Source organism: Nyctereutes procyonoides, unplaced genomic scaffold (assembly GCF_905146905.1).
Source record: "Nyctereutes procyonoides isolate TBG_1078 unplaced genomic scaffold, NYPRO_anot_genome, whole genome shotgun sequence".
Lineage (NCBI taxonomy): Eukaryota > Metazoa > Chordata > Mammalia > Carnivora > Canidae > Nyctereutes > Nyctereutes procyonoides.
The window spans coordinates 1,635,948-1,745,138 of record NW_026575115.1 but is presented as its reverse complement, the minus strand read 5'-3'; the positions used below and the strand labels follow the sequence as shown (position 1 = coordinate 1,745,138).

At 42.8% G+C, this 109,191-nt stretch overlaps 2 protein-coding genes across 5 annotated transcripts; one reads left to right on the top strand and one right to left on the bottom strand.

Moving 5' to 3' along the window:
- Positions 1 to 209: 209 nt before the first annotated feature.
- On the bottom strand, positions 210 to 61,995 carry ASB5 (ankyrin repeat and SOCS box containing 5). Of its 4 annotated transcripts, XM_055333779.1 has the most exons (8): positions 61,950 to 61,995; positions 61,264 to 61,514; positions 9,051 to 9,130; positions 6,544 to 6,651; positions 5,689 to 5,839; positions 5,390 to 5,524; positions 2,872 to 3,063; positions 210 to 2,243 (listed from the first exon to the last, which is right to left on the bottom strand). In XM_055333779.1, the coding sequence occupies exons 2-8, from the start codon at positions 61,310 to 61,312 to the stop codon at positions 2,116 to 2,118; spliced, it is 843 nt and encodes a 280-aa protein (XP_055189754.1). In that variant the 5' UTR covers positions 61,313 to 61,514; positions 61,950 to 61,995; the 3' UTR covers positions 210 to 2,115. The 4 variants fall into 4 exon arrangements, with proteins under 4 accessions (XP_055189754.1, XP_055189752.1, XP_055189751.1 ...); XM_055333777.1 differs by lacking the exons at positions 61,264 to 61,514; positions 61,950 to 61,995 and adding an exon at positions 50,519 to 50,830; XM_055333776.1 differs by lacking the exons at positions 61,264 to 61,514; positions 61,950 to 61,995 and adding an exon at positions 48,028 to 48,091.
- A 23,168-nt stretch (positions 61,996 to 85,163) lies between these two features.
- On the top strand, positions 85,164 to 97,689 carry SPCS3 (signal peptidase complex subunit 3). Its single transcript, XM_055333787.1, has 5 exons — positions 85,164 to 85,442; positions 87,407 to 87,482; positions 89,601 to 89,675; positions 93,130 to 93,245; positions 94,151 to 97,689. Exons 1-5 carry the CDS (start codon positions 85,300 to 85,302, stop codon positions 94,281 to 94,283), a joined length of 543 nt encoding a protein of 180 aa, XP_055189762.1. The 5' UTR covers positions 85,164 to 85,299; the 3' UTR covers positions 94,284 to 97,689.
- The last annotated feature ends 11,502 nt before the right edge of the window (positions 97,690 to 109,191 follow it).

Genomic DNA, 109,191 nt, shown 5'->3' with positions numbered 1-109,191 from the left:
ACACACACACATAATAAGATTCGGATTAGGAGACCTTCCAGGTATCTATTTCAATGTGCACTACTCTAATCTTAATACTCCTAATTCAATGATTTGAAAACTGGAGGAGGAAAAAATGTGAGCAATTGAATCTTATTCTCCATGACCTTCAATTAGCAAATCAAATACTAATTGGAAGAGAAAAAAAGAAAAGATGTTTTATTCCAGGGAGAGTAGTCACACTTTAATATATTAACAAACAAATGATATACTTAAATTAGAACATTTCTTTGATAAGACAGTCCTACTCAAGCAAAGATACAAGATACCAGCATACTCAAGTTTTAAAGTGTCAATTTTAATTTTAATATTTGATATTTATAATATTAAATCACAATGAAAAGGGATGAATTATATTACCTTACACTCTAAAGACTGCCTCTAGCTCAGGGAAAATACTAGAAGAAACCTGTTTTACTAGAAGAGTTTGAATACCTAATCATATGTAAGGAGGTTACTCTATAATAAAGAAACTAAATGCACATTATTCATGAGGACATTACAAATTTGTTAGGCTGAGATATTCGTGAAATAGACTCATAAAACTCTGTAGCCACATAGAAGACTTTTTTTTTAAACAAACGTGCTACAGCCTTATTTCTATTTTTGTTGCATCTTTTTCTATTTTTGAAAATCTAAACATGGTTTTTTATAAATGCAATCTTAGTGACTTTGGGGTTACATTCAAAATAGTTTCTTTCCCATGGGCCTCCAAAAGTCAGCCAAGAACTAAGAAGAAAGGAAAATAAGCCCCTGGGTTATTAAAATAGTGGTCAAAATATTTTATCAAAATATGTTAAGCTTATAAAACCCATCAAAATATTTTCTACTTCACACAGTTGTTAAGTATCCGGATTATCTTCTTTCTTAGTCTGTGATGGCCTCAAATCTAGTGTAAATTGCAAAGGAGGCACAAAATTTGTTTTACTGTGTTTTCTCCTGCCCTGAAGTACAGTTAAAGCAGAAGACAATAAACACAGCATTAATCCCTGCAGAGGACACGTTGGACCTCTACACTCCCTTGCTAATACAGCCTACCCCAAGCCCTCACTTTGTGTTAGTAGGACAGGAAATAGCCCTAGGAAGGTCTGTGCATGGGGGAAATTTTATAAGGTCCCTCTTGGTTGGCTAAGAGACACCCCCTTTTTCTTTTCTTTGAAAACCCCACAATTTAAGGAGATTTTGGTCTTCCGGTTTCCACAGCCTTCCCCAGCCCTGAGCTCTGGAGCATCCCCCAGGGCCTCTTTATCAATCGGGTATGAAACTGGTTCTCTTCGTTCCTGGCACCACCAGCCAGCGATGGTTTCTGGGGAGGAAGAAGGCTAGAGTGTAGGTACAAAAGCACTGCAGAGAGACCCTCAGAGGCTACCCTGGAGAAGGAGGAGGTCCTAAAATAGCCTTGGCAGGGGTGTAATGTTCCAACCATCTCAGGACGACCCGGGAGGAGCCATAATTGGAGACCCACCAGGTTCTGGAATGGGGACATTGAGGGTGGTGAAGCGACAGTGAGATCTTTGCAGGGAGGGGGCACTTTATCTTGCTCTTCATGAATTTATCATCAGAACGACAGGTGCACATGCAACAAACCGGGGCTCCTGGGTGACAGCTTTATTTCAAAAAGGAAATTAGTTGCTCTCTTCTAAACCATACTCATATTTTGCATTAATATGAAAAATACAGAGAGAAATAATCAATTACAGTGACTAACATTTAAAAGTTAATGCATTATTTGGAGAATGGAGGCATTTTTAAATATGTGATTTTAGTACGAGTTCACATTTTTCTTTTTTGCTTTAAAAAGACATAAAATGGAGATTTGCCTCCCTCCCTCCCCAATCCCAAAGGCACATGGGAATGGCTAACAACATATAGGGATGTTAAATATGCTCTAGTCCAAAAAATGGTAAAAAGGCATAAAAGAGTAGTACTCACTAGTGCACTTAAAATTTAAATTCACCTCTTGCCTGGGGCCCCCTATTCACTTGCACTCTATCATCAGCGTATTTTAATATGAAATATACACTATGCAGATGAAATAGAAATGAGTTTGAAAGTAATCAGAATTATTTTACTGCCTTATCGGTACTGTAAGAAATTCTGCAATAACGTTGGCAGCTGGAGCTGTGGGATAAGGTGCAATCTTGGTCTTCCTATGTAGTTTCTGATACAGAGTCGGCAAAGCTGACAAAGAGTGCTTGGAGTAGCTACGAAAAGACAGCAAAGTATTTGTTGATTAAGATCAGGACGGATTTTTATAGATTGTAAAATGCATGCAATAAGCCATAAACAAACCACAGTGCTTTGAAGCAAAGTAGGGTAGTATGACCACTATACCAGGGCTATTTGCATAAGCATTTATGTTGCTGTTATTTGTAAGCTTTTATTATGATTGTGGTATATTCCATATGGGTTCTTTTCCAAAAAAAAAAAGGATTTATTTATTGGGGTGCCTGGGTGGCTCAGGTAAGCATCTGACTTCAGCTCAGATCATGATCCTTCCCCTCCCACCCCAAGCTCCCTGCTCAGAGGGGAGTCTGCTCCTCCTCTATCTCTTTAAAGAGATATATCCCTCCAAGATATAAATATTCCTCTAAAATACAATGTTCAGGTAAGATGGGAAAAAAAAGGAAAATGAAGATCATTGTGACATCTTTTTTTGTGTGTGTGACATCTTCTTTATAGGTAGAACCTAAGTCAAAAAATGATCTGCTTTCACACAAAGTATTTTCAGTGTTGCACCATCATCATTCTGCACGCCAGCGAAACGTTTCTCAGTCTCATCCATTTCAGGCAAATGTGTTTTTGTGTTTTTAAATGCCCCCGTACTCTTACCTTCATGTTGAAGCAATAATCGTTCCACCAAACTGCTAGAAGTAGCTACATCTACAGGTCGCAGGAGCTCTGTGTTCTTGGCATTGATATCTGCTCCAAATTCTAGCAGCAAGTTTACAACCTCCGTGCTGGACTGCTGGGCAGCAGCATGTAAGGGAGTGTCCCAGTATTTGCCTTTTTGTACATCAGCACCTACATATAAATAAGGAATGGTGATAAAGACAAACAAAAACTGTTAGGCCGGTCAGTCAGCTACCTCAGAGCCGGTAGAAAGGTGTAACAGCAAGAGGACCTCCCCTCCTTCTGTCATGAGTTATTTCCCTCTCTCTCTCTTGCTCTCTCGTTCTCTCTCTCTCCAGATATTAAATCTTAAAAGTTGGTACATCTGAGTAGATAATGCACATGCTTATGTTCTCTAATATTTTTTCTCTATGTTTGAAGGATCCCATAAAACAAAATATTAAAAAAAATTTTCAAGTCCCCAAAGTAATCATATTAACTAGTATTATAAACAGAACATAAAAAAATAAATAAATAAACAGAACATAATCAGGTTCGCTTCTATCTTTTTCATCATGATTGAGATTTCTTAGGATTATTCAAGATCTGGTTGCTCTTCTTTTCATTTAAGACAATAGTTCTTTTTCTTTTTAAGATTTTTATTTATTTATTCATGAGAGGCAGAGACACAGGCAGAGGGAGAAGCAGGCTCCCTGTAGGGAGCCCGACGCGGGACTCGATCCCGGGACCCTGGGGTCACCCCCTGAGCTGAAGGCAGACGCTCAACCACTGAGCCACCTGGAGTGTCCCAAGGCAACAGAATTCTTTTTGTTTCCTGGAAAACTCATGAATCTAGACATGTGAGGCATTTAAGTAACATGAATATATATTTTCCTGTCACTTCTCACTCGTATAGCGTGAGTCAATAAATAGATAAAGGCATTGGGCCTCCTTAAGTAGACCAGCGCATTGTATTTCTACATGCAAAGTAATTTTTTTAATCTTACATTAAAAAAATCTTACCTGTTAAATTATTTATTGCATAGTTATTGTATCTTAGTGCAAGCCCTGGCACATGATGGTCGTTCAATGAATGCAATGAATAAATACTGTATAATACTGGAAAGAATAATAATCTCATTTTCTAGTACATATGTGGTTACGACACTGAGAAATATCTATCAGTAAAAAATGCAGAAGTCCTTTTCAACTCTGTTTTCTGAGACTATCAATAAAACTAATGATGTTTACGAGAAGATGTACATTTTAAGAGTCCCCTTAGGCCTTCCTGCTACTTTCAAATTTCAATAAATGTAATTGTTTTCATACTTTTTAACAAATATAAAATGTTTAGTGAAAGAATGATAGTCCATAACAAAATCTCCACAGAGATAGCATAAACTCTGTGGCTTATTTCAATTTTATGGGAGAACAGAGCCTGATAATAACAATCAATCCACAGTCACTAGCAGCACTTTCTCAGTATCTTTTTTTACCCCACATAAAATATTGGCTGGAAAGAATAATATTCGTAGCAAAGTAAAAGAAAAAAGGTGTTAAAGTTCTACAAATAGTTCTATGAATTCATGGGAGATCACAGCCAGAAAATAACAATGTGCCAACGATTATTAGCAGATCAGAACTGCCTACAAGGAGCTTATAATTTAGCTAAGATAATGTGAGTCACACACACAGGGGTTATTAAACCTATATGTCAGAGGCCCGATGATTGCAGAAACAGTGGAGAGCACAGAATTCCATTCATTCACTTTACAGATATTTTAGGCACCTACCACATGAGAGACACTGTGGTAGGAAAGGAGGTGGGGGGATGGACATAATGCACATCCTTAAAAGAGGTCTCATTCCTATAGAGGGAGACGCCTCTATGGTCTCAAAAGATTAGGACATGTTTCTCAGGAGGCTAAAGCTGAACCATGAGGACCTGCTTTGTTTCAAGTAAGAGGAAAAACCATTAAGTCTTTTTAGGTAAACAGGGCAGGACAAAGTCTGGGAAAGCGCGTGAGTTCTTGTGATTGGGACAAGATGAGGTATCTAGGCGGTTACTACCCCTAAAACTTCCTTTGGTGTATCTATTCATGGATAGATACATATCTGGCAACATTATGTTCAACCTTGAGCTTTTAAATTTTATGACCTTTATCAGTAGGGCTTTGGGACTTGTGGGGTGAAGTAGAATTACCAAGAACCAGCTCTTTTATTCTTGGTTATAGATTTACATGCAACAATGCTTAGAATAAAGAACATTTGTTTTTAGTAGCCTCCACACCCAACTTGGAGCCCAATGCAGGGCTTGAACTCACGACTCTGAGATCAAAAACTGAGCTGAGATCAAGGGATCCAGAGTCGGATGCTTAACCGACTGAGCCACCCAGGTGCCCCAAGAACATTTTTCACAATAAGATATCTTTATACTGATTATTTAGAGAAATCCATAGAATTCTGAATAGTTGCTTATGTGGATGGACTGAATGAGAGATGTTTTGAAGAAAATTACCAGCATAAAGAAGCTTCCGGATGCAGTGGAATTGCTGGGACAGACAAGCTACATACAGAGGAGTTCCCAAGTGAGGAATGTCTTGATCAACATCTATGCCCCAGGATATCAGTATTTCTAGGCATTCATGATGACCTGCCAACACAAAGTAGATATCAGTTTACTTTTCTTCAACGCCCATCCCCTGGCACCTGACCTCATGCTGGTCCCCTGCGGTGATTCATTGAAAGAAAGATGGAGCACTGCATGCTGCTAAAGGGACTTTCTCCCCTTGTCACGTAACCCGAGAACTAAGTTACCTTTGCTGGCGGCCTCGTGTGTGGGAGAAGGAAGACAGGACTCCAGCTGGGGTTTGGCACCATATTCCAAGAGAAGTTCTGTGCAGCTGGCACTGCCTTGTGAGCATGCATTGAATAACGGAGTCACACCATCTATTGTGATTGCATTTACCTACACCAAACCAAAATCCAAGAATGAGACTCAGAGTCCAACGTGATTGGATGCAGGCCATTTCAGAAAAGTTATACGACCCACCAGAAATCCTTGGGAAACCGTGTGCAGTAAATATGACAGCATATATTTAGCTCATACACATCAGTAAGCAAAGCTTTTAAAGGCCAAGAGGTAAAGAGAAACACAATGTGGTAGGTAATTTGCAACAGTGGGCATACAGCTAGCAAATGTCATGACAATAAATACATACTCAAGAATCAAATACACAAAAACGAATTCAATGCTAGGTGCCTTGCAATTGGGAAAACAGTCCGCAAATGTAATGTTGTCAAAAGTTTGTGATGAGGTAGGTCATCTTGTGGGTGGCGACGGAAATCAGTGAAATTGGAAATTCTCTGAGGATTTATCTAAAGGAAATCATCCAAAAGACGGGAAAACCTAAGAGGTCCACCTGTTGCTGTTTAGAATCATGAAAGCAGGCAAGAACTGACAGAATGTTCTACGTTACTATGCAGCATGCTACCCATTTTGCAATGATTGGGAAATCCTTCTTAGAGAGCCTTGAGAGGACCGAAGCAACATGATTTTTTATTCCACTATTTTTGAAAACAACTAAGAAGGAAAGAAAAGCGAAAGGAGAACTTTGTTCAATTCTCTTAGTAGAGGTGGTTCAATGATGAATGGTTTTAGCAGGTACCTACATTAGCTCCAGCTTCCAGTAGAGTTCTGGCACAGGCCACGTGGTCTCCGAGGCAGGCTTCGTGCAATGGGGTGATGTGGTCTATGGTCACTGCATTTACATTATAACCCTAAATATGACATGAATAATTTTGAAAGATGAGCAAAAAGTTATGTGAAATCATCTTTATAAATGTCATTAGAAAGTGACATGTGAGATCAAAGACTCTGAGGAAATCGGGTTCAAATTCAACAGGAGGGGCCAGTTCAGATGCCAATCAGTTGTCGAAACTCCTCATTCTTACACCACCACCATATCTAAACCCCATAGCGCCTTAAGCATTTTGTTTACGAGATTCTGAGTATTTTAAGTTCTGCTTCCTTAACTTTCGTTGGTCTTTATGAGTTGTTTCAATTGTTATTGTTGCTTTGTTTTTTCTTTTGTAGAACTCAAGACCGTTTATAGGCTGGCTCACTTGTTTTAATTGGGGCTATCTAATTAGAGGTTAGTCCAGACTGGGGAAAAAAACACTCTAAATTGTAGGAAGCTAAAAGAAAAAAATAATAATAAAATAAAATTAAAATAAAATAAAATAAAATAAAAATAAAAATAAATAAATAAATAAATAAATAAATTGTAGGAAGCTGCTTTGTGATTTTCTGTCGCTGGATAGGAGTGACAAAGGTCTATACTAGTGGTTCAGAGCTCCGATTATGGAGTCAGTTACACTTGGGTTGGAAGCCCTGTTACACAATACAGTAATTGTTTTAATTTGGATGAGTACATTAACCTCTAAATTTTAGAGTTATCATGAGGATTAAAGGACACGATGCATGTAAAGCGATTACTGCTACGGTGTGGAGCATATGGAGCGTGTGCCACTGTACTTCACTATCCAGTCAAAACCAAGTAAACACTTTAAACATCTTTACTCCATGAAACCACTGATATCAGACTAAAATAATGAAATATTATGGAGACAAGAGAGTCTTTGCCTTCCTGCCATTTTTGATGACTCACTGTCTCTTGACAATCATGCTGAGCACCCTAGTAGGAGGGTTTTGTGGCCAGATCCCTGGAGAGTATTAAGGATCATCACGGTCTGTCATGCCAGCATGGACACCAGGATTCTTAAAATGAAGGCAAGAAAATAACCAGCCCAAATCTTTGCCACTAGCAGGTGGCAACTTTTTAGATCTCTCAAGTTCCCTTTTCAAAGATTTTGAATGGTCCAGCCATTCAGTCAGACTGGAGGAGCCAATTCCTCACCGCTGCACGTGGGGGTGACCAGGTGGCAGAGTGGGTGGGAAGGGCCCCATTCCCTTTCACCCTGAGGCTTTGGGGGCAGCTGACTCTTCCTGGCAGGCGTGTCAGCGGATATGAGCGACCTGTCGACAAATATCCTAAGGAAGCTCTGCATGACCGTTTCAAGGGGGAGGGAGGGGTGACCTTTAGAAATTTACTGACATTTTTTTGCAGGTGTTTTTTTCTCCCCCCATCAAGTGATGATGCAAACCAAACGGTCACACGGTGAGGATGGAACTGGACAGCCCTAAAGGACATCTGGTCCCACAGGCTCCCTCGATGGGTAAGAAGATAAAGCTTGGTGAGGCTGTGATTCACAATAAGTACCAGCCTGGACTCTCTGTGCCCTGAGTCCCAGTGCCGAGCTGTGTGCACCGGGCAAGGCCACCCCTCCTGCCTCTCAGCCACCTGGGAGCACCCCTTTCTCCCTGACACTGGGAAGCATGTGGTCAGTGACTTCCAGATCTCGTTCTACATTTGAGTCACGCTGGAAAATTTCACAAATGCATAGGCCAGGCCAGAGTACTTTCTGTTTCAGTAAGGAATCCCCGCTTTCCCTCTTTCCTCCAATGGGGCTAGGGAGCAGGAGCTGGGGGGATGACCCCTCCGTCGAGTCCACCCCGGGCTACAGCTTCATGTACAAAAGATTACTTAGGCATCTGCTCTGATGGGGCCTCTTGGATATTGCATAACTCAAACTTCCTTTGCAATCAGCTGCACACACGGTGGAGCCAGGCACACCTGAAGGGCTTAACGCATAATCCGTGCAGCCCATGACTTCTGGCTGAAATGTGTCTACCCGTGAACAACTATACCGTATGAGCAGCTTGGAATATTTTTTAAAAAATTTTATTTATTCCTGAGAGACAGAGAGAGAGGCAGGGACATAGGCCGAGGGAGAAGCAGGCTCCCTGCGGGGAGCCCGACGTGATCCTCGATCCCGGGACCCCGGGGTCACCCCCGGAGCAGAGGCAGAGGCTCAACTGCTGAGCCCTGCAGGCTCCCTGAGAAGCTTGAAATATTAAGGCACGAGGCTCTACCAAAATATGTATAAGGAAATTTCGAAGATAAATGGAAACCAGGGCCTGATATGGGGGTTAAGATGAAAAAAAAAAAAACCGGTGACATTTAGGAGGCCGCTTTATTTATTTTGGAGTCGATTACTTTGAACGTTCCTGTCCTGGTGGTGGGAAGGGGCACATTCAACCCACGGTGCTACCTCACCTGTGACAGCAGCGTCCGCAGGGCGAGCAGGCGGCCTTGACTTGCTGCCTCGTGGAGCGGGGACCGGTCGGCCCAGGAGCCTGGCGGGGAGGACAGAAGACAAGGAGCCTGAGTCATCGGCCTTGCTCCTAAGAAGGATGCTGCCGACTGGCTCTTGTGACGCCGAGCTCGACCTGGTGGCCAAGACACCTGCCCTGGAGACCCCTGACCTGGTGGCCGAGACCCCTGCCCCGGAGACACTGACCTGGTGGCCGAGACCCCTGCCGTGAAGACCCCAACGCGGTGGGCGAGACACCTGCCCCAGAGAGCATGGACAATCTAATTCCCACCTGCAGGGACCTGACTGGCACTTTCCAACACACAAGGCTACAGGGCATCTTCTGGAACCGATATATCCCAGAACTGCCTTACCTCCTCAACTGGTCTCCAAAGAAGAGGGGGATTAAGGTCCCTAGATTGGCCACAAAAATATGTGTGTCATGGTTTTTCAAACAGAACCTGGAGAAAACCCTTTGTGTGTGTGTGTGTGTGTGTGTGTGGCACCTGCAGCAGCTGCACACGCACCCTCCACATCCCATGCCCAGCCCGCTGTCTCCCCTCTACACCCCCATCCTACCCTGCCCTGACAGTTTGCCCTGAGCCCTACAGGGGCTGCAACAGGTTGCTTAATTATTAACTAATTAATATTTAATAATTGATTAATTATGAGGTTTCCTAAGTCCTGAACGGTGAAACAAGCTGAGAAAACCCTAGAAAAGGGGGTGTCAGGCACCTGGGTGGCTCAGTAGGTCAAGGATCTGCCTTTGGCTCAGGTCCTGATCTCAGGGTGCTCGGATGGAGCTCCTCATTGGTGGGGGTCCCTGCTCACGGGGGAGCCTGCTTCTCTCCTCTCTTACTTGTGCTATCTCTGTCACTATCTCTGTTTCTGTCAAATAAATAAAATCTCAGAAAGAAAGGAAGAAGAAAGAAAGAAAGAAAGAAAGAAAGAAAAAGAAAGGAAGGAAGGAAGGAAGGAAGGAAGGAAGGAAGGAAGGAAGGAAGGAGTCACAGGCTGGGAGGAGCAGACTGTCATCGGTGTTGGAAACGTTACTGAAAAGCTCCCGGGCTCCCTGTCCCCGCAAGCCAGTGGTCAGTGCGTCCTGGCACTGCACCCCCAGCCCGGCCCGGCTGAAAAAGGCCCTGACTGGCTGCACCCCCCTCCTCACTGCCTCCTGCTCCCCTCCCTGGCGCCTGCCCTCCTGAGGCCTGCCCAGGAGGCTCCCCATGATCCTGGGCTGCTGCACAGTGATTTTCTTGTAATTTAAACAGGATCAGCATTGTTGAGTCTATTTAAGGGACATGAGAGATCATGTTGGAGGCTTTTAATGTGATTAAACCTGCAGACTATGCAAATCAGAAAAACATTAGTTTAAAGGGTATCAGTGGCTGATAAATGGAAGCAATGCTGACTAAGGAGAAAATCTTCCCACCATAACGGGATCATGTTTGCTAGTGTTTCTCTTCTTATCTACTACCTCTTTCTATTTTGGATCCATGGGATGCAATAAATACGAATAATTTTTCAAAGCCCTGCTGATCAGCCAAGTGCAATGTAAATAAAGCCACTTAGCCGTTAGAAATGTGAACTTCATGAAAAGCATTTTGTCCAAAGCTTCTTAAATAGGTCAGGAAAAGCAGGGGACACGTAGTAAGGAATTGTACTTTTTTTTTTTTTTAATTTATGATAGTCACACAGAGAGAGAGAGAGGGGCAGAGACACAGGCAGAGGGAGAAGCAGGCTCCATGCACCGGGAGCCCGACGTGGGATTCGATCCCGGGTCTCCAGGATCGCGCCCTGGGCCAAAGGCAGGCGCCAAACCGCTGCGCCACCCAGGGATCCCAGGAATTGTACTTTAGAGACCACTTCACTACCCCTGCTTGTTCATATCTTCGAAAAAGTCTACATGCACACCTAGGCTTCTACGCTGTGGTCTTACTGAAGAACTTTGCCCAAACACCGTAAAAGTGAGGTCCAAGCGATTCCACTGAATAAAATGTGGGTCACACGCATACCACACGGTTAATGAAATGACCAAGTGAACTGGGTGGAGAGGCCAGAAGTCAACTGCCAATCAGCCACCTCGTCTTACATCCAGGGATATTATGAGATATTATCGAAATCCTAAGGGCAGAGGCCAGAGCTTTTTCTCTCCTGACTGCGGATTTGCCAGGAACGGTACCTGTAGCTGATGCCGAATAGTGAGGACCAGGTGCACGACGGGCGTGCAAGCGCTGTGTGCATTCTCTCACTTCCTTTTCACCCTCGCTTGAATGTATACGATTATTGGTTCTATCATTTAAGGAGAGTCACGTACTCTAACTACAGCTGGTCCTCCTAGTTATGACACTGCACTGGTTTTCTTTCCATCCAGCATAATTTCTTGCTTATTTAAGAGGATCAGCAAGCCAAACATCCAATTCCTTGAGCTGTCAACTGGAAGAAGAGCTACTGTTATTAGCTCTGGGATAATCATTGTTTCTAGTAGGTGACCCCCCTATTACATATTAAGAGGAGAATTGAAATAATGCACACCAAAAAACATTTGTCAACAGAGCCACGTTTGGCGCCAAAGCAACGGTTCTTAATAAATTGGGATTTTTATTTTTTTTAAGGATTTTATCTATTTATTCATTCATGAGACACACACACACACACACAGAGAGAGAGAGAGAGAGAGAGAGAGAGGCAGAGACACAGGCAGAAGGAGAAGCAGGCTCCATGCAGGGAGCCCGACATGGGACTCGATCCCGGGACTCCAGGGTTATGCCCTAGGCCGAAGGCAGGTGCTAAACCACTGAGCCACCCAGGGATCCCCATTTTTGAGATTTTTTTTTTAAGGATTTGGTTCTTAATAATTTGGAACATTAGTTCTTACTGAATAAAGTGTAAAAGGCACCAAAATAAATTCTATTATTTAAGGGAACAGCTATGTTTCCGATGTCAGCTTCTAAGATGAAATTTGATGCTTTAAAAATCACATACACCTGCTTGTTTCATCATTAAAGGAAGCAGCTTCATGGCAGAGTGAAATTCTGGAGGACTTCAGAACATAATATCAATTTTATTGTGAATGCTCACACAAGAAAATTATAGCATTAGCTTTCCAAAGAGATCACATATGCAAAACCACTAAGTTCGGCTTACTCAGCAGCACAGTAATAAATTGATAAAGTAACCAAGGCTTAAATATAGGAGTTTAAGTAATCATTTGTAGTATTTATTTATTTATTTATTTATTTATTCATTCATTCATTCATTTTTGTAGTATTTATAATGATCATGTTTTTCCCCCTGTATAATGGCTTCATAAATTTAATTTCCCTAATGTAGCTCTAAAAGACGTATGTTGAATTACACGATGTGGAATCATTATTGCTGTTCTTTCGTTGCCACCAGCTAAAGGGCAATTAACCAGATGCTCGGATTGGGAAAAGCTCAGAGAGATGGTCTTCTGGATTCACGTGGGCTTGTTTCTATCTAGCATTTTTATGAAGACCTTTAATGGGCAGCAAAGCTAACAGTATTTGCCGCTGATGAAAACGAGATACTCCTCTCTCCATACTAATGTGTTTGCGCATCAAAATGATGGTGTTAGACGTCTGAATAATTTCAGCATGGCTTGCTTCACAAAAGAAAGGAAACAAAAAAGGAAAAAGGTCATTGAGACAACAGGCCACAGAAGGACCAAAATAAAGAGACATAAGTATTTGAATGTAGTGCCCCAAACCCCAACTGCCATGCTTCCGGTCAAGACTGACCCCAGCTTCCTGTCCCACTGCCATTTTCTTTATCACCAAGACTTAGGTCTATTACGGTGAGGAGAAAAAAGGCTGAAGCCAGATTTTACCTATGTGTCTTTGCTAGTCTTTCTATTAACATGACCTCCAATGGCACGACAAGGGAGTTAATGTCACGGCCATCTGCAGGAAAGTGTGGGTGGGTGTCAGTGAGGAAACCACTGGAAGTAGGCAGTGTTGGATGAGGAATCCCTTGGCCCATCAGGCAGAGAGAGAGTGGAATGAGAGTAAGCTGCCCTGGTATTTCCTGGGATGGGCTCAGCTCTGCACACCTGCATGGGCCCCCTGCTGCCTGTCATTCTTCTTTCAAGAAGGGGCACAGGGAGCTGGAGAATGAAGGGAGGAGCTTATGGGGCCAGAGTCCACAAGCTCAGAAGGAAAAAGACTGAGGGGCCAGACAGGCTAGGATTTGCCTCCCAGTTTAGGACAGTGGCTGCCATGAAGTCACCTAACTTGTCCGAGATTCAGTTTCCTCAAAAAATGAGACCAGCGCCATCAACCATGAGATGGGATTGAGGAGGGGATAAAGCAGGTAAAGGGCCAGCTCTCTAAATGCACAATAAAGAACCAACTAGTATTTTTTGCTAAACAAATTGGTAAATAGGGGAGATTCTAATATGAATCCTAAAGAACAATCATTTTTCTCCCAAACTAGAGAAACTCAAACCATAAATAACAGCATCTATTGACTAAAATAATTTTCAGTGCTATCCGTTTGATTAAACCAAATAAAGCAACTGAATGATTTATCAGTGCACTGAAGCCAACAATCAACATCTGCTGCTGCATTTTTCTTCTTTCCCAAGAAAGCTATAGGAAATAAAGATTTGTCCATCTGTTGACTTATAGGACATGCATGGACTCAATGCAAAAAGCTTTGTGTTTGTTTGAACTCCGCTTACTTAACTCTCAAGCAACCCCACCTCAATGGCTTCCTTGTCATGCCGTAGAAGAATCTCTGAAAGTAATCCGGTAACATGTGAGAATCAAAGGATACGAGATCATATTCCAGTTCCCATTTTAAAGTAAGTCTCCACGCCTCCCTATTTCTTGCCTTCGCAATCTGAAATTTGGCAACTGCAAATTTCTATTAACAATGTGTTCAATACAAAATCTCTTACCTTTCCATATGGGTATGCTTTACGTTAGAAAGATTTATAAGCTTTCTTGAAACCAAGCAAAATCAAACATATCTTCATAGACAGCAGTTCAGTGACTTTAGAATCTTGCCAGACTGGAACTGGGTAGCTATGATTTTTAAAATGTCCAATTTAACTCTCCAGGATAAGTTATTCAGCATGACAATTGTTTTACAAAACACCTGTAACTTTCCCCACACAAATCGAATGCCTACTGTGAAGGCCTCCCTGTGGCTTCCCAAGAGGGTGACTGGACTATATTTAGAAACACCACCAGCCCCCAGACATCTGATATAGAATTCACAGGGAGAGCGCCTGCCCTGTTCTGTAAACATTGTGTTGCAAGAGCAAAACATTTACTTTCTTAGATAATATCCAGTTTGGTAAGGGTCTATACCATACCTAAATCACCATCTCCCCAGGGCACTTCAAGCCAGCCACTGTTGAGGTAAATCCGACTCATATCTTTTTTTTTTTTTTTAATTTTTATAAGCATTAAAAAAAAAATCACTTGTCATTTGCTAGTTCCATTCGGCCATCTTAGGGAGCTCTAAGCTCTTTGTAACATGACCTTTCACCTCCAAAAACAAAAACAGCTTGGGAAAAACCTCACTTCCCAAACTGCTTTTTCTGGTTGATCGTTCCTCTTTGACAAATTGCTTATCCTAACTTATTTTTTTCTTTACACTGTGTGCCTTGCAATAAAATCAAAGTATTATAATTAGATCTCTGCCCATGGCTATGATGAAACCAATTTCCTTTTTAGAGAAAAAAATTTTTCCTGGCTCTCCTTCCCAGGCACAGCAGTAGGATGTAAACTCACTCCTGGGCTAACCTCGCAGTGGTGCAGAGGGCTCTCTGAGTTTGGGTCACACCCACTTTCCTCAGTTGGTCCCCAAATAGGAAATTCGGGACACTTATCTCAGACAGGAAATTACAAGGAGAGGTGGGAAGCAATGGGATCATCACATATGAATCAGTGCCAGATGTTAATGCATTTTACAGCTCCCTTTGCTTATAAGGCATTAAATTAACAAACTTCTTCCTAATGGCGGTGGAGGCACCATGAAGCCAATGAAACATGCATTGCACCCCCCATTGCACCTCCTCCCCCCAATGCATGGACACTTTCTAAGACGCTATTGTAATCTCATGTTATTTTGCTTAAAGAAGATCCCCAAATGCAGATAAGCTTCACGCTCAACATCTGGCCCATCCCTACTCCCAGGTTTACAAAATAATTGAAAAACACCAGGCATTTCCCGACCTTGACTGTGTACTTTCCTGTTTAATCACATTAATAGAGCCACATAAACCCACGAGGGCATGCTTGACAAGAAGTGACATGCTGTTAAAACAAGCTTGAGACTGTCCTTTCTTTCCATTCCTCTTGCCTCTCTGAAAGTTTCCTCAGAAACATCTAGTCCAGATCTGAAACCGCCAGCTGTACCCTGGAAACTTCCAGTATTAATGGAGAGTTGCATGGATCTGCAACTTACTCTAGTTGATTTCTTGTTCATGGTCTAGGATCCTTTCATTATCACCTAAGAAGATAGTGTCCAAACATTAAAAAAAAAAAAACCTAACAAACAAAAAACAAAACAAAACAACAACAACAGGTAAGTGAAAAATGTGCTGGGGTTGATCTAAAAAAAAAAAAAAAGATGACATTTCCTAAGAAGTGAAGGCAATGGAGTCCCCATGATATTTATGAATATCCAAAATCAAGAGAGAAAGCGATTTTAAGACCCTTTTCAAAAGGTAACAATGTACTCTTGGAAGAGACTACCCAGTCATCCCTGGGAACCGTCACTGGTCACTGGGATTGTGGACAGAGCACACTGGACCTCTTCAGATCAATCTGAATTCAAATTCCAGCACATATACTAGTTGTGTGAACTCTGTGGTGATTTAACGTCTTGACCATCAGTTTTCTTAGCCATGAGGGGGAAGGATAGGTCTATGCATGTCACAGGCTTATAGTGAATACGAAGTACTTAGCATGGTACCAAACACGTCTGAAACCTGACAATACAACTGAAATTCCATTTTAGACAACTATTGCCATGTATCTGCCCCATCAGCTTTTTATTACCTCTCATAAACAGGAAGTAGGACAACCTAACTTATTTAGGATTATGAGGCTTTCGCTCATCTTATTCCCTTCGTCTACATACCTGTAGGAGATATAAAGAGATAGGCTATGGTCAAAATAGCCTCTGGGACAATGATCCCATCTGTATGGATTACTCTCCGGTCTAGAGCGCTTCCCTGGCCTCTCCCACCAATTTTAGTGCCAATTTCAAAGTTTACCCCTTGATATTTTGCTGGCACCTCGATACATTTCTAAAACCAAGCTCATCATCTTTCTCTCAAAACCAGTTATTTCTTTCTGCTTCTCTTTTGCTTTAAACAATACCATTCTCTCTGTCGCCTGGCACTCATCATGTGGTCTTACATTTAAGCACAATAATTTTCCAGGTAACTTCAGATGTGTTGCCTGTCTCATGTGCTTCTTTGCGAGGAGATAGATACTATCGCCCCAGTACTTCTCATTCATGGACCTTCATCATCCCAAGCGGAGTCCTAGCATCTGTCTACACTCACCTGTAGAGAGATCTCTTCCTGCCCCATTGATATAAATATTATCCACATGTAGGTTAGTCCAAATTGATATCTCCAGACCAGCTCTCGTCTTGAAGTTCCAGACTTGAATTTCCAGCTGGCTCTTTAATTTCTACACGTGGATATTTAAATAAACAATTTGACTTCACACAGAAAACCCCACGCATGCTCTGCTTCTCTTAAACCTCCTCCCTATCAGTACCTGGCAACTCCACTCATCCAGGTGCCCTGGGGCTAGAAACCTGCATGTAATCCTTGGCTTCTGTTTCTCACACCCCACAGGCAAATCCTAGTGAGTCTTTCGCACCTACCATTCAAATATAATCCGACTTCGATTACTGTCTCCTAAACTTCACCGCTGCTACCTTAATCCAGACCACCAATTACCTTCGCCTGGCTTTTTCCAAGTCTGCCGACTGGCCTGTGTGAGTGTTCACTCGTACCCTTCCATCAGTCTGTTGTAACCACAGATGCCAAAATGACCCTTTTTATGTCAGAGAGAATCCAATGGCTTCCTTTCTTACCCAGAGTAAAATCCAGAGTCCCTGTCATGACCTCCAAGTGTCTCCAGGCAACTCTCTAATCTCAGGCTCGACCTAGAACCCCTTCCATCAGCCACACTGGCCTCCTTGCTTCTCCTCAAACCCACCAGATGTACTTCTATTCCCTCTGCTTGCACTGCTTCTTTCTGAGACCTGCACGTGGCTTCCTCTCTGACTTCTGCTCCACACTGGCCGGTCACTTTATCGGAGAGTCCTTCCTTGACCACCTCATATGAAAAAGTCCTTCTTATCTTGGTCTTTGTTCTCTCTACCCTGCCTTGCTTTTCCTTCTGAGTACTTACTGCCACTAGAACATAAGATCTTGGAAAGTAGGCTTGGTATATTTTGTTCATTTCTGTGTCCTCAAGACCTAGCACATGAATAATGTTCATCACCTGATCAATGAATGTCCAGAATCTCATGAGTTGTAGAGCTGCTCTAGAGCGTGGGCCCTCCGCTCCAAAATCCATTGGTTCTTCCATTGTACCAAGCCTCTGGCCTTCCGCATCAGTGAGTCCTGACAGTATTTCCTTAAAGCAGTAATCTTGCCCTTCACATTCATCCATTATTTATTCATTTATTAAACACATGTGGTGATCTACTAGGGCAATTTTCACCCTTCTAGTTGCCAGAGATACACAGAGGAGACTAGAGTATGGTCTGCTTCCTTTTGAATTCAATTTAGACTACAGTCTCCCTAAATAGTCATCCTGACACCCATCTCTAGCCCACCATTCTTAACACTGCCACTTGCCACTGAATTAAACTTCCAAAGCATCTAGAGTTCCTGCCAGGCCGTACAGGGCCTTTAGGAAAATTAGAAAAGGCACCCGTTTCCATAGCAGCCACGGCCCGTGCTGGGCACACATGCTCAGCCTGCACAACTGAAAACACCTCCACAATCTTGCAATTCAAAAACCTTCAGTTTTTATTTCTTATTATTTGCATTCACATACCCTGTGATTAAGCTGGACTGTTGTACATGTTCCCCCAATTTTGTCTTTTTTCATATCTTCTTCCCCCTGCTCGATTCTCATTAAAAAAAAAAAAGATTTTTACTTATTTTAGAGATAGAGAGTTCAGCGAGCACAGTGGGGAAGAGGCAGAGGGAGAGAGAATCTCAAGCAGACTCCCCACTGGGCACAGAGTCCCATTGGGGGCTGGATTTCACCACCCAGAGATCATGACCTGAGCAGAAGCCAAGAGTTCATGGCTCAACTGACTGCACCACCCAGGAGCCCCTCGACTCTCATTCTTTTGTTGCAGAGTAATTTCTTGGGTATATCTGCTTTGTTGGTTTACCTACTTTGCTCACAGTGCCTGAAGAAGTCCAGACAGCAGAAGTGGCTTGAAGATAGCTTCCCTTATGGGGAGAGCTCCATGCCGGTTTGGGGCAAGGTACCTTGGTAGGGTGAGAGGACAGCCAAGAGAAGGACAAAGAGGCAGGAGGAAGTGTGAGAGAGGAGGGGCAAAGGAACTCGGGGAGGGAGGGAGAGGCCGAGAGCACTATACAGGGTTTTAAATGCCAGTCCAAGAGGCCAGCAGGAGCCTAAGTCCACTCTTTGGCCACACGAGAGAAGTGATAGGACTGGAGGAAGAGGTCCCCACCTGCAGGACAATATTGCATGCCTAAAGTTTGACATCAGGCCCAAATTTGCACAACTTGTTTCAAGGGATAAATGGGTTTGGCCAGCAGGTTCCTCAGCGGGAAGCCTGTGGATTGATGGGGTTGGTGCGCCTCCCTACTCACTAGCATTCAGCTCCCACCTCTGCACAAAGTTGAAGAGGAGAAGAGGAGGGGTAATTATTAAAAAGATAAACTTCCAAGTCAGCCTAAGAGATGAGAGCTTGAGGCCAGATTTAATTTGGAAGTTAAAGAAAGCTGTCCTCTTTCAAAGATGGTCTGACAATCTTCAAGGTCGGATTCTTTCTTATTAAACTAGATTGGCTTTTTCCTGACCTCCTCGCAGAGCCCAGCTCAGAAGTTTTCTCCCTGACTCCTTAGGAGTGAGCCTGTCAGCTGTGTGGCCTTCCTGTGTTGCCAGGACTGACTGCAAACCTGGATTTTCTGAAATCAGGGTCTCAATCAGCACTGTGCCACAGTGGGCTCCTCCTGCTTCCTCGGCTATCATCATGCCCATGTTCCTAAGAACTCTGTCTGAGCGGTCATGTGGTGCTGGATAGTGGGGTTCAAAATGGGCTGTGGAGGAGGGCAGATCTGGATGGGACATCTGACTATCATATATTTGCTATTGCAACTTGGTGAGTTTCAGTTGCTAAATCATCTATAAAATGGAACAATGATATCTACATTTTCTAGTTCTTCAGTGGGTTAAATGGGCCTGTGTGAGAAGAGTTTGACCCAAACTATGTGCTTAATAGAACCCTGACTGTTATTTCCATTGTGTTGAGAGTCAGTGCTGTGGGCTGAATTGTGTCCACCTAAAATTCATGTATTGAAGTCCTCGTGTCCAGGGTGATGATATTAGGAGGTGGGGCCTTCGAGAGGTATGTAAGCAGGAAGAGTGGAGCCCACATGTGTGGGATTAGTGTCCTTATAAAAGTGGCTCTGGAGAGATCCCAGCCCCTCCATCATGGGAAGAGACAGTGAGAAGGTGCCAGCCATAAGCCAGGAAGAGGGCCCTCATCAGAACATGACCCTGCTGGCACCTTGATCCTAGACTTCCAGCCTCCAGAGCTGTGAAAAATAAAGTTGTTTATAGCAGCCCACTAGGTGGTATTTTGTTATAGGAGCACAAATGGACTAAGATAAGATTATTTTGTCCTCCAACAAATTCCTATGTTGAACCCTTAACATCCAGTGTGACTATATTTGGAGATTCAGCTTTTAGGAGGTAATTAAGGTTTAGCAACATCATGAGGACAGGGCCCTAATCTGGTAGAGTTGGAGGACTTATAACAAGAGTTATAAGTCTTTCTCCCCAAACACGTGCCAAGAAGAGGCCATATGAGCATACAGTGAGAAGGTGGCTATCCACAAGCCAGGAAGAGCGCTCTCTCACCAAAACCTGACTCTGTAGGCACTTTGTTCTTGGACTGTAAGCCTCTAAAAGTGGGACAAAATTAATTCCTATTGTTTAAGCCACCCAGTCTATGGCATTTTGTTATGGCGGCCCAAGAAGACTAAGACAGAGATTAAATGCTTTGCCTCAAGTTAAAATCAGTAACTGAAAAAGCCAGGAAGCAAATTCAGTCATTTGGAATATTCAGTGAAACTTTATCAGGTAATATTCTATCTTCAACCCCAGAGCACATAGTGTAACTAATGGGCTATTGATCCATAAGAGGTCCATAATAAATACTAAAAAATAAACTAAGCAAATTCAAAGTTACCTTCTAAAACTGAAAAAAACTGTGGAATTGTTGTCTACATTTTCATAAAATAATATGACTATTTGAAATAGTAGCGACAATACAGCAATACAGCAACAATCACTGTATTGTCTTATCCAGTTATGAGTGGGCCTTTAAATAGGACAATAAACATGTAAAACAAAAAATCACGATATTTTGCAAATATAACCATTACATTTTGTTGTAAATCCTTCCCAACTTGCTTCTAAAAACACAGTTTTAATCAAGATGCAACCACATTATTCAGATTGCTTTTAACCTTTTGTTTTCATTTACATACAGATAGCACACGGTAATCATTTCATATCATAAAATACCATTCTATGAGATTTTAAATGATTATGATACATATGTTGTTGTATTGGTATATCATTATTTATTTAGTTAGTCCCCTATTCAATGATGTTCAGGTGGCTTTTGGTTTGAGGAATTAATATTATTTATATTATTTCTTATTTTTGTGAATATGTCTAATTACCTGCTTAGGGTAAAGTCTTAAAATTTCGATGAATGTCATCAAATGACCTTCAGCAAGAATGGGGCTATTTATTTTCTCATTAACAGTACTGGAAACATTTGAAGCTAAATCTAATGAGAGTCTGCTGAAACTGTTCCTTTTTTTTTTTAATTGGGACATTTCTCTTTTACTATATTTTCAATATATTTAAACTCTGTCAAGGAAAACTGCGTAAGCCTGTATTTTCTTTACGTAACACTCGATTTTTCACATAATTTACAGCTTGTTTTCAATCCCCTTTAGAGTCTCTTCAGTGAAAATGCATGAGATTCATCCAGGTGAATTAATTAATTTATTTTTTATACTTAGTTTGTTTTTTTGCCACTTTGTCCAACTCTGTTATGTGGCTCACACCTGTGGTCAAGTGCATATTTAGTCTTCACTTAAGGAACCATTGAATGCTCTTTATTCTCCAATAATTGCCTGCATTCCTTCTGGATTTAAGGATCATGAGAATGATGAGACTATTATTACTTGTCAGCACCTAGCACAATGCCTAGCACATAATAAGTACTCAATAAATACTTGCTGTTTTCGTATATATGAACACTTAAATAGTAATGTCTTCTTTGTAATCAACTACTTTTCATTCATGCTAATTTGTTCTAAATTTTTATTGATAATTACACTGTTAAAAAGTAATTAAAAGGTAATGTGTTCTGGGGAGAAAGAATAAGGCAGTTTTCTCAATCTTTCAAAGAAATGATAGTATTTCAGCCTATTTTAAAAAGTATTCTTTTAGTTTTTTTAAAGATTTATTTATTTATTTATTTATTTATTTATTTATTTATTTATTTATTTATGATAGACGTAGAGAGACAGAGAGGGAGGGGGCAGAGACACAGGAGGAGGGAGAAGCAGGCTCCATGCTGGGAGCCCAACGTGGGACTTGATCCTGGGACTCCAGGATCGCGCCCTGGGCCAAAGGCAGGTGCTAAACTGCTGATCCACCCAGGGATCCCCTTCTTTTAGATTTTTAAAGAAAAAATTTTTAAAGATTTTATTTATCTATTTGAGAGAGACAGAGCATGAGATACGAGAGAGATGGGAGGTAGAGGGAGAAGCAGACTTCCCTCTGAGCAGGGAGCCTGATGTGGGGTTGGACCCCAGGACCCTGAGATCAGGACCTGAGCCAAAGGCAGATGCTTAACCGATTGAGCCTCCCAAGTATCCCTAGATTTTTAAAATTTATAATAATATATAAATCATATTCTTTAGACTTCAATTATCACACAGTGAATGTAAGTCTTAAGGAGTTTTTTGGGAACTAGGTTTTTTGGGAACGGGGTGGGTCATCTCTGAGCTTGCATTTCCCACAGTTAAGTCTATCATCGACCACACTGATATTCTACTAAAGTTCACATTTAGATTATTCTTTTAAAAAATAATTTCCTCACAAAGCTCCCCTCCGCTCCTGTGCTCATGCTCCTTTACGTTTTTCACACTTTTTTTTCCTTACCAAAACAAATGACTTGCGTCAGAGCCCTTTAAGGGAGTCATTCTCTTCAGTTACTTGCCTACATCACCCTCCTACTTTCTGGTCCAATTGGAATGTCTTAAAATGTCCATATTCAATCGCTTGCAAACAATCTTTTCCTGCCTCACAGCATCTTTCTTTGTTTCCATACCAACTTAGAAGCACCTGCTGAAGCAGAAAGGTAACCACCCCGGAGACTAAGAGTTAGCGGTGGTATTTGCTACACAGTCATCAAAAGGAGCCCGCAGACATGCTCTGCACACCCTAGAAAGAGAGAAGAGTGCAGTCCGGGGCCCGGCCACACACTGGCATTTCAGGATCCGCATTGTGCAAAGCACCCACCGTGCAAAGGTAGCATTGGCCCCAAGCAGGTCAATATAGTTTATTGCAGGACACCGACGGGCTTGCAAAGGCTGCTCTACTAACCTTGACTGGTCAAAATACCCAGGGTAGCTCTGCGCTTGGGAGGACAGTCCTCTAGGCTCGCTGGCCTCCTGGCCAGGTCCTGCCTTGGGGAGCCCCTGTCGCCGGCCAGCTGTGAGGGCGCAGTGGCCCACCGGCCCTGTCCCCGGCAAGCAGGTGTCATAGTGCAGGGCTCGAGCGGGAGGGGGCGGCGGCCGCACAGTCCCAGCCTTGGCTCCTTCCCTCGCACCTGCACGCGGGTCCTGGGTGCTAACGGGGACTGGCCTGGCCGGGCGCCCTGCTCGGAGCCGTGGAGCCCAGCTGGGGAGGAGCCGCCGGGGGATGGGCCGCGAATGCAGGAGCCTCTTCTATTTTTAAAGCGGAGACTCAGCTCCAGCCTCAGCTCCTCGGCTGGGTTTAACTATTCGCATGGGACAGGAAGGGAGAACCTGTGAACCCGCATCTCCCGCTCGCTGGAGACAGAGGACAAAGGAACTCGAGGTATGCAATAGGACGGTGGGCTGGGGTCCTTTAGGATGGGTCCCCCTTAGCTGCCCCTTGCGAAAGGGTGCCTCAGGGGCTGCAGCCACAAAGTTGGGGAGCCTGTCCTCTCCATCGTAGGAGCAGATCCTGTCTGTGCAGCAGGGTCTGCAGGGAGGCAGCTCAGGTTCCTTGGGGAAGAAGCTAGGTTCTGGGTGGGCTTCCCCCCAGAGATCCCCCACCTGTTCCGTGCGGGGCGCAGCTCACTACTGCACTTTTCCTGCAGGTCACTTCTCCACTGAGAGGTGCCAGGGGTCAATTTCAGTAAAAAGGAGAATTCTCACCCTAAACGGCAGAGCCAGGAGAGAGGGAAACCGCAGGCGTGTGGCTGGAGTGTTCTGCAGGCACGTGAAGCTAAAACGGGGTACCCTGGGCCCTATGGAGCCAAAAGCAGTGACGGCACCTCCGGAGGTGCCCAGGGATGGCCTGAGCCCGCGGGCCTGTCACCTGCCATCGACATACGGGCGGCTGTCTCCATGAAGGACGGTCAGGGATTCTGGTAGCCATCTCCACCTTTCTATCCCTATGCTTCGGCTCTGCTTTCTGTTGGCATTTATGGAAAAGAACATGAGGCAGGGCCTGCTGTCCTATAACAAACTGGGTGAGAAGAGGAACGTTTCGGGAGTAGGATGGTCTCCCCTGCACCGCCTTATCTGGAGCTGCTGCTGTGTTCCATCACCGCCCAAATTATCACTGATGGTCACCAGGGTCTTTTCCGGATGTGGAATTAAGCTTTAATCCCACAAACTCCATGACCTGGGGCACGCGGCCTAATGATACCTTGGTTTCCCCTTCTATAAAATGAAGACCTTGGAGAAGATGACTGTGTTCTGGCTCTCACATTCTTTGATTCAGAATCGATGACTAATATACAAAGGGCAAGATGGCACATGAGCTGGGACCACAAAGAAGGACCTTCCCAGTGAAACCGCAGCCCTGGTCCCGCTCAGTGGAGGCAGCTTGTGCAAGGGGCACCTCCCAAGGTGCTGGAAGGGGCTGAAGCATGGTCAGTGAAGGGGCTTATTCAATCCGCCCTGTTTCCGTGTCCAGTTGTCAGGAACCACAGGCTCTTTGTCCTCAGGTGGTTCCCATGAGGGGACTGTGCGAATCGAGGCAAGCCACACTGTAAAGGGAAATACTCACTTTTGCTTTAAAAGAAATCTCAATTTTGAGCTTCGGACTCTTTGGCTTTGTACTTTCATTGCTGTGAGAAAAATACAGGCTTTGTACTTTATTGTAAGAATTGGGAAAACTTTTCTTCTTAAAAAACTTTGGACACCGGGTATTGTAATCATTGCTAAGACTGTCCTCTCCCCTGGGTTGTGTAAGAGTACACACGTCTGTGATGTCACAGATCTACTACGCGGTACCTCTTAAGTAGTGGGTACTAAAAAAAAAAAAAAAAGTCAAAGCATCATTTGTGTATGGAATTCCAAAGAATACTCAATACTTCAAGAGGGCTTTATATAGTCCACGGGCTGGGGGGTGATAAATTTCCAGTGCAGTGGAGAGAAAAAAAGCCATTGGATTTCATCATAGCTACATAGTTAAGTGAGGTGTGTGCAGAATAAATATAATAACTCACATCAATAATCAAGTGGATTCAGGAAATAATAATTACTCCTTTCAAAAATTTCAAGAGCCTCCAAAGCAAAAGTAATTTAAAAAAAAATGACTCCAGGAAATTGCAGGAAGATGTTGTTACAGTTAATTTACTGGAAAAAATAAGGAACAGAATATTAAATCTATGGAGTAGCTCAACTGTATGATTTCATTAATAGAAAATGCACAGTGCAGTGAATGTATTTGGGACTGAATCATTCAGATGCTAGATATCTATGATTGTATAAATACGAATGTACTATGAGATACCTGGATGTATAGAAGAATATAGCATCTTTCCTTGTGTCGGTGTAAAAGTGGATTGGGTAAGTGGCAGTATATCACTGGGCCCTGTGAGGAGTCTGACGTTTTAAAGCAAACCACTATTAGATAAGACACAGCAGGAAATAATTAAAATTATAGTCCGCAGACGATAATAGACTCTGAAGTGTTACATGCTAGAAAAAACATCTGAAATACACTGTAGATTAGAGATGATGTACAATTACTATCCGCAAAGGCTAAAATAAAACTGTACGTGTTTTAGGATATAGGAAATGAAATAGGGCCATTCTATTCCCGTTTTAGCCAACGCTAATGTGTCAGAAAACTCTAGCACCTATGTTGGAGCCTGTTGCCAATCCTCAGTGAGAAAGTGCTGTGAAGGCTGGAAAAGTTTCAAAGGAACCCAGAAACCATCAAAGAGCTGAAGGCACTTCTGTGGGAGAGCAGTCTCAATACTGGGGAAGTTTCAAAATGGAAAGTTGAAATCTAAGAGGGATTAGGGTGGAAAGAAATCTATGTATAATTATACAACGCACTGATAGGAGTGAACACACATTTTCAAGAAATTCTGAAAAAACTAGACAGTTGGATCAACTTCTGACAGTTTTAAAATTACGTTTGGGACACAAATGTGAACTCTCTTTTTTGGTTTACACAACCAATCACAAAGTTCAGGAGCTCATTGCTTCCAAAAGGCGGTGTTGAACTACCCCCCGAATCTTCAGAAACAGCTCAAGATGAATGGACTCCAGCTCAGATCCAGGTTGGCACTTTCCCCCACGTATGATAATGGAATATTCTAAACATATGCACTATCCATCACCCAGTTCAACAGCTACCAACTCACAACCTGTCTTGTTTCACCTTCAACCCACCTATGGCTCTCCCTACCCCACTTCCAGGATTATTTGAAGCAAACCTCATTATATCATTTGATCCATCAATATTGCAGTATATATATAGATATATATAAAGGTGAGAACTCTTTGCAATCATAACTCTAGTATCATAATCACACATAAACAGTAATTCCATATATCATCAAATACACGTTGATAATTGTTATTTTCTGAAAAGCAACTCAGTTCAAAAGTGCCTTCTAGAATAATACCTAAATTAACAATGTTTCAATTCTTCATCTTAAGGCAAAAGTCTGTGATCTCTCCATTTTCTAAATTTTTTTTTAATGTAAGATACTTGTCCTTAAAAAAAAAAGTTTCTTTTCTCTAAAGTATCAATGACTCACTATGTACAAGATATAAACTCTACCTTAAATCATCACAAGACATATTAGATCCCTTGTACCTGCTAGCGCCAAATTTCCACCTTTGTAGAGTCGCATCTGGACTGGGCCATCGTTCAGTTCTGGGAGGCTGCCTTGCTGGGGGTGTCTTTACCAGGCCATGCGTACATGGAGCTCATCACCGCCATCTCCAAGGCCCACTCTTGTTGCTCCATTTTATTTTATTTTTTCTATTTTATTTAAACATAAGTACCTAAATCTGTTGGCCTAGTGATGGGGAATGAGGGCAGAGGAGGTGTGAGGGCAGGCCTGAGAGAAGCATCTTGGGGAAAAGCAGAGTGATTGTTAGCTAACAGTGAACCTTTGTCCGGGGTCATTAATTCTCATCTAAAAGTTGCTGGGAAACCTACAGTGACATCTTGTGGTCCATGATAACTCCTCTCTTAGTTTAAAGGCCTCAGGGGTCTGAAAAAATCACAATTAGGGAACATATGGTTAGGATCCTCACAAAACCACGCATATAACAGCAGTGCCTAACCACGGGGAAGGGTGCGCTATGGTGTGGGCAAGGCTTTGAGAACAAATGTTTATAAGGAGGCACTTTCAATATTACCAACTTGTTTTGGGGTGATTTAAAAAAGGTGTAAGCATAATATAAAATCCAGTTAAATATAGTTTGAAGTCATAAAATTATATGCTTGCAGAAAACATATTTTTTATCGTAGATCCTGAAACACAATAGTAAGGGGTTCTGTGGAAGAAAATGTACTGTCCCCAATGTCCAGGAGACTTAACAATGAAGAGCAAGGCTCTGGTAGCTGTCACTTACAGGTGATAGCTACCATACTCAAATGTTTGTTAATACTGAGAGTTAAAATCTTCTCAAAAAGTTTAAAATATCTTTTTCAACATTATAAAATAAGAGATGTCTCTGAATTTCGGATATTTTTAACTACACCGAGAGACATAAATGATTTTTCAGAAAGACACAGATAATCCCCATATGTAGAAAGAAAATAATAAAATACAATTTAAGTTAAAAATCCCTGAATGCTTAAAGTGCGAGAGACTAGCGTAAACTCTATCAACTAAAGCAGATTAATTTCTAGTTGTGTAATGAAAAAGAAGGTGATGAAATGCCATTCATTCATTCATTCATCCATCCACTCAGTATTTCTTAGATGTCTACTGGGTGCTCTATCCTGGGTACACATGGATGAAAAGACAGTTGCCATCCACTTGAACCTTAAACTGTAAGCAGGTGTTGCAATTTTGCAACACCTCCTCCACCCCATCTAAGAAACCTGTGAACGTCTGGGCATCAAGAGCTTGTATGAGTCTATATGACTCGTAGAGTCATAAACTGGAAATTCCCCTAGTTCTGTTTCGCTGATGCTCCTTAACAGCTACAACTGTCCACACAATATCTGAGGTACACATAATTTTCACTGAAGTTTCATAAGCTGTGAACAGTAGGTAGTGATTCTCAATGAGGAAGACACAATGTGATTGTAGACAGTGTATTTCCATTACTAAGGTATTTATGAAGCCCAAAACAATTGTGAAAAAGTGGGCAAAACCTATTTTTTGTCATCGCTGTTACTCTTAACAGGTACCTTGAAAGCCTTTGGCTAGCATGCGAATTGTGAAATGAGTGGAGGGATATCACGGTGAAAGATGCCACTAGGAGAGGAAAAAGCAAACAAGGGAAATCTTTTTTTTTTTAAAGAGTTTTCTGACTTTTTTTTAAAATTTTTATTTATTTATGATAGTCACACGGGGGGGGGGGGGGCAGAGACATAGGCAGAGGGAGAAGCAGGCTCCATGCACCGGGAGCCCGACGTGGGATTCGATCCCGGGTCTCCAGGATCGCGCCCTGGGCCAAAGGCAGGCGCCAAACCGCTGCGCCACCCAGGGATCCCCAAACAAGGGAAATCTAACCAAAAATATCAATTCTGGTTCTGAAAACAGTATTCTACATTTCTCCGGGCTTCTGCTAAACATGTTTTTAGAGGAAAGCCTTTTTAAAAGCTCCTTATTTTATGTTTTAGCCATAATACACAGAACAAAAAGATTTAAAACTCTCAACGATGTAATTATTTTTTTTTATCAATTCCACATGCATCAGCAATTTATCTACACTTGATTTAACAGATCTCAGGAGATCTGCTTTTTTTTTCATTTTTATTTATATATTGTTATTATTTTTTTTTTAGTGAGAGAGTGAGCAAGCATGCAAATGGAGTTGGGGAGGAGGAGCAGAGGGAGAGAGAGAATTTTAAGTAGAATCTGCACTGAGTGTGGAGCCTGATGTGGGGCTCGATATCATGACCCTGAGATCATGACCTGAGCCAAAACCAAGAGTCAGAGACTTAATCCACTGAGCACCCAGGTGCCACTGGTGATCCACTTTCTAATAGAGCTTTTCATTCCAACATAGTATGGAGTGAGGAGCCTCAACACTGCCTTCAAACAACCAAAGCTAGGTCCATATCCCAGGCCAGGAAAATACTAAATTTGTTACCTTGAGAAAGTTACTTCATTTCTTTGTGCCTCAATTTCCTCATCTGGAAAATGGGATAACGATCCTACCTCACAGGATTTCTGTACAAAGTAAATGAATTAATAGATAAATCAGAGCCATGCCTGGTATATAGTGAGTCCTTAATTAATGTTAGTTTTTAGATATTATTCCTGCTAGTGTATAACGTAGATATAAGTACATCATTCATGCTTTCATTAATTCTTGTCTTTCTATTTAAGAGTAAAGTTAAAAAGCAACTTCAAAGCCTCACAATGCTCAAGCATGTCAGTTGCTGGTAAACCCCACAAATATTCCTGGTTCATCAGTCGCTCAGTGACTGTGGTGTACATAAAATAAATAGTTCTTGGTCTACTAGATATCACTTTGCTACTTAATAAGAAAAATGAAACAAAACAAACAGCCCGACAAAAATAGCTCACAAAAGTTAAGCGACAAAAAACAGACTAGGAGAGCTACAGGCCCAAAAATATGTCTGTCCTATGTTATAGGTGAACCCACTGGTTGCTGAGAAAGAAATGCTGGTTGATCTACAACAGCCCAGCCATTTTCATGTAGAAACAAACAAACAAACAAAGAAAATGGTTAAAATATTAGAAATGGGAAAATTTAAAAAGGAAAAGGGAAGAAATCCAAATTTTGAAGTAATGGGAAAACACAGTAGTCTCTCGCATATCCTTATCAACAGTCCTAGCTTCCAGAAGGTTTTTGCTAGTGGTGATGAAGCCAGATGACTTGGACAAGCCCCAAGTACAGGTTTGTTGAGCTGAGTGGAAGTTTTTTCCCAGGTAAATGTCAGCTTAAAAGGCAGAGTCAATTCCTAAATGTGCAAGGATGCCCTTTGATGTCCTTGCTGAGAACCCTTTCGTAAAGCTAATTGCCGTTATTACCCCAGGGCTCTCAAATGTCGGCGTGCAAGTGTGCAGAAGCCAATCCATTACTTCACCACGCCAATTTTCTTCCCAAATTTCCTTTGGTTATATCCATATTCATTCATTTCCAATGAGTCCGAGGTCTAGACCAAGCCCCTGTACGTTCTCCTACTGAAATACACTCCAGCCGCTCTCCCTACATCCATGCTTGTCGTCCAAGCCACATCCATCTATGCTGGCGTTGTCCAAGCCACATCCATGCTGGCATCATCCAAGCCATATCCATGCTGGTGTCATCCAAGCCACATCCATGCTGCCATCGTCCAATCCAGGTCCATGCTGGCATCATCCAAGCCTCATCCATGCTGGCATCGTCCAAGCCTCATCCATGCTGGCATCGTCCAAGCCTCAACCATGCTGGTGTTGTCCAAGCCACTCTCCACTGATTGAGTGGGATGTCTGGGATTTGCCTCAGAGTAACCCCAGGGTAACTTCTGCAGGTTTGATCGTGTGCTTCTGCAAACGCAAGCTTGTGTCTGGCAAGAGGGTGTTATCTTTCCGTTCAACTTATGAGCCAGGATGTTATTTAAAGTAGGAAACCTTATCATAATAGACTTCTTAGAAAGCTGATTCTTCGTGCTAGATTTGGTTTGCTGATACTTAAGATTTTTGCAGCTCTGTCAATGAGTGAGATCGGCTCCCTGCAATCTGCCTTTCTTGTGCCCCGCTTTTTCGAGTTGGGGTCAAGTATCGGCTAAGCTTCGATCCCTCTGACTGCTGTAGAATAAGGAAGCTATCTGGCTAACAGACCGTCTACAATTGCAGGTTAAGGAAATCTCCGCGAGGGGGTCGTTCGTGGGCTGTGACCTCAGAGCCAGACAGCTGGGGCTCTGAGAAAAACCTGCAAGAGCGTGTGTCTATCACCACATCCAACGTTGCGAAAGCTGACTGTGTTGTTCTTTTTATAATTTTGATCTCTAGATCCTTGAGTTACTTAAAGATATTTTCTTAATTTCCAAACATCAGAGTTTTCTTCTAATTACATTTTGTTAATGATTTCTACATCAGTGTTCCTGAGGGTAGTGGAAATGCTCCATATCAGAGGCAGCAAGTGAAGTTTTGTGGGCCAAACCTGGCCCACTGTTGCTTTTGGTAAATAAAGTGTAAATTTGGAGTGGCACATGTCCCATACACGGAAGCACAAATCCATTGTCATATGGGGCATCACGTGTAAACCACATTTACATCCATAGCTACTTACATCTATAGCACAAAATACAAAAATTGCTAGATATTATCTTCCAATTATGACTCTCAAGTACCCTATATCATTTAAATCTGGAACCTTTCTTTAGAAACAAGACCTCACATCCAGTGCAGAGAAAAAATCCTTCTCTAAAAATGGCCAGCTCTGCTACAACTCCATCTTATCTTGTTACCACGTGAAAATAGCCAAACTGAATAATCACTGCAGTTAAAACAACCCATGCCTCACTTCAGCCACCACCCTCCGTATAAGGTGTGCTCTGAACCTGGCTTTTCAAGAGTTTCCAGATTACCTTAATCATTCCTTAGTTCCTTACCAGAAAGGGATGAGGCATATTACAGAAACCATGGAGACATAATAAAACACAGAAAAATCCCAAAGTCGACCTTGGCATACAATTAATAATGGTTATTTAAATATTTTACAGACACTATGAAGATAATTGGTGGGCCAGGATATAACAGGAGAAAGGAATAACAATATTGTTAAATCAAGATTTTTCTGAGATAAGATTTTTAAAACCTGAAAAAAATCTCATCATAAAAAAGAATTTTCTACACCATCTATCAGGAATGTACATTCCATGTGTCCAAAAGGTAAGGAATGGATTGTTTAAGAGATCAGATAGTTTAGATTAGTGTCATAGTGCCAGACGCAACCACAGAATGCAGGTGTAGGCTACCCATACCATAGTGTATTGCTGATGAAGTGAGTTTTGGCACTGTGGATTGTTCTCCAGATAATTAGGCTAATATATGAACCACATCACTGATGATATGAGGAATGCCAGAAAGAAAAAAAAAACGCATTTGCAGAAGTAAGTGTTCCTTCAATAAATAGAAACCCAGATGACTGCCCAATTAAAAGCGCCAGAATTATTAAAAACAAAACTCAGCTAACACAACAAGAATAATAAGGGACCTCCTTAAAAATGGTAAAAGTTACCTACAAAACCAAAGAAACAAAAACCTTTAGAAAACATTATACTTAATGGCAAAATGTTGACACCTTTCCCTTATGAATTGAAAAATCAAAAATGGACACTAATTATCACCACTCCATTGAACATTGTACTGAAGGTTTTAATCCATAAAATAACTGAGGAAGAAGAAATACATAATGGTATAACAATTGGAAAAGAAGAAACTAAACTAGCATTATTCACGAATAATATGATTTTCTACCTTAAAAAAAACCCCATAGAACCTACAGATTCTTATTAGAATTAATGAGAGTTTGGCAAGTATGTTGGGTATAAAATTAGTATGTGTATTTTTAAAATATTTTATTTATTTATTCATAAGAGACAGGGAGAGAGAGAGGCAGACATAGGCAGAGGGAGAGGCAGGCTCCCTATGGGGAGCCTGATGCAGGACTTAATCCCAGGACTGCGGATCATGACCTGAGCCAAAGACAGAGGCTCAACCACTGAGCTACCCAGGTGTCCCAAAATTAATATATGAAAATGAATTGTATTTCTCCATGCCTACAACACAGAGAAAATAAAACAATTTAACCAGATACTTTTTACGATAGCATAAAACAATTTAATATCGAGGAATGAATTCAACAAAAATGTGGAAGACTTTCTCGGAGGACAATAAAACCTTACGAGACACATTAAAGAAAACCTATAGAAATGGAGAAATACATCATGTTTATTCACTGGAAGGCAAGTGATGCAAAGATGTGAGCTATCCCTTTAATAAATGATTGCTAGGTTAAACGAGTTACAAAAAAAAAAATCCAACAGGTGTTTTGTGAACTATAGAAGTTGCTCCTAAAATTTGGAATTTCACATTTACCAAACACAGCCAAAGCCACTGAGAAAACAGAACAAGCAAAGTGGGAGGGCCTGCCCTACTAGGTATCAAGATATTTGAAAGCTATTGAAGCCAACATAGTGTGGTTTAAGTCAGAGAGACATACCCAGTAAGACAGCCCATAAACAGACCTTTGTATGAACAGACACTATACTTATGCAGAGGGGGGTGCCTCAGTGACTATGGCTTGTGGAATATATGACTGACTTTCCATTAAATGAGCTGAATATAATTGACTACCCACTTAGGGAAAAAAAAAACAAAGCATGGGCTTATATCATTCAAAAAACTCAATTGCAAGTGGATAATTTGAAAGGAAAGCTTTAAGAGAATACAGAAAAACACTGATCATCTTGAAGTACAACAGGAATTTTTAAAATAAATTACACAGAGAGTATTAACCAAAGTAGAAACAATTGATAACTTTGACTATTTTTAAAATAAAAATGTATTTATTTTAGAGATGATTGGGCTTCCTCTTCGTACCAAAAGTGTGCACAGTGGAGAGGAAGAGAAAACATTAGACAGAGCCCTACTCCAGCAGGGCTGCAGAGGACAGTTGCCAACTGGGTGCCTCACGTGACCTTGGGTGACCCCTGAAGTGAACGAGTGGAAGTGTGTCTGCAAGACCACAGGGGCTGTTCTAAAATGATTGTCATTATCTGTTATTTGGGGACTTGTGACAGTTCTGAGAAGTGCGTGCCCTGGAATAGGGCAGGCGAGGTCATGGGTGTGATAAATTCACAAAAAGGAACTCAGGTTGTCTGTGCTAAAAGCTTCTCTGGTCAAAAATGTTTGACCCATTGTCAAAGCGACATGAAAGAATCATAGTGTTTCAGAGCTAGGAGTGGACTTGGATGCCGTGTACCTCAGTGATCTACGAGGAGTTTCAAAGAGCCCTGTGAGGTCAGCAGAGATGCCCTGGAGTGAGCCCGCAAAGCACGGGGCTCTGCCTTCAAGCAGTGCAGCCTCCACTCGATCAGCTTTACAGATGGAGCTTCCAGATCATAAAAGAAAAAGTCAACATCTTAAAAAAGTCCCAAACCCACTGATCTTGTCTAACTTCTTCATTTTGCAGATAAACTGAAGTTGAGAGAGGGTAGGTGGTGTCCTCACATCCCTCAGAGTGTCGCCAGCACAGCAAGACTAGAACCAAGACTGCTGCTCCCTTATCTGTTCTCTTTCCAATGTATGGTATTGCTGCTTGACACCATGGGCAGACAAAGCTAAGCCAGGGACAGTAAAATAAGGAAGGCAAGGGGCACCTGGGTGGCTCAGTCGGTGGGGCGTCCAACTCTTGATTTTGGTTCACGTCATGATCTTGGAGTCCTGAGATTGAGCCCCACGTTGGGCTCCTCGTTCGGTGTGGAGTCTGCTTTGGATTCTTTCTCCCTCTCCCCCTCCCCCCACTCATTTTCTCTTTCACTCTATCTCTCTCTAGATAAATAAAATCTTTAAAAAAAAATAAGGAAGGCAAAAAAGAGATCTAGCAATGTAACCCACATATGCCCTAGGTTTTTGTAAGGATTCAGTGAGTTTATGATCGTGCATGTTTAGAAGAGTCCCTGGCACAGAATGAAGGACTGCATTGGTGTCTGCCATCCTAGTTCCTCCTCCTCCCTTCTCTGTAGCCACTTGTTTGCCGTGTTCTGTCTCTACCAACTGCCAGCGTGAAAATCAAACAAGGTCCACAAATCCATACAAGGAACGATATCGACACCCCGTGCTCTGTGGTCTGAGCACAACAGCTGCCGGGAAGAAAATCTGATATGTGCCCCGGACAAGGACTTAACGTAAGAACAATTTTGCTCACCATCCTCCTCCTGCCCATAGTTCTAGCCACAAATAGCTTTATCATCAGGAACCATGCGCTCCTGGGAGGTTGGGGCCCGGGCAGCAGGTGTGGGGCTTTATGTTGATCCTGAAGAGAGAGGCGCACTCATGGTTGTCTCTGCCACGTCAAATGCACTTGCAGGAGGGGGGCTTAGAGCAGAAAACATAGGGAGTCAGGAGTCCCAGGTGCCCTGGCCTCAACCCCAGCCCGGGATGCCATGGCGGTGGCACACACACTTTGGCAGGCTGGCTCCCGAGTCCTGGGGGTGGCCTATCCTTGCACAACTCTCCCACTCCACATTGTGGAGGCCACTGTTGTCTCTTGCCTTTGGGTTACCTTAACTACAGAGGATGCTGGACACAGAAACAAAGCAGCCCCCCAGCCTCCCGTACACACTGTGATCCTTCAGCTGCTGGTGTATGGAGAAGCCAGTCGTGTGCATGGGCAAAAGCAAGATTTAAAAAAAAATTTTTTTTTCATCATTCCTACCACTTGACTGTCTAAGACAGAGACTAAAAAACTTGGGGCACAGGCTTGAAGAGGGAAAAGCTGAAGTCCAGAGGTCTTGATTACAGCAGATATTGACCCTTTTTATATCGGCCAGACCCCTTCTTGCAACATCTGACGCTTGGCAGTTTCCTGACTTGCTTTAGAGAAAAGAAGAGAGCAATCTCCTCTCAGTTCTAGTTCCCGTATAGGGTGTTTGGGGTGTTTTCTGTATGCCATATGCACTTTGAAGGGCCATAACGAGCATTCAGCGTAAAGTGAACAAAGAAAGAACATTTAGTAGCATATGAAGGTTGGCTCAGAAAGTTTGGCGTTTTAAGAATAAAAAAGTATCCAGGGCACCTGGGTGGCTCAGTGGTTGAGCATCTTCCTTTGGCTCAGGTCATGATTCCAGGGTCCCGGGATCAAGTCCCACATCGGGTTCCTTGCTAGGAGCTTGCTTCTCCCTCTGCCTGTGTCTCTGCCTCTCTCTCTATGTCTCTCATGAATAAATACATAAAATAAAATATTAAAAAAGAATAAAAAAACATTCACTTAGAGTGAGAAATCAAAAGGTAAACGAATAGCATCCCTCACCAAAAGGCAAGCCAGCTTTAAGTTTATATGAGATGAATACGATATTTGAAGCCATTAACAGCTATTCACTGATCCTAGTTAAAAAGAGACGGGTGACGGGTTTGCTTGGCTTGAGAGGAGGGCTGGTGCCAATCCAGGGGGCTGCAAGGCATCAAGGAAAAAGGGACAGTAAGTCTGATGAAGAAGGAGGAGGAGGGAAGGGCATTATTATAGATTTAACTTCTGGATGGCATTGATTTTGTGTCTTCATTTTTCTTTGACATTTAACTCCCTGAGTCTCTCCATGGACATCTACTCAATGTATGTCAGAGTCCACACCGCCCGGCGAGGCATGAGAAGAATGGGCAAAGCGCTGTGTTGGAAGTGGTAATACAATCCTAGGACTGAAGCTTGAATCCCCTTCCTTTTCCTTTCCATTTTGCCTCCTTTCTTTGTTCCTTCCTACCTTGATTATTTGGTAAATGCTGGCCATGTGCTGGGCACTTTCCAGGCTCTGAGGATGACAGGAGTTGCTGTCTTCAAGAGGCTTATAGTCTAGTAACGATTGGACTTGGTGGTGTAGTCAACATCGAATTTGTGTGGGGTAGCAGGTGGATGTGGGTAGAGCAGCCCGGAAAGCACTAAGCGATTCTGTGTCTGGCTGGGGTGATCACACAGACCCCCAAAGATGGACTGCAACCCACTACTGAGCTCGCTCTGGAAAAAGGGCACTGCTTGCTTCATAATATAAACCAAAAAAACCTCAAAGTCCTGCAAATGGTGAAGATGAGTGATGTCAGAAGCCACATTAAAATACCAAGACTCGGGATCCCTGGGTGGCTCAGTGGTTTGGCGCCTGCCTTCGGCCCATGGCGGGATCTTGGAGGCCCGGGATCGAATCCCACGTCGGGCTCCCTGTGTGGAGCCTGCTTCTCCCTCTGCCTGTGTCTCTGCCTCTCTCTCTCTGTGTTTCTCATGAATAAATAAATAAATAATAAAATACCAAGACTTAAAAAGAAAAATACCAAGCCTCGTGTTTTGTCTTTTCTCTAACTAGATCAATAACCTTGAGCAAGGTCCCCTGCATTTTAAACTGTTTTCTTCTGTGTAAAAGAGGCATTAATACCATCGACTTTGTGGAGGACAATTATGAGGATGAAAAGGGACGGGATGTATGGAAAGACTTTGTGAATTACAAGAAAAATATGACATATTGTCATCGGAAAGCGTGAGGTAGGTCATGTAGAGTCAAAGCTGGCGAAAGAAAAGATCAAGAGACATGCTAACCACCCCTATTAAGCCCAATGCAGGGAGTTTGGAGAACAAGGAATTCACTTTTTTCGTTTCTCATCTTCCCCCCCTACGATATTAACCACATAATATTTACCAGGAAAACATCTCGATTTAAGAAAAGGCAGTACATGAAAAAACTATATTTACAAAATAAATAGATTGTTTATTTCCGAAGTGACAAGTTTATGTGAGAAGACCAAAATCCAGTAATTTACTAAAAGCTGTTTTGTACACAACTTTTAAGCATGGCTGTGCATGTACTCTGGTATATGTGTATTTGATGGGTATTTTACCCAGTTTTTTGTGTTTTTTTTTTAAGATTTTATTTCTTTATTCACAAGAGACACAGAGAGAGAGGCAGAGACACAGGCAGAGGGAGAAGCAGGCCCCATGCAGGGAGCCCGACCTGGGACTTGATCCCGGGTCTCCAGGATCACGCCCTGGGCCAAAGGCAGGCCCTAAACCGCTGAGCCACCCAGGGATCCCTATTTTACCCAGTTTTAAACATAGCTTTAAAAGCACCTAGGAAAGAAATAAAAAAAAATAAATAAAAATAAAAGCACCTACGATGCAGCTTTTGGGAACAATAGTATTTCAGCTAGAATATTACAATTCTGATGTGACAATGCAGAACAGGTTCCTGTCATCTGATGAAACAAATGCCTCGTGTGGGATCAACGTCACTGTTACTCACTGGCCTACAACAGACGAGGCCAGGCTGAGCCACCTCAGGAAAATGTGGGGTCGCCACTCACCCCTGTGATGTGTTGAGATTTTCCTCCCCCGTTAGTGAAGTCGCCATTGGACATCCCATTTCGAGGAAGTTCTTTGTCCATTATCATATTCCTGCCTCAGACCTTGCAACCAACAGCCTTAAGATTCCTTTGACCTAGGCAGCCCAGGTGGCTCAGCGGTTTAGCACCGCCTTCGGCCCGGGGCTGGATCCTGGAGACCCAGGATCGAGTCCCACATCGGGCTCCCTGCATGGAGCCTGCTTCTCCCTCTGCCTGTATCTCTGCCTCTCTGTCTGTCATGAATAAATAAATAAAATCTTAAAAAAAAAAAAAGATTCCTTTGGCTTGAATCATCGCTTTGTTTCCTGATTGTAACGTATGCAGTTTAATTGTCTCCTACTTAAAGAAGGAAGACGAAATCATTATTTGTGATGTATTATTTTCCAAATAGAGGCAGAGCCACCCTCAGATAACCTCTGCAGAGGCCTCATAAAGAGGTAAGTGTTCCTGGAAGCTCTTGGAAGGATATTTTGCAAACCTGTGCACAGGGCCCCAGACCATTTACAATATTGATAGGCTTCGGGTTTATTTAATGAGGCTATGAAATAATCCTGCATTCTTATTTCCAGTTATAACCCACTTGGTTTTTTTTTTTTTTTTTTTTTTTACTGGTTATTTTTCTCCTGTCTCATCAGAAAAAAAAACAAAAAAACAAAAAACTCTTTTTGTAAGATACATCCAGTGAGAAATTGTGTTTTGCTTGCTTCCTGGAGAGTCCAGCTGGCAGGGAGAAGCAGAGAAAATAAAGGAAAAAAGCCAAATCCCTGCCCGAGCTGACTCAGCCCTTCACTGCTGCTGTTGTCATTACTGTGTTTTGTCTTCCCTTTTCAGCTGCCAGGGATTAAGAGGAAAGAAAATAAAAAGGCAAGAAGGTTTGGCAGAGGAAGTGAAGATCCGGGGCTTTGGTATTTTGGAGGTGAGGTGACTTCAGCTCTTCCTAGGGCACTCACCATGGAGGAGCACATAGAGCTTGCTGCCATGTGGTGGGTGATGTGCCACTGCGCTTTCTGGAAAGGTAGTGCCTTTCCAGAAAAGACCATGCATTCCCATAGGATAGCCTGACCGGGTATTTGACCAGTCTTGCCCAGGAAAACGTTCCCATCCAAAGGATTTCTGCCCAGAAGAGTTCCTTGGACAGAGTAAGATGGTGGAAGAAATGTCTACAACCTCTGGATTTAATTTAATCTAATTTAAAACCTGCCAGCTCCGAGTGAGCCTTTCCACTCTAGCCTTCCGTCCAGGTCCTCGCCACACACCAGCCAAACCCTCTGCCTAAGTGATGGCTCAGGAAGACTTAACCTTTCAGAACTTTAGGGGGTTCTTCTTCTTTTTTTTTTTTTAATTTTTTTTTTATTGGAGTTCAATTTGCCAACATATAGCATAACATCAGGGGGTTATTCTTAAATAAACACCTAAAGAAAGCCAAGCACGTTAGGTCAGAAACCATCTACCCGAGGCCCTACCGTGAGGCCGGGCCGGACACTTAGTTGCTTGGTACAAAGGTTCTAGCAGTATCCTGGGCTTGTGGCAACTGTTGAGCGAACACAATTTATTCTCATTCCACCCTCCGTATTTATTGATGCTTCTCTGAGCTACTAAATTGTGGGCCGTCTTGCACTGTTTTGGAAGAATTGTGAAATATAATAGAAGGGCTCACTTTGATGGGGTAACTATATTCCAAGACACCAGGGCAGATGGCTTACGGAGTTAAAGTACATGTCACAGAAAATTTACGATAACCCTCTGAAATAAATATCATTATCTCCGTTTTACCAATGAAGAAACTGAAGCTGCAGACTTTAACTGATTTTTCCTAAGATCTCGCAGCTGGAAGGTGCTAGAAACAGGACAGAATAATTTATGTACGGCTAAATCACTGTTAACTGCAACATGATTTTTAAACTCAATTTCCCCCTAATTTAAGGTGTCCTGTTCATTCCATAAGTATCTGCTGGTCCTTCAGTATCCAAGGCATTGTTTTTCTTACATGCCCCTGGCAGTTATTTCAAAGTCCAAGTGACTTTTTGCTTGGTAAATTGTGATTGCCTTCTCCAGAATAAGGGCAGTTTTGTTTTTTGTTTTTTGTTTTTTGTTTTTTAATGCTGTCTTGTTACAATTCGGTATCCAAGTATTTGGCAAGAATCACATTTGCCTCTTGAGTCTGAGGTTAATTACAAACTTATTTTTCCCCTTCTGGCTAAATCCTTTGTTTTTCCAAAATCTAATTTAAAAAAAAATAATCGAAATATTTGTTACTACAATGCTGTAGGACCAGGTGTGTGGTCATTTGTGTGTGCTGCTTAAAATGAACCCTTAAATGATTATTAAAATCTCTGTCACTGAATCTAACAACTATCATAAATGAAATTCTTTTTAAAAACATTCCCACCCCCAGTGGGCCCTAAAGATTGAGCTTTCTTTTTTTTTTTTTTTAAGATTGAGCTTTCTTAAAGAGATTCCTCTTTCTTCCACATTCTTGGATGGGCATGCCGATTAGGTGTACAAGTGTCATTTCAGGACTTCATATGCACTATGTAGGAAACCATCTCTCCAACCCAAATCACTCTTTTTTGTTGCTTTGCCTACTGGTTATGTAGCCGTAAACCTTGACCATTGAACTCAATTGTACTGGGTGGGCAATTTTGTCATCATGATGGGGAGTGGAGAGAGCAACGTTCACATTTCTGGTTAAGCTTCCTTTCTTCCACTTCTTGGAGAAGTAAAAGCGAAGACACATTCATTCCTTCCACACTCAATAGATCAGCGGTGCCCTGTGTCCCAGCTCTGAAGACACTAGCCCTCTTCCTGTGCCTAATTCCCCATTCCGGGTCACGGCCCAAGAGGGAAGTCAGACACAAAGCTTCCAAATTCAGAAATTCCTTAGGTGTATCCACTCCTGCTAAGCATCACCTACTGCTTGTGCGCTTGATGGATGCGCTCATCGTTTCCCTAGGGAGTGAGGGAGTTTGGAAAACAGAAGGAGCTCATAAATCTCCCCGGTGATTAATCAAAGATGTGTCTGCTTGTCACGGAAGGGTTGGGTCCCCCAGAGTCACGACTTCCGTGCTCATTATTGACTTCTGCTGTGTCGTGTTGAGGCCTGTTTAGGACAATAGCTGCTGGGACACCTGGGTGGCTCAGCGGTTTAGGGCCACCTTCAGCCCAGGGCCTGATCCTGGGGTCCCGGGATCGAGGCCTGCATTGGGCTCCCCACATGGAGCCTGCTTCTACCTCTGCCTGGGTCTCTGCCTCTCTCTCTGTCTCTGTGTCTCTCATGAATAAATAAATAAAATCTTAAAAAAAAAAACAAAAGGAGAATAGCTGCTTGCTCCATCAGCCTACCTGACTCAACCAACTCAGGAGGAACTCTGCGGCCTTAGGAGGGCCCAGGAGCTGATTTCTACGGGTGGGCCTTACCTCTCATTGTATCACTGTCCATTTCCATTTAAATCAAGCCCCACGCTTGGTGACTGAGATGAACCAGTGTTACTATTTAAGAACACGAATGGCATCCCGGTATCACGTTTCAGTTTGTTTGTCCTCTGTCCATAGTTTAAGACTCTAAGCCTTCTGGAAAGAGTATATGTATTTCTGAATGTTTCTATTTTGCTCAGTAGGTAATGGTGGCATGGAAATTTTAGCTGCCCTCATGGAGACAGGCTGGCTTCACTCCATTTCTCAAAGTTGCACACATTCCTGACGGGTCCAGAATGTTTACTGTTGTCCTAATCCCTAGGAAAGAATGTTGAAAGGCTATTCCGTTGTGACTCATTTTGTAAGGTGGGTAGGTTCTGGAAAGACGCATGTAACTTACATCATATTTTAATTCAATTGAGGGCATTTGCGTCTGAACATCATTTTGTCCTTTCCTTTAAAGAAAGTTCCTCTGAGAGTCCGACTTCTGACACTTCACAACCATAGAGCTGTCCTGACTAGAAAGAGGAAAGGCGTCCATAGGAACCGTCCTCAGGCCCTCACCTCTCAATCCCACAGGCTCTTCTAGAAAACTCCTAAATCTATATAGAGGGCAGATTCTTAAAAAACCTGTCCCACGGTAATCAGTAGAGAATTATAAGATATAGAAAAGAAATTATAAGAAAAAAATCATTCTAGGGATGCCTGGGCAGCTCAGGGGTTGAGCATCTGGCTTTGGCTCAGAGTGTGATCCCTGGGTCCCGGGATCGAGTCCCACATCGGGCTCCCCTTCAGGGAGCCTGCTTCTCCCTCTGCCTATGTCTCTATCCCTCCCTCTGTATATCTCTCATGAATAAATAAAATAATCTTTAAAAAAAATCCTTCTAATATATGTTCTCCCCCAAACGGAAATTTCACAGAATAGAGTTGTTTAATCACAGACCACCTGGTAGTGTTAACAATTTAACAATTGATGAGACTCTCCTTCCCTGCCCTGATATCCTTTGGGCATTTGCGGTCTAAAAAGCCAATGGTCTCCTTTGTGGCCCTGCGGAGGGAAGGCTGGAAAGAATGAATGATTTGTTCTTCGTGCAGCTGGCAGAGAAGAAATGCCAAACGGTCTACACAACAGTCTGTAAGCAAACTCTTCTTGCTTCCTTTCTTTTTCTAAAACTATTTGAGGGTGGTTTCAAAGCAAGAGGCGTTCCAAATACTCCACCTGCTTGCAATGACACGGTTCCTCTGTCCCTGGGGACAAACTTTCCTCTCTTCTCCCCAGGTTGGAAGATGAGCTGAATGTGCTAAAATTATTGCAGGAATCCACGGAACTGCCATAGGGGCTCTCTGAGGATGTGCACTGCTGATTCCACGTCCAGGAAGTACTTTGTCTTCTCCCAGATGGAGTTTGTGAAATACGCATATTTCATGGGTAACAAAATAGTGACTCGCTACCCCAAGGATTCTATAAAATACTTCTGGTGGTAATTATTTCCATCATTAGGTAATGGCTTTTTTTTTTTTTTTTTGTAGCCTGGATCTAAATAAAAGCAGGAGAAAGCTCTTAATAAGGCCATTTACTTTTGGCTGTGTGACCGAGAAGATGTGTATTTATTTTTCACATCGGCACCAATCACCCAACTAGGAATCCTTAGCTAATACTTATACATCAATCTTTACCCCCAGATGAGCCAGGTTTCTTTAGTTCCATGTTCCAAGCTTCTTCTTTGCATTTTTATTCAGCTTGGGTTTATCTCTACTCTTACTTTTTTTTTAAGGTATTATTTATTTATTTATGATAGTCACACAGAGAGAGAGAGGCAGAGACACAGGCAGAGGGAGAAGCAGGCTCCATGCACCGGGAGCCCGATGTGGGATTCGATCCCGGGTCTCCAGGATCGCGCCCTGGGCTAAAGGCAGGCGCCAAACTGCTGCACCACCCAGGGATCCCTCTACTCTTACTTAACGATCCGTTCTGCTTCTGAAATGTTATCTCAAGCCCCACCTTCTAGATGAAGGGCCTGATACTCTCAACGGACTTCCTTAGAAACCAGTCATTACAGAACTTAACTGTTTTCATTTAGCACCTTAGGAGTTCCTGCCTGCTTGCTGTTTGGCTGTTTTATACGTGCAGTTTGGCTCCACTTAACCAAGTGTCCTTTTGCCCCAAAGGCAAGTCAAGCAGGACATGTGGCAGGTATGCAAATCTCTCCATAGGTATACCCACGTATATACACACATAAGTATTCCTCTATGCACAGGTGGCACATAACATTGAACCAGAAATAGAAGGGGGTGTCCAAATGCTCCAAGTACCAAACTGAATTAAATTCAAAACTGTATCAGTTACATCAATGAACAAGGAAAATCTTATTTCAATAATTTACCACCTTCTACAAGAGCTAGTAAATTGGAAAGCGGAAGGTCCAGACCTAGTTTTCACTCTTTAACTGTCCTTATTCTGTAAAAACTATAGAACTAATTCTAAGAATGCCTCCTATCAACATATACAGAATTGATTTCTGAGATTTTTTTAAAATTTTTATTTACTTATGATAGTCAGAGAGAGAGGCAGAGACACAGGCAGAGGGAGAAGCAGGCTCCATGCACCAGGAGCCCGACGTGGGATTCGATCCCAGGTCTCCAGGATCGCACCCTGGGCCAAAGGCAGGCACCAAACTGCTGCGCCACCCAGGGATCCCCTCTGAGATTTTTTTTTTTAACTGAAATGCCTGTTATTTTTCAAAAACCTTAGTGGATAAGGAATAAGCCTATTTTATTCTTTCCTAAAAATGTGTTTTTTTACCAATAAAACTCTGAGCTTGTAGGTGAAAATTTAGGCAGGGGGAACGTGAGTCAGAAGTAATAATAACTCGTAGTAATTGAGGTGAAAAAGGAATGCAGGAGCGAAAGTGGGGCATCGGCAAGGTTTTGTGTGTGTTGTAAGGATACGTGCACGACTGTGGGAGAGAATACGCAGGCTGCCAGCAAACTTCCATTTAACTGACGTGTCCCAGGCAGGCCTATTTCGGTCCATGTTCTCTCACCTCTGTGCTCCATAGCATCTTCTTTAGCCTTATAAAATAGCACTTCCCACCTTTGAAAGCTACTCGGTTATCTATCTGTCTCCCCCTAGATGATACCTTTAGGAGAGAGACTGGTTGGTTTGTGTGTTTGTGTGTGTAATGCCCAGCCCAGTGCCTGTGACATGGAACACACACAAGTCAACACTGTAAGCAAAAAACGAGTAAATAATTGAATGACGTAAGGATGGAGAGAGAGAGACCAAAGGCATGAGAAGACTATTCCCGGGAAAACGGACCCCTCGCAAGCTGTTATCCGTACGCCAAGTTCTTTATTTCTCCCAAATCCATTCATTTCTCCAAATACAGAGGAAGAAGAGAGATATTAACACATTAAAAATATGACTGTCTTTCGTGAACTTGGAACCTTCTTCCCAGATTCCATTTTTAATGCACAGTAGTATAATGGTCTCTTCCAGAAAAAGTAGTAGCTCTGACATTTCCAAAAAATAGTAGAGCTTGGGCAAAAATGAAAATAGCTTGACATTTTTTTTTTTTGGTAACGCTTTCAACGATACTGTCCTGTCTTTTGTCAGACGAGAACAGGTCTTCTGGCTCACGTTATTCTTACAGAGAGCTCCACCTAAGTATAGAAAACGTGTCCAAAGCTCTCACATCTTCAAGGTATTTTTATACCTTTATATAATGAACACCAGGAAAAAAGAAAGTCACCCTACAGATTTGCCTCTTGAAATTTTTCCCAGCTGAGATTCTGAGCCACGTTCCTCACATAACTAATCTCATACACAATCAGCACACGGCACCAAGCCCTGCAGGAAACGAGTCGCTCTTCCGTTACAGGCAAAACGAGTGTCACTGCCACGGATGTTGCTGACATCTGATGTGACATTAAATTCCTCAAGCTGCTCTTAAACCTGAGATAGACTTTTCGATGGAGAAAAACATGATATTGCATCATATAAAATTCTAGCTGCTTTTTTCCCATCCCACTGACACCATTCTCCAAAACACAGCCAGCACTTTTGCCATTTGACTTGTGGTGGCAAGTTTACACCACAGCCTATTTTCAAGTGTCAACAATAAGACAGGTCACAAAAAAAAAAAAAAAAGTTGTGTGCTTAAAAACCAAATCTATGAAGTCGCAAAAAGAGATAGTGTCAGGTGATTATTTATCCATGCACTCTGTATTCTATATAAAGTCTCCGCCGTGAGGGGAGTGCCTGAAGAGTCTGGATGTCACGAGGATTGTTTTTCAAGCAGCCTCACAGAGAGGCATTACTTTGATGAATTTTCCACAGTGTAAAATCTGGTCTGTGGCCTTGCAGGCTCAGAAACCCGATCTATCAGCTAAAGCTGGAGCAAATTCACACGTCAGAGGTGGACTTACTGCTCAAAGAACATGAAACACCACCAAAGAGTGATAGGGGGATGCAAACCTATTAATTTACAAGAAGGGGAGTAAATGTCAGAGGGAGTCACACACTCCTGGGAACAAGCCAGCTCATTCTTTTTTTGGGGGACAGATCTACGGGAAGAGCCAAACCCTAATCAGAAGGTTACTTGGTGAAACAAAAGGAATACAGAACTAAATCAAACGTAAGAGGAGGGTGCAGATTGTTCCTTTCCGATTTACCCTGACCTTCCACGGGGGAGGGAGGGGAAGGTGACCCCGCAGCTTCACCAAGCACTAAGAGGCCAGGCCCGCAGCCTCCCTTGTGCCCGCATCGCTAATCAAGCCCTCTGCAGATTGACATATTTTTCCTTTAGGTGTGTCTGTATCCAATTCTGAGAGACAAGCAGCTCCCCTAAAGTCACATCTGCTCTCTTTGCCAATGCCATTTAAAGCTATCATCAGATTTATTCTTTTCTCCTTTTTATTTTATTGTTCAAAGGATTTTGTTTATTTGAAAGAGAGAGAAAGAGAGAGAGACGGCATGAGCAGCAGGTGGAGGTGCAGAGGGAGAGGGAGGAGCCGATGCTCCTCTAGGCAGGGCTCCCTCCCAGGACCCCGAGATCACAGCCTGAGCCAAAGGCACTGGCTTAACAGACTGAGCCACCCAGGCGCCTCTCTTCTTTTTACTTATTCGTATATCATTCTTTCTTTTCTGTCCACACCCCCACCCCCACCACCAGGGGAGCCTGGCTTCTCATCCCCCCACGGCAGGAGCCTAAGTGGTTTCCCTGCTTCAAGCTTGTCCCGCGGTCAGACTCCTAACATCACTACTATATGTACATGTACTTTACATTAAGTTTTTATACATGTCTTTTCCCATTTTCCCGCTTTCACTCACACCAAAACTCTTTTAAGTCTTTCAAAGTTGTGCTCTAATTGCTTAACCTGCCATTCAAATTCTTTTGTATCTGTGCCCAATTTATAATCATTTTTTGTGCTGCATGAACCTTCCATTCGAATTCTTTTGTATCTGCGCCCAATTTATCATCATTTTTTTGTGCTGCGTGAACCTTCGCTCCAGTAAAATCCACTGTTTCTTAATACTTTTTTAAAGATTTATTTATTCATTCATTCATGAGAGACACAGAGAGAGAGGCAGAGACATAGGCAGAGGGAGAAGCAGGCTCCATGCAGCGAGCCCGATGTGGGACTCGATCCTGGGACCCTGGGGTCATGACCTGAGCCGAAGGCAGATGCTCAACCACTGAGCTACCCGGTGCCCCTGTTTCTTAATATTCTGTGAGCATCCCCAATCCCTGTCTCTGCTCATTCGTGGCGTCAACTCAAGATCTGCCTCTTCCATTAGAATAAGCTACTCACAGATGGAAAAAAATACACCTTGCCTTCTCATACCTTATTTTTTCAGTGCCTTGATACCAGCGGGGGGCTCATAAAACAGGTACTTAGGACGGGCCCTGTCCATTTGTAGGTAACACTAGTGAACTTCCTTTAGAGCCCAAGATGGAATGTGGAAAGTATCACCCTTAACAGAACAGAGCTGCTGCCTCTTGAAGTGTCCTTGGGGGCGTTAGTTCCAAGGGGGGCTCTTGGAGTGATTTCCTAAAATCGATGTACTGTTTGACACTACAGCTGAAAACACCTTTCAACTCCTATTAGCCTCGCGGTCAGTCTCAAAGTATAGTGCTAGCTTTAAAAATAGACTACTCCTCTGATATTTTAGAGACTGTAACCAGGACATTTAACAGCAAGAAAGATACAGGAAGTAGGTATAGAGAAGGGGGTAATAAATAGGTCCCTTCAATGTGAAGGTGGAGTTGATAAAAGTCTTTGGTATAAAACATGAAGAAGCTGATTTGTAAGTTTTACTGGCATCTCAAGGAAATCAAAAAGGGAATAATCTTAAACTATTGTAGCTGCCGTTTAGCTTCCAGCATCCTTGTGAAGTCATAACTTCGGTCTCAAGCCTGACTAGAAAGCATTTGGAAAAAAAAAAAAACAAAAACAAACAAACAAACAAACAAAAAAAACCAACCCTACCTTGCATCGCTCAAATACAATGAGTTGATTTGCAATAGCATCTACTAAGACACAGTTTCTTTTACTTCATACCGAAGTTCTATGGCATGGAGAGGACATCCAGAATGTTGTCAACGGGGTCTCTGTGGTTATGAGATATGAAAATACACATATCATCTCGTCTTTCATGGAATTTGACAACTCCACGTCAGAAATGTTGGGGAACAATCTGGCTAAGTCTTGAAAGTAGGAATGAGAAGCCTAATTCAAAGTGGAATGAAGGTGATAATCTCTCCTAGGAAGGAGGAAATTGCTAGATTAAACAAAGATAATTAAGCCTGATTGGTTAATTATAAAAATATAAACAAAATTAAAACAGTTTAATTGTAGTAAATAAAAGGAAGAGCTATGTCAAAATGAAGAAATTAATAGTTTCCTAGGCAAAGAAAAATTAACTCTTAGAAGTAGGAGATGAAGAAAGAGTTTGTAAAAAAAAAGAAAAAAAAGACTTTGTAAGTTCTAAATTATTAGTTTATCCTCCTAATATTACAATAAAATTGGAGACTGTGCTTGCATTGAAGGAAAATCATGGTAATATATTCTATTATTTAATATATAGATTAATACAAGATATAAGAAAGAAGAATTGTGTTAAATAAATATTAAAATAAGATAAAGCAAAAATTTTAAAGACCTTGTGTTCCCAATTTATATTCCCAGGAAAATAATTCCCACTAGTGAGTATTGATTTCTTTCTTTCCTTTTTGGGACATAATCCTAGAATTCTAATATATCTTAACACAGACCCATAAAACTAGATGGGACCATGGAAGCCATCTCATATATTCCTGTGATTTCCAGCCTAAGTGCACTGAGATCAGGTGAAACAGAGGACAACTGTTTCCTGTTATATATGAATTTGTACTAAAAGGAGCTTCCGTAGCTTTCTCTAAAACACTGTCACTCCACAGAACGTGTGGATTTTTAGCCAACTTTTCACATGCATATCTATAGCAATTCCCGTCACAAGTAGACAAGATTCGACTATGAAGTAATGTGCTATTGGGGACCTAGGAGAGTAGGTCTTATCACCTTATGAGTATATGATTTAATCTTATATCTAGGAGTATGGTTTTGGCTTTAAAATCTAATTTCCTATGTTTGCTGCTCTTGAAACAAAACCTTCCATTTACCTACGTAGTATGTGCCACATTTAAATAGTTTCATCCCTTCGGAAGCAGGGCTGCCAGGTGAAGGAGTACATATTGCCTGTTCAAGTAGACCCAGCTTTTTGTGGGAGTTTCATACCACTATTTAGATTTTCCTTATTTTTAGTGTGTCCATAAATTCCTCACTTGGCATAAGAACACTCTTCCTTAGCCAGAATGAATTTATTATCCACCCCACACACCAAAAAATATTTTCTACCTTGATTCAGCTTTCCATGTACCTACAGAGTAACCTAGATTCAAAAATGAAATATTCCACAAACTGAAAAGACAGACAAAATAGATTTTAAAAAGCAAGCTTTCCATTCTGAGTGCTCTTAAAAAAAAAGTTCTTTAATTTGGTGATAGTGTATTTTGATCTGAAATTGAAAGTTACTTTAGAGGTATCGAGGTATTTGGGCTCTACAATGTGCGTACTTGCCCGCTGATGTTCAAACCAGAAATTAATCAAAAAGCTGCGAGGAATTAAAAATGTCACCTTGAAGGTCACCAGAACAATTGTTTTTATTGCATAGAATATCGTCCAGTAGAGTGTAAATGCATTTGTAACCATTCAGGTCTATGGTTCAAATGATTGTTTCTCCTTTAGTCTCATAGCTCAATTTCTTCTAAGAAACGTGGATGGATATATCTGGCTACACGCACACAATTTGTTAATTCTTGTTCCTGTCCTCTTATAGTCGACTTTTTACAAGTTGAGCAAAGCAGTGACAGTTCCATCCAGGGAAACACATGCCATAACTCTTAGCACTCGACACACTGCATTTTATCCTATGATCTCGGCCAAACAAAAGTCGTGAACAACAATTAAAACCTTCCAAATCTTCTCTTCCCAATAGCAACCGCTTACCATATGGCTAAGGAGTCGATTTAAATACCATAAAAGCCTGGGTACATGGGAAAGGATAGTTGAAGTACACAATCAGTAATCGAAACCTCTCACATTAGAGCGTGGCCGATGGAATGTTTCAGGTTTTAAAATACTTTTTAATTCAAGTTTTAAATAGATTTTGATGATAATAAAAAACACACACTCCGTGGGAGGCTTCCACTCGGCCACTTTGCAACCATACCTTGATTTTATCAACTCGGACCTTTATACAGCAAACTGATTTTCTTTCTTTATGAAGCCACGAGGTTAACAAATTTATTTTTTCCTTTTGGTAAGGGGACATTTGGGGGGCATGTTGGCTTTGAAGCAGGTGGGAGAGCACAACATGCCACCAGGATGGTGGCTGGAGCAGGAGGTGGCCTGGGCCTGAAGCCGCCTTAGGGAGACCTACCTTGGGCTTGGGTCACTCCATAAAATTCAGCTGCGATCCTGGCCGCCTCCTTGCGGTTGCCTTTCACGATGTAGAAGTGACTGAGGATGGCGAGGCTGATTTTCACAAAAAGCTTGAAACAGAAGAGGGACAGTATGGTGAAGTAGACATTGGATAACTGCTGGGCGAAGGGCCGGCTTTCTTCCAACAGGGACATCGCGGCACTGGGTGCAGCGCGGGGCTCTCCGGGGGGATCCAAGTCTCCGCGGTGCCTGCTCTCCTCGGGATGCTCCCGAACAGCTGGTCCGCAGGCGAGGAAAGGTCAGCTGCTGCTGATGCCCCGAGCTCAAAATATTTATACCGTCCATAAAAGTTCTTCGCAGGCTGCTATTGGTCTGACGATGTTCCCTGGAAGCAGTTGCAACACGTGCTCGGCTCGCAAGGCTCCTGACTTTCCATTCTCAATATAAAATGACACCCCCCCGCCTCTCTGCTCTGAACTTCAAACCCAGGGACTGCAACTCATGTACAGATGACCTCCTTTCCCGGCATCGAGTTAGCAGCAACACTTCGAAGGCTGTGCTGCCGGGGTTCCAGTTGTTGATGTGAACGATTTTCGTAGTAGCAGGTAAAATTCAGCCCATCCCTCCAAGCCATTAAAAGAGGGTCCTATTTGTAGACCGTGAGCTAAGTCATCAAATAGTCCATGACGGGGTGATCTCAATGACTAACTCATCAATTAGCCAATTATGTTGCTGTCACTATTGTCAGAAAAAAAACAATTTTTTTTCTTCTAGATGGATAGACTGGAAAGTCATAGAATAATCAAGCAACTGTTCATTCATCTTGTGAACACCTTTGAAGCACCTAGCAGGTGTCAGATATTTTGCTGGGTGCTGGAGAGACAAGAATGTAATGTCCCTGCCACAGGGCTCCCTAGTCTAGACGAGGAAACAGATACACCGGATAAATACAGGTGAAGACAGGGTACCATGGGAGCACAGAGAGAAAGGGCCTAATCCTCACTGGGAAGAGTCAGGAAAGACTTCCCGGCGGAGGTGGCCTGTTCAGAGAATTGTCCAATAAACATAAGTATTTTGTATAGTCTGTTCGAAAACAAAACAAAACAATATACTTTTTAGGCTTGTGATCTTTAACCCTAGTTTGCCTTAATTTGTGAATGAAATGCAGGTGTCTATAAGGGCATCCTTGGGCAAGCAATATATATATATATGGCTATTTTAGGCAACATATATTTTTAAAAGTAAATCAAATTGTTAAGAAGAACAATTTAGAATGGCAATATGTTGGCAATTAAGTAAAAAATAACATGCCAAGATAAAAAAAAATGGCATATTATACAGGGAGTTTATTTGCATGTTTTTATGAGCAGGTTTGGAGTTTGTTCATTGTGTGTTGCTTCCCAATCCTTCTGAGAAGCTCCAAAATAATAACTATTAACAGAGACTTAAGGAAATAGAGGTGGCTCCATAGGACAAAGGAGCGTATCGATGATGGGACATATTGGCAGGTGCTGCATGCTTATCTGCCTCGGTATATGCTTTTCATGCTGCTCACCTTCTCGGACTGGAATGATTTATACGCAACGTTCCAAAGACAGAAGAGACATCGGTGCAAAACCAATGTGTCCAGTGAACCAGGCTGCTTCTTTCCCCAGTGACCTAGTGGCTCCCAGAAAAATTAATTGGGTCAATATATTAGAAAGAAATCACCGAGCTCTCTATGAAAACGGTCAGTGGCCTGGTTTTCCCAGGCAGGGACCCAGCCCCCAGCAGTGGGGTGGCCCTGGGGACCCACTTGGGAGTCAGTGAAGATGAGCTTCTAGGTATCGAGGAGACCTGTCTCCCCCCCTCCCCGGTCGTGAGACTGTGTCGGCCAAGCAGTGACATGCCGATCACCTTCCAGCTATTGTCCCTCTGGCACGGGCCCCTGGGCCTGAGCAGGGCCTGAGCAGGGCCTGAGTGGCACCCCGGCGACAGCTGCGCCGTCACAATGCTCTGAGTCACTGCCCTCACTTCCACTTGGGGCTGTGGAATCAGAAATCAGGCCCGCCTGGGCGCACGTCTAGGGTTTCACCCCTTCCCTTTACCAGTAAGTGCCAGTGTAAACAATCGCCTCTGCAGCAGCTAACCAGGGGCCTTGGATGCTTTCGTGTTGAGGGACACGGTTATTTCAATAAGGCTGCCATCACTGGGGGGCTGGCTCCAAGTCCTGTGGTTTTACCAGGAGGACTTTACTCCTGCCCAATATGTAGGATTCGGTGCCAAGATGCCAGGTTTTATTTTAAGGAGTTCCTTGATCTCCACCTCGATATTCTGTGTTGGCAAATACTCTCCTTTGGCAACGTTTACCATGTCCAATCACCAGTAAAAATAAGGCCGAATAAAATAACTCGCAGTCAGTGAAGTCGCCAAATAGTAACGAGGTGTTGTATTTTCACATTATAGACCTTGGTAAATGACACCGGGAATAACTTTATTAATATTTAAAAGACGCATGAGTGGGAAATATCAGAAAGGGAGACAGAACATGAGAGACTCCTAACTCTGGGAAACGAACTAGGGGTGGTGGAAGGGGAGGAGGGCGGAGGGGTGGGGGTGAATGGGTGACGGGCACTGAGGGGGCGCTTGACGGGATGAGCACTGGGTGTTATTCTATATGTTGGCAAATTGAACACCAATGGAAAAAAAATTTGGTTAAAAAAAGAGAAAATAAATAAAAAATGAAAAAAATGAAATAAAATATTTTTAAAAATATGTAAAAAAATAAATAAATAATAAAAAACATAAAAAAAATAAAAGATGCATGAAAAGTATTGTGAGCCTATTTTTCCCGGCATTTAGCATTTTCTTAAAAAATACGCTATTGATGAGTAATTTAAGCGATTTACTGAGATAAACACTTTTATTATTGACCATATAGAGAGGGTGTGGGAGGAGGATTTGGATGATTAGCCAGCACATCCCAAATGCCTTAATCTTTTTAGTTTCAATCAGTCAATCAATCAAGCAAGCCAAAATTGAGCTCACCGATTGTGCTTCTAGAATGGATGATAGGAGAGACATTAATTAAAAACACAAGAAGAAATGATTTATTTAAAAAAAAAGAAATGATTTATCGAGAGTCCAGTACATGCTACATATTTTACATAGATCTTCTCATTTACTCTCTTATTCCCTCTCAGTGTGAATAGTGTTGACATTTACATTTTAAAGATGAAGAAAGTTGGCTTTAGAGAGCTTTGGGGACCTGGTCCCATTCCTTATGAGGAACAGCACTGTTTGAACACAGATCTGACTCTAAAATACATGCTCAAGTCACCACGCGTATGTTCTATTTTTAAGCATCTCCAGTCTGAATAAGCAAATGTGATTTATGCACACCGAGAAAGACAGTCACAGGGATTCACACCACGGTGAAGGGATCAGTGTAAGGCTATGTTCCATCAGGAGCCTGAATTGGTACCTGAACTGGCAGGGCAGGGGACACATGTTCTGATGATTAAATGAGACAGAATCTTGTGTGAGCTCAACAAACGGGAATCAAAGGAAGAGGGGAGTGTGTCATGACTGGGCTCACACGTGGGGATTATTCAGAGCAGAGAGTTGGTGACAGGCTAAGGAGTAGGGTGGCGTAGGGTTAGGACATCACCAAACATCCAGTGTTTGAAATAGGGTCAAATGAGCAAGTAGGAAACAAAAGAATGAGGATTGGAAAAAGGACATTATGTTGGGCCAGAGAAGGTCATGGTGACTTTTGACTTTCTTTTTTCTTTTTTTTTTTAATTTATTTTTTATTGGTGTTCAATTTGCCAACATATAGAATAATACCCAGTGCTCATCCCATCAAGTGCCCCCCTCAGTGCTCATCACCCAGTCACCCCCACCCCCCATCCGCCTCCCTTTCCACCACCCCTAGTTCGTTTCCCAGAGTTAGGAGTCTCTCATGGTCTGTCTCCCTTTCTGATATTTCCCACTCATTTATTCTTCTTTCCCCTCCATTCCCTTTCACTATTTTTTATATTCCCCAAATGAATGAGACCATATAATGTTTGTCCTTCTCTGATTGACTTACTTCACTCAGCATCATACCCTCCAGGTCCCTCCACGTCGAAGCAAATGGTGGGTATTTGTCATTTCTAATGGCTGAGGAATATTCCACTGTATACAGAGACCACATCTTCTCTATCCATCATCTTTTGGTGGACACCGAGGCTCCTTCCACAGTTTGGCTATTGTCGACATTGCTATGAACATCAGGGTGCAGGAGTCCCAGCGTTTCACTGCACCTGTATCTTTGGGGTAAATCCCCAGCAGTGCAATTGCTGGGTCATGGTGACTTTCAACTCAGTGTTTTAATAAGGTGTGGGCTGGAAATCAGCACGTCAGTGTTAATGCATAATCCTTAAAGCAACTTCCAAAAAAAAAAAATTGCCCCTTGGCTTCCTCCTGTGGTCACTGTTCTCGGCACTGGCTCTGCTCTTCTCCACCACGTAGGTGTCTAAGGAGAAACCTCTCCAGGGCCAGCCCCTGGGACTCCCAAGCTTCTCCTGTCCAGTCTCCACCCCATCCCCTTTGGCATCCCAGGGAAAGACAGGAATTGACATGAATTGGTATTTTTTCCATCTTCTGAGATTGATTTCATGTTCTTTCAGATGTTGAACATGATAATGACTTTCAAATGTGGCCAGATTACCCTTTAAATTCTCAAAGAATAATCTCATTTCCAGAGATTATGGGGCTAAACTCTTAGGATTTAGCTACAGGACTGATGCAAGTTATTAGATTGAAAATGTCAATGAGACATAAAAAGAAAAAGCCCCTTTCTAGTGCTTTCCAGTTGATAAACTTGGGCATAAATATTTGTATGTAGAGGAAATATACTCATCCCATTGAAATGATCATCCCTTTAAAGAAAAGAAATCTGATCCCTTATTTTCTGGTCAAAATCTGAAGGCTCCAATTGACTTTTTTATTTCTAAAGTTCAAAAGAATAGAACTACAGGGATAATTTCAAAGAGCAAATTTGCTATGGTCACTGTAACGGCAGGCATCTTCCCAGCTCCAGAACAGGGTTTTTTGTTGGTTTTGTTATGATTTTATTATTTTTAAAATTTTTGTTTATCTTTTAAAATAAAAGACTGTGGGAAAAGCAGGCTCCCCAGTGAGCAGGGAGCCTGATGTGGGGCTTGATCCCAGGACCCTGAGATCATGACCTGAGCCGAAGGCAGACGCTTAACCAACTGAGTCACCCAGGAGTCTAAGAGCAGCGTTCTTGAGAAGGATTTGTACACAGTAAATGCAAACTAAGAAAAGTCTCTTGTTCACAAATCTGATGGTCAGTGGTCACTGATAAAATGAAAGAGGAAAAAGTAAGCAAGTCATTGTTGGTGACGTAATAGCTCACTGCTGTGCTTAAAACACCACTGAGGGGATCCCTGGGTGGCTCAGCGGTTTAGCGCCTGCCTTTGGCCCAGGCCACGATCCTGGAGTCCCGGGATCGAGTCCCACGTCGGGCTCCTGGCATCGAGCCTGCTTCTCCCTCCTGCCTGTGTCTCTGCCTCTCTCTCTACTCTCTCTCTCTCGTGTGTCTATCATAAATAAATAAATACATCTTTAAAAAAAACACCACTGAAAATACAATGTCTTCTCATTTTGCGGCATCTCATGGGAAAAATAAAGACAAATGAAGCTCTTCGATTTTTAGAAGATATTGGAGTCTTACATGTTTAGAATACATAGGAATTTGAAATAAAAACAGAAATGTTTACACTTCAAGTTGAAATCCTTAAAGGGAACTGATCCCTGAATTTAGCTTTATCTCCATTCTGTAGATTTGGTGGATTCTGTTTCATTGGCTTATCTTCCCTTACCCCAATGCTGTACTCAGGGAAATAGTTCACAAAGGTGAACCGGAGCACCCTGTCATAACTTGGTACAGAGACTGAGACCTTGTGATGTAATGTTTCCGTCCCAGATAACTACTGGACTCACAGCACATTGTAGGTAATGACGCCTCTGGCCTCTATTGGATATCTTTAATTATTGATGTCAGACAGCTTCTCATAGAGATCAGAATCACCGTAATTATATCATGTGTATTGTTAGCTGGGAATAGTTGGGTTGAGACCTATTATATTCTGTTTGATTGTACTACCTAGGAGTAGATTTTTGTTTTCAGCCTCTAGCCATACTTACAGTATAATGGAATGAAAAGAGTGATTTCTGCTGGCATTATGATAATCCATAAAAAAACTCCAAATGTTATTCATCAAGTCATCATTAACTTAGATTTCGCCAGGCCCTTTAGGGAAAATTGGAACAGCCTCTATCCTAAAAATGGAGTCATGTTAAACGTCACATTGCAGTCAACTCGACTGAGAGGCTGCCTGAGGGTAAGCAGGTTCTCGTCATGTATGTGTGGCCCAGGAAAACTTCGCTGAAAGCTGGTCTCTCTACATATCTGAGGGCTTAAAAAGTAGATGCTATCTTTAAATTAATACACACTTACTGATATCTACTATGCGCTGAGCACTCTTCTAGATATTTTATCTATTCCAATAGAGTTTTGTTTGTTGTTTGTTGTTGCTTTTGTGTTTTGGGTTTTATTGTTTGTTTGTTTTGTAAACCCAGCATTTCTTTAGAGGATCAGTCCCTGCACTTACTATCCATAGTTTCAGAAAAGAACACTTGACCAAACTAAGCCAATGAAAGTATTTCTGGGACTTCTGCTGGGATTTTGGAAGAGGTGCTCTAACTCAGATTGCAAGATCTAAGCCTAAAGACGCTAGGAACTGTCTTCATCCAGAAGGAAATGGCCTGCATAGGAGTTAAACCAGTGCAAAGGAAGATTTGGAGAAGTAGTATCGTGGCATCTTCATGTGAATATGTACCTGGATCCAGCTACACCATGAGCCACTGAATCTGACAGTAACACAGAATAATAAATTTCTTGTTGTTAGTTAAAACAATATGAATTGAGATTTCTCCCACTTTTAGAGAACAAGTCCTGATACACATATTTTCTGGAATCATAATAAAGAATCATGAGGTCTCAGGATCGTTATCCCTTTCGTGCAACAAATGAAGACACAGAAACGTAAACTAGCTCAATAATCCAAGATTATAGCTCTTGAAGTGCAAGGGCCGGGATTCCAACACTGGTTTTTCTTGCTACAGTTCTGCTCACGTCATTGTTCACAGATTAGAGCTGAAACATTCACGTTGTCCCGTTGGCTCACTGTCCTCCTGCTCTATCCCATCCTGTGATTTCCAGCACACATTTGTGCCATGTTGGGCTTATAAATAGTCTTTGGCTAAATGCTTGTGTATGTCACTGAGTTGAAGCTCATGGGCCCCCCACATCTGTGGTATTGAGATTTTGTTCTAACCATCTCACTTGAACAAACCACCTATTTTCCAGACTATTTAAAAATAAGCCTTTCACTGTGGCATCGTTTTGAAGGTCCAAAGTGTGGGGCCACATTAGAAGTGAAATGGTGTACCGGTGTTACTTCAGTTACTTCCAGCATGGCGATTTCACCAGCATGTTTATAGGTACACTTTTAGAAATTAATAATTATCATTTCTCTAAAGAGGTAAAACATCGAATTCCCTGGGATGTGGTCAATGGGCTAATAAAACTGGTGTCTGTGAGTGATCTGTTTAGGATCCTGAGATTAGGGATCCCTGGGTGGCGCAGCGGTTTGGCGCCTGCCTTTGGCCCAGGGCGCGATCCTGGAGACCCAGGATCGAATCCCATATCGGGCTCCCGGTGCATGGAGCCTGCTTCTCCCTCTGCCTATGTCTCTGCCTCTCTCTCTCTCTCTCTCTCTCTGTGTGTGTGTGTGTAAATATCATAAATAAATAAAAATTAAAAAAAAAGGATCCTGAGATTACAATTTCTTTGACAGGGGACACCCGGTGGCTCAGAGGTTGAGCATCTGCTTTGGCTCAGGCGTGATCCCAGGGTCCCAGGATCAAGTCCCACATCGGATTTCCTGCAGGGAGCCTGCTTCTCCCTCTGCCTCTCTCTCTCTCTATCTCTCTGTGTGTGTGTGTGTGTCTTTCATGAATAAATAAATAAAATATTAAAAAAAATTTATTTGACAGCATAGGTACTGCCTATGTTCTCACTTTTCAAATCTGTTTTTTGCTTGCAATCATAAGCCCCATTATAAAAGCATCTACCTCACCTGCTGTGGGATTTAAATGCAATAATGCATAGCATTTCATGCTGCATGAAAAGAGCCCAGCAAATACTAGCTATATTGTAATGATTTCTATTATTTTGTTATTTAAATTAGAATTCACTGCACAATAGGTACTAAAATTTTGTTGTGTTGTTTATTTAACTAAGTGTCCAACTTTCGGTAGTACTACACTCTCTGTCAACAATAGTCAACAATAGACGTGTAGTCACACAAAATAAATCTATCAGAATCCCACCGGTGTTAGGAAATGTGCCCATTTCTGCAACTAGTATTCATAACCCATGTCAGATACAAAATAGATGATATAGTTTTGTTCCAAGGTAGGAAGGACAACTATAACTTCCTAGGAAATTTGTTCATCACAAATATTTGGTAATATCTTATATGCATTCCCAGGTGCATGACAGACACTCTGCAGTTTGGGATACACAAGGAGGGAAAGCAGGTACTCTGAGTCCTAGAGATGAAGCTGATCTCATGTTGGAATCCATGGTTCCTGGGTTAAGAAACGAAGGTCCTGGAAACGTAAAAATCTTACCTGAAGATGTGATGGATGGCAATGATAATGAGAGTGGTAAGGACAAAATATACTTTGTTGTATATTACCATGACCCTAAGCTGGCCCATGAACTAACTAACGTTGTCCAAGAAGGAGCGTGAAGCCCGTGGGAGCTGTATGGCCATATGAAAGCCTGGACGTTTAGACTGATCTAGCAGCTGGCACGATGTACGTCCCAGGATGAGCCAGGTAAGGCAGTGTGGAGTGCTAGGGCGAGGCCTTTAGAAGACCCAGTTGTTCCAGCCATGAGCTGTCAAATTTGGGCAAGTTCCTTAACTCTCTGAGCCTGGTCTCTTACCTGCAAAACAGGGCACTAGATCTATCACGGACTCGAGATGAGAACTTTAATTTCCTTTTAAAGGCAACATCTTAACTTAGGAGCCTCTGATTTCACTGCCTTTTCTAAAATAATAAGCAAGCTCACCCTCCACTATAACTAAGCCGCAGTTCACCACCGCTAAATGTCTGCAACCTCCTCTTCTTCCTTGCGAGTCAGGGAAAGCTCTTTCACTCAACACCTACCTCTCGGCTGAGTGCTGCACACCAGCTGTGCTGGCCACGGACATAGGATGAGGTCCTTGCTCTCCCATGTTAAACCCCAAACATCAGCTGACGCAGTCTGGACTTGGAACAGTTTTTAACAGTTGATTTTCTTGAAATTATGCAACCTGTTTTGCTTTTTTTTTTTTTTTTGGTATGGTGCCCAGAATGTAAAATCATCAAAAAGTCCAGAGAAGCCTTCATCCGACCACCAAACTCAGCATTAGTTCAGCATTTTATATTCCCTCCTGTCTTTCTCACCATTCTCAAGCCTCAATTTTTTTCCTAACAGGTACATTTGGGCTTCATTTTCCATAGTTTAGCGCCTCCAAGCTTGGCCTGGTGGAGCTTTCCACCTACTGTGCTTTGGCGAGCTCCCCCACCTGGCCTCAGACGGTAATGTCATCAAAGGCACTAGTGAGCTCTGTAAATATTTTTGCAAAGATAAAGATGAATATGCACAACACTAAGGTCCATGAAACCACGGTAAGATTTGTCTTCATATGTATCTAGCACTCAGTCCAAAATAAGGGAGCAAAAAATGATGGATTAATATGAATGAAAACCAGCATGCAACAAAACACAGACCCATAGGTATGAGGAGAGTGAAATTTCCAGAAACGGAGTACGTGTCAATTATTATATTAAGCTGATAAGAGATGGAAACCGAACCTCAAATTCTCAACAAGAAACTGGAATCTTTAGAAAGGATATCACAGGTTTCAGAGCAAGATATTTTTTAAAAGTAGATGTCTCGTTACTAAAAAACACGGTATCTGAAATTAATAACTCAATGGATGGGTGTACCAGGGGATTAGAGATAACCAAGGGAACGTTTGCACATCTTCAGATCAATCGGAACTAACTATTCAGCATGAAAGGGGCAGAAGAAAGAACAAGAGGAATAGAGTTAGAAAATCTAGCGTATATTTTATCAAGGTGTTAGAGAGGAAAGAAGCAAAATTTGGGAAGATAATGGCTGAGAATATCCCCAAACTCATAAGAGATATTAACCCACAATTTCAAGAAGCCCAATGACTCTGAAGCAGGCTAGTTAAAAAAAAAAAAATCCTCCCCATCAAGAACCAGGAAGGATCCGAGTTACTACTCTACTTGCAGTGGAGTAGGTCAGCCTGCCATAGTTTCTTGGCTCCTGACAGAACCATGAGCCTTCTGAGTCAAAGATTTTATTTCAGGTCAGAGGACTTTACTATTTCTGGCAGAGGAAGTAGCAAGGAGATAGAGTGTTTGCCTCCATTCCTCTTGCCTCCGAGGCCCTCAGGGGCGACATGGAGGGGCCCAGGACTGCGTGGCCGTGCAGTGGCTTTGGGCCACGGTTGAGGAACTCCATGCTCTAGGAGTCCAAACCTTTTGTCATGGACGGTAAGCAGCCTAAACTTTGCCCTGGAGGGAGACCATTATCATTTTACAAACCTGCTCTCTGCTCCAGGAAAAGACATGGATCTCTAGTTCCCACGGCCATTTACTATACTTAGAAGAGCACAGACAGACGCTAGAGACCCATGGAGAATTTCATGCCAATGTCTTCACCCTTCATTCCTGTACCATCTTGACTTCTGGCTGATTTTCCCATGAGTCCGTCACTCTGTCAGCCACTGTGACTAACCCGAAGACTCAACAGAAGCTTTGACAGAGGCTGGGGCCGAATCCATCCAATGTATCTCCTACAACGTGAAAATAAGGCTACTATTTACAAGACTGCAAACAGTGGGATGAGGAAAATCTTGCAGTACTGATGTCAACCATTCCCTCCAGAGTCCTGGGCCCAACCAGCTGAACAACTCCCATAAGCTATGAGTGCCTGCCTTCTTGGGTCAAGGCAGTCTTATCAATCACTTTAGCTAAAGTTAGGGACGAATTTTGAGCCTCCTCTTCTTAATTGTAATACCCTCATCGTAGGGATGATTACCCTCAGAGTTTTCATGAATAATGAGTCACTTATTTCTCTGGGGAGCAAGTTCAAGTAATCAAGGGTAGCCCCATTTTGGAGAGATCTCTGCAATCATGTTGTTACCCGAAACTGGATTTGCCTCTTGGTGAGTGTCAGACCAAAAGAAACAACCAAGTCAAAGAATAGGAAAAGGAAGGGTTTTACTTACAATACGTAAAGGCGAAGACTGAGACTATTTCCCAAAGCAGTGTTTCCTTGAACAGTGGAACTGGGGAGATTTTAAGCTAAGAGTGCATGCATATTCATAAAGGAGCTTGCATAATGAGGAGCTCAGAATGGAATTGGGGCAAAAATCATCTTACCGTGCCAGAGTCCAGGCCATAGTTGATGGAAGTCAGGAGGATCAGCAAAGGTCAGTATCATTAATTCTCTGGCTCCAATTGGCCTGGTGTTTATGTGCTCCAAGGGGTTTAAATCCTGCAAAGAAAACTCAAGAATGGAGAGTGTGTCAGGTCAATCTTTGCTTTTGAAACAGCAGTGAGGTTTTTTTTTTTAATATTTTATTTATTTATTCATGAGAGACACAGAGGGAGAGGCAGAGACACAGGCAGAGGGAGAAGCAGGCTCCACGCAGGGAGCCTGATGTGGGACTCGATCCTGGGATCCCGGGATCACACCCTGAGCCAAAGGCTCAACCACTGAGCCACCCAGGGATCCCAGCCCTGGGAGTTTTACCACTGATTTATTGTTCTGCTATGATTAGGGTACATCCTGGCCTGATAGTGGCTGTTTGTTCTTACATTATTTTGCTCCTTTAAAATCATTAACTACTAAAGTCTATTCTTCTGCAATTTCAACACATCTCAGGGAGTTCTGCAAGAACTGAGCACATAGCGCTGGTCAGGCATCCATCACAAGGTGGCTGAGGCCTGAAATGACTTTTCTTAAGTGGAGGAAGCTATGCCTCATCTTTCTTTTTCTGGGGACCCCTCTAACTCATTCTGCTTACAGCCTGGGGGCTACAAGATCGACTGGTGGGTTTTCTAAATCAGTCCTTAAGTGCAACTCACTGGGCTTTGGGATGGAGGCAAATTAATATCTGGCTTCTGTACAAGATGTACCACCCCAGGATGCTCATGGTGCCCTTGGAAAGAAAGTATTGTTTACAATTGTTGGGCCACCCCAAATGATCCCTACCTTACTTGGGGGCAAAGGGACACAGGCAGATGGTGCCTCAAATATGGCCTCCCATTGGCTGGCTCATCTTAGGGTTCAAGTTTAGTTTGATAATGAAATATAGTCCTTTTTCTTTTTCTTTCTTTTTTTTTTTAAGAGACTGCCTAAGAATAGTCAGCGAATCCTGTCTAGTTGGTCAATACCAGTACTGCTAGCATTACCCACCTCCGGGAAATCTTAGTGACAGCACCAGGAGTGGAAGTACAGAAGGCATCCACTGTGCTGACAAGAAGGTTTAAGAGCCGAGGCCATCTTCTACCAATTCCGGTAGACTCCCCAATACAGTTACGGGAATGGCCATCAAATTGGGCTTAGAACCATGTGGCTGGAGGCACCAGAGCCAGCCACCCATTAAGCTGAACGGGACTTCAACAGTTTGGGAAAGCTTCAACGGGACATTTTTTATTCGTGTGGAACACTCTGGAGGCAGATCTGGAAGGCAGAGATCATCATCATCTTCCCCTCCTGCACCTCCCAGGGTCTCAGGGGCCCCCTCTTCACATGCCCAGATTATGGTTCCCCCTCCATGGCCACAGGATGATCTTACTCCATTCCAATAGCTGAAATTTCACCTTTTTTTTTTAAACCAGTCATCATCTACTCACCGTCTCACCTTTTATTCAGAAGGGTCAGATGCAATAGGGATGAGGGGATTTTTATAGAGCACAGGGACCTGTTCCATCTCCAAGTTTAACCTCTGTGGGCCCCTCAGTAGGGACATGGCAAGCAGATCCCCCAACCAGTCGTCATTATCCTCATGATCTAAGATCATGCCGCTCCAAAAGATAATATGTGTCCAGATGGCTCAACTAGAATTGTTTGCATATCCAACGGCGCCCTTCGGCTGGGCTGCCACCAGACCGGAGTAGTAACCAGGCTGGTTACTATTAGGAGAAGAGGAAAATGCATTACGCCTACGAATAATCAGAGCAGAATCCCAATCTTTCAAACTGTGTCTGTATAGCTACCCACTCCTTTTATTGTGATTATTAGCTGGGAAGCAGATGGGAGAGGATTGTTACTGTTCTGGAGATGCCCCCTTCAGTGATCAATCTGCTTCACCCAGGTGTGTGGATCGAAAAGCATTAAAGTAAGGTTGGAATTTCTCTTTTAGTGCATTCCTGAGGAGGCCGTTCCAACAGGATCAGATGCCGGTGGATGGTAGGGAGCACGGAAGCTTCATCAAATACGTTGCCCATCTACTGTTGAGGAGTGTTTGTGATCAAAAGCACTCAGAGCCTGAAAATGATCCAGAAAGCTGAACATGTGGCACAGATTAGTTTCAAGAGCTGCAGTGATGAGCTGATTGGACTGGCAAAACAGAACAGATCATGAACAGAAGAAAAATATTATCAGCGTAGAGGCCCCACTGATAGGTCTAGGAGAGGGTCCAGGTCCCCAGGTGGTCAGTGTGCCAGGAGGGGCCCCAGGCCATGCAGTCTCCCCCATGGGGGGGGGCAAGCGGGTCAGCCTCAGATAGGAGTCACAAGTCTGATGCAGTGTTAGCCTCTGCCAAAAAAACCCAGAATCTTTCTCTTTTGCCCTGTCCATGTGTTGCCCTGTTCAGTGCCATGATGGATCCAGACAACAATGTCTGGAAACCGGGCCTATAGACTAGTCATCTCATCAGAATGAGCCCTTACCCTGGCCTCTACATGAGTGACCCAGATGGCTCATTTGGTAGCACCATTAGATTCCATAGTTGGTGGCCTCAAAGATGAGTGTCCCATTCCCCAATGTGCAGTTTTCCAAGTGGCAGACCAAACAGCTAGGCCATTGGCAATGGCCTAAGAATCCATAAAAAATCTAATGAGGTTCATCAAGGGAGAGCATTGGCCAGAACTACGAGAATGGGATTGAACCCACCTACTGAGTGGAGAGACCATGTCCGTGTTGGGGTCTGCACGATGAGCATTGGGGCTCAACGGCCAGAGCAGCCCAATGGACACCACCTGGTTCCCACTTAGCCAAACCATCAGTTTTGTTCAGGCCTTTATGAACATCAACTGTAGCTAAACATGCGTACGACTCTCACAGACATAATGCCGAGCGAATGATTCCCTCCGCCCCCAAGAAGTACTGTATAATTTCATTTAGAGGACGTTCACAGAAAAGCAAGATTGACCATTGTTTTTAGGGAGACAGAATTAGGTGGTTAAGAGGATGCTGAAGAACAGCTAGGCTGTGTTCCCCAGGCCGGGAGTTCTCTTTGCGGGCAGAAGATATGACAAGACACACATGGGGACGGGGACGATGTCCTACTTCTTGAACCTGGTTTACCACTTTATAAGAACTGGTTAAGATAGATGTTTGTTCTGTGCAGTGTTCAGCATGTTGCCGAATTTTATAAGTTTTAAAGAGGGAATAGATCAGTTCGCAAGTTCACATAAAGGAATCGGAGTCCAAAATTAAAATTAAAATCATTTGCTCTTGAGAGTTATTAGTTCAGAGCAAAAAAGAAAAAAAAAAAGATCTCGAGCTAAATTAAGATCCAAACATGATTCTACTGATTTCTCATTCTGCTCAGCCTCGTCGGAGGGGTTGTCAGGGAACACTGGGTACAATTGTGATTTCCTGCAACATCCCCACCTCAGATCCTCACTTGGAATACTTTCAGGTCATCAAATGACCTTTTAGCTCAATGCCAAGGCTCTGATGTTTCTGATGTACCAAAAAGTTCAAAGAGATAGTAGGGCCTGTGAGATTATCAATAGTCCTAGCCCCAAACCCCAACAAATGCAGAAAATGGACCCAATTCCCTGCTCCTGGCAATCATCCCAGGAAAATTTACATTTCTAGAACACGGCATTACTAGTGCCAGAAGCCATGGCAGAAACTCAATCGTATTTGAGGATGGGAGAGTAGACCAAAGAGAAGAGAAAAAAAATCTGGGTTTTATCTTTGCCAGATTGCCTATCGAAGGGTGCCAATTGTACAGCATCTGCAACCCTCAACTCAGAGGAAGGAAATTTCTCGGTGAGAGCTTACTTAGGATCCTATGAACTTATGAACTTGCTGCATCTGGGAGGAAAAGCCCACCCACACCCACCGTGTCCCCTTCCAGAGGGGGATATTCGAGACACTGCAGTCTTGTGGCAAGGAGCCGACGTCTGCGATGGAGACAGCTGCAGTCACTGGGTCCTGTTTGGGGTCCTTTTTTTCCCATCTAGTAGAACCCCATGCTGTCCCCTGCCAGAGGGCCTGGCATCCCTGCCCTGAGAGCCGGCGCAGTTGCTCTCTGCGGCCCTTGGCCTCCCCGTCCTGGAAGCGGGTACTCTCAGTCCGGAGCCTGCACTGAAAAATCAACTGGAAAATCACCCTCAATAAACTCCTAAACAGAAAGCTGCTTTGGGGGTTTTTAATGCCTGTTCCCTGAGAGGCCTAGGGCAGTGTCTATATACATGTCTCCGGATACTTGGGGTGCCTGGGGGGCTTGGGTGGTTGAGCACCCAACTCTCCCTCCCTCTCCCTCTGCCCCCATTCACACACTCTGTCTCTAAAATAAAAAAATCTTTTAAAAAATTGCTCCAATCTCTTTCCTCCACTTTGATTTATACCATGCTGCCTTGAAGGTTATCTATTGATTCTTTGAGTATTTTTACATCTGATCCCATGGACAGGCCACATGAGTTCACGGTTATGTTCTGCAGTCCAGCTTGCACCTAAATGTAGAATTTGGGGCCTCCCTGGAGAAAGACGAACCCCCTTACACTGTTGGTGGGAACACAAACTGGTGCAGCCACCCTGCAGAAGAGTATGGAGGTCCCTCAAGAAGTTAAAAATAGAGCTACCCTATGACCCAGCAGTTGCGCCTCTAGGAATTTACCCAAAGGATTAAAAAAATGCAGATTCAAAGGGATACATGCACCTCGATGCGTACAGCAGTACGATCTACAATAGCCAAATTACGGCAAGAGTCCAAATGTGCATTGGCTGATGAATGGATAAAAAAGATGTGATACGCACACACACACACACACACACGCACGAATATTACTCAGCCATCAAAAAGCATGAAATCTTGCCATTTGCAGTGACATGGATAGAGCCACAGAGTATTATGCCAAGTGACCTAAGTCAATCAGAAAAAGACAAATACCGTATGATTCCACTCACATGTGGAATTTAGGAAATAAAACAAATGAACATGGGAGGGGAGAAAAAGAGAAGAAAAACAAGAAACAGACTCTTACCTGTAGAGAACAAACTGATGCTCACCAGAGGGGAGGGGAGTGGGTGAAAGAGGTGATGGGGATCGAGGAGGGCACCTGTCGTGATGAGCACCGGGTGTCGCAGGTCAGTGTTGAATCACTAAATTCTATGCCTGAAACTAACATTACACTGTATGTTAACTAATGGAATTTAAATAAAAACCTAAAAAAGAAAAATAAATGGGAGGACATCCCAGTTTTAATTCTAAACCTTACTAGTGTTCTGCGGGAGCAGACCTCTAAGAGCAATTGATACATTCTGCCTTCGATGCTCTAGAAGGTCTGCACACAGTAAGATGTGCTTCCCCGGAACCAATTCCCTGGCCGGCCCTTGTCACACCAGCAGCCCCCGAGGCCCCCCCACTCCGTGATGCACCTGTAGGGCTAGCTGCGGCAGTGCACACCCCTCCACTTGGCTGCTACCCTGGGCTTTTGCTTCTAGTCTCTATAATAAATCCTTTTCAAATTTTTTAAAAATATTTTATTTATTTATTCATGAGACACAGAAAGAGAGAGAGAGAGAGAGAGAGAGGCAGAGACACAGGCAGAGGGAGAAGCAGGCTCCCTGCGGTGAGCCTGACGCAGGACTCGATCCCAGGACCCCGGGGTCACACCCTGAGCCAAAGGCAGATGCTCACCGCTGAGCCACCCAGGCATCCCTGGAACCTACGTTCTTGTATTTTAAAACCAAAAGGCACTCACTAGGCTCACACACTAAAACGAAATTCTGCCCAAATTTTTATCCACAGTTTCCTAAGGGCACACAAAAAATAAATGTTATTCAAAGAAAGTCAAGAAGATAAGACTAGCCTTTGCGTTCTGGAGATTACCACGATTCGTTTAAAAAAAATAATTTTGATTGGTTATGAGTCATAAAGACCATCGTCAGTTGCTGGCCAATTTTTTTCTCTTTCTCATCTGCATGTAGATGTAAAAATACATCCTCACAAATTGACAGCAAAGAATCACCATAATCAGGTCACTGTCAAACAGGGAGCCACGCTATTCAATAGTTTAATTCTCCTGAGCATTAGTTCATTAAATACCCCATAACATTCCATTTCAGAAACTGTTTTATCTGTAAAGACTAGAGGCTTTTTGCTTCCTCAATTTCATCTCGTGATAATCCACTTTATCAGTTAATGTCCAGCTGGGCCAAGATGCATTTAGCTTTAGTGGAGTGTGGATTCGTTTCATCGATAAATGTCTAGCGAAGCTTGCCGATCAGATTTATGTTATAGGCCATGTGCAATTGTGCAAGGTGACCTTGTAGGGTAATTATCATTTGAATTTCCTTCAACCAGCCATGCTTGCCAGTAACCACACACCTACGTATCAAGCTCTGTTTTTAATCATCTTTCCTTTCATCTTTCTCCATCTTGCCCTTGAATAACTAATTAGTAGGGATAGCTCCCTCATTAATTTAGTTATTGTTATTATTATAATGAATGGCAACAATATTGTGCATTTCTAGGAAGACAGCCACTGTAATAATTCTTATACTTTGAATGACTACTTTAAAGTTGCTTTGATACATTATTAATGTTAATTGTTCCTCCATTGTCCCTGAAATGCATGCCCTACAATTGTCAGTACACATGTAACACACACACTCACACACACACTCATACACACAAATGGAGTTGGGGATGGTAACTTGGAAAAGATTCTTGCCACAAAGTCCTTAGACTCAGCTGAGGCATAGAAAGAAATAACGCCACCAACTATATTTTCTGGCAATCCAGACGCTAAAAAAATCATTGCTTGTTGCAATCCAGAGTTGAGACAAACTTAGGCTTTCTTGGAGGAATTTTGCAAATGTATTACAAAAGCAGGTTTTATTTTTCCCTGTTGGAGTGATTCTCAGCTATCAACGGGTTTTCTCAAGTTTCTTATTTATTTCCACACATTTTACCATCAGTGATGGGCTGCGCCAAGTAGGCTCACTTTTGCCACACGATGGTTTCTCATTATTAATTTTATGTAATGCGCCCAGAGGTGTCCTATGTAATGTGACCTCCCAGAGATAAAAATGTAGTTTTATGGGGCACCTGGGTGGCTCAATGGTTGAGCCTCTAACTTTGGCTCAGGGTGTGATCCCGGGATTCTGGGATCGGGTCCCATATCGGGCTCCCCAGAGGGAGCCTGCTTCTCCCTCTGTCTGTGTCTCTGCCTCTCTCTCTCTCTGTCTCTCATGAATAAATAAATAAAATATTTTTTAAAAAAAGATGAAATGGGAAGGTGTAGTGAACTAAATAAAAGTCTGCTGGGTGAAATGGGAGTTGGAGTGGTGGGGGCTTCTCCCCAGCAGAGCTATTGCCAGGTGGAGGAGGGGGGATGAGCACAGCCTGTCTTCCTCCTGCCAGAGGAGGGGACTAGTATGCACTGTGAGGTCAAGTCTGTGTGCAGCTCAGTTCATCTCTTCCTCTGGGCTCTGCCATGGACTTGGAGCAAAGGACATGAGAACACCCTCTGCTGAAACTTCCTCACTCCATTTTATTTATCTGTTTGTTTCTTTGTTTTAATACTTTATTTAAGTTCAATTTGCCAAAAAAATAAAATAAATAAATTCAATTTGCCAACATATAGCATAACACCCAGTGCTCATCCCATCGAGTACCCCCCTCAGTGCCTGTCACCCAGTTACCCCATCCCCCTCACCCACCTCCCCTTCTACAACCCTCTGTTTCCCAGAGTCAGGAGACTCTCATGGTTTGTCTCCCTCTCTAATTTTTCCTCACTTGTTAGTGAGGTTTCCCAAGACCGGTTTTCACAAAAGTGATGAAAAGACTTTGGTAAAAGTGAGGGAGGATAATTTTAGCTGGTGTGTATGGAATCAGAGAGGGCAGGAGTGGAATTGGAGGGCTGTGAGGAAGCTTTGATACCCCAGGTGAGATGCATATGGGCCAAGAGAGCATAATGGAAGTAAAAATTAAGAAAAGTGAAAAGTGCGTGAACACCATATACATTTAGGGGTACAACCGAGAGAACTTGGTGATTATTTGGATCATGAGAGAAAGGAAGACGTGGAAAAATAACACCAAAGGGATGGTGGAACAAAAGTTCGGATGTGCAGCACCAAAAAATTGGGGCACCAGAGTTCAACACTGCTTTGTGAAGCTTGGATACAACTGTGTAAAACAAACAAAAAAAAGTACCGAGAAAAGACTTCAGTGCTGAACATCTTGTGAGATATTTGGGTTTCATTTTAGAAAATTATCCCCATAGAAATATGTAATCAGTGTCCATTTAAAAACATGGCCACAGATTATGACTTCCATATTCTAGTTCTATTACATGGTATTTGCTTAATAAATTATTGGCAATTAGTTGTCATCTGGTACTTTGAAATTAAGCTGAGCTTAAATACTGCAAAGCGAATTACCAAAAAGTAAGAAAACATAGTTTATGTTCATCATAATGTACCAGGATAGGTTCCGAAGTCAATAATGGCTTGATATTCCAGAAAAAAAAAGACTTGTACTGATAATTCTAATGCCACAAAATGACATTTTTAAATAGGAATTATAGGAAGTCAGCATTTGTGAATGACTAGAATAAAAGAGAGTAAAAAAATCAAAAGGCGCAGAAAGAACTGTTAAGCGAGCAGCTACCTTATGTGACCTCAGACCTACGCTGCCTCAACGGTGATCTAGAGAGTGCTTCTGCCATCAATGACCACCCAAAATACGCTAACTACGCCATGATTCCAGAAGTGGCTTCGCTTACCCTCAATCTCAGGGACACCCATGCAAGTTCCCTGTTTTCTCCTGCTGCCAATCAGATCAGAGGTTCATTAAGCTGGGTCTGACTGTGGCATCTAAGTCATGTGTCTGTACCCTGGCAACAAGCATTGCTGGGAAATGTAATTTCTTGGCTTCTGCACAGGGGAGACCAAATGCACTGCATGGCCAACCATCTCCACATGGAGAGAGCACTGCCAAAAATTCAGGTAGATGTGAATGAGAGATGTCCACCATCGTTGACATCACAAAATCTTCACTCAAGACTAAGCTCTGTTGATTGCATCATCAATGTACTCAGTTTTTCACTGAGTAGTAAGTGCTGACTGCCACAGTAGTAGTAGTAGTAATAATAATAATAATACTAATAATAATAAATTAGGAACCAAAGAACAGCGGATGCTCAATTTAGAATGTTCCCTGTGAAAAACGAGTATTTGAGAATCTGCACTCATGTCTTCAGGAATGGGTCAGCTCTTAACCTGCCTTTTGGCAAGGTCACACATGTTAGAAAGTTATTTTCTCGCAATAAAAGTACAATTGATCATTGGAACTCACTAGAGTAGGTCTCTGTTCAAGAGATTTATTTATAGTGTCAGATCTAAAGATAACTGATGGCCTAATGAAATGCTTCTTTTCTAATTCCACTGGTCTTCAAATTACTTCTGGACGAATCAGGCCCAGCAAGGAATCTTTCCATGGGCCGTGTTTGGGCACCACCCTCAGTAGGAAAGCCTGGTATGCCGGTGTCATTAGAATCTTCTATTTTCTTTGATGTCAGAGTTCTCTGTGCATATGAATTTGCAGAAGCAGACTGACTGGCATCAATCATTCTCGTACCTTCCAAAGCAGCTTTGGGGAACAAACCACTGCGTGCGGTTTCTGGTAGGAGGCTCTATGTAACTCCTTTCAGTAGTAATGGGGAATTTGCCTGCTATTGTCAGCTTTCTTTCTAACAGGTTCTCTTCTTTGTTACCAAACATTATTGTTTTAGGTAGCAATAAAACAGATAATGAACAAGTCTTCATTAAAGCGAATCTTCTATAAAGACAAAATCCCTCTGGCAAAACACCAATCACATATTTAAAAAAAAAACAATGGAAACGTCAAACCAGTGTTTCATGGCCTATAAAACAGACTCCTACTCTTTAACATGGTTGGCTTAACCCAAAAATTATTATATTTTGTTTTGGCCAGTCTAATAATATACAGTTATATTTAAGAATAATAATTCTGTTCACTTACATATACATATATATATATACACACACATATATATGTTGCACTTGGATATATATCATGTATTATGTATATGAATGTATTATATATTTTAAGTATTCTATATATTTAAATATTATTTGTATCGTAATTATATTATATATATCTATTAAATAGTTTCCAATTAACTTAAAAACACATTATCTTATTTAATTCTAATAACACATTTACTGAACCAAAGCATAATGTGGGCTGAATGTAGACTACAAATAATAATGACAATTTAGCTATTCTTATACTACATTAGCTAAAAAGTTGGCTTCAATCATTTGCTATCATTAAATATTTTGATTTTACTTAGGCAACTATGACAGGCACTAAGACGTGTTTCTCATTTTGAGATCTCTACTAAATATAGCTCTACTGAAAATAGTAGTGGTTAGTCCACATCTGAAAATGCATTATGAAAGTGAGCAGGAAAATGACTCATAAAATGGTAAACATTTGAAGCAGCCAAAAACTATTTTAAAAGACTGATAATAGCATACAACAAATTAGAGAATAAGCATCTATCCCCACTACCTCTTACTCATTCTGGAGTAATTAATTAAATTTGGATCCCAACTAAATATTCCGTACAGATTTTCTATCATTTTACATTGACAGATGTGCTTTGGCCATGCCTATTTTTCAGTGTGCCACAATGCTGAAGGCTTAGTTTGTAGAGAAGTTTAATGCATTTGTCCAACTACAGGTGTAAACTCCAGCAGTTTTAGTGTTTAAGGTCTTGGGTTGGCTTTCATTAAAGACGAGATCTATAAACTCTAATTATGGATTGGATTCAAATAATTTTCTTTTTATTTATTATTATTATTTTTTAAAGATTTTATTTATTTATTCATGAGACACAGAGAGAGATTGAGAGGCAGAGACACAGGCAGAGGGAGAAGGAGGCTCCCTCTGCAGGGGGCTGGATGTGGGACTCGATCCCGTGATCCTGGAATCATGCCCTGAGCCCAAGGCAGACACTCAGCCACTGAGCCACACAGGCGTCGTGGATTCAAATGATTTTCCATGAAATTCTTAGAAAATTCAATTCAAGAAATCAGGAGCTATGACTAACTATGATAGGGTATCAGCGAACTTCTCATGTTGGTGTTGGTGAGCTTTAGCTGTTAAGAAAGCTAGGACCCTTGCAACAAGTCTGACTTGAGGGAGACGTGTGTAGGGTATGTATCATCCTCAGAAATTTGATTCCATGGGGCCCAGAGAACTATATTTAAACAAATATCTCAGATGATTCTTTTGTAACCAATTTGTGAAGTGACATTTGGGAACCATTGTTCTAGAATATCTTGGCTCTGATATTTTACATTGGAGGTGCAAGATTATCTGGTTTAGCATTTGGAGTGAATCTGTAATATATTTTAATGGAGAATTAAAATAGCATTTAACTACATTACAAGTAGTTACTATTTAAAACCCAGAGATGATGAATAAGATAGAGTTTATAATAAAATAGCAAGCTTGCTTATATCATAATTGTGTCAGCTGTATCAAGTCACAGATACAAAATTAGGCCTTTATCTTTTCTGAATCTACAGATCATGACAATAATCATGAGTGTTATCACTGCTTGTGTTAGGTTATTCTTTCAAACAATACTTAGTATGACTTGTGTCAAAGATATTATCTGCCCAATTAATTTTGTTTACTGTATTGCCCTTCTCTACCTTGGTCACAATAAAGTAGCTAACTCATATCCCAAGTTTCTGTGAATTCTAGACTGTACAAACTGCAATGTCAAATTTTACAGATGAGAATCATTGATTTTGATGAAAAAATGACTATTAGAGTCCATTTGGTACGTGATTGTCCCAGTGGCTGAGAGCTTAGATATAAAGATTGAGTTGAAGAGAAGTGCATGGATGAAATGAAAAAGTTTAGTCCTAGAGTGAAAAAAAATAATAACCATAATAGTATCATATAGCATTTATTGAGCACTAGAATATAAATTTAGGATACATAGAAATCTCTACATCCTAAAATATACGAAAATATAGGATATAAAACTTTATTCCAAATGCTTTTCATGCAGTATCTCATTTGTTCCTCATAATATCCCTGTTTTGAACTGAATGATGTCTTCCCCCCAAAACTTATATGTTAAAGCCCTAACAGCCAATGGACTGTATTTGAAGATATGACCTATAGGGAGGGAGATAATAAAAATTAAGGGAGGTCATAAGGGGGAGGCCTTAATCTGGTAGGAACAGTGTCCTTACAAGGAGGGGAAGAGACATGATCTTTCTATCTCTTTCTCTCTTTCTGCACACAGGGAAAGGCTGTGGGGAAGACATAGCAAGAAGGCAGCCATCTACATGCCAGGACGAGAGGCCTCCCCAGAAACTAACCTTGACCGTACATTGATCTTGGACTTAAAACCTCCAGCACTGTGAGAAAATAGATTTCTACTGTTTGAGCCACCTGGTCTATACCCACATCATATTTTGTGATGGCAGCCCTGGAGGACTACTACAGCCTCTATTGGGTAATAGTGTTAACAGCTCCATTTTATGAGTAAATATCTAGGAAAGAGGCCCAGGGAATGTATAATAACCTGCCTAAGTCAAAAAGCAGACAGAAGAATTTTCAGCAGACTGGCTGGCTACAGGATCAGTCAAAGTTAGTTAGAAAAGATTTGAAAAGAAGTACCATAAGCAAGAATATTTATTATTATTTTAAAATTGAAATATAATTGACATTCAATATCCTATTAGTTTCAAGTGTACATCATAGTGATTAGATATTTTTATGCATAACAAAATGATCCCTATGATAAATCTAGCTACCATCTGTCACCACACAAAATCATTACAACATCATTGACTATATTTCCTATGCTGTGTGTTACATCCCCGTGACTTACGTATTTCATAAATGGAAATTTATGCCTCTCAATCCCTTTCACCTCTTTTACCTACCCCCTCAATCTCTCCCCTGCTCCTGTGTCTATAAGTCTGTTTCTGTTTTGTTTGCTTATCGTTATGTTTTTTAGATTTCACATAAAAGTGAAATCTTACCATATTTGTCTTTCTCTGTCTAACTTTTGTAACTTAGCATAATACCCTCTAGTCCATCCTCATCACAAATGGCAAGATTTCATTGTTTTGTATTGAATACTACATGGCTGAGTAATAGTCTATTCTCTCTCTCTCTCTTTATGTATATATATATGTACATATGTATATCCATATCTCTATATATCTCACATCTTTTATTTTTTATTTTTTTTTAATTTTTTTAATTTTTATTTATTTATGATAGTCACATAGAATGAGAGAGAGAGAGGCAGAGACACAGGCAGAGGGAGAAGCAGGCTCCATGCACCGGGAGCCTGATGTGGGATTCGATCCCGGGTCTCCAGGATCGCGCCCTGGGCCAAAGGCAGGCGCCAAACCGCTGCGCCACCCAGGGATCCCTATCTCACATCTTTTAAAAAAGATTTTATTTATTTATTTGACAGAGAGAGAGCACAAGCAGGGGGAGCAGCAGGCAGAGAGAGAGGGAGAAGCAGGCTTCCTGTGGAGCAGGGAGCCCAATGTGAGGCTCGATCTCAGGACCCCGAGATCATGATCTGAACTGAAGGCAGACACTTAACCAACTGAGCCCCCCTCTATCCATCATCTTTATGATTTCATCCACTGAATGCATTTATGTTGCTTCTGCATCTTGACTACTGTAAATAATGTTGAAATAAACATAGTGCACACTCTGAATTGGCATTTTTGTTTTCTTTGGATAAGTACCCAGAACTCGAATTGCTAGACTGTATGGTAGTTACATTTTGATGAGCAAGAATATTTAAACCCTAGGAATATAGTTTACAACAACCCGGCGAGATTCCTCATACAGTCATTGCACTGCTGGAGTAGAAATCCAGCTTGAGAGAAGCAACCTTGTAGGAAATGTCACATGGCTCAGAAGAGGCAGGAATGGGCTTTTTACCAGTTCTGTGAGGCTAGATGACCTTGGCAGCCAATTCAGGAAGTATTTTCTAGCTTGACCTAGGGAAACAAGGGAATAGCTAGAAGACAAAATTTGAGATAACCGCAAAAGCCCAATGTCTTTGCTGAGACAAAAAGGAGGATAAAGACCACATCCTATTGTATTTTAAAAAGCCAAATTCCTTAACATGGGCTGTATTTGTAGCATACTCTTGGAATTTCTTATCCAAACCAGGACATTTCTGAAAGTGAAAGGAAATACCATTACAGTTTTTCTAGTAGAACATGGTAAACCACACAGCCCCGGGCAAACATGGATACAGCTCTGCAATGAGGGCCTGTGTAACCTAACTCCTGCCCTGTCTTATGTCGTTTCCTCCCTTCATTTATCATAGTGACTTTCTTTCCATCTTGTGCATACATCCACAGCCACACTGATTCTTGCTCAGAGACTCCACACACATACACACACTTTCATCCTGTCTTACCGAGTCCTTCTCTCATTGCCTGGTTGGTTAACTAATCATCCTTGTAGTGGTCACTGTTGATCAGCCACTCAGCAACCCTTTCTCCTTCCTAAGCACTCCTTGATGTCATCCAGCCCTCCTCGTGAAACCTCTGCAACTCGGGAAGTCTCAACCACATCCTCAGTTCGGGGAAGAGCCCTGGCTGGAATCGGTCAAGGAGTGCATGGCACGCTTCTGTCTGGCCAATGACTTAGAGAGAGAGAGAGCACTCGCTGGGAGCTGCAGGAGGCAGCAAACACACCCAGGAATGGTTTGAACAACACAAAAATGTGTTTTTCCTCACTTGAAAGAAGTGAGAGGAGAGATGGTCAAGGGCAGGTACGGCCATGGATGTCAAGCACTCAGGATGCATATTGCTTTGTCATCTTCAACATGTGGCTGCAGATGCTCAGGAAGGAAGAAGGGGACAAGGAAAGGCATCAATCCCTGCCTGTACGAATATATCCCAGAAATTGCATAAATTACTTTCATTTTCATTCCATCGCTAACACCTAGTCACAAGGCCATATGTAGTTATAAGGAAACATGAGAAGTGTAATCTTTATTCCTGGTGGCTGTGTGCCCTGCTAAAAATTGAGGATGAGGGATGTTGGTGGAAAACGAGCAGCCTTTCTACCAAGGTAGCTCAATTAGCCCGAAGGGAAGAACTTAGTCTATAAGCTTATTTCTCTTTCCCTCTCATGCTAGTTGTGAACAAAATACAAGTAATCCCAATTGCAACCATCGTTAAGTGCGAGAAAAATAAACTTTTATTGTTTGAGACATGACATTAAAAAGACCCAGGCTTAAAAAGGACATAGGTGCTTTGGACAGCAGAGCAGAAAGAGGAACCCAAGCACCTGAGGACACAGATGGGCCACTGAATCCATCCACCATGAGGCTGTACCTCACAGGCCCTACGTGTTCAGAGGAGAGATGTTATTATGTAAACCACTTTGGTTCTGCTTTTTTCTTACAGTCGAAAGCATCTTGAAAGAATTCCCGACTGGCCTTCTCAAGCGTCCCATCTCTTTTACCATCTACTCAGCAACCTCTTTGCTTTCACAGCACTCACTACAATTTTTTTTTAATTTTTTTCTTTATTTTTTATTTATGATAGTCACACAGAGAGAGAGAGAGAGGCAGAGACACAGGCAGAGGGAGAAGCAGGCTCCATGCACCGGGAGCCCGACGTGGGATTCGATCCCGGGTCTCCAGGATCGCGCCCTGGGCCAAAGGCAGGCGCCAAACTGCTGCGCCACCCAGGGATCCCAACAATTTTGAATCATTTATTTGTTGTGTAAAGTCTATCCCCGCCTCTAGGCTATAAGCCATGAGCTTTGGGACTAGAAGTGTCTTGTGCATTATCGCGTATCTAGGAAATGAAATGAAACGGCTATCACAGTGCTAGGCCCACAGCAGGCTTGTGAATAAACGGATCATTAAAGGGCCTCACTCATTCACAGAGATCACTCCCCCTGCCCCCCAACAATGAGATCCCTTCTAAAGGTAGAGCCAGAGCCTTATGAAGAGTTGCAGAAGGACACCATGGGAAATCAGCTTCTCCTTTATCCTTGGGTTTTTGTCACAAACTATTTAGTATTTCAGCTACATCCGACATCTGTTTTATAGCTTTGACATGACCTCATGTTTGAATACAGCGAGCCACTTGGAGCTACAGCCTGGTCTGGAGAAGGAGGTTGGCAGACCTGAGAGTGCCAGCTTCCTGGGCTGTGCGGTGGCTCTCAGGAGCCCTGAGTGCCTAAATGAGACGAGAGGGGGGGTTCTAATCATCTCTGCTGTCACATTGCGATGGAAGCAGTGCCTTCCCAGGCCCCAGAGACCTGGGTGTCCTCTCTGCAGGTGGCAGTGCTGTTCACAGTTAGCTTTCAGACACGTAGTTTTCCTCCTAGGAGTGTGAATCTGGATGAGTGTTCTATTTTCTACTCTCCCCCCCCCTCCCTACTCTCCCCAACCATCTATCACTCTTCTACTTCAGGTAATAGCCAATACATTAAACAATTTACTTAATAGGTTTATATTTATAGGTGATCTCTGCAACGATTTATAGTCCTCTCTGAAATGTAGGCCTAATGTCTTCTTTCTGTCTCTGACACTCACTGTTTCTACGTATCACCTCTGGCGTTAATTGCTAAACGGTGTTTAACTCAATGCTCTGTTCTATCTCAATGTGATTATTACATAAAAGCTTGGGGAAAGGGGCACCTGGGTGGTTCAGTGGTTGAGCATCTGCCTTCGGCTCAGGTTGTGATCCCAGGGTCCCAAGGTCAAGTCTCGCATCAGGCTCCCCATGGAAGTCTTCTCCCTCTGCCTATGTCTCTGCCTCTCTCTGTGTGTCTCTCATGAATAAATACATCTTAAAAAAAATCTTGGGACAAAGTATAACCATGACACTGGAAACAAGTATTCTTTTTTTTTTTTTTTTTATGATAGTCACATACACACAGAGAGAGAGGCAGAGACATAGGCAGAGGGAGGAGCAGGCTCCATGCACCGGGAGCCCGACGTGGGATTTGATCCCGGGTCTCCAGGATGGCACCCTCGGCCAAAGGCAGGCACCAAACCGCTGTGCCACCCAGGGATCCCAAAAACAAGTATTCTTTACTTTAAAATGAGTGTTTAGATAAAACTGACTTTTAGCAGTGCCAATACGGATAGCTATCTTTTATTGAGTACCTATGTGATTCAGGTATTATGGTAGGTAGTTTATATAATGCAAGCAGCAAGATGTGTTTAATAAATGGGAAAAGATCTGTATCACAGGCTGCTATATATTCTACAGAATGAGCAGTTAGAATAACTCAATAATAGGAAATTATTTGAATTTGAAAGTTTTCAAAAGTATCTTTTGCATTAAGACAGTACTTGGCACACGATTATAGAGTCGCTTACATATTATATTTGCAAATACATTGAAGTTTCAAATATTTGGTAAAGTCCACAGAATAACTGAGTTAAAAACAAGTCATTTTTCACTTGCATGACTTATTTTTTAGGTTTGTGATTATCCTCGGATAAAAAAGTGCTGAGATTTTATTGATTTACCTCACATAGTCATGGATATTTTGTAAAACAGAATGTCAAAATAGGCTTTTAGTGTCAGTCCTCCCTCTCCCCATATCTTCTCCCTCTGGTCTCTGTTTCCAAGCTTCATATGGCAATGACACATGACCACCCACGTCCCTCCCTATAACCTACAGATTCAGTTCTGCAGCTGTTCAGTCAATCCTGACCATCGAAAGAAATACTATCAGCAGTATCAACACCTCTGTGCTCTGGAGTGCAGCATAGTTAATCATAGATCCCTAACTGGGATCCAGAACCCAGCTGCGATAGCTTTCTTAGTGACCTTCTGATCCATGTGTATCCTCAAATCATATGATTCCCTTCCCATTCTCATCCCCATCTTAGATAGCTTTAGAATCTACCACTACCTCTAAGTTTAGCCTGATTATCCAATTTAGTACCTGGGAGTCTTACCCTGAATACCCATGAACGTTCTATAGCCTGCATGGACACGTCTTGTTCAATTACCACTTACCTGCCCAATGCCTGTGTGCTACCTCTATTATAAGTTCCCCAACATGGGGTTCTTCTCTTACAATCAGAAACTTAAGCCTAATAGGTGCCTGTAATGTGTTAAGATTATGCGGCCAGAAAACCCAACTTCAGAGAAAAGATTTACCAAGAATTATCCCTGAAAGAATTAATGTAGACAGTCAAATTATGGTCCTAGATATCCGTCATCTATATATTTTATTCCAGCAAGTCTCCTAAAACTTTTAAATAACTTTTAAAAGATGTTACACACATAATAATTCTTCCTTTAAAAACATAAATTTGGGGCTTATAATTCTAGAAGAATTTTACTTTAAGCCGTTGAACTAAAGAGAAGTGCAAGCGTCATGTACGTCCTTGTCTGCATCCACATCTATATCCAAAGACTCAATGAAGACGGAAAGTCTTCAAGAAACATAGTTTGCAGATTGGCTAAAGTTAAAAAAAAAAAAAAGATTGGCTAAAGTTTTGCTTTTTCTTTATCTTGTTTGGGAGAAGAAGGAAGACGTGACGTAGTCACTACTTTCTTCCAGGGATCTTTGTGTCAAGAATCACTCGGTGTCAGGAATCCTTTGGGATCTTTCCCAGGAAAGCTGTCAAAAACATTACCAATTGCTAAGTCTGGTAACTTAGAGTGAACATGTCTTAAGCATATGAGCAAGGCAAATGCAGAAAAGTACCCTAAGAATTCATGTGTAGCTTACATCTCATAGGCTGATTGCTGCGTGCATCACCACCTTCCTGGGAACACCCTTGGGTTACCAAGGCTTGCCAGTCTATGTGATAAAATCAGGGTACATGGCAAGATTATTTTTTCAGCGTCTTTTAACAGATCATAGGCCAGGTCACAGATCATAGGCCAGGCCTTTGCTTCCCCATCTGCTCCAGAATACCCTACACTTGCAACTAACTCCTGCAATATGACACATGATTAAACCACAGAAGAAGACTGTGCTTCAAGAATTTCAACTTTAGTATTTAGTAGTACATTCACATCATTTGAATGGCACTTCTTACTTCCTTCTAGGATAAGGATTCACAGAAATGTAATAATGCAAAAAATTTAAACATACATATTCCAGCATCCAGGAGCTAAAATCATTACGTTCCTTTGAAACATTTTCTCTTCCCTTCAGAGTAGACCTTTCAAAGTAAGGATACAAAGAACTCAGATATTTTCTTATTCCTTTCTTGTAAGTTAGCAAGATGGACTAATGGAGTTACATATGGTGCTTAACTTTTCAGTTATTCTTAGTCAAAAAAAATTCTCAGAAAAAAATAATTTTTGATATTATTCAGAGTTTTCTAACCTTCTCTGTTATATATCGATTTTAAATTCTCCTCAGCTTACACATATAAATAAGGAGCATGAAAGTAGCAATAAATCCACACAAAGAATATACTTGACAGAGTTAATGGATTTTGCTTGATTTGTTCCCCTTATGGGGAGGCCAGAGGAGCTGATGAAGACACTGAATGGCTCAATGATTAAAACAAGTAGTGAAAACACCCTCCCATCCTGTGCTGTGGACATGTGTAAAAGCAGAAGACTGTGAAGATCAAGATTAAACAGGTAACTCAAAATCAAGAACCCAAAGAAATGCGCCCGCATGAGTTAACAGCACAAACAGGGCCTGCCTCACGCATTGGAAACAGAGAGGAGAAGGCATCTGAAGACCAGGCCAACCAAATAAATGCAAAGTGCGGTGAGTCAAAATGCGTAAGCAGTAGAGCATCTTGAACAGAACACTGAACACACTCATAAGACTTAGGATAAAGAAAAAATTACTACTCCTGCTCCTCCTTCCCTTACAGAATAGAATGGGCTAAGTTTTCTTAGATTTTGGTAGAAATCCTTAAGGACATTTTTATATTAAGATTTATGAAGTGGGAGATAGTCCTTGTGATGTTGGAATGAATTAGGGGCAGATGGGGCTAGGCACGGAAAGATAAGGGAAAGGCCCAGAATCGGGTTCCCATAAATCTGTGGGCTTGCATAAATCCCAAGGACACCGAATAGTCCAGAGTCAGGCTCCTACGCATCCCAAGGACACAGAGCTAAGACAGTAAAAACAGAAAAAAATAAATAGATCAGGTTCCCTGGCTCCAAAGTGTTAGGGAGTATCCCCCTTTGATGGCTACCAGACAATCCCAGAGATTAACCAGACCCCCACAACAGCCATATGTCAATCACTTGGGACAGCACAAAGACATCTCAGGGCCTTGGGCTCCCTGGTTAGGTTCCCGATAAAAGGTCAGCCCAAAAGCCCTCGGGGGCAACCCTGTTGGGACCCCTCTCACTTCTGAGAGTTTGCTCTGTATCTCTGCTTAATGAATTTCTCTCACTTTACTCACTTTCCTGTGTCTAGGAGATTCCTTCTTCGACTCCATGAGACAAGAACCAAGCTCTCCCGTATCACTTGCGTTGGGGAGTCCAAGACCCCCTCGGGTTTGGAGATTTGCTACCTGAGGACTCACGTGACCTAGGATAGAGTCATACCCACAGCCAAGGCTTATTGCAAGAAAAGGATTACAAAGTGAAATCCGTAAAGGGAAAACGCACGCAGGAAGAAGTCTGGATGAAACCAGGCAGAAACTTCAAAGACTCCTCTCCCAGTAGAGTCACAGAGGTTGTGCTGAATTCGACTCCGTGCCAAGGGTTTTCACTTGGGAAGGGTCATGTAGACCCCCTCTGGCATTCCAAACGTCCAGAAGGAAAGCAGGTGTTTGGCATAAGCCACATTGTTTCAACAAACAGTTTAGGTGCGGTGAGTCACTTTTGTCATTTAGGAGAAGTTTTATATCAGGACAGGGACTGTTTACCAGCCAATTTCCTCAGGGCTTGAGGAGACAGTGGCTATGAGCACGGTGCTGTCGTGTTGGCCTTGTGTGATGGTGGCGCTCACCTTGGGCTGCTTCATCACCACCACCACCTTCAAAGACGGGATGGCAGCCAAGGGCCAATGGTGCAAGCAGGTACTTCTAAAGATAGACGTCTCCGGCCTGTTTTATTAACCCTTCTACACAGTTCCCATAACTATGTCCCCCCCCCCCTTTATTTCCGTTCCAGATGCAGCTGGCTTTGCTTGCCTGTGGGTATTTAGAAGCTTTTCGATAATAAAGATTACTCAAATGAGTTTTAAAGAAGGTAATAAACCTCACCAGGCATGGTCTGAATTTTTGGATCTTACATATTCTAGAACTTCAGTGGCCTGAATATATTGTAACAGGGTAATTCCCCAAAGCCAACCTTGAGGTTGCTTAGCTGGGACTAGCATGCCGGGATGTACGTGGGTTCTCCAGTGACCAGATGTTCACCAGGCTATGCGAGAGATACCTTTCAACAGAGCATTTCTGAGTGAATCGGAGGAGGCCAGAAAGAAAATAAAGTTGATTAAGTTCTTCAACTAAGAAAATGCCGAAGGATCCGGACGCCCCGGGGGGCTCAGGGCAGGATCCTGGGGTGCAGGGATGGAGTCCCGCATCCGGCTCCCTGTGTGGGGCCTGCTTCTCCCTCTGCTTATGTCTCTGCCTCTCTCTGTGTCTCTCATAAATAAATAAAATCCTTAATAAAAAAATGCTGAAGGCTTTCTAGCAGCCTCTCACTTTCCTAAGAGCTTAGAGTCTAGGCGATGCGAGCAAGAAGTTGGGTATTAACTGCCTAAACTATTCAAAGAATCCCAGTAAATTCGGAGATCTTTGTCTAGGGAACATGGCAGGGCTTCTTCACCTTCTTTTTCCTTGGGAGGGCGAGGTATATAGATCTCAGAAACCAATGGTTTCGGTGTAATTTCTGATACCCCCTCAAGGGTGCTCAATAAACTAGTCTGATGTGTCATGAGGAGCATGCACCAGTCACCAAGGGAGCTAACTTGTCATGCAGGCAAATAGTCAAGTGCACACAGGTGGACCAAAGACAGTGGACGGAATGGCCAGATTCAAGAAGCGACTCTGAGACAAGAGGGCCTGGGAATGAAGAACCTGAATGCGAAGCCCAGACGCAGGGCCATTATGTCTAGATGGCTTGCTAATTTAAAATTTTTATATAGGGACACCTGGGTGGCTCAGCAGTTGGGCGCTTGCCTTTGGCCCGGGGTGTGACCCTGGAGTCCTGGGATTGAGTCCCCTGTCAGGCTCCCTGCATGGGGCCTGCTTCTCCCTCTGCCTGTGTCTCTGCCTCTCTCTCTCTGTGTCTGTGTCTTTCATGAATAAATAAATAAATCTTTTAAAAATAAATAAATAAAATGCTTATATATTGTGCTGTACAGCAATTCCACCAGTAATTATCTCCTTTGATGCTAAGACCCAGTGAAGTCCTTCTTCTAGTTATGGGAGATACCACTTTGCAGCTAAAATGCAAATATTTTAAATCGGGAGCATCCGTTTTAAAACAGGTTTAGCTGCAGTCGGAAGGCGAAGCATCACTAGGTACCGGACTAGGGCTGGACGTGGAGACAGTAAAGGCAGCCTGCTTTTGGTGGACCTGGGAGGCCCCTTTCTCCCCGTCCCCCACCCTGCAAACAACTGTTGTAACTTTGGCCGCATTTGCCAAAGGGGGGGTGGGAGGTGGGAAGAGTCTTGTGAAGCGCAGCTTCCGAACACACTGCGAGGGAGCTGGCCCGGCCGCAGGCTGTCAGTGCAGATCCACGCCCCGCAGGTGAGGCGCGGCCGCCGGGGCGCGGGCAGCACCGTGCGAGGAGGGCGGCCGAGCCCGGGGCCGCGAGGGGGGGGAACCCGGGGAACCAGGGCAGGGGGCGGGGCTCCCAGGGGGCGTGGCCTCCGCGGGAAGCCCCGCCCCCGCTCGCCGCTGATTGGCGGCGGCGGCCGGCCGCGAGGTGGGTGTGTCCGGGCGGCGGGTGCGCGCGCGCGCTCGCCCGCGTCGCCGGACCGGAAGGGGGCGGGGCCGCGGCGGCGCGCGCTCCCGGGACCGCGGGGCGCAGGCGGCCGGAGCGCAGGGAGCGCGGGGAGCGCAGGGAGCGCAGGGGCGCGGGGAGCCGGGCCGCGGCCGAGCGGGGTCCCGGTGTGCGTGCGCGGCGGGCGGCGCGGGCCACGGGCGCCATGAACACGGTGCTGTCGCGGGCGAACTCGCTGTTCGCCTTCTCGCTGAGCGTGATGGCGGCGCTCACGTTCGGCTGCTTCATCACCACCGCCTTCAAGGACCGGAGCGTCCCGGTGCGGCTGCACGTCTCGCGGATCATGCTGTGAGCGCGGCGGGGCGGGGGCGGGGGCGGGGGCGGGGGCGGGGGGCCCGGGCCGCGGGGGGAGCCGGGAGCGCGGGGGCGCGGGGGCGCGGGGGAGCGGGGCCGGGGCTCGGCGCGGGGGGCGGTCCTCGGCGCGGCTCCCCGCTGCCCCGCCCGCCGCCCGCCGCCCGCCGCCCGCCGCGAGTTCCCGGGCTTGCTCTTAAATTTTAATTCTGAGTAAGTCAGGCCGGTGCCTCCGCTTCCTTCCTGTTCCTCACTTCCCCCGCCCGCGCGCGGCCAATGAGGGAGCAACACAACAGCCGAGCCGCCGCCGCCGCCGCCGCCGCCGCCGCCCTTCCTCCCCCGCCGGGCCCGCCTCCCTCCGGCCCGCCGGGCCCGGGCCACCTCCCGCCCGCCCGCCGCCCGCCCGCCCGCCGCCCGCCCTTCCGCCTCCCTCCCGCCGGGTCCGCCGCCCTCCGCCCGGCCCTCCGGGGCTCGGGGCCGCCCTCCCTCCTCCCTCCGTCCGTCCGTCGGTCCGTCCGGGGCCCTGCCGCCGTCCCCCCCGCGGTCCCGTCCTTCCTGGGGGGGGGGGCGCCTGCCTTCCGCGGCTCAGGTTGCGGACCGGGGGGAGCCGGGAGCGGGAGCCTGGGGGCCTCGCACTGTCCCCGCCGCCGCCGCGCACCCGCCGAAATGCCGGAGACGGGATCTCAGAAGGACGCGGCCCTGCTGTGGATGCCCGGGCCCTCTGGCACTTTATTCTTGCATGTGTGCCGCCCCCCCCCCCCGCCTCACCCCACTCCCCACGTCCATCCACCTCACATCCTCACCTCCCCACTGTCCATCCTCACCCCCCCACCTCCCCCACCTCCCCACTGTCCATCCTCACCTCCCCACATCCTCGCTGTCCATCCTCACGTCCCCACTGTCCATCCTCACGTCCCCACTGTCCATCCTCACGTCCCCACTGTCCAGCCTCAAGCCCTTACTGTCCATCCTCACCTCCCCACATCCTCGCTGTCCATCCTCACCTCCCCACTGTCCATCCTCACGTCCCCACTGTCCAGCCTCAAGCCCTTACTGTCCGTCCTCACGTCCCCACTGTCCATCCTTACCTCCCCACATCCTCGCTGTCCATCCTCACCTCCCCACTGTCCATCCTCACGTCCCCACATCCTCGCTGTCCATCCTCACCTCCCCACTGTCCATCCTTACGTCCCCACTGTCCATCCTCACCTCCCCACTGTCCATCCTCACCTCCCCACACCCTCACGTCCCCACATCCTCGCTGTCCATCTTGCACCGAGTTCCTGCTCTCGCTTCCACCTTAGTTGCCTTCACTTCTTTGCCGGACAGGCCGGTCCTCTGACACCGATGTCTCCCCCCTCTCTCCCCCCCTTTTATTCCCTCTGTTGCTGCTTGTTAGGTGGTACTGTGTTTTTTTTTTTTTGTTTTTGTTTGTTTGTTTGTTAGATTTAAATAGACTCAGGAACTGTTAGCTGTTGTTAACCTAGAGCACCTAGAGCAAGTCTCTTATCGCCCTGGGCCTGAATTTCCTTTTGTCTGAAATACAAATAACACCCGGGGCACATTGGCTTGCGGTGGCGATTATTTGAGATAATGATGAAAAATACATTGCTGGGCCTGACCTGACACCCACGGCGAGGACTCCATGAACAGCCGTGGTCATCATCCGCTCGGACCACCCTCCCCACAGCCGGTGTTCACCCCCCCCCACCCCCCACCCCACTTGCTAGGGATTCTCTTTTGAGGTAGGTGCATATAGCCAAAGGCCTAATTTTATATCGGATTACAAATTTTATCCTCTTCTCAACAAATTTTCTGGATTTCTACTTGTTTCATCGTGGGATTCCCGTTACACCTGTGTATCAACCTGTGTATCCACCTAGATCCTGTCTTGAAGGAATTCTGTAAATTGTGTGTGCTGCTATGGTTGAGGGTCCTAAAGCCTTTATCTCTATTTTTAGAAAAAATGTGGAAGACTTCACTGGACCTAGAGAAAGAAGCGATCTGGGATTCATCACGTTTGATATAACGGCTGATATCCTTTAAGGAAATCTTTTATTGCTTTCTCTGTAGTCCTATAATGATAATACACATTGTTGGGTGATTTGGGGCCAAGCTGATGAGTCCCACTATCCCCTGAATCAGCCCAACTTTAGAAGTTTCCTTACCTGCGTTTCCATTAGTCTTAATACCTCCTCCTTCACACCTTGAGAAAATTTACCTATGGCTTCTCCAGTTCTTATTTTGCAAACTGACTTTAAATTTTTCACAGAAACGTTAAATAGATTGAAATCTCTGAGAGAGTTCTTCCTGAATCTATATTTCAGAAAGAAAAAATAAAATCTGGTCATTTGGATTATAGAAAGAATGTTACCGGTACTCAGCCTACCGAGATGAAGTATTTCACGTAGAGTCCCAAGAAATACATCCATATTTTATGATAGCAGAGAGAAACATATGCTAAAAAAGTGAATTGGCATCTGTTAAGATTTAGAAGGTCATTCATTATCAGAATGATTATTGTTAAACCGTATTAGCTTTTCCCCATTATGGTTTTTTAATAAGTACTTTTCATAATAAGAGAGAAATCTTACATTTGAAAGCGTTGCACTTTAAATTGGGGATGGTTTAGTATTTTCTCTTAATCTCAAGTTTTCACCTTTTGATATAACTGTCCATTTGGCCAGTTTAATCTTCTTTTAGGGTCTTAGATTAATATCTCCACAGCGTTGTTCCACTTCCAGTCTGATCACATCCACCTTTTTAAGATTAACATTGAATTAAAATTGGCCATGAGGATTGCACTGTCCGAACTTTTGTAAAACGACTGTCAGAACAGTTGAAGCAGATAACGAACCTGGGGAATTTACCTGATAAGGCTCTTTGCTGCCATGGAATTACTTTAACTTGTTTTTTTAGAAATAAGGTATTGGGTTTAGAAGTAGACTAGAAATTAGTTCTCTAGGCAGTTTTTTAGGACATAGAATATACTGCCAGAAGAGTCCTATGGGAAACTTGGTATGTCTGCTTTTAAGTCTGCATGTCATTTTAAAACCATCTACTCCAGTAAGAGGGAGTTTGGATCTCTTATGAAGGTAGTAACTTTATCTGGTGGATTTTAGTGAAATTTCCTGACATCTCAACTACTGTGTTCACATATTCTCAATCTCATCATTCGCAGTTTAGTCGGATTTTCTTAATGCTGCTGCTGAAACTTGAAATTGTGCCTGTTTTTAGAAAGAACTATCCTAGACTTCTCAATTCTACAACAGTAATTCTTAGCAGATACACATATCTAAAAGAAAATAATGAACATGTTGCTATCAGTACATATAAATGCATGTAATAAAATGATGTAGCTATTTACGTGTAATACTTAATACACTTATGTGTAATACTTAATAAAATAAAATAAAATAAAAATACTTAATAAAATATAAATAAAATAAAATAAAATGCTAACTCTGTTTCTCAGTGACACTGGTCTTATAAATTAATCCTTGAGAGCTTTTTATTTTCTTCCCTCTCTGGTAAGCTGATGAAGTCAAATTGACGTTCAGTGGCATATTCTTACCAAAGCACTTAGTGGACTGAGACATTTTGATTTTTACTGGCATGTGTCCAAAAGCAACCTGAACAATTTATTATACTTGGTTTAATTACGTGAGCTAGTTCATGTTTGCTTATCAGGAAATTTAAATTGTGATGATTGGTTCTATTCTAGAACATCCATGAAATTGAATGTGTTTGAAAGATTAAATCCTTTTAGACTTAGTCGATGTTACAGAAAGCTAAATATTGTGTTGCTCTGTTATTTTCTTATTAACCAAACTGTCTCAGCTAATAATGCTTAGAGGCACAGGGGATGATGCTCATGATCTCACTGATATATGTGCACATACACACACACACACACACACATAAACATATAAACTTAAACATATATATGTTTTTGATTTTGAAATAAGCTGGACTTTATAGTATAGCTTCTGTATATTCTTATTAAATTAGTGTTCAGACTGTTTCTGGGCCACCTCGCTTTTTTTTTTTTTTTTTCTATTTTAGTATTAGTATTGCTGTGGATACTTAAGAATAAGATTGGTTTAAAAGTTGTATGCTGCTTTATGATTTATATATTCCTTAATTTGTTTACATCTAGAGAATATATTTGATTGGAATGTTAAGCAGTTGTTTCTTTATTTATCAGCAGAATATTCAACAAAAAATAATGTAAGTATATATAGATGTATTTTAATAGATATTTAAAACCTCATTGTTTATGAAAGAATATGAATAGTATATATTTAAAATGTCTGACCTGAGTAGTTTGGTAAAAATCACAAACCTCCAGAGGGGTGACTACCAAGAAAATATCTCCTTTGGTAGTCTCTGTCTTATTTCTGTTTCTGCAGCTAATCCTGTGGTCCCTAGAATGGGGTGCATGCAGGGCAGTCCATAGATATATAAGGAAAACCACTCAGAGCTAGGAAGAGTTGCCACATTTTAAGTTCATTAGCTTTTTTTTCTTGATGTTAAGATGGAGCGGCAGCTTCCAAGCTCCTTACATGCTGTACTGGACACAGAGCTATGTATTTCTCCCTTTAAAATAAAAGGGAAAGAAGTTAAACCTTACTAGTAGTTGTGATAGGGACTGACATTGGCACTCACACCTGGTCCCATAATCAGGTGGTCACATGTCCCCTACAACATGCAGATGCTCTGGAGAAGAGGAGGAGTTCTGCAGGCCGGAAGGTTGATTGTGCTACATGCACAGTTCATTCACGTTCAGAATTTTGTAAAGTTGTGCAGTATAATCCAGTTAAGGGGGTTTATATTACCTGGTTTTAAATAAACTATTCCTCACAAAATGGAACAGAGGCTTATAAAGATTCCTGCCAAGAAACTACACACTGAAAATCATGCAAATGGTTTAACCACACGTGAGCAACAGGAAAGCAACAGAGCGGATGTGTTTGTTCCTCTTTGGAGCTGTGTACTTCATTAATGGATTAGAAAAAGAGCCTAGAAAGATGCAATCAAAGGCTGGCTGAGAAAATTCAACATTGGTCAAAGATACTATTTGAAATGCAAGGGGCACCTGGGTGGCTCAGTGGCTGAGCATCTGCCTTTGCTCAGGCCTTGATCCTGGGGGTCCCGAGATCCAGTCCTGCATCAAGCTCCCCATAGGGAATCTGCCTATGTCCCTGCCTCTCTCTGTATCTCGAATAAATAAAATCTTTAAAAACAGGAAAAAGAAATGCAAATTTACATTCCCTACCAGTGATACGTCATCTAATGAAAATACTAAAGTGTACTGTGCACATAATGTGTAAGTAAAATGCATATTTTTTGGGGGGGGGTTGTGCTCAAGATAATTTGTGATTAAAAATCTTTGGAGACTATTTCCAATGATAAATCAGAAAGGATATTGTTGAAATATGAGTGTACTAGGAAATGGGGAGCTGGTATTGCTACACAGGTGTAGGACTCTTTAAAGTCATCTTTCCACAGCTTTGGAGAAAAGATGGCATGATATTTGAGTCAACAAAATCTCTGACCTGTGTTTACAACTCTCATTACCCACGAATATATGTAATCAAAAACTGTAAGAATAACAAATTTTTGAATCATGTCAATTATTTTAAAATCTGTCTAAATACTTTTATTTTTCTTTAGATGTGAGCTGTTTTGATAGTCTTGCTAAGCCACATATCTAAAATTAGCATCTCTGTCTGTTGAGAAAATATTTTGTTTTGCTTTGGTGTTGTATGGGATTCACCAATTTTGGTACTTAAAAGTAGTTTTTTTTTTTTAAGATGTTTATTTATTCATGAGAGACACACACACACACACACACAGAGGCAGAGACACAGGCAGAAGAAGAAGCAGGCTCCATGCAGGGAGCCCGACTGGGTCTCCAGGATCATGCCTTGGGCCAAAGGCAAGTGCTAAACCGCTGAGCCACCCAAGGGATCCCCAAAAAGTAGTTTTTTTTTAACCGCAAACTAGAGTTTATCAGAAGTTTTGTAATTAAAAGCTACTAAGCTATTAGATTAAAACACTAGTAAAATTATTTATTTGTGACTGAAATTTATTGGTATGGTTTGATTTAGAGCTTTTGTTGCCGATGAGCGTGAGGGTTGAGCTATTTCTATAGAATCTTGCTAAAACAGAAATCCCCTGAAAGTGTTAAGTGAATGATTGTGATAAATGAATTAAAATATGAAGGTGAAATCTATGGAATCAAAATGTGCTTCTGTGTTGTTTTTACCTAAGTCACCCTCCTGTTTGTTATCGGCACAGTCTGGAGGTAATTTGTAGTTAGAGATATGTCTACTTCTGTATTTTATTTGAACTGTATTCACTTTCAAGGGATGAAAAATTAATCAACTTTATCTTTTGATTGGTTCAGTTAGTTAACTGGATTTTAGTACTTCATTTTACCTTTATTTTGAGCATGCCTTTTGTGCCAAATATTTGGTTAGGCATAGGATTATTGGGTTAAGTTTTGATCCCTGCCCTTGAGAATCAACAAAATGTTAAAAGGAGCAGATGGAAAAAGCTATTTGGATGGTAAGAGTAATGACTGTATATGTACATATCATTCTACAAGTCTCAAAATATCCAGATTAATGTGTCACTTTGGCAACAGGCATACCTAAATTATATTCATATATTCATAATTCTGGTCTAGCCTGGTGTGACTAGTAAGTTAATACAACTTGGAAGTTGACAGATCATTGCTTTGGTGAATGAATAAATGTACATAAAAAATCATTTCACTTTGGCATATCTTTGATTATCTATGTTCTTTAGTTTTGATGTTTCTGTTTAATGTTAGAAAGAAGCTTTCTAGTGAAGATTTGAACCCTCTTAGAAATAATCTAGTGAATGTAGTCACCACATGCTGAGCAGTTGGCCTCAAAGGCTAATAATCATGGGCAATAGCTTAATAAGAACAGATTTTTGGGATTAATAGTGGTCACAAATGCATTTTCCCTTCATTTTATGTCCCTAATTTTCCAAACAGAACTTGTTTTTTATATGTCAAAATAGTGGCTTAAAAGAATTGACTTCTAGAATGTTCCATAATAAAACAATGATGTACCTATGATTAACGTAAAGGAAAAAGGTTTGGAAGTTTTCATTTCTGTAGTGATTCCTTGATAATTTAAAGACCTTGGAACTACGTAAGTATTCTGACCTAATCTGGCGGCAGAGACCTGTATTAACAGCGAGATGGGACAGGAATAGTTGTCTCAGTTTCCCTGACTCTGTGCAGAGCCCACAGTGAGTTGGAGTGTCAGAAATTTTGTAGGGAAAAGTGATTTAGGAGAATGCTCTCTTTCCTTCCAGGAATTCTAATCCCTTCTGTTTCTCCCAGGGCCTCAGTCTGGAGCACACAGGGGTCTAAGACCTTGTAGTAAGCATGGAGGGCCCTAAGTAGTGCAGTTGCTTTAACAAAAGCAAGGATTTCCTTTAGGGAAATAATCTTTTGTCCTAGAAAAGTTCAACTTCTTGTATCCATCTGCTTTGTTGTTGTATGCGTTAGGATTTTAGCAATTCCCTCAAAAGTTGTATTCATTAGTGTAAGTTAAACTATTTGCCTAGAACTGCTTTTAATTTGAAGTGACAAAGATGCAATTCCTGATGAGTTATCTAATTAATTTTCATTTTAATGTAGGCCCTGAACCAAGTTGTCCTTTGGGACAAGATTGTTCTGCGAGGTGATAATCCAAAGCTGCTGTTGAAAGACATGAAAACAAAATATTTTTTCTTTGACGATGGAAATGGCCTCAAGTGAGCAATTCTTTGTCATCCTTTACATGTAATTAAATGTGCAGGGGAGAGAATGATGTAATATATTTTTTGTTTTAAAGAAAATGATCAGAGGGTAAAATTGAGAGAGAAGATGTACAGATCTGAACTGGAAGATTGGGTAGAAATACACTTTTATAGAAACAGGTCTAAGATGAGCACTCATTTCTCTTGCAGTAAGTGAAATGGCCCAGTCACATTAAGAAGGGCCCATGGCTGCTTCCACTCTGCCGTACGCAGGGGACATGGGCCTGCCCACCTAGAGTAGGACTGCAGTTGGCAAAGGGGCTCTTCTGGAATGTGAGGCGAAGTTGTCATGGAGCCATTAAGGAAATAGAGTGTCCGTCTAAGGAGTTGACACCGAGGGTTCCAGCTGTGCTTAACTTCTCTGAACCCCCGTTTCCCTTCATGCCCAGCAAAGGAATTAGAATGAGATTTTAGGTCATTTTGTAGCTCTTAAGCTTTGTGAGTAAACATTGGAAAGGAATTGAGGGGAGAGCCATTGGAACCAAACTTGTGGTTTCGCAGATGAAAAATGGTGGCCATGAGAGATAGTGATTTGTTCACAGTCTAGGTAATGATAGAATTAGATTTCAAATCATCGCCTTCTGATGAGTAGCTCAGATCTCTTCATATATTCTCTGTGTTTTACTCATTTAAGCTTTTTGGCCGATAACTAGGCACTGTAACTCGTGAGTTTAGATAGGTCATCATGGGGTGCCTGCAGAGATCATGCTGGTTTTCCAGCGTTGTTCCTGGGTTTTAGAAGTTTTGGGAGGACTGGTTTTAGAGTATTTGAACCCCAGTTCTTGAGTTAAAATGTCTTTAAGCAATTAAAAATGTTTCCGCCAAAATCTAATAAAAATGTTTATTATATCTTTTTATAGGGGAAACAGGAACGTCACTTTAACTCTATCTTGGAACGTTGTACCAAATGCTGGAATTCTACCTCTTGTGACAGGATCAGGTCACGTATCTGTCCCATTTCCAGATACATATGAAATAACGAAGAGTTATTAAATTATTCTGAATTTGAAACAACATATTTTTATACTTAATGAATCATATCTTGTTTTTCTCTTTCCTTGCATCTTCATTTGTTTTGTTTTGTTTTGTTTGGTATAAGAACTAATTATCAAAAGGCATATTTGAAGGGAAAGGCTAATGTGCTACGTAAACTTGATTTTACAAACAGAACACACACAGAAGGGTCACCAGAGGGGAGTATTATAAAAATAAGACAACTACATAATAAAGCTTTGTAAAAAAAAAAAAAATGAGGTATTCCCTGTATGTCCATGATTCTTTATGGAATATAAAGTGAACATGAAGAGTAGTTAGAACTTTTAGGTGCCTGTGGAGTTCAAAGAGCCGTATTTTATGCCTTGCATTCATGCAAGTTCACATCAGATGTGATTCAGAAGTGGACATTCTCTTTTAGGGTTTGTCTCATTACGGGAAAAATTTAAATGAAGACACCTGGTTTATAAAATAGCCAAAAGTGATGGAATTTTATTCCATTTGTCTTAGGTATACTCCATAATGCTTGTTTTTCTTACAGGGGACTAGCAACTTTCTCCACTTAAAGACTAAATACCTCTTTATATGCTGTAAATCATTCTAACTCATTTTAAAGTCTCGTAAGTCAACCAAATATGTGTGTGTCAGTGCTTTCTCTAATGTTCCTTTGTATTATATCTTCGTGTGAATTTTTAGCATTGCCATTGAAAGTTGAAAATGTTTGCATGGTTTACCTTCTGAGTTAAATTTGTTCTCGTGAGCATGCCTAGTGCCACTGAATGGTAATTATTTAAAATTTTCTGTAGGTCCACATTTTAATAATTACTGGGGTAATAATAGTATTTGTCGGTGCGCTTTTCCACCTACAAGCACTCTCCTATATTTTACTGTGTGTTATCCTCGATAATATAATGAGGTAAGTAGCACAAATGTTAGCTCTTGGCAGATGAAGAAACTGAAACCCGGAAGTTTATTGAATTGCTTTGAGATTGCATAGCTAGCACAAGGAGGGGAGTTAAAATTTGACTCAGATTAATTCTCTAAGCCTGTCCTTTCTCCTGTAGCTCAGATTACAGACTAATCAAAATTCACTTAGAGTTTTCATAATTTTTTTTTTATGTTACCCTGGACACCCTCAAGCTGCCAAAAACTTATGTAGAGATAATATCTCATTTCATTCGCTGCATAAATTTTACATATGTTAAAAGTAGAAGAACCCAAATATATACAGAAATGACTTAGAGATTAAATGCAGAATAATACATGGTTGAATATATGCTCATATTTAAAATGATTTTTTTCTACAGTAAGCAAATAACCCTCAAGGAAGCAACTACTGATCAATTACCCTTAAAAGCAAGACCAAACACTGTAGTTACACTATCAGCAGTAACCAAAAAGGGCTAATGTTTTCTAAGAGTAGGTTTAAGCTAACAGTTGTTGTATTTACCTCATAGGAAATGCATCACCATTTTATTACGTTGGTTTTAACGGCTTTTGTGTGTGAGAGCATGTGTTCCTGTCAAAGGTCAGAGCTGTCCTATCATGAATACTGGACTGGGTGTGGCTCCCAGCACTTTCATTAAACTGTTCAGGGTCTCAGTTTCTTTATCTGTAAAATGCCAGAGTTGGACTCATTGACTTAAACCACACGAGTCTATAAGTGGTGTCTCTTTGTGAGAGAGATTGAACAGATGAGCCCCTTAATGACTTGAAGACAAGAAGATGACCGAAAGACCAACATAACTGTTCGTGCCGACTTGACTTAGTTCCTGTTAGATTTTATACCCAGAAAACTTAACCTTGTACAGTTTGTACAAATATTCCACATGGAAACTTAGTCTCTGTAGATGTCAAAGCTGCAAAATGGGGTATGTTCACTCAGGAGGGCGAGCCCAGTAGACCTGCAGGCCTCATCAGGTGCAGGTGCTGGCGTAGGAGCGCCTTATACCTCTGTGTGGTGAGTGGGTCTCTCAGTTTGCGAGTGGTGAGTGTTGAAATTTACTTGAGTTATAGTTGATTTGACCAGCCCACCTGCCCTTTTTTTGGAGTTTGGTGAGGAAGAGGAGCAGAAAGGCCCAAACAGCACAATGGTTAAATAGTTTTTTGTTTTTACTCAACTACGGGAAACTGCTCAGGACATGAATGCTCCAACAGAGGAAGAAGAAACCTCTGTCTCAGGAACTCCTCTGTGGGTGCGCGCAGCTTTGTTGGTTGACCATGATTCCCCCATCTGTGAAAACAGATGGCCTTGTGTCCAGTTTGATGAGCGTAGCATCTACCTTAGTGTCAGTGTTTTCAAGAAGTCTCACAAAGTCTCCATATAGACCCCAGGCTTGAGACTTAAACCTAAGTATTACTAGAAATGCCTGAGCCCAGAGGATACCGGGGACGGGGGAACAATTGCAGAATGCTTATCTAAAATACTTAGGGTGAGAAGTGAACTAATTGTAAATGTGCTCACATACTCCTTTTCTGTAGCAGGCAAGCAGCTCTGTCCTGTTTATTTTCCCCGGATTGATGAGATTTGGTTTCTTTGTGCTTAAAGGAAAATAATAGAAAACTTGAGAAAGTTCTTAAGGGTGTAAAGGAAGGTGGGTTATTTCAAATTTCCTTTTTTGGAGCTGTTTTACCGTCCTTGGGTGGGTCTGGCCAGCCTGGTTAATAGCGCTGAGGTGGGCTTGTATGGTTACAATGGACATTTTTTTTCACTATTCTACGTAAAGCTTAGTGTGACCTAATGCTTTGGATCTCTGAGGTGTTGGTTATTGGAGGTGCTATTTTATAATACTTTGAATCTGACATGAAATGAGTGTAGAGAGAAAAACCATAAGCTGTGAACTTTGACCGTACACAACACCTGCTCCTTTCAGAAGCTTTTCCTCTTAGAGAGCTTGTGTACATCATGTGTGGCTGCCAGCAATTTAAAGAGATGTTTCAAAAAGTTGTTGCACCTTTTGATGCAATTTGGGAAATTGTTTACTTCACAAATAACAGATTGATAAAAAAAAAATTCATGAAAATACTGAAGACATGTTTGAGGATTTTCTTAATTGCAATAAACAGCATTTTTTCTAAAGAAAATGAATTTTGTTTACGAGTAAAAGGATGCATTTTATGAGACTTTTGGATTTACGCTTTTTATGTGAAGCTGCTGAACTAAAAGAAAATGGATGAAACTAAGTCTAGTAAACTTTTTTCTTTCCTTTCCTTTTTTTTTTTTTTCCTTTTTGTGGGTGGGGTGGGGGAAGGTTATTTACACCTAAACTATCTCCTCCGGTGTATGGTCCTATACTAGACTGTAAGCTCTTTGAGGGCAGTCTCGTCGGATCTTTGTATCTTCCCCAGCGCCTAGCATAGTGCCTTGCACACGATAGGCGCCTAATAAATACTGATGACGAATGAAGTCCTTGTCTGTATAATGCGGCCTGACCACAGGGGTTGCTCTGCAGTTTTAACACTCTTCTTCTTTTGTGAGCACTGCCCTTTTCGCTGTTGAGCTCCTGGTGACGGTCTATCTGACTTCTCTCCCCCATAGCCCACTGGGGTTGCTCCATCCTGGCAGGTGCTGCCTCTCTCCCGTTCCTGGAAAAACACAGTCCCAGCTTTTGGTCCTGAGTAGAGCCACGGGATCGTGCCTGGAGGAGAAGATGGACATCTCAAGTGTTCACCTTAACACAAGAACTCCACAATGTAGACCTGACTTAAAAACCTCAAGGAGCATGGTTCACTCATGAAGAAACGGGTGAGGACACAGCCACGTCCACCTCCAGAGTCCTGGGTGCCCAGCCTCTGTGGGTGTGGGCCCCGTCCGGCTGCACTACGTCCACAGACTCCTGGGAGTTCCACTTTTCAGCCCAACTCAAGACAACCAAGACAGTAGAAATGCTCCCTCAAGGGTAGAAAATCAGCTGAGTTTAGAGGGTTTTTTTTTATTTGACCTGAGTGTATGTTATCTGGGATGACACAAGAGGTCAGCTGGATTTTGTCTTTGTTCCAACTCTGGGCAACTCTGTCTGAACTTTAATCTTTAGACATTTGCCCCTGTGCTCTTTTATCTTCCTATTCCCCAGATGATAGGTTAAAGCAGGAATTAGGGGCTCAGCAAACTTGCCTGGTTTCATGAGTTACCCAAAGAAAATTGACCACTTGCGTGGGTGCACCCTGGTGTACCTGAAGAGCCCCCAGGCGTGAAGTCACCGGGCCCTTTCCCATGAGCAAAGAGGCATCTTCCCCTTGGAATATGTCTAGTGGATACGCATCCCACTGCTGTGTCTGCTGAGTAGAGTTGGAAACAGGGCCTGGGAGGAGTAATAAAGGACCTGAGACGAAGCCTCTGCTCCTTCTGAAGGCCCCCACTCTGTGCCCTCCTCCCCTAGGAGGCTTGGAAGTGCTGTAACCTACCTGAGAAAGGACGGGAGTGCAAAGCACCTGAGAAGCTGATGGCAGTGAGTCCAGAGGAGGATCCTACGATGTCCTGAGGGATCCGAAGCAAGGTCGTGTGCTCAGGGGAACTAGATCCCTTTAGAAGACGCCCCTAAGTTATGCGGGTTTGAGAAGTTTTAGGGCTTGTACCATTGCTGCAGCTTCCGCCACTGCTTATAAGACTCCCCTAACTGTTGGGGTGCCGGGGTGGCTCCGTCGGTTGAGCATCTGCCTTGGGCTCAGGTCATGATCCCAGGGCCCTGAAATGGAGCCCTGCCTCCGGCTCCCTGCTCGGGGGAAGTCTGCTTCTCCCTCTCCCTCTGCCCCTTGCCCCTCCCTCTGTACGCTGGCTCTCTTGCTCTCCTTCAAATACATAAATAAAATCTTTAAAAAAAAATGACTCCCTCACTGTTGCACTACTACGTATGCAGAGACAAGCAGGGACTATGATGCCGAGTGGGAAGCCTGCTCACCTGCTATTAAAAGTTCACGAATGCTGTTCTGTTGGAAGAGGCTGATGACTACGTGATAGTTGCTCCCAGCTCAGCGTCAAGAACTCTATATTCAGGTAACACCAGCTGTTGTAATAGAGAAACATCCAAATTTGAGTAGCTCAGCGAAAATAAGAGTTCATTTCTTGCACCTGCGAGGAGCCAGGTGGTGGTCCTGCAGCCTTCCGTGTAGTGTGACTGGAGGACCCAGGTGCGTCTCATCCCAGGACTGCCATCCCCGGGCACACAGCCCTTCTACCTGGCTGGTCAGGGTTGGGAAAAGTGGAGAAATCTTACCTGCTTAGTTACCTTGGCCCAGAGGTGACATGACCACCAAGTCCTAGATCCTGAGGTGAGAACTAATTGCAGGACCACGCGTAGTGGGAAAGAGTGTTCTCTTGGGGGGGGGGGGGTCACCTGGGTGGCTCAGTGGTTGAGGGTCTGTCTTTGGCTCAGGGTGTGATCCTGGGATCCCAGGATCAAGTCCCGCGTCTGGCTCCCTGCTTCTCCCTCTGCCTGTGTCTCTGCCTCTCTCACTCTGTGTCTTTCATTAATAAATAAAAAAATAAATATTAAATAAAACAAAAAAGCAACTATGAGCTGGGCAAGGAGCATAAATCTTGCAGAGCTAGTTTTCCATCACATTTTGCTTATGCTCCCCAGCGTGGCCTGACTCATGCCCTGCTTGATTCCACACTGGGAAGAACCCATTCATTCTTTTGAACATTTTATATATATATTTTTGCCTATCTTGCCATGTGTCTAAACATTCAGGATTTTCTGAAGGTGAGCGTATTAGGTTTTAAGCGTTAGGATTCAAAACACCTTACCAGGCCTTAGAGTTACTTGACAAATCTAATCTATGGAGTATTCAGAGCAATTTTTACTTTTTAAGTTTCAGTGAAGGAGTGCCCTGTTCACATGGATTTCCTTTTCTCCCCCTGGTTGCTGCTGTTTGTATCACTTGATGTCCTTTGAATTCGCAAAAGATCTCCCAGTGAACGCTGCTCCAAGCTCTTGCCCACCTGGGATCCAGTGTTGTCCATGCCATTTGGACCTGGAAGAGACATCTGGGAGTAGGTGGTTTTAATGAGTTTGAGAGCCTCAAAGCTGCTGGGACGCCGTAGCTTCCCCATAAGGAGCACAAGCAGAGTTTGCTTCACTGGAAGTGCATCACAGGAGAACGCGCACACAACTCGGCCCCCTCTACTGCCTTGCTGATCCTCCAACTCCCCAAGCAGCTTCCTGTTGCACGGTCACATACTCCTTTATTCCTCTGCCTGGATTATTTCCTCTGTTACTCTCCATTCCCTAGATCTTTCTGATGCACAATCCCATCGGCGCCCCTGCCTACCCTCTTGAACATTATACTCTTGTTATTCGTTGCCCTTTTACTTGGCAGCATCCTTATTGATCGCTCTCGTCGCCCCGAGATGGGTGTATACACACTTATATACAAGTGTCCATATATGACAGATGGGGGGGGGGTTCTCTTTGTTTTGTTTTATCCATATCTCCACATAGTGGGACTTCAATACATGTTTATTGGATGAATTCATGTAAAGCCAGAAAATGAGTCTGATGGGTAACTTTGTTACTCGCTTACACAGGTATCTCCTAGTAGTGTTGCTCGATGATAATGCTTAATATTAAATAATGGAAGATAGGATAGGGGTCGGGAGTAACCTACATTTGAAACAGTTGAGCAGAGGACAAATTCTTAGAAGTTTATAAAATCTTTTGCCTGTCTTACATTTCCGGTTGGAGAAAAGGATCACAGAAAAGTGCACAAAATATTTGTATATAGTTCAATGAATAATCACACAGCGTGCGCCTCTGTAACCACTACCCCAAGCCGCCCTCCCCTACCTCTTCTGGATCACAACTCTCTCTGCTGCCTTCATTTTTGTGTCCTTTTCTCGCTTTCCTTGAAAATTCTCCCACTTGTGTTGCATCATATGAGCAGCAGCATTATGAGCAGTTCTGCTGTCAGCAACAGCAAGAGCTCAGTGGCTAACAAAGCCAAACCTGTTATTTCTCGTATTGATGAGGGTTTGTGGTTTGGCCTAGGATATACTCCTCATGTGCCTTCCTTCCAGAATCCAAATTAAAAAGAACACTTCCTTTTGAAACAGCCAAGAGCAGAACAGGGAGAAATGCTCAATGTCTCTTGGAGCCTCCGATTGAATGTGACAAGCATCGCGTCTACTCATTTAATTGGCTCAAGCGTGGCACATGGCAAAGCCTTTGACCCAAACTCAAAAGGGCAAAATGTCAATTCAGTAAGGAAATAGTGCAAGTCTCCTGTACTTTGTGATCCTCTTATGGGGAAGGGGGAGGGAGTTCTTGGGAGTAATGACATAATTTATCACACATCCCTAAGCAATATAGTTTAGTTTTGCTTGGTTATGAACATAAGTGAATCTTACCAAAGCAAGCTGCTTTGACTCGGTAGTAAATTTGAGAGATTCATGAGTGTTTTTGTGGGAAGCTATAGTTTATGCATTTTCGTTGTGTAGTGATAATTATAATACAGTAATACATGACAATCCATAGTCTGTAGAATTTCTTTATGTGTTCTACTGTTGATGGACGGTTTACTGTGAGTATTCTTACACAGGTGGCCTAGTGGGTATGACTGTGTTTTTCCAGGAGAGAGATCTCCAAAGATTTTTGCTTGCATAACATGTAAAAGATTTTTTTGGGGGGAAAAAAACAAGAATGGTGAATATTATTAGACAACTAGAATTTCTCATCTTGTTAAAATAATCTAAAGGATTTAATTTTGACATAAATATTAAAATTTTTAAGTATAAGCTTTCGCATTACTTTAAGGAATGTATCTAAATGTGTCAAGTATAGGAATAGAAAGACCCTAATGATTGATAGTCATAACCGTTTGTTATCTAATGAACAAATCCTTCCTTAATATTAAAAATGTTATCATTCTTTTTTTCTTCTTAAAATCATATTTACATTCCTTTTCCCCAGTAAAATGTATCCTACTGGGTATTAATACAGATACCTATTTTCAAAAGTCTTTTACTGGTAACTCTACCACACTTCTATGCAGTCAAATATGTGCATAAAATTTTTCTGGAAAACTCATCTTCTGCGGGACTGAGTTACCAGCTTTTTTAAAATTAATTTTTTTTAAAGATTTTATTTATTTAATCATGAGAGACAGAAAGAGGCAGAGACACAGGCAGAGGGAGATTTAGTCTCCCTGCAGGGAGCCCGATGCGGGACTGGATCCCAGGACCCGGGGATCATGCCCTGAGTCCAAGGCAGATAGATGCTCAACCGCTGAGCCACCCAGGCGTCCCAAGGATTACCAGCTTTGAAGTCAGAGATATCTGGGTGTGGATTCTGGTTTGGTCACCTTCTAGGTATGTGAACTTGGGTAAGTTACAGTCACTTTTTTTTAAAGATTTTATTTATTTATTCATGAAAGACACAGAGAGGCAGAGACATAGGCAGAGAGAGAAGCAGGCTCCTCCCCATCAGGGAGCCTGATGTGGGACTCGATCCCTGAACTGGGATCACACCCTGAGCCAAAGGCATACACTCAACTGCTGAGCCACCCAGGTGTCCCTACAGTCACTTTCATAATAGACTGGCCTGCCCCCACATCATGTCTGATGTTGACTGAGTTGTATGTACTGGCATTAGTATGGTGTTTTGCACATATTCAACTCCCTGCTAAATGAGCTCATAACAACTCTAAGAGGGAGATGCTATCATCATTTGCATTGTAAGGAGAAGGAAATGAGATAGATGAGCAACTTGCCCGAGATCAGGAGGGTGTTTAGTGATAAAGCCAATACTCAAACCCTGCATCTGCACCAGAGCTCGAATGCTCCTTCATACAGGCTGTGCTGTGTCCTCAGAAACACAGGAATGATCATAGCTTTCTTTCAGAATTGCTGTGAGGAATAAACCTGTGGGGAAAGGACCTTCTAGCACTCTTGGCATATAGGCATATTTCATTATTTCTATGAAATGTCAGGCATGTGGCTGAGTTAAGGGAACAGGGCTGAATCCTTAGAGGCTTTAAAGTATCTCAGCAAAGAGACTTTTTTTTTTTCTCTTACATAAAATTATAGAACAAGTTAGGTAGTTATTTCACTAAATGCAAATCGGTGAGTCTGCACCCATGTTTTTCTAGTAAAAAATGGAAAAAGACCACTTTTTTAGCTCAATCAACTTATTAATAACCATGAAAAGTATGGAAAAACTTGCCCTCACTTTAACCACCTGAAATAAAAAGAACCAGGAAAAAAAAAAAAAAAGATCAAGACATAAAACTTTGGCTGGCAGTGGGTGTGAAGACAAAATGCACCAGTCAGTGAAGGAGATTTTCTTCTGGCCCTTGCAATTATGAGAACATTTATTTCTGCAGAAAGATGCCTCAAGGAAAAGGAAGAAGGCTAGGAGATTTAGAGAGGTAAGCAAGGAAGTCATTAGGAAGCTGGAAGCCTTTAGTTCTTGGAATGTGTGGGGAGGTGATCCCTTGAAGTTGCTGCTTCTCAGAACTTCAAAAGTAGTGAGATTTCCTTATTTTTACTTCTTCCTCTTCCTCTTTTTATTTTTATTTTATTTTTTTATTTTGAGATAGCACGAGTGGCAGGGAGAGAGAATCTCAAGCTGACTGTGCTGAGCGCAGAGCCCAATGCAGGGCTTGGTCTTACCACTGTGGGGTCATGACCTGAGCCAACACCAAGAGTCGACTGCTTACCCTACTGAGCCACCCAGGAGCCCCAGTAGTGAGATTTCTTAACCACTGCTTCCTTCTGGGAGCACAGGACTCAGAAAGTCCCACACTGTCCTTGGTATTAGGATTGCAGAGGAAACTCAGAATCCTCCAACACCACGGGTTGTCATCCAGGAGGTGCCGTGGTCACCCTAACACGTCAGAAACCTCATCAGGAAACTAAGAGATGAGGAGCCTGAAGCACATCTATGTCACGTGACTTATGACTTACAACCCAAAATCGATAGTTCACAAACCACCAGCTCTTCACACTTGATTGTATCACATCAATAAATTCAATCAAACCAATTTTCCATCAAGTTCTAAATATTTATTTGCACAACCTTATTATTTCCACCACCCATTTGTCTACTTAAAACCCTCCATAATCTTTCTGACAGTGAAACAAAGCTACAACTGCTACAGGTTGTAAAAGCTTCCCAGTGCTCATCCTTAGCAATTAGCAAATCAGTGGTGGGGCACCGGGGTGGCTCGGTTGGTTAAGTCACCAACTCTTGATTTCAGCTCAGTCATGACCTCAGGGTCATGAGATCGAGCTCCCCTTGAGCTCTGCATGGGGTGTGGAGCCTGCTTAAAATTATCTGTCACTCTCTCTCTCACCGCCCTCCTTCTCCCTCCCTAAAAAAAGAAAAGAAAAAGAAAAAAGAAAAAGAAAAAGAATCAGTAGACTATCCTCATCCAGGAGGATTTTTGTCGCCTGCTCAGCAACCTTGATTCTGAAGCAGAGGCTCCAACTTCTCCTGCAGCATCAGAATGTCAGTGGCGGCCCAACGCTGTCATAACCTTGACATCCTGACCCTGACGTCATAACACTGATGTCATGGTGCTGACATCACTTCCCTCCATCGCCTCAGGTAGGTGTTTTATCTCACAAGGGGGATGAGGACAGTAAAATAAGACATTGCAGTGGGAGAGAGAGAGATGGTGAGAGAGAGCGAGAGCGTGCACACATTCACATTTATTATGGTGTAGTTATAATTGTTCTATTATTAGTGATCCTTGTTAGGCTCTTACGGTGCCTAGTAGATAAATCACACTTCTTCTTTCCTATGTATCAGGAAAACTAGTATATTCAGGGTTCGGTGCTAGCACAAAAAGTCCCACGTATGCACCCTCGCCCAGTTTTGCCTCAGGGTAACACCTTATGGGGCTGTCAGCAGAAGAAATGCAGGCCCTACAAGCTTGACAAAGTCTCATAGGAGAAAGAAACCAATGGATCCAGTGCATTGCTCTTTCACTGAACTGTTTAGTGAGATGGCACCCAAGAAGAATTTTCTAGATAAATGAAATATTTTTTATTCACTGTAACCTCTAAAGTCACTGCACAGGGAAGTAACTTTCACTGATAGAGTTTTCCAAGTCTTCTTTCTTATTTATTTATTCATTTATTTATTTATTTAGGATTTCATCTATTTGGTGCAGAGAAAGTGAGAACAAGCAGGGGGGAGAGGGTATAGTTTTCCAAGTTTCTTAATTTTTTTTTTTAAAGATTCTATTCTTTCATCTATTTGGTGCAGAGAAAGTGAGAACAAGCAGGGAGGAGAGGGTATAGTTTTCCAAGTTTATTAATTTCTTTTTTTTCTAAGATTCTGTTCATTCATTTGGTGCGGAGCGCGAGCACAGGCGGGGAGGAGAGGGAGCGCAGACTCCCAGCCGAGCGGGGAGCCCGACGTGGGGCGGGAGCCCAGGAGGCCCGATCACCACCCAGCGGAAGGAAGGCAGCCGCCCGGCGGAGTCGCCCCAGCACCCGAGTCTCAGGATCGGATCCTAGAAGGTCTCCTCTACAGTGAAACGCAGTGACTTTACAGGCCGTCTCTCGGGGGCCCTCGGGGCGCTGTGCTCCGTGCAGACCCCACCCCCTGGCGCCCCGGTTTTCACCTGAGCCAGCGCGGCCCCTTGCAGATTCCTGGAGCTCCGGCGCCCCCTGGCGACGCGCTCGGGGACCGCAAGGAGCGGCCGCAGGCTCCCAGCTTCCAACCCGAGGCGGTGAAGTCACCCCGAGACCGCGCACCTGTCAGTTCGCGGTCTTACCTCACATAGAAATTGCTAAAATCTGGGGTGTCTCAGCGGTTTAGCGCCTGCCATTAGCTCAGGTCATGACCCCGGGGTCCTGGGATCGAGCCCCACGTCGGGCTCCCTGCAGGGAGTCTGCTTCTCCCTCTGCCTGTGTCTCTGCCCCTTTCTCTCTCTCTCTGTGTGTGTCTCATGAATAAATAAATAAAATCTTAAAAAAAAAGAAATTGCTAAAATCTTTCCAGTGTGTTGAGGTAAGAGAATGTCTAAGCTCATGAACTGAGAGGAGCCTCAAGAACCAGTGTCTTGGAAAAACAGGGCACGTCTGTCCTGAGAAGTACTTGCAGAGTTAAATCTGTCTTATCACATGGGTGTCCCTGCTGCCAGTAACCCCCCGCCCCTTCCCTGAAAGGAGGCGGGTGCCCCGTGGCCCAGTCTGGTAAGCGTCAGCTCTGGGTTTCAGCTCAGATCACGGTCTCAGGTGGTGGGATTGAGCTCCCCATCCAGGTCTGCACTGACCATGGAGCCTGATGAAGGTTCCTTCTCTCCCCTTGCCCCTCCCCGGTCCTAAGAAAACCAAGGACAAAAATAAGAGGTCATTGAAAATTCGATGAAAAGCAAACCCACTAATGGTATGAAGTTCTGGGCAATCTGAACGGCCCTGTGGCCCTACAGTAGAGAGCATGCAAGCATTTCACCTTCATACTTTTCAGGTTCTTACGTTTTAGAGATAATCTCGTTTAAATAGCATAAAGACAGGTTTTATTTATTTTATTTTCTTTTAAAGATTTTATTTATTTATTCATATGACACACACACACACACACACACACACACACAAACACACACAGAGAGAGAGAGAGAAGCAGGCTCCATGCAGGCAGCCCAACGTGGGACTCGATCCCAGGACTCCAGGATCATGCCCTGGGCTGAAGGCAGGAGCTCAACCACTAAGCTACCCAGGCTTTTAATAATCCAGTCTCAATATCTGTATCTTTTCATTCATGGTTAAAGGAATGCCAATTTATTTGGACTTAGTCTCTCTTCTTTGTATGTGGTGTATGATCTCTGCTTATTTTCTACTGTTATCTTTTTTCCCCACTTTTTTTTTAAAGATTTTATTTATTTATTCATGAGACATACAGAGAGAGAGAGAGAGAGAGAGAGAGAGAGAGAGAGGCAGAGACACAGGCAGAGAAAGAAGCAGGCTCCATGTCAGGAGCCTGACGTGGGACTCGATCCCGGGTCTTCAGGATCACGTCCTGGGCTGCAGGCAGACACTCAACCACTGAGCCACCCGGGCTGCCCTCGTTTTATTTTCAAACGATTGAGCCCTTTAGTTATATTTGATTTTTAGTTCAAACATTGAGTGTACCACACCCGGTGCTCATTTTATTTAATTTTTAATTAATTGATTTTTAAAAAGTCATGGAAACCATGAAATGTTACCATGTGCATGTAACAAATTCTTCATGATACTTAAATTAACACTGAGGCATGTAAAGTCTAAAGAAATGTGAGCTCGGTGAGCACTGGGAGGTTTGTCTCCGTCCATTGCTGCATTCCCGGCCTCTGGAAGAGCTGGCAGGTGTGCACGGGCCCATGAACACTAGCCATATTCACCTGCTTGGGGCCTACATGCAACCGCTGTCCATCCTAATTCTTTTGAATTTAATAACATAAATGTGATATCACTCTGATGTCATCACTACAAACAGCTTTGTTTGGATTTACTGACATAGTTACCAGTTTCTCCACTGACCATCACTTCGTGCCTTTCCCATCATTCTGAAGTCGGTCTGTTCAACGTTCTTTTTGATAAAGGGCTGATGTTGGCAACGCTCGCTCTTAGTTTTTATTTATCAAAAAAATACGTTGTTTTTTTCTGTGTGGTTGAAAAGTGCTGCAGGGTGATTGGTTCCAGGCTGACTGTTATTTTCTCCCAACACGGTAAAGATTATTTGCCATAGGCTGAATTCTTACGTTGGAATCCCAGCCCCCAGGTGACAGTGTTCGGTGGGGCCTGCAGGTGAGTAGGTCACGAGGCCAGAGTCCTGTGAATGAGATGGGTGCCCCCGTGACCCCGCTGCCACGTGAGGTTGCTACCTGCAAGGGGGCCCCGATCTCAGACTTCCAGCCTCCAGAACTCTGAGAAATAAATCCTCTGTATTTGTAAGACATCCAGTCTGTGGTGTTTTCTGGAAGTGACCCTAACAGTCTAAGCTAAGTATTTCTCTATCTTCCACCTTGTCTTTTAGCTTCTGAGACGATATCTGCTGGTCTAATCATTTTATCTTTTTTTAAAGATATTTATTCATTTATTTATTTGAGAGAGTGAGAGAGAGAGAGGGAGAGCACAGAGGGAGAGAGAAAGGGAGAAGCAGGCTCCACGTTGAGCACAGAGCCGGATGCGGGGCTCGATCCCAGGACCCGGAGATCACGACCTGAGCTGAAATCAAGAGTCCTGTCCGATTTCTGTAACTAAGTGAACCTCCCAGGTACTCCTTCCAGGACCCTTTTAAAACTCTCTTGGTCCTTGTTCATTTATTTAATTCCATCTCTTATTTATAAATATTCTGTACATTGTTATTTTAAAATTTTTGAGTCCGAAAAGTAATATCTGGAGACTAATTTGTTTTTCCGTTGACCCTCACTCATGGTGTTTCCTTCCTTGTATGTTGGTGGTCTGGTTTCTTTTGTTTTGTTTTCAGTTTCTGGTTGCACTTACTCCGTAAAGACACTGAACACCTCAGTTGGTGACCCTCTCCCCCAGCTGGGATTAGTATTTCCGTCTGGCTGGACTGTGCTTACTGTTCTGACCCGGGGCCTTCTAAGGTGTGTTCAAGGCTTGTGGCTTAACGCAGAAGTTCCAGGTTTTCTCCCTTTCCCTTTCTGGGGGCCCAAGGCTCAGCCTCTAGATTCCAACTTTGTTTTTTATTCCTTAAATATTTTATTTATTTATTTATTTGAGAGAAAACAAGCGCGAGGTGGGGGGAGAGGGGGAACAGAGGGAGAGAGAGAAACAGGCTCCCCACTGAGCAGGGAACCCAACACGGGGCTCGATCCCATGACCCTGGGATCAGGACCTGAGCCGAAGGCAGACGCTCAACCGACTGAGCCACCCAGGCGCCCCTGGAGCTATCTTATATTTTCTTACGGGCTAGGAATGCATTAAACTTGCATTTGTTTCACTTTATCTAGGATG

Bases quoted from the DNA above. Each gene is read 5' to 3' on its own strand.
- ASB5 (XM_055333777.1), bottom strand. From the start codon at position 50,714: ATGTCCCTGTTGGAAGAAAGCCGGCCCTTCGCCCAGCAGTTATCCAAT. The intron at 6,652-9,050 runs GTGAGGTAGCAC...TGTCATATTTAG, and splicing joins TGCGGACGCTGCTGTCACAG to GGTTATAATGTAAATGCAGT. The intron at 3,064-5,389 runs GTAATTTTCTTC...ATTTATATGTAG, and splicing joins CCGGAAGCTTCTTTATGCTG to GTGCTGATGTACAAAAAGGC.
- SPCS3 (XM_055333787.1), top strand. From the start codon at position 85,300: ATGAACACGGTGCTGTCGCGGGCGAACTCGCTGTTCGCCTTCTCGCTG. The intron at 87,483-89,600 runs ATCCTTTAAGGA...ATTTGTTTACAT, and splicing joins CGTTTGATATAACGGCTGAT to CTAGAGAATATATTTGATTG. The intron at 89,676-93,129 runs GTAAGTATATAT...ATTTTAATGTAG, and splicing joins AATATTCAACAAAAAATAAT to GCCCTGAACCAAGTTGTCCT.